The sequence below is a fragment of the Macaca thibetana genome, chromosome 2, assembly GCF_024542745.1.
Source record: "Macaca thibetana thibetana isolate TM-01 chromosome 2, ASM2454274v1, whole genome shotgun sequence".
Classification (NCBI taxonomy): Eukaryota; Metazoa; Chordata; class Mammalia; order Primates; family Cercopithecidae; genus Macaca; species Macaca thibetana.
The window spans coordinates 98,363,204-98,485,099 of NC_065579.1; the positions used below are offsets into that span (position 1 = coordinate 98,363,204).

General features: G+C 37.8%; 1 protein-coding gene across 2 annotated transcripts; it reads left to right on the forward strand.

The window, feature by feature from the left end:
• Window positions 1-27,788: 27,788 nt before the first annotated feature.
• Window positions 27,789-118,847, forward strand: TOPAZ1 (testis and ovary specific TOPAZ 1). 2 transcript variants are annotated; one of them, XM_050778374.1, is made up of 20 exons: window positions 27,789-28,293; window positions 28,754-31,166; window positions 40,924-40,988; window positions 42,023-42,150; window positions 48,308-48,372; window positions 52,849-52,988; window positions 55,062-55,147; window positions 56,546-56,671; window positions 67,820-67,883; window positions 73,244-73,395; window positions 73,600-73,692; window positions 76,598-76,713; window positions 90,233-90,299; window positions 91,424-91,598; window positions 92,609-92,709; window positions 96,114-96,279; window positions 107,482-107,646; window positions 109,545-109,748; window positions 115,008-115,191; window positions 118,540-118,847. In XM_050778374.1, exons 1-20 carry the CDS (start codon window positions 27,957-27,959, stop codon window positions 118,757-118,759), a joined length of 5,067 nt encoding a protein of 1,688 aa, XP_050634331.1. In that variant the 5' UTR covers window positions 27,789-27,956; the 3' UTR covers window positions 118,760-118,847. The 2 variants fall into 2 exon arrangements, with proteins under 2 accessions (XP_050634331.1, XP_050634333.1); XM_050778376.1 differs by having other exon boundaries at window positions 40,927-40,988.
• The last annotated feature ends 3,049 nt before the right edge of the window (window positions 118,848-121,896 follow it).

Genomic DNA, 121,896 nt, shown 5'->3' on the forward strand with positions numbered 1-121,896 from the left:
TTTGCAGTTGCTTCCCTGCTGAGTCTGCTTCCCATCTGAAGTGGCCCAGAAGCAAAACTAGTCAGGGAGAAGGCACAGCTGGTGAGCTCAGGGACAGCATCTGATGTAGCTTATGAATGGAGCATGAAGAGCAGTAAGACCAGGTGCTCCTCTGCTGGTTTCTCATTAAATTCATCTCTCTGGCAGTAATTGGTGTTCCCCCATACTTAGAAAGCTCCTTGTCTCACTACTTGAAGCTAGAGACTTGGACATGTTATGCTGAGCTGGTCAGGGGTTTGGGGGCAACTTTATCAGGTGGCAGACAGTCACTGAGGGATGTGACTGGTTGCAGTGGCCGTGGGGGAAACCGGGTTACACAGTTTAGCAGGGGTCTTCTGTCTATGTGGGCAAGCTATGAAAAAGGGGGGCAGCTGCTAAATGATTTAAGGCTGATTTGTGTTTTCCTATAGTCATGACTCAGCTGACTTCAAGGTGAATCACAGGGCAGTGGGTGGCAGTGACTGGGGTCCAAGCGGATCTCAGGAAAAAAAACACAGACCCACAAAGTGTGAGTTATCTTATCCCAATGCAGTAGTTAAAAAACTCTCCCTGGATGCTGCTCAGACAGGTAAACAAGTGCTTATGGAACATATTTTATGCCAAGCATCACAAAGAATCATGACTTATTTAATTTCCCAAAGCACGCGGAAAGTGATTCGTCACTCAGATCTTAGACCACAGTTCTCAAACATGAACTTGAATCAGAATTCCCTAGAGGGCTTGTTAAAACAGACTACAAGGCCCCACACCAATTTCTGATTCAGGAGGTCTAGGTTGGGGCCTAAGAATTTGCATTTCTAATAAGTTGTCTTGGGAAATTGATGTTGTAGGTCAGGGATGTTCCTAGATGTTTCTCCCTGGCAGAAATAGCATGCATAGGAAGGGGCAGTAGTTTAGGAAATGCTTTAAGTAGGGCTGCAAGCAAATAGAGGTTTCTTGCCAATTTTTAGGGCCTGTGAAGACCATTACATTGCCTGAATCCACTCCTTTACAATAGGTAGATGACTTTAAGTTTAACAAAGATCTAGTTCTCTAGAGGTAAACCAGTTGTGTTGTAACCTCATTGTGAATGCATGGGATGAAAGTTGAGATTGTGTCTGCCTTAAGTCAGAAGTTCTTTATTAACCTCCAACTAGAATTGCTGAGCTTTTAGATAAACAACTTTTTGGGAAAGCCAGAGCAGGTACTTAAGACATTGTAGCTAGTCTTTAAAAATAAGAGCCACTAAGCTGGTGTTTGCTTTGTCTAATTAGTGTGTTAATGATATAATTGAAGTACCTAGGTCAGCACCATGGAGCTGAATATATCTTAGGTAAATAAAGAAGTTGTGCATGATTAATCTCATTTCCTTAACCTGATTACCTGTTTTCCTACCACTTACACCTGCATAGTCAAGTATATTGTGGGGCAATTGCTGCTTTGCAACTCTACAGGTAGAGTTTGCAGTTAATGACCACAATCGTACAACTTACAATACACCAGTAATATCCTGACAGCTTCAACTTATGGGATGTACTACTATATTTATCAAAACATTTGAGTTGCATTTTCATGATTCTAAGTATAGCTTGTTTGTTTCTTCCCTTTATCTAAAGTGACTCTGAGAATGTTGGAAGTTCTGGCAGAAGTTATGATAAGTAACATAATCAGAACTAAAGTTTTAATTGACAATATGGAATTCCAACTTTGGAACTCCCTGTGGGTAATGTGAGTTTGAGTGATTTTTTAAAGGTGGCTTTTAAAATATGTTTCTATATTGATGAAGTTTTTAACAAAGGCATGTATTTTTTTTTCCAGAAAGATACAGATACTAACTTTGAAAAGAAAGTTTTGAAAATAAAACTTGGTGTACTTTCATCAAGAATTGCCCTTCTTTTGTAATCCTTCAAATGCCAGAATCTTTTGGTGTATCTGTTATTTCTATGCCCATAAATTTGGAAACAGCCATGACTGTTACCTTCTCTCTCATTCTTTATGCTAAAAGATCATCTAGTGAGATTGCTAGAATTAATTGCACAACCCAAAACATCAGTTAAAAGGAGGGAAGAGTGTACATGTTCACATATGAAGATATATATGTGACCTTGGTCAAGTATACTTCTCTTTTGTTTAAAATCTGCTCTTTTAAATATGTAAAGATGTGCTGCAAGTGTCAGTTTTGCCTAAGCATCCCTGTATAAACTCCTGCTTATGAGGAATTGAGAGTATAAGGGAGGAAATATAACATGTAATTGCTATTCACTCTGGCAATATGGATATAGCACACAATTTAAAAAGGCAAAGAGAATAGAGAGAGTGTGGAAAAGGTAGCTGTCTTCAGTAACTTCTGTGGTGGTCACTGGTTTTGTAGTTGTGGGAGTGTAGTGTGTGTGTGATGGAGGAGAGCAAATGTGTTATTATGGGATAGTCTAATCTGTTATCGCCTGTATCCTTGAGAAATAAGAGCTTCTATGTGGAAGGATGGAAATAACAGAGATAAGGTGAAAGAAGTAAAAATCCTGTGGTCAGGAATATGAAATAGAGGTGTCAGCATGAACTCACATTATTTTCATTTAGCTTCCTAGCACTGTCTGCTGAAGAGACATAGAAACAATGAGCATCCTGTGAACAATGAGCACCCTGGTGCCCAGACTATGGTCTTGAAACACCATTTCCTGTTAAAAGAAACTAGGGCTCCTTGGAAAAATGGATTATTCCAGGGTCAGAATGGGAAATGACAAAAATTAGCCTGTAACATCTTTTCATATCAGAAAACAAAAAAGACGCTATCAAAGACTAATAGGGTAGTGTTTCTTCATGAAGCTCCCACAACCAGAAATGAGGGAATTTGCCCAGCCATAAAAAGATAAGGGTGGTAGACAGACACTCAAATACATAGGTTGTAAGTAAATGCATTGTGAAATGTTACTAAAAGAAAAAAATCACTTCTGGATCAGGATAGAGAACAAACTCTTTAAAAAAAGTAAATTGAACAAATATATGACAGAATAATAGATTTAGAATCTCCCCACTTTGCATTCCCTAATGAATTCATGAATGTAGGTGTTGAACATCAGGGGCTAGTAATATCACAGAAGGAGAGAGGAACAGACATTAAGTGCCTCCCAGTGCAAAAACACATTGCCATCTACAAAGTTACCTTGGGGAAAAAGCCTGAATAGGATCAAAGCTCAGAAAATTCAGAAGATATAAGAAAATGATAGCTTACATTATAGGAATTCAATCATCAAAATCCAGTCTATGGGAAACTTTACAGGGCAAATGACTTGATGTCTTCAAATTGCAAAAAGAAAGAGAGGAGAGAACCTGTAAATTAAGAGACTTCTAAGACATTTATTTTTTAAAAAGCAAAACTAGACTATTGCACATAAGGATGCACATTTGTAGCTAGAACTACAAAGAAAAGTGAGGAAATGATGACTGTCAACATCTGGATTGTCTTTTTAGGGAGGAGAGAAAGGCTGTGATTGGCACAGAGTCACTACCTCCAAAGTGGTCAGCAAAGGTCTATTTTTCAGCCTGGGTAGTGATTGCAAGGGATTTGTTTTATACTAACCTATTAAGCTACATTTTATGTGTGTGTGTGTGTGTGTGTGTGTGTGTGTGTGTGTGTGTTTGTGTGCCTGTTTTTTTTTTTTTTCCTTTTTGTGGAGAATGGGGTCTCGCTATATTACCCAGGCAGGTCTCGAACTCCTGGGCTCAAGCTATCCTCCCGCCTCTGCCTCCCTGAGAGCTGGGATTACAGGCGTGAGCCACCGCGCCCGGCTGTGTGCCTGTTTTACAACAAGAAAGGAAAAAGTGAAATGTCGCAAGAGATATTTGCAATATACCTAATCAACAAAGGGTCCATAACCTTTGTAAGAGAAAAGATATCCTACAAAATGATTAAAAAGACAGCCAATATAATAGAAAAATGAGCAGAAGACTTGAAGAAGCACTTCACAGAAAGAGGAAATCCAAATAGCCAATAAACAAGACAAGTGCTGAAGGGAAATGCAAATGAAAACCACAATTAGATACTGCTACTTGCCCAGCAGAATCAAATGTAAGTGTTGGCAAGGATCTATAGGAACTCTGAAATTGCTGGTAGGGATGCAAATTGGTACAACTTGGGAAAACAGTTTGGAATTTTCTGATAAATTTGACGACACACATCCAGTGGTGGGCTGCCAAATGTTTTAACAACCAGCTCTCCAGAGGGAAAGCCTTGATTTGTAGTGTTTTCTTATTTCCATGGTGTAAATACTCCCGCTATGACTGATTTCAAGCTACCAAAGTGACATTACTGAATGTACAATTGAGAAAAGATGCACAATAGTACACCATTATATAGTGTTTCTACCATATAGATACAATAAACAGAAGGAATCTCAAAAGTATAGATAATGATATAAATGTTGTAAAATAACTAGAAAGTGATGAGTCTTCAGTATGTGTCACCTTTATTTTTAACATAATTTTTAATTATAAGTTTACATAATTCAACTTTTAATAGCTGTGTTAACAATTTGCTCATAAAATTTCAGAAAATTTAACAAGTGGCTCTTGAGGGACAGCATGAGGAAGCTCCAGCACACACACTACCATGGCCACACCCAATGACCGAGAAATTCCATGCCACCCTACAGAAATGTCTTCATGTATACACAGGCAGAAACATTATATTGTCTATAATCAGTCAAAACATGAAACAATCCTATTATCCAGTAGTAAATAAATACATTCCTTTGGCATGTTCATACAGTGAAATTTATTATACAGTAATAAAAGCAAGCTGGAGCTATGTATAGCAATATAGGTGAACCTTTAAAACAATGTTGAGTAAAAAACGTTCAACACCAAATAGTACACCAATACAACTCAGTTTATATAAAGTTTGAAAACAATACTGTACTGTAGTGTTGAGAGACATACAAGTACATGTAGGTGGTAAAACTATAAAACAAGGCAAGAAAGGCCATGAAAGACACAGCACTATCTTTGAAGAGGCAGGATTATGGTCAGGGCACATGGGGTTTCTGGAGTGTTGAAATATTGCTTCTTGAGTTGATTATGGCTACATAGACCTTTGCTTAAGCTGAATGTGTGTTCTGTATATTTTTCTGTATGTGTGTATTTCACAACTTTTCAAAAGTTAATCAATAGAAAATTATCTCTAAGCATAACCCTTAGGTTCAGCAAAGTTAGTTTCTGAAAGTCACCCTAGAGAAATAGAGAAAGACCAACAGAGCAAGAATCAAAAAACAGGCCACAGAACCAGTAGACATGAGCAAGGCTTGGAATCTCTACAAATGACTTTCCTTTGTAAAACTGGGGCTGTCACCATCCACTGGCCCACTTCATAGCATTACCAGAAGGATAAACAAAATATGCTGATGCCTTAACCCCCAGGAAGCACTAGAGAAATACATTCATGGGAGGCACTGTAGTGCAGTGAGGAACTTCGCAGGCTAAGGAGTTGGACAAATGGTTGTAAATGTCCACCCTGCTCCAATTTGCTAAAGGAGGATACCCCTCTGAGTCTCAGTGTCCCTAACTAAGTGTCCTGGCAACAAGTCCATCCTCATAGAGCTGGTAGGAGGACCAAATGCCATGTCTCTTATAGAACACACTCAAATATAAATAGTAGGTTTTTTTTTTTAACAAATGCATAACCTGACCAAAACTAAACTTTATTTTTGTCTTCCTCTAGTCTTGTGAATTTTCTGTAGTAAGGAATAATCTCCTGATCCTAGATGACGACTTGGGCAAGCTAAAGAATCTTCTAGTCACTCACAGATAATTCATCCATTGCTTTTAGCCATAGACTATCTCAATTACATTTTTTTTTTTTTCTGAGACAGGGTCTTCCTCTGTTGCCCAGGCTGGAGTGGCAGTGGTGCGATCTCGGCTCACTGTGGCCTCTACCTCCCAGGCTCAAGCGATCCTCCCGCCTCACCCTCCCGAGTAGCTGGGACTACAGGCATGCACCACTATGCTCGGCTAACTTTTTTTGTAATTTTTGTAGATATGGGGTCACACCATGTTGCCCAGGCTGGTTTCGAACTCCTGGGCTCAAGCTCCCACCTCAGCCTCCCAAAGTGCTGGGATTACAGGCATAAGCCACTGCTCCCAGTCAACAATGAATAATTTTAGTATAAGTATGTTCCAAACATTGTAGGAGGTATATCTGTACTAAAAAATTATTTGTTGATAATCTAAAATTCAAATTCAGTTGTTCTGCATTTTTATTCACTAAATCTAGAAAGCACAAGCGGAGGAACTGAGAGACTGAGTCGTACCTCTGACAGCCTCTCAAGGCTATGGGGTTAAATAAGAAGTTGAGAGCTGATCAAGAGAGGAAAGCATCAGCAAAAAATTCTTCACGTAGTGTCGTAAGCCTGACAGGCTGAACCGTAGAAATGCAAGTGAACTATAAGTAAATCGCCCCTTGCATAAACTCCAGGACTCATCTGGGTGGCCGGGAAAATCTTGTGTTTATACTGGATACAGGTGGTCTCACATTGCTAGTGCCGCTGGGTGACTGAAGCAAACAATTGAAAAATCTTCTCTGGAGGAAGATAATATAATCCCACATATTTCTATAAACCTATAAAGAATGTTTTCAAGTATGTTCATAAACAATCAATACAGTCAAATATAACCAGGTACACAAGAAGCTAAGAAACATGACCAAGACCCAGCACAGATGAAAGAAACAAGTACAGAGACAAACCCACAACTGCCACAGATAGTGGAATTACCAGATGAATGTACAAACACCTATGCTCATGCAGATTAAAGCCAAACAAATTTCAGTCAGTTTCCTGAAACAAAAAGCGACATTTTAGAGTCTGCAAAGAAGGTTGGGCACAGTGGCTCACGCCTGTAATCCCAGCACTTTGTGGGGCTGAAGTGGAAAAACCTCTTGAGGCTAGGAGTTCAAAACCAGCCTGGGCAACATAGTGAGACCTCACCTCTATGAAAAATTTTTAAAAATTAACCAGGTAGCCGGGCGCGGTGGCTCATGCCTGTAATCCCAGCACTTTGGGAGACCAAGATGGGCAGATCACGAGGTCAGGAGATCGAGACCATCCCGGCTAACATGGTGAAACCCCGTCTCTACTAAAAATATTTTTTTAAAAATTAGCTGGGCGTGGTGGTGAGCACCTGTAGTCCCAGCTACTCGGGAGGCTGAGGCAGGAGAATGGCGTGAACCCAGAAGGCGGAGCTTGCAGTGAGCTGAGATCAAGCCACTGCACTCCAGCCTGGGTGACAGAGCGAGACTCTGTCTCAAAAAAAAGAAAAAAAAAATTAATCAGGCATTGTAGCGCAGTTACTGTAGCCCCAATTACTCAGGAGGCTAAGGTAGGAGGATCACTTGAGCCTGGGAGTTGGAGGCTACAGTGAGCCATGATCACACTGCTGCACTCCAGCGTGGGCAAAAGAGTGAGAGACCCTGTCTCAAAAAATGATAATAAAATAAAATCTGCAAAGAAGCAAATAACCAGCTACATACCCTAAAACTGAAAAGGTTAGTGTGTGTATGTATGTACGTGCACGTGTATGCTATTGATTCAGGTGAAGGAGCATTGTTTTACTTTGGCAGGTTTGAATCAATATAGTAAAAGAAGTTTAGTTGACTACCCATTAAATTATGTTGTGAATAGATGAATTAAATATCAGAGGCAGAGCGTTCAGCTTTCATCCTTGCTCTTATCATAATAACCAAAAATTTTTTAAAGACAAGGGAGACGAAATCTAGAGGAAATACCAGAGAAGGGAACAAGCCCTTCCTAGATTCAAGATGCTCAGTGAACCCCAAGCAGACAAATATAAAAAAACTACACCTAGTTAAACTACTATACATCAAAAATAATGGGAAAATCTCAAACTGACAGAAAAAAAGACACATTACATTCAGGGAACAGCAATAAGAATAACAGCGACTTTTCAATAACAACGACAAAAAAATGGAAGCCAGAGACAATGGAACTATTTCTTTAAAGTGCCTAGAGGGGAAAGAAATAAAATAAAAGCTAGCCTGTAATTCTATCCCCAATGAAAGCATATTCTATAACACAAAGTGGAATAAAGACATTCTTCAACAAATAAACTCACAAGAATTTCTCCCCCCATGTACTCTCACTACATACAGGAAATGTTAAGAAATATAAATGGGCAAATATAAATGACTGTTTAAAATGTTACAAAAGATTGCTAACTATTTAGAGCAACAATAACAACAATGCATTGTAAGGGGTTATAACATGTATAAGTAAAATATGACAATGTCATAAAGAGCAAGAGATGGTAAGCGGAATTACATTGTTAAAGGTTCTTATATGATTCTGGAAATGGTAAAGAACCAATTTAAGGCAAATATAATGAGTTAAGGATACATATTATAATTTCTGGTTACTAAAAACAACAGGTTACTGTTTAACCCCTCCACCACTGCCACAAAAAGGATGTAAAATAATAAAATATATCTAAATTCCTAAAAAAAAATTTTTAAGTCAGGAAAGGGAGACGAAAGAACAGATGGGACACACAAAGCAAACAGCAAGACAGTAGATTTAATCCAACCATATCAGTAATTACGTTAAATATTAATGGCTAAGGCCAGGCACAGTGGCTCACGCCTGTAATCCCAGCACTTTGGGAGGCTGAGGTGGGCGGATCATTTGAGGTCAGAAGTTCAAGACCATCCTGGCCAACATGGTGAAACCCTGTCTCTACTAAAAATACAAAAATTAGCTGGACATGGTAGTGCATGCCTGTAATTCCAGCTATTCCGGAGGCTAAGACAGGAGAATTGCTTGAACCCGGAAGGCGGAGGTTGCAGTGAGGTGAGATTGTGCAACTGCACTCCAGCCTGGACGACAGAGCATGACTACATCTAAAAATAAATAAATAAATAAATAATGCCTAAATCCTCAAGAGATTAAATTAAGAGAATGTCAAACTAGGGGGAAAAAAATACCAACACCCAACTGTATGTTATTACAAGAGGCCTACAGACAGGTTAAAGGGAAATGACAGGCCGGGCGCAGTGGCTCACGTCTGTAATCCCAGCACTTTGGGAGGCCGAGGTGGGCGGATCACAAGGTCAGGAGATCGAGACCATCCTGGCTAACACGGTGAAACCCCGTCTCTACTAAAAATACAAAAAATTAGCCGGGCGTGGTGGCGGACGCCTGTAGTCCCAGCTACTGGGGAGGCTGAGACAGGAGAATGGCGTGAACCCAGGAGGCGGAGCTTGCAGTGAGTCTAGATCGCGCCACTGCACTCCAGCCTGGGCGACAGAGCGAGACTCCGTCTTAAAAAAAAAAAGGGAAATGACAGAAACAAATATAACAAAAGATAAACTATATACCAACACTAACCATAAGAATACCAGGGGGCTATTTTTAAGAATCTAAGTAGATGGCTCACGCCTGTAATCCCAGTACTTTGGGAGACCAAGGCAGGCAGATCACGAGGTCAGGGGTTTGAGACCAGCCTGGCCAACATGGTGAAACCCCATCTTTACTAAAAAATACAAAAATTAGTTGGACATGGTGGTGCATGCCTGTAATCCCAGCTACTCAGGAGGCTGAGGCAGGAGAATTGTTTGAACCTGGGAGGCAGAGGTTGCAGTGAGCTGAGATTGCACCATTGCTCTCCAGCTTGGGCGACAAGGCGAGACTCCATCACACACACAAAAAAAAATCTAAGTAGTATCAAGGCAGAGAGTATTGCCAGAAATAGAGGGGTGTTTCATAAAGATAAAATGGCAAATTTCTTAGGAAGGTATAGGAATCCTAAACAATTAATTATAAACATGGATAAAACTGAAAATTGAACTATCAGGAACACAATCATTAAGTATGAATTCAAACTTAATCATATTTTAATTTTATTTCTAACTTTTTAATTAGTTGTCCCTGCAATGAGAAAAATAGTAAAAATGTTGTGTATCTTCCTCACTCCTTCCATTCCCTTGGTCATCAAAAATCTTTATTTACATAGCACTATTCCACATAGTACTTGCTTGGGTCATGGAACAGAGGGCTACAATTTCTATGAAAACCTTGTGAATCAATATCTGAAAAAAAAATTACAAAATATACCAGGGGGGAAAATAAATTGAGACAAGTTGAGCAACAATAGGAACTGCTTTGTTTTGAGGAAAGTTTATGTCCAAACAAAATATTGTACATGTTTCATATATATATATGCTAATTGTACATCTATAGAAAACCTGGAGAAATGGACACCCAATCTAAGAGTGGTTACCTCTAGGAAAAGATATTGGAGGAAAGACTTTCACTTTTTAATTTAATTTACGTGCCTCTGTACAGTTTGAATTGCCTCATGAACACGTAACCCTTTTCAACCTAATGCTGGCTTAGCCACTTCCTGGATAAACCAAAGCCACATTCTATCAATGGGTGCCAGGCAGTATGTGAGAAAAAGTGCTGGATCAGCCTACAAGCCCTCTTTTCAACTCTATTTGGAATGGAACCTCGTGACGTTATTTGTTATCTGTTTTCTTTACTGAACTATGTTGCATTAAGGGTAGGTTGGGCACAGGATGTGGAACATAATAGCTGCTTACTAAGTACATGCTGACTGAAAGGACAAATTTCTGACATCACTGGGTGTTCCAGGTTTTAAGCATTGAGAAGCAGCAAGCTCCCCCTCCCACTAAGTCAGCATCCATTGACTTACGCCTTGTGTTTCATGCAAAAAGACCAGAGACTGTGAATTAGATAAGAGAAAAGAACGAGGGAATGTTGTTGGGGGCTGGGGTCAGGGGTGCAGGTATGCATTCTATAGTATGTCAAGATATGAATGCTGGCATTTCATGTAAAATCTTAGAAACTGATGCATACAAGACAGTGTTTTCTCTCAGCCCTTTGCTGAATCTCTTGGCATGGACATGGATCAGAGTGCTGAATATAAATAGAACTTCACTACTAAACCGGAGATATACAGTACAATTATTAAAAGAGGATTTCCTAAAACTAACACTTCATTTAGTGCTTTCTTCATGCCAAACATTGTTACATTGACATTTAATCTTCAGGACAATTGGATGAGGTATTACTATTACTGAGGAGGAAACTAGGGCATAAAGATTTATATACCTAGTCCAAGGTCACAGAGCTGGTAAATGCTGGAGCCAGAATTTGAACCCAGGCTGTTTGGCACCAGAGCCCACGGTCTACACTACTTCCATGTGTGCCAAGTCTAAGACAACCATTACTGTTGAAGGCATATATCCTAAGGGGTGACAAATGAGGCGTAGGGCTGTAGGTTGCCTGATAGTGTCAGTGCTTTTGACCAGGCTGTGGGGTAAGGGGTGGCTACATGGGCAGTGGCTATTGAAAGATAGATCTTAGGGAAACAGAAGAAAGCAATCTAGCTCTTTGGTGCCACCAAATATGTGATGTTCTTCTGTCAATATGGTTCTCCTTCAAAGGAAAGTACTGAAGACAATGCCAGGGCTGGGAATTCTTTCCTTTTCATACCCTTTTTAAGATGCACATTTGCTCTTGTTTTCACTCTTGATGTTCTTCAACATAGATATATACAAACTCTTCCCAACACTCCTCTGAATATCCATGGAGACACCATGACTTTTATTTTTAAGGACTGACCAGTGGCAAGGAGTCATGCTAGGTGCCAAGAGAAGAGAGATCAATATGACACTCTTGAAAGACAAATACCACACGACCTCATTTATATGTAGAATCTAAAAAAGTGAAACTCACAGAAGCAAAGATTAGAATGGTGGGTAGAGGGTTGGTGATGGAGAGATGCTGGTCAAAGGGTGCCAAGTTTTAGTTAAGAGGAGCAACGTTTTTAGATCTTTTGGACTGCGTGGTGACTATAGTTAGTAATAATGTATATTTCAAAATTGCTAAGAGTAGATTTCATACCACGAAAAGAAATATATCAGGCGATGGATATGTTCATTAGCTTGATGTAACTGCAATGTATACATATGTCAAAACATCACATTGTATCCTATAAGTACGTACAATTATTATTTATCAATTTTTAAGAGATTAAAATAAGACTCTCTTGGCTCTCAAAGAGAAATTTTTCTTCCTAAGGATCTCTTGAATCTGTAACTTCATTTGTCAGTGTTTCACTCTGTCACAGGCCTCATCCTTCCCACATGGACTGTGGAGAGGGTCCTCCAAGGAAGTTCGTTTCTTCCTACAATGCTGCACATCCCTTCCAGATCAGCTTCCTGAGCCATGACCCTGACAGTCCTGCTATTCCACAACCCCTCCAAAAAAAGTGCAGGCCCCACGCAGCCAACAAATGTTAACTTGGCACCTGTGTGCCAGGCACTGTTTTCATTAATAGAGTTACAGCAGGGCATGAAAAAAGGCCCTGTTCTAGCTGAGAGTTGGGGAAGACTAACAATGAGCAAATACACAATATGGCACTGTTAAAAGTGTCATGAGGAAAATCAAACTGGAAAAGTGCATGGGAGGGAACTTCCATTATAGAGTGGTAGCAATGTTGAATTTTACTTGTGCCCTGTGACCCTGAAAAAGGGAAGGTTAAGATATCTCCCTGCCCTTTGTGTTCCAAAAAGCAGCTTCCTGCAAAGAACCACCTTTCCCCATGTAACTGAGATAAGACTCACAGATACTCACCTAAATTATCTATGATGAAGCCAGACACCAACCTTTCTTTGCTTCGTAAATCAGCTGAACTACTTGTCCCCACTGACCAATTGGAACAAAATGCATGTTTCACACTTTGGTTCAGCTTCTCTCCTTCCTCCAGGTCCCTGAACTTTGGCTCAATATACAGCCCCTCCTGAGAAGAGGCTGGCCTCAGGGTCAAACATTCTGTGATCTCCTGTTGAAACACACCACTCTTTGGAACACGCCACTCTTTGGAACACCCCACTACCCCATACCTCATCTTTTCTAGCTTTATTTACTCCTCTCTATAACGAAGGAAAACTCTTCTTACCCACCTCTGGAAGCCCCTGCAGACCTTATGGTCACACCCTTCTTTTACTGCAATAGTCTCTTTCCCTCCTTGCAATGATCTTTTTTTTTTTTTTTTTTTTTTTTTTTTTAATTTATTTATTATTATTATACTTTAAGTTGTAGGGTACATGTGCATAACGTGCAGGTTTGTTACATATGTATACTTGTGCCATGTTGCTGTGCTGCACCCATCAACTCGTCATTTACATCAGGTATAACTCCCAATGCAATCCCTCCCCCATGCCCCCTCCCCATGATAGGCCCCGGTGTGTGATGTTCCCCTTCCTGAGTCCGAGTGATCTCATTGTTCAGTTCCCACCTATGAGTGAGAACATGCGGTGTTTGGTTTTCTGTTCTTGTGATAGTTTGCTAAGAATGATGGATTCCAGCTGCATCCAAGTCCCTACAAAGGACTCAAACTCATCCTTTTTTATGGCTGCATAGTATTCCATGGTGTATATGTGCCACATTTTCTTAATCCAATCTGTCACTGATGGACATTTGGGTTGATTCCAAGTCTTTGCTATTGTGAATAGTGCTGCAATAAACATACGTGTGCATGTGTCTTTATAGCAGCATAATTTATAATCCTTTGGGTATATACCCAGTAATGGGATGGCTGGGTCATACGGTACATCTAGTTCTAGATCCTTGAGGAATCGCCATACTGTTTTCCATAATGGTTGAACTAGTTTACAATCCCACCAACAGTGTAAAAGTGTTCCTATTTCTCCACATCCTCTCCAGCACCTGTTGTTTCCTGACTTTTTAATGATTGCCATTCTAACTGGTGTGAGATGGTATCTCATTGTGGTTTTGATTTGCATTTCTCTGATGGCCAGTGATGATGAGCATTTTTTCATGTGTCTGTTGGCTGTATGAATGTCTTCTTTTGAGAAATGTCTGTTCATGTCCTTTGCCCACTTTTTGATGGGGTTGTTTGTTTTTTTCTTGTAAATTTGTTTGAGTTCTTTGTAGGTTCTGGATATTAGCCCTTTGTCAGATGAGTAGATTGCAAAAATTTTCTCCCATTCTGTAGGTTGCCTGTTCACTCTGATGGTAGTGTCTTTTGCTGTGCAGAAGCTCTTTAGTTTAATGAGATCCCATTTGTCAATTTTGGCTTTTGCTGCCGTTGCTTTTGGTGTTTTAGACATGAAATCTTTGCCCATGCCTATGTCCTGAATGGTACTACCTAGGTTTTCCTCTAGGATTTTTATGGTATTAGGTCTAACATTTAAGTCTCTAATCCATCTTGAATTAATTTTCGTATAAGGAGTAAGGAAAGGATCCAGTTTCAGCTTTCTACTTATGGCTAGCCAATTTTCCCAGCACCATTTATTAAATAGGGAATCCTTTCCCCATTTCTTGTTTCTCTCAGGTTTGTCAAAGATCAAATGGCTGTAGATGTGTGGTATTATTTCTGAGGACTCTGTTCTGTTCCATTGGTCTATATCTCTGTTTTGGTACCAGTACCATGCTGTTTTGGTTACTGTAGCCTTGTAGTATAGTTTGAAGTCAGGTAGCGTGATGCCTCCAGCTTTGTTCTTTTGACTTAGGATTGTCTTGGAGATGCGGGCTCTTTTTTGGTTCCATATGAACTTTAAAGCAGTTTTTTCCAATTCTGTGAAGAAACTCATTGGTAGCTTGATGGGGATGGCATTGAATCTATAAATTACCTTGGGCAGTATGGCCATTTTCACAATATTGATTCTTCCTATCCATGAGCATGGTATGTTCTTCCATTTGTTTGTGTCCTCTTTTATTTCACTGAGCAGTGGTTTGTAGTTCTCCTTGAACAGGTCCTTTACATCCCTTGTAAGTTGGATTCCTAGGTATTTGATTCTCTTTGAAGCAATTGTGAATGGAAGTTCATTCCTGATTTGGCTCTCTGTTTGTCTGTTACTGGTGTATAAGAATGCTTGTGATTTTTGCACATTAATTTTGTATCCTGAGACTTTGCTGAAGTTGCTTATCAGCTTAAGGAGATTTTGGGCTGAGACAATGGGGTTTTCTAAATATACAATCATGTCATCTGCAAACAGGGACAATTTGACTTCTTCTTTTCCTAACTGAATACCCTTGATTTCTTTCTCTTGCCTGATTGCCCTAGCCAGAACTTCCAACACTATGTTGAATAGGAGTGGTGAGAGAGGGCATCCCTGTCTTGTGCCAGTTTTCAAAGGGAATTTTTCCAGTTTTTGCCCATTCAGTATGATATTGGCTGTGGGTTTGTCATAAATAGCTCTTATTATTTTGAGGTACGTTCCATCAATACCGAATTTATTGAGCGTTTTTAGCATGAAGGGCTGTTGAATTTTGTCAAAAGCCTTTTCTGCATCTATTGAGATAATCATGTGGTTCTTGTCTTTGGTTCTGTTTATATGCTGGATTATGTTTATTGATTTGCGAATGTTGAACCAGCCTTGCATCCCAGGGATGAAGCCCACTTGATCATGGTGGATAAGCTTTTTGATGTGTTGCTGAATCCGGTTTGCCAGTATTTTATTGAGGATTTTTGCATCGATGTTCATCAGGGATATTGGTCTAAAATTCTCTTTTTTTGTTGTGTCTCTGCCAGGCTTTGGTATCAGGATGATGTTGGCCTCATAAAATGAGTTAGGGAGGATTCCCTCTTTTTCTATTGATTGGAATAGTTTCAGAAGGAATGGTACCAACTCCTCTTTGTACCTCTGGTAGAATTCAGCTGTGAATCCATCTGGTCCTGGACTTTTTTTTGGTTGGTAGGCTATTAATTGTTGCCTCAATTTCAGAACCTGCTATTGGTCTATTCAGGGATTCAACTTCTTCCTGGTTTAGTCTTGGAAGAGTGTAAGTGTCCAGGAAATTATCCATTTCTTCTAGATTTTCCAGTTTATTTGCGTAGAGGTGTTTATAGTATTCTCTGATGGTAGTTTGTATTTCTGTGGGGTCAGTGGTGATATCCCCTTGATCATTTTTAATTGCGTCGATTTGATTCTTCTCTCTTTTCTTCTTTATTAGTCTGGCTAGTGGTCTGTCAATTTTGTTGATCTTTTCAAAAAACCAACTCCTGGATTCATTGATTTTTTGGAGGGTTTTTTGTGTCTCTATCTCCTTCAGTTCTGCTCTGATCTTAGTTATTTCTTGCCTTCTGCTAGCTTTCGAATGTGTTTGCTCTTGCTTCTCTAGTTCTTTTAATTGCGATGTTAGAGTGTCAATTTTACATCTTTCCTGCTTTCTCTTGTGGGCATTTAGTGCTATAAATTTCCCTCTACACACTGCTTTAAATGTGTCCCAGAGATTCTGGTATGTTGTATCTTTGTTCTCATTGGTTTCAAAGAACATCTTTATTTCTGCCTTCATTTCGTTATGTACCCAGTAGTCATTCAGGAGCAGGTTGTTCAGTTTCCATGTAGTTGAGCGGTTTTGAGTGAGTTTCTTAGTCCTGAGTTCTAGTTTGATTGCACTGTGGTCTGAGAGACAGTTTGTTATAATTTCTGTTCTTGTACATTTGCTGAGGAGTGCTTTACTTCCAATTACGTGGTCAATTTTGGAGTAAGTATGATGTGGTGCTGAGAAGAATGTATATTCTGTTGATTTGGGGTGGAGAGTTCTATAGATGTCTATTAGGTCTGCTTGTTGCAGAGATGAGTTCAATTCCTGGATATCCTTGTTAACTTTCTGTCTCATTGATCTGTCTAATGTTGACAGTGGAGTGTTGAAGTCTCCCATTATTATTGTATGGGAGTCTAAGTCTCTTTGTAAGTCTCTAAGGACTTGCTTTATGAATCTGGGTGCTCCTGTATTGGGTGCATATATATTTAGGATAGTTAGCTCTTCCTGTTGAATTGATCCCTTTACCATTATGTAATGGCCTTCTTTGTCTCTTTTGATCTTTGATGGTTTAAAGTCTGTTTTATCAGAGACTAGTATTGCAACCCCTGCTTTTTTTTGTTCTCCATTTGCTTGGTAAATCTTCCTCCATCCCTTTATTTTGAGCCTATGTATGTCTCTGCGTGTGAGATGGGTCTCCTGAATACAGCAGACTGATGGGTCTTGACTCTTTATCCAGTTTGCCAGTCTGTGTCTTTTAATTGGAGCATTTAGTCCATTTACATTTAAGGTTAATATTGTTATGTGTGAACGTGATCCTGCCATTATGATATTAACTGGTTATTTTGCTCATTAGTTGATGCAGTTTCTTCCTAGCCTCAATGGTCTTTACATTTTGGCATGTTTTTGCAATGGCTGGTACCGGTTGTTCCTTTCCATGTTTAGTGCTTCCTTCAGGATCTCTTGTAAGGCAGGCCTAGTGGTGACAAAATCTCTAAGCATTTGCTTATCTGTAAAGGATTTTATTTCTCCTTCACTTATGAAACTTAGTTTGGCTGGATATGAAATTCTGGGTTTAAAATTCTTTTCTTTATGAATGTTGAATATTGGCCCCCACTCTCTTCTGGCTTGTAGAGTTTCTGCGGAGAGATCTGCTGTTAGTCTGATGGGCTTCCCTTTGTGGGTAACCCGACCTTTCTCTCTGGCTGCCCTTAAGATTTTTTCCTTCATTTCAACTTTGGTGAATCTGGCAATTATGTGTCTTGGAGTTGCTCTTCTCGAGGAGTATCTTTGTGGCGTTCTCTGTATTTCCTGGATTTGAATGTTGGCCTGCTCTACTAGGTTGGGGAAGTTCTCCTGGATGATATCCTGAAGAGTGTTTTCCAATTTGGTTCCATTTTCCCCCTCACTTTCAGGCACCCCAATCAGACGTAGATTTGGTCTTTTTACATAATCCCATACTTCTTGCAGGCTTTGTTCGTTTCTTTTTCTTCTTTTTTCTTTTGGTTTCTCTTCTCGCTTCATTTCATTCATTTGATCCTCAATCGCTGATACTCTTTCTTCCAGTTGATCGAGTCGGTTACTGAAGCTTGTGCATTTGTCACGTATTTCTCGTGTCATGGTTTTCATCTCTTTCATTTCGTTTAGGACCTTCTCTGCATTAATTACTCTAGCCATCAATTCTTCCACTTTTTTTTCAAGATTTTTAGTTTCTTTGCGCTGGGTACGTAATTCCTCCTTTAGCTCTGAGAAATTTGATGGACTGAAGCCTTCTTCTCTCATCTCATCAAAGTCATTCTCCGTCCAGCTTTGATCCGTTGCTGGCGACGAGCTGCGCTCCTTTGCCGGGGGAGATGCGCTCTTATTTTTTGAATTTCCAGCTTTTCTGCCCTGCTTTTTCCCTATCTTTGTGGTTTTATCTGCCTCTGGTCTTTGATGATGGTGATGTACTGATGGGGTTTTGGTGTAGGTGTCCTTCCTGTTTGATAGTTTTCCTTCTAACAGTCAGGACCCTCAGCTGTAGGTCTGTTGGAGATTGCTTGAGGTCCACTCCAGACCCTGTTTGCCTGGGTATCAGCAGCAGAGGCTGCAGAAGATAGAATATTTCTGAACAGCGAGTGTACCTGTCTGATTCTTGCTTTGGAAGCTTCCTCTCAGGGGTATACTCCTCCCTGTGAGGTGTGGGGTGTCAGACTGCCCCTAGTGGGGGATGTCTCCCAGTTAGGCTACTCAGGGGTCAGGGACTCGCTTGAGCAGGGAGTCTGTCCCTTCTCAGATCTCAGCCTCCGTGTTGGGAGATCCACTGCTCTCTTCAAAGCTGTCAGACAGAGTCGTTTGCGTCTGTGCAGAGGTGTCTGTGTGTCTTAGTTTACTGTGCCCTGTCCCCAGAGGTGGAGTCTACAGAGACAGGCAGGTTTCCTTGAGCTGCTGTGAGCTCCACCCAGTTCGAGCTTCCCAGCAGCTTTGTTTACCTACTTAAGCCTCAGCAATGGCGGGCGCCCCTCCCCCAGCCTCGCTGCTGCCTTGCCGGTAGATCACAGACTGCTGCGCTAGCAACGAGGGAGGCTCCGTGGGTGTGGGACCCTCCCGGCCAGGTGTGGGATATGATCTCCTGGTGTGCCTGTTTCCTAAAGCGCAGTATTGGGGTGGGAGTTACCCGATTTTCCAGGTGTTGTGTGTCTCAGTTCCCCTGGCTAGGAAAAGGGACTCCCTTCCCCCTTGCGCTTCCCAGGTGAGGCAATGCCTCACCCTGCTTCAGCTCTCGCTGGTCGGGCTGCAGCAGCTGACCAGCTCCGATCGTCCGGCACTCCCCAGTGAGATGAACCCAGTACCTCAGTTGAAAATGCAGAAATCACCGGTCTTCTGTGTCGCTCGCGCTGGGAGTTGGAGACTGGAGCTGCTCCTATTCGGCCATCTTGCTCCGCCCCCGCAATGATCTTTTTGAATAAAGTTCTGTCCTTGTTTGATATAGTTTGGCTGTGTCCCCACCTAAATTTCATCTTGAATTGTAGCTCCCATAATTCTGATGTGTTGTGGGCAGGACCCAGTGGGAGACAATTGAATCAAAGGGGCGGTACTGTTCTCGTGGTAGTGAATAAGTCTCATGAGATCTGATGGTTTTATAACTGGGAATCTGCCTGCACAAGTTCTCTCTTGTCTGCCGCCATTTAATACATGCCTTTTGTCTTCCACCATGACTGTGAGGCCTCCTCAGCCATGTGGAACTGTGAGTCCATTAAACTTCTTTTTCTTTATAAATTACCCAGTCTCAGGTCTGTCTTTATCAGCAGCGTGAAAATGGACTAATATATTGCTAAATCTAGATTTTAAAATTTAACAGTGATTAGAGAGGGTTGCTCTATAAAGGATCATTTGAGCAGAAAGCTGAGGGAAGTCAGGAAGTGGAGCATGTGGATTCTGGAGGGAAGAAACATTCCAGGCAGAGAAACAGTAAATGCAAAAGATCTGAGGAGAGGAGCTTGCTTGGCAGTTTAAGCGCTGAGGATGAGGTCAGTGGGGTGGAGCCACACAAGGAAGAGGGGTGTCGTAGAATATTAGGGTAGAGGGATTCCAGAGCCGTTATTATATGCAGAGGATCAGAGGACTTTGGATTTTATTCTAAATGGGATGAGCAGCCATTGGAGAGTTTCTGGGCAGAAGCAACTTGAATTTTAATGGATCAACTGTGTAGAGGATAGTTGGATAAAGTTATAAATAGAAAAACCAGTTAGGAGATTTTTAAAATAGTCCAGACCAGGAAGGATGTTGGCCTGACTAGGGGGTGGAAGTGATGGAGGTGATATGAAATGGTAAGATTTGGGATATGTTTTAAAGTAGAGCAAACAGAGTTTGCTGATGGATTGGATGGGAGTTGGGAAAGAGGATTCCGGAATGAGTCTGAAATTTTTGACCTAAGTAAACAGAATTACAGAGTTGCCATTTGCCAAGCTAGGGAAACTGTGGGGAATAAAGTTATATTTCAGCATATTTTAAATGTTGATTGGATATTGTCTTAGCTTGGATAGAGCCCAAGGCAAGGACCTATGTGTAAATAGGTTATTTGGGAAGTACAGGGACCAGAAGTGAGAGAATAGGAAGAGTGAGACAAGGAAGGAGCAAAATCTAATCAAAGGGTATGTTATTAAGGTTGCTGACTTGTGCAATGAGAGCTCAACCTTTCAGAGGTAACTGACAAAATGTACAGACTGCTTCCAGCACTGTCTGTGGAACAGGAGGCAGGAGCATTTATCCATCAGCTCCCCTCCCCTGCTTGTTGAAGGTTTCTACAGGCATGCTAGCACTGCTGCACTTTCTGGTTGCCCGAGCCCTGAAGGAAGCCAGCTGTCTGCTCCTAGGCATTTGGGAAATCCCTGGGGCAGAAAGGGGAGAGTCCTGGTGAACGCACCCGGCCAGGTGAGTGGAAGCCAGCAAGGAAGTGGTTACCCCAAGAGACATGGCCAAGAGGACACAAAGCAGGACATAGGGCTGGAGATACAACTTTAAAAGTCATTAGTATATTTAAAAATACATATAATGTTCTCCTTAGTGGAAAGAGACCATATAGGAGGAATTTTCCTTGTCACACATCAAATCAAACCATTTAGACAACCGTCTGCTCTATCCATTGACAAACATCATGTTAACATCGTAGCCACTGACATAGCTCTCTTTGCCCTTCTGAGGTTATCCCATATGGGATAGTGACATGGCGATTCTCTCCTCCACGAACAAACAAAATAATACACTGAAATGATGGCCCTAATCCAACTTGACATTTTTTTTCCCCCCGAGATGGAGTCTCGCCCTGTCGTCCAGACTGGAGTGCAGTGGCGCCATCTCGGCTCACTGCAACCTCCGCCTCCCAGGTTCAAGCTATTCTCCTGCCTCAGCCTTCCTAGTAGCTGGGATTACAGTCGTGCGCCACCATGCCCAGCTAATTTTTGTATTTTTAATAGAGGTGGGGTTTCACCATGTTGGCCAGGCTGGTCTCGAACTCCTGACCTCAAATGACCCACCTGCCTCGGCCTCCCAAAGTGCTGGGATTATAGGAGTGAGTCATCACACCCAGCCTCATTTTCGTATTTTTAGTAGAGATGGGGTTTCACCATGTTGGCCAAGCTGGTCTGGAACTTTTGACCTTAGGTGATTTACCCGTCTCGGCCTCCCAAAGTACTGGAATTACAAGCCTGAGCCACCACAGCCAGCCCTAACTTTAAAATTTGAGAGGGATAAATATTACGAGATCCTTTCCGGAGATGCCAGAGTATGGGCGCATCCACCTTAGGCATTCTTAAGTGTACGACGGGTGCAGAAGCAGTAGAATAAGCTTGCTTCCATCTCTCTTTCAGACCACAGGTTCTTGCCTCCTGGAGAATGGTCACTTTGGAAGCACAGGCGGCTAGGCAGCAACCAAGAGGAAACGCTTAGGAAATGATTGATTCACTGCGCTTTTAAATTACTTAGCTGCTCTTGCCTCTCAGGAGTAAAACGGAGAGGTTAGACTAGATTATTTCAAGGTCCTGTTCTGCTCACAGATTCCTATTGTGTTCCATTTTGGACTTATTACATTGAGTAATTGAGTTCTTCCGACTCAATGACACAATCAGAGAGGCTCTTAAGATCAAAGAGCCTGGAGTTCCTGCAGCCTGAGGAAAGAGGGTGAGTCATCGTTGGCGACTCTGATCTGGGGCCCTCTAGTGGATAGAAAGTTAATTGAGATTCCGAAGTCTGGACTTTAAGATGTAAAATTACTGGAGGCAAGCGGCAGGTTTTGAAACCGTTCATTTTTCTCCAACGTAAAATAGGATCATTAATTTTTTTTTAACATTTGAGAGATACCGATATGTTATTGTCTGCTGAACATTGGATTGGATAATATTCCTAGGCAGATGATTTACAATCAGAAATTGAATAAGAAGTCAAACTTGGAGAAAACATGGGGAATGTTTAGCAGAAAAGATAAGAGACCGTTTTGGGAGAACACAAAATTTATTCGTGCATTATTTAAACGCTAATTTCAAGACAGTGAAAGAACATCTTCTGCCACTGTGACTGAACAAGTCTTTGCTTTCATACTGTTTCTTCCAGCTTCCTTTAGTTACAGAGGGGGCTCTCTCACCAGGAAAAAAGAAATTAAGTATTTTAAATTGTCGGAATCTCAAATGCCCCTCAGTGGCATAAGGATTATTTTAAGCTAAAACCATCTGAACAAACAGCAGCCAGGAGAGCAGGAGGCGGGCGGACCTTATCTAAACTTCTTTTGCTGAGTTAAGCAGGACCTCCCAGAAAATACCAACCACCATAATTCCCTCTCGGAATGATTTACAGCCAAAAAAAAAAAAAAAAAAAAAAAGACTAACTATTATCACTGGAATTAGTAATTGCTTAAACTTTATTTGAACCAAACTTTCTACTCATTCTTCCACAGAAGCCCTTTCTCCCCCTCCTTTCTCCTTTTTCAGTGGATATATAAACTTCTATCTTTGGCTGATTGAATAGCCATTTCATCTAAAGGATCCAGAGTGAATACACAAATTTTGTCTTTTCTCCTATTAATATGTCTACTGTCAGTTAATTTGCAGACCCCCAAACACTGGACCCAAGTCAAAGGAGGAAAAAAATATTTCCTCCCATAGGGGAGAAGATACTTATTTTCATAATCATCACTAGGTTCATGACTGAGGCACCTATAATAAAAACATACTAACAAGAGAAAAGCTCACAAACTTAAGTTTTACATGACACAGGAGCCTTCAGAAAAGAAGACTCAAAGAAATAGAGAAACTTGTGTATTTTTATACTTAAATAGTGGACAGTTGCGCAGAAGTGTAATTGGACAAAGGGGGTGTGATCTAATGGTAATAAACTGGGGAGAACTTAGCAAGGCTTGTTTGTTCAGGTTCTTCTCTGTGTTCCTGTGTCTTCAGAGATAAGGATATTGCTTTCTTCCAGGAATAAGAAGGGCACCTCTGGAATGAGGGTCTATGGCCTACTTCAGGAAAACGTCAGCTAGATTTTATCCTGTTTCGGGGAGAAGGGCAGGGGGAGGGTAAAAGTGATCTTGCTTCTGCTGTTTTCTCAAATGCCAAGGTGCCATATTTTGGGGTAGCATGTTCTGAACCTCATCACTCCCAACAAAACAGGATTGTACTGCAGAGAATGGGATAGAAGAACTGAGAAATCAAATGAGGTTTGTGGTGCCCAGATATTAATAACAGCAGAAAGCAACTACCACTTCTAGTCTGGAGGGGCAAAGGGACTTCAAGGCACATGGCCGAAGCTGCCCCCACAGAGAGCCCCTCCAGCAAGAGATGGAGCCCCAGGGGAGATGTACCAGTTGTCTGCTAGGCAGTTCAAGGCAGAAAGCAATGTGGGAAAACTCTCCCTTCTTTATCCTGCCAGAGTTCTCTATTGGCCTAGTCTCACCCAAAGCCAGCTGACCCAGGAATATGGAAAATGCAGAATCAGAAGCTGGCCCCTGTGAGTTATAGCAGGGCAGAAAAAGGGTATGGAATTGCTCTAACTGCAAATTGGCCATGGACTGGCATAATAAAGGATAGAAGTTATGATGTTAGAGTTGACAAATATTAGCAATAGAGAGGACTGTTAGTCTTATAGATGTTTGTATAAATAGAACATGAATCTATAAGGTCAGCTTTATGGGGACATGGCCTGTGTAGCTGCACAGGGTTCTATACTTGGTTTAATGCTCTGCTGTCGCTGTCTTGAAAGTTTTTAATTTTTTTTTTCTTTTTTGAGACAGGGTCTCACTGTGTTGCCCAGGCTTGTCTTGAACACCTAGGCTCAATCGATCCTCCTGCTTCAGCCTCCCAAAGTACTGGGATTGCAGGTGTGAGCCACCATGCCCAGCTGAAAGCTCACAAACTTCCTTAAGTTTTACATGACACAAAAGCCTTTAGAAATGAAGACCCAAAGAAATGGGGAAACTTTAATTTTTGAACAAAGGGCTGTGTGAGTTTTCATTTTGCACTGGGGCCCATAAATTATGTAGCCAGTCCAGAGGATCAATAATCTACAACTTAGAGTTGTGGAATGCAGAGAATGTAGCTCTGCTGTCCTCTTTTCTGGATAGAACTAGGACATTGAAGAAGTGGTGACCCTGAAGTTGACTTCAAGGGCTGGGCAATATTGTCAACCAGGATGCAGGGACAAGAGCACATGGGTAGAAAAGGAAAAGGGAACGGACTAGAAGAGAAGGGACTCTTAGGCACCCACAGAAGGTCATCTCTGTGTGGACTGAGATGCAACCCAATAGCTATCAGTAAATATTCTGCTTCATGTTCTGGATTCCCAAGAATGTGAGGTCTCCCACTAGGAAGACAGTCTTTTTTGATAAATGATAATGCCTTCCCTTTCCAGATATTGCCATGCATAATAAGTAAAATTATGATAATCATTTCACAGAAGAGAACAGAAGATGCATGGAAACTTTTTATAAAGACATCTAACCTCAAGTTTTCTGTGAAAGCAGTTTGGTATGAGGATTTTAAAAGCTGTAATAAAGATTAAAATTTTCCTATGCAGAACCCTAAGTATAATACGGTCCTTCCTCAATGTCCACAGAGGGTTGGTTCCAGGACCTCTCTCAATACCAAAGTCTGTGATTCAGTTCCTTACATAAAATATCATGGTATTTACATATAACCTACACACATCCTTCTGTATACTTTAAATCATCTCTAGGTTACTTACAATACCTCATGCAATGTAAATAATTGTTACATTGGTTTTTAATTTTGTATCTTTTATTCATTTTTTTTCAAATATTTGTGTTACACACTTGGTTGAATCTGCGGATACAGAATCCACAGATAGGGAGGGACGACTGCACTTGATTTTGGAATTTCCTATGCTACTAAGTTCTGCTCATTCCTGTTCTACATATTGTTCAACAGTTATGGGTCATAAAAGTTTCTAAATTCCTGGGCCTACAACCAACTTTAATACCATCTGTCCTTAAAGTGGGCCAAAGGCAGTGGGTGCCTAGTGGCAGGAACAGCCTCTGTGAAGCCAGTGGGCTCCAGATTCAGACCAGAGGCTGGACTCTTGAATTTTTATCTTTATTTTACTAACATTCTAGTAGCAATGCTTATTTTGAAGGTAGTAAATGTCAGAATTCTATAAAGTCTACCTTTTAATATATATTGAGGCCAGGGCCGGTGGTTCACATCTGTAATCCCTGCACTTTGGGAGGCTGAGGTGGGAGAATCACTTTAGGCCAGGAGTTCAAAGCCTGCTTGGGCAACATAGGGAGACTCTATCCCTATTTAAAAAAAAGAAAGAAAGAAATGAGCTGGGCTTGGTGATGCACACCTGTAGTCCCAGCTACTCCTGAGGCTAGGGTGGGAGCATCACTTGGGCCCAGGAGGTCAAGGCTGCAGTGAACTGTGTCCACACCACTGCACTCCTGCCTGGGTGACAGAGTGAGACTCTGACTCAGTGTGTGTGTGTGCTGAAGTTTTTACTTAACAAATCTATTTAATGTTTATAATCAACTAGGCATTATTCTTACTGCTTTACAAATATTGGCACATTTAATTCTCATGAGAACTCTGAGGAGATACTATTTCATTTTACAGATGAGGAAACTGATATATAAAGTGAATCATAAAGTGACTGTTGAATGAGCCTGAAATGCTTATGATAACTTGTTATAAATTCTGCTAGTCTTAAACTGATTTTCCTTTTACCAAGGGTATTTACAAGGAGAAAGAAACAAGAAAAATTTCTGTATCTTTTACACCTCTTTTACTTAAATTCCATTTTATAAAAGCTCCTCAGAATACTCGACCTGAGCCCCTCATACAAACTGCCATATTAGTCACACTCTATGCATCATACCTACCATTCTTTAATGCTTTGTATTCAAATTCGCCAGGTCCTTCTTTAAACACACAGAAAGGAAAGATTAATGGAAGGTATCTGCACTTGGATGGAAGGAAGCTACTAAGGGAGACACACAAATAAATAGTTGAACTGTGTGTTTGCAGACAGGAAGAAACACTTTACCCCTCAAAGTGCAAGAACAGTGGCAGGAAAGTTTCCTTGATGGGTGATCCTTGCACTCAATCTTGAAGGGGCAATATGTAGTTCACCAGGCAGACAAGCAAAGGAAGACTTTCTAGGACTGTCAAGTACAGAAGCACAAGCATGACAAAAGCATATGAAATCTGGGGAACTTCAGGTAGTAGTCCAACGTGGCTTACGGGCAGGCTATGTGTGGTGATGAGATAATTTTCAAAAAAGAGAAAATAATGGCTGTCATAGATGAACATGTATTAAAGATTATATTCTCTCATCAGGCAGATTTTATAAACATTCGTTCAAAGGATAAGTCCAAACAACAAACATTCTAGACCAGGAATGAAATGAATGTGAAAAAGGAGGCAAAACTGGCTTCTTCCACAGTGAAAATGGGAAGTCAATTAAACTTCTATTGGACAGAATTTGGATGTCTATAGACCATTATTTTGTGTTGCTATTGCTTATCTATAATTTACACAGTCGTAAAATAACTGCCATAGAATCAGAATCAACTCATTCGGAAGTGTGACTTCTATGTAGTTTTCCATCAAAGCACAACTTTTACCCTGCAGTGGCAGTAAGAGAAAACCAGGTAAATTTTCAGAGGTTACATCAGATAGGGTTGCAGATACCACACTAGAGTTTGATTTCTGTTAGTTTTAGTCTTTGAGCAAAAACAGTTCATGAAGGGTCAAACTAAGAAGTGCTAGGATCCCCTTTCATAGGAGAGGCATGGCCTGGCAAGGAGGTGGAAATTTGACTGGAATAGCTCAAGGATGGATTCAGAGGCTTGATGCAGTAGGTCAGTCAAGAAAGTCTGAGGGCCAGAGCCACGGTAATGGCAAGTGGGAGAGTGGCTGACAAACAAAATACAGTCAAGCAGATTTAGTGAAAGTGGATGTGAGGGATGAAGTAGAAAGAAGGTTGTCTCTGTGGTTTCTAGGTTTCTGGCTTAAACAATTAGGCGCATGGTGGCACATCCACCTATGTGAAAGGAGCAAGCTTGTGAGGATCGATGAGCTGGTTTGCCCACCTGAGTGTGAGGTGCCTGTGGAATATCCGGGTGAATATATCAGGAAGGCTTTTAGACAGGGGCTTCTGGGAGACTTGGTGTGGAGTTAGAAGCCACTGGCTGACACTGGCCTTTGCGAGCAGCCAAGGAGTGAGGAGCAGCACCTGGGAGAATGAGCCCTGAACGGTTCCAGGAAGCTCGGCCTAGTGGAAGGGACAACGGAGGTCTGTGATGTGATGAGCCCCACTACAGTCCCTTGCAATGAAATCGGGCGTGGCCACTGCCTTCCTCCGGGCTCCGCGAGAGGCCCTCCGGAAAGACGCTGGCACGGAACTCGCGACTCTCCCGCCCGTTGGATCCCGAAGCACCAGTAGGGGCCCCAGACACTAGGCCCCACTTCCGCTTACGCGCCCCACTTCCGCTTCCGGCCCTGGGCTGTGGTGACTGGCGGTGTGGGGTGGGTCAGAGGGCAATAGGTGCCTGGCCGGGGGAGCAGCCTTTGCGCCGCGGTGGGTTCCTGCGAGCTGGTGCAGAGGGACCCCGGCGGGCCGGCCCCGGGGCACATGCGACGACCTCCGCCCCTGGGCCCGACGTCGGCCTCAGGGCCTGAAGGCAATGTGCGAAACCTGCGAAAGCGGCAGGCTCCAGGGCCAGGCGCCGCGGGAGGCTGCGGCCCTGAGGCTGGGGGGCGCGGGGAGAATAGGCAAAAGAGGAGAATGGTGGCCCGGGCCACCCCTGGGAGAGGCGAGGTGAAAAGTGACAAGTCGGTTGCGGCATCAGGGGCTGGAAAGGCCGCAAGGCGTCGGGTGGAGGGGCGCAGGGGCCAGGTGAGCCCGTCAGACCGGCGAGGCCTAGAAGCAGCAAAGGAGGCTGAACTCCCCTTGCAAACGGAAAGACACAGTAAGAAAGAACCCACGATCACTTACCTTTAGCCTTTGCAACTCAGCGTGCTCCATCTTTGTTTTACTACTAGTCTTTAACTTGAACCTGCATGGTTATTTCTGATGCACATAGTTGACCAGGAGATGGGAAAAAATGGATTTCTTTAAAAGGGGTGTTCGCCGTTAGGAGTCCTTGGTCAGAATTATGATAGGAGGAATTCGTACTTGTGGTCCATTTTGTCTAGTATGAGATGACAATGTTATAAGCGTTATTCAGTTGCTTTAGAATTTATACAGGTTTATATGTAATTCCTTAACAGAAATTAAGGCTTTCATTTAAAAACAAGTGTGTATTTACATACAGCTCTTCAGGGAAATAAAAATGATAGCCTCACAATTTTTAATTTCAATGATATTGCATTTTCCTCCTCAATATAAAATCTTTTCTGATATGTTTTGTTTTCTTTTTTTTTGATCAGCCAAGGAAAAAAGAAAAGTTACTGAAGCCTCAAGTGATGATCCACAGCCAGGGTTTGACCTGGTAAGAAAGGAATCATTAACCAGTTCGGAATCTTTCCAAACAGTGGAGTGCTTGCGGTCTTTGGGTAAGGAAGGTATAGTAGAAGGTATTAAAAGAAGAATTCGAAATAAAAAACTGAAAAGCTTAGAAAACCCACCTCTCAAAATAACCGAAAATGAGGCTACACAAAATATTAAGGTTGAATTCCAAGATGAACTGTACAAGAATACTCTAAAATATTCTTGTAACATCTTGTCACCTGAAGTAGAAAATAATTCCGTTTTTAAATTACGTGATTGCAATTGTTTTCCCCATTCCAAGGATTGTAATGATGAAAACAACCTGCCATATGAGCCTGATGGTGGATGTATGCATGTAGCAGAAAATTTCTCAAAGAAAGAAAACTTTAGAAGTCTTGCAGAAAAGAGTGACACAAATAATATTCCTCAACTCTTACAAACTGAAGAAAATGTAATGGGAGTAAATAAGTTACTACCAGAAGAGAGTGATTTATACCAAAGTAAAATCAATGGCTTGCTTCCCTGCCTTCAACGTGAAAAAAATAAATATTCAATAGAGGAGAGCAGTGTTGGGCGAAAACCCAGGAAAAGGATGAAGTTGTCTGAAAAAGCGGATGAAACAGTTACTCAGATGAACTTCTCTAATGAGTATAACAAGTCTGAGTTGATGTTGCAAGAAAATCAAATGATTGCTGATGGTAAAGAAGCAGAGGCTAAAAGTCCTTTAAATGTTTTGAGAAAAGTAAGCCATAATACAGTCTCTTTGATGGATCATTTATTAAGTGTCCCAGAAATGGTAGAAAAAGAAACAAGTTCTGAACATCATGTAAATGCTGTGTTTCAGAAAACCATCGAACCACTTTTGAAAGAAGAAACAGAGAATGCTTCAGAGCCCTTAGGATATGAAAACATGGCGCTGAAAGAGGATTTTAAATCGAAAAGCTGCATAGGGAAATCACCTGAGTACCATATTGAAAGGAGATCTTCACGGGAAGATTTAAGAAGTGACTCTGAAGAATTGAAGTTAAGCTGTCAGAGAACAATACCTATGACTGGTAAAAGAACTTGGCCCTATTATTCATGTGCTAGAATATCTGCCTGGTGTTGGAAAAAGGCTTCCTTGCCAGAATCAAGTTATTTTCTTCCTGGGTCTCAGAAAAGTTGTAAGAAAGTTGATGTCCCTAAACACCAAACAAACAAGACCCACTTAACCGACTCCAAATTATTATTACAAAGTTCCTTAACAGAAACAAACACTGAATCTTCAAGTAAAGAAAAATTAGATTCTAATTTGAATTGTTTGTTTTCAGTTTCTGCAGTAGAACATACTTTAATGGTTATAAAGGAACCTATAATCAAGGATGATAAAAAGATAAAATCAGAGGAACTGAGCAGAAGTGGGTCAGAGGTAATTTCTAACACTACTGAAGATACTCAATTAACCAGTGATACTCAAAGCTTAACAGGAAATAAAAAAAGAGATAGAGGAAATTTAACAAAACTTAATTTGACAGCAGCTTCCAAAGATGGTCAGGAAGCAAATAACTCTACAGGCAAAACTATTCATCGAAAAGCATGTGTTGCTAAACAAACATTTGTAGTTCCAGACTTGGTTAAAATATTGAACACAGGACGACTGACTAATTTTAAAATTCCTTTACTTAAGAATAAAACAAAAAAAAAAAAAGAAGTAAATGCCAAGTCATCAGAGAGAGAAGCTTACAGTCCTCTAGAACTTCTGGACAGTTTATCTGGAGCAGATACAAGACAGAATAGGAGTAAAGAAAATGTCTCCATGACGATGTTAGGACCTCAAACTTTGAGCATACAAAATAGTGTAACTCCAGTGCAAGCTAGTTCTGACTCATTCTACAATAAGAATTCCTGTAGTATTTCTCCAAGCTTTACAAAGCATGGTAACAGTAGCAAACCATCTAATCACTTCTCTGAACCAGGCAATATTGTTTCTAATAAAGAAGTTGCTTCTCTCACAGTTGAAAATAATGCTTTTTCTTGTGATCCTGGGTATGTAGAGAAAAGTCCTTCCTTCTGCTGTAATAAACAAGAAACATTCCGACCAGTTTCCAGTGAAGTTAGGGGTAGAAAAATAACTAAGAATTTTTCAGAAGTAGGATTTCCAGATATTCTTAAAGCATATGAAGATGACGTCCTCTTAATTGATGTAATTCAAGATGACCCAGACCTCTTTGGAGTGTCCAATGAAGGGGAACTCTCATTTACTTCAGAGGTCCCCAGGATAAGCCAGGAGCCCAGTGTTCCTGGAGAGCACCAATCAACAGACTCCAAGTATGTCGAAACTCCAGTAAAAAAAGAACCAAGTGATGACTTAAGGTATGCATGTTCAAGTATGCCTTTTAGTGCAGATTGTTGGGGGTTAGAAAAGCAGTCTCTACTCTTAGGTTTCACTAATGTATTCAGTGATATTGAAGCTCCATTATTTTTTAACCCAGTTATTTATTAAATGTAATATGCCATTATTACTGCTGATACCTGGAAATGTCATTATGATAAAACTTAGAGTCAAAATAATGAATTATGTGTATCTTGGAAGATAGAAAAGATTAGCTCATTAGAATTTATGGTTCATAGAGTGGCCTTTTTTTTGTTTGTTTGTTTTTTGTTTTTTCGGAGTCTCGCTCTGTCACCCAGGCTGGAGTGCAGTGGCGCAATCTCGGCTCACTGCAAGCTCCGCCTCCCAGGTTCATGCCATTCTCCTGCCTCAGCCTCCCGAGTAGCTGGGACTACAGGTGCCCTCCAGCACGCCCGGCTGATGTGTGTGTGTGTGTGTGTGTGTGTGTGTGTGTGTTTAATAGACACGGGGATTTCACCGTGTTAGCCAGGATGGTCTTGATCTCCTGGCCTCGTGATCCACCCACCTCAGCCTCCCAAAGTGCTGGGATTACAGGCATGAGCCACCGCAACCCACCCATAGAGTGGCTTTTTAAATGATGGAGATTGCTTCTTTCAAAAGTCAATTAAGTTTATTTTCAAATGTTCTTTAATTATTATAAATATGCAGATAAACGTTTATTTCAGCCAGGTTACTTATTAATATCAGTGCTATCTATTTTAATCCATTTTCTATAGCCTCCTTATTCGATAAAAAGTTCATTTTTCAGGGGACAGAGAAGCCTTGGAAATTTTTGTTTGAAGTAATTAGGGTTTGAAAGTAGAGTCAAAAGTTAAACTAATTTTCAGAGATAAACAGTATAGAATTTCTTCATGGTTTTACTTTTAAGGCAGTGGTTATAAATGATGATTTTTCCCTCAAATAGGACTAGTTTGCCCAATGCAACTTTGAATGGGGCCAAGTAGTAACGTTCATGCTCATTAACTTAATCTGTTCTGCTTGGCCCCAAATTGATTTAATAATATGTCATATTTTACTTAATTTTATAATTCCTGAAGCTGTTGTTTATATAATACCTGAATATCATAGTATTTTGTGAACAGACTAAAAGAAAAATGAAAACACTTTTCATTAAGATTCAGTGGTGCATGACTTAAGTTTCTTTGCCATTTATTTTCTGTTACCTTTGGGGTATCAAACTCTTCTTGATGGTCTTATTGTTACAAGAACTTGAAACTTATCACCAAATATAATGCTCTCTGTGTGCCAAATGGAGAACCAAGAGTTTTATTGATTTTTTTAACCATGTAATGAGGTAGCATGGTAATCTGTCTGTTTTGAAGATGGAAAAAAATGAAGATAAATTTGTCACTTGCCCAAGATCACACTCCTGGTAACAGAATCTGGATTTGAACCTAGGCCTATCTTACTCTAAACCTAGTGATTAAGAGCTTCGTCTCTGTAGTCTGACCTTGATTTTTGAATCTTCTTGTTACCACATAACAACTATGTGACCTTTTAGGCAAATTATTTCATCTTTCTGTAAAAAGGGAAAGTACTTGCCTCAGGGTTGTGAGGATTAAATTAAATAATGAATAGAGAAGGTTTTGGCATTTTTAACCGTTACACCATACTTCCTTGGAGGAATACAAAGGAAAATCAGAGTAAATTCTGCATTCAAGAGCAAACATCTCTGTTGACTGACAAGATGTTGACAGTGAACTAAGCCAAATTTAGAAAGAGATAAATGTTGTGAATTAAAGTGCAGGATGTTTGTTCTTTATTCTTTTTTTAAAGAATAATGGCTGATTTTAAAACATGATACATGTTAATTAAAGTAAAAAGTGGTGTTGGGGGGGGAAATTCCATACCACCCAAGTAACAAATTAATTGCTATTTGTATGCATCATTCCAGACATTTATCTATACATATAAATAGATATAATACTAGAAAAAATTGGATCATGCCATTTTTTAGTAAAAACATTAAAGATAATTTCATTTACACTTAACCAAAAGAGGCAGAGAAATGAAAGTGGAATGAAATGGATTGCTGAATTAATATACTTCTTTACCACAAGAAATTAGTTTCTTGAAGTTCTCAAGTTAATGAGGAAAATTGTTTAAAAGTTTGAGTTTTAGCTTCACTTATAAAAATTGCTTTCCAACTTTAGACAGCAGTGTTTGCTTTCTTCATATGAAAGATGAACATACTTGTACACACTTTTTCTCCTAATATTGCCTACCCCACTTTTTTGTTTAAAGTTTATTTTGTATTACTAAGCCTTGTGCCATGTGCATTCCTTCAATAATCTGAACTCCAAAGATTCTCACTGTTAATTTTCTATTTAAATTGATTCAGTCCCTACCACCAGTCCTTTTTACTTTCCTCTAATCTTGACTATTTTTTTTTATTTTTTTGAGAGGGAGTCTTGCTCTGTCGCCCAGGCTGGAGTGCAGTGGCAGATCTCGGCTCAGTGCAACCTATGCCTCCCAGGTTCAAGCAATTCTCCTGCCTTGGCCTCTTGAGTAGCAGGATTACAGGCACATGCCACCACTCCTGGCTAATTTTTTGTGTACTTATAGTAGACGGGGTTTCACCATGTTGGCCAGGCTGGTCTCCAACTCCTCACCTCAAGTGATCCACCTGCCTCGGCCTCCCAAAGTGCTGGGATTACAGGTGTGAGCCACTGTGCCTGGCCTGATCTTGACTATTTTGATTCATCACTTAGTTGGCTAGATTTCAGAGCAATGAAATATTTTTAAGAAGAGTTCATAATTACTGTGTTCCCTAAAATCTTGGGTGCATGAGAATTATTTGTCTAAGAGCAGGTTGTCTGTGTGTAAAATTCTTAGTTTACGTATTTCCCCCTCACAGCTATGTAGACATTGCTCTCCTGCTTTCTGGCATTATGTGTTGTAGTCAAAAACTCTGAGGACCAAACTAATACTCCCACTGTTCCACTTTAAACTGCCTTTATTGTTTCTTCTTGTTTTCCACCTTGGGAATGGTAATTACATATCAGTTTTTCCTGAGACAAGGTTAGCCATTTTGGTTTGCAGTATCAGGTGTTTATTTCAGATAGCTTTTTTGTTACTATCTTTGAACTTCATTTTTCTTCACTTCAAAAGCATCAGTTATACTTTTATTGGCTCTTCTTTGCCTTTTATCTACCTCTAAAGTTTCTGTTTTTAAACAAACTTGAACATCTTCTCAGTATTATTTTAATATTTTTATATTTATTCTGCACTGGAAATACTAGTTTTGTAGTCATCCACAGTGCTAGGATAAACCTTAACAGGGAAAAATGAAGACCTGATAACGAGAGATTCTATCAGTAGTTGCACAGAAACTCATTAATGGTTCTAGAACTAAATGAAGCTTAAAATATAATTTCAAATTTCAGCTATGTCCCTTTTACCAGCCAGTTGCTACTTCATATGCTCCCTTTTCTCCCTTCTAAGACACTGAGAGGCTGAAGCCTGCTAGAATGAATTTTTATTTTACAGGAATAAAAGTAGAAGATGAAAGGGCAAGGCCCATATATTGTCAGAAACTCTGGACTGCCCCTTTTGGTAAAACAAGTAGACAAACCTGAGCTGACTTAATCACTGGGGAAAATATTCTCAGACCAGATTGGGGAGAATTTGTAAGGTGTCTAAGTCATGAGAGAATGCTTATTTGTTTTTAGTCTCCACAGTGGGGAAAGTCCATGTTAAAATCTAAAACATTAGAAGCATACTAGAACTCATTCACTAAAACTTGAACTGATGAGCTTGGAAATGTGTAATGGCTGAAATTGGTAAAATGTTTGAAATAGGCTGTGTCATTGGAAATGATCTGAGAATGTCTGTAATAGTCAGTGCTGGACAGTTAATCTGTTCTAGAACATAGGATTATTATATGCTGAAATATCAGTTAAATGATACCACACAGTGGATTGTTGAGATTTTAAGTGTCTGCCAAAAATTCAGGGGAATTGCTACATAGGTAGGGAGGAGGGGGGAGGAGTGAGGGACTAATGTGTTTTAAACAAAAGTATATAAACTGAAGTACTAAGAGTAGTAGGAGTTTAGAAAAGAGAAGAATGAAAGATACCTTGGAAAAGCAAAAATTTGTATTGATCCTTGAAGTTTGGATTTGTTTAGATTGACAAAGGAGAAGAAGAAAAGAAGTTTGGTAGGGAAGGAGGAATAATGAGGAATATGTGGGCAGAAAGGCAAAAGTACATGTAAGCGTGATTGTGTACGGAAGGTTAAAGGTTTTCCTGACTCCATCAGGCAGAGGTGGAAATCCCTTATGCATTCCCATAGCACCTTATGCTACCTTAGTTGTGGCATTGATTTCATGGTGGTATAATTTAATCTCTCACTTGCTAAACTGTTGGATTTCGTGAGGGTGGGAAATGTCAATGTCTTACTTTTATTTGCAAGTCCAGTCCCTCATATATTGAGATGGGAAGGAGAATTAAGGTTTCAATTCCTATTTGAGAATATTGCAGGCCATTTCTGAAGTGCTTGAATTAGATTACATGTAAATGGAGACAGTAAATCCTTTCTTTCTTAAGCAAGTAGACACTGAACAATAGTGGGAAATAAGATTTTATAAGTAGGGTGATGCTAGATTAAGGAGGTTGGAAAGTTAGCCACAAAAACTTGAATTCTGTATGGAATTGATGTTGGTGATCAGTGGGGATCAGTTATTTACCACCTTCACAACTTGGTCTCAAATCCATAGGCAGCCATTGTAGATTCTGGAGCCAGTAAATAATAAAGTTCTGAGAGATAAATATCTGGTACCAATGCACAGAAAATAAAAGCCTACCACTTTTCCCCAGGCATTTGAGTCTCATTAGACCCATGTCTAGTCTGGATCTATGCTGGGCAAATTATATCCTGTCTCAAGTAACTTACTTTCTCAGAGTCTGACTTAATCCCAGTTCGTTCCCCAAGAGAGGACTTCTAGAATAGAGTAGTCTTATTACCAATTTTACCATCAAATGACAAAAAAAACAAACAAAAAAAAACAAAAAAAAAAAAACAGGTTTCCACCAAAAATAAAGATCTTTTTTCTCTCCCTTATATATTGAGATTCATTGTCTTTTATGAAACTTACTTTTCTTCATTGTCCCATTGCGCTGCCTATCTATGTGCTCTAACTTTACTGCAAAATTTTATTAAATTTTTATAAAAATTAAATTTTTACTAAATTTTAATCTTAAGAACTGATATTTAATGTCTACCCTGTGCTAGATACATTACTTATTTTATTTAGTGAAACAATTCTGAGGTTGAAACTCACCCTATTTTTATACTTAAATCAAAGTGATTAACTTTCTAAAGGACCCAGCTTGCAAGTATCAGAGCTGACATCTGAACTCAAGGCAACCTGCTCCAAAGTCTGTCCCTGCTCTGCAAAACAGCATGCTGGAAGAGCGGCATTTTGGTTCTTCCTATATATTTAATTCAATTACTCTGCAAACTACTGCAGAACATTATTTTACTTGAGGTCCCTTTCCTCTCATCTCTGCTGCCTCTTTAAAGTAGCAGGTGGACACTATTAAGAAACACTATTCTGAGTTTTTTTCTTTTCTCTTTCAGGTCACGTAAACTATTCTTTGTCTTTGCTGGAATAAACAGTATTGTACCTGATTGAGCATTTGTAATATCAGGAGACCTAACAGTACAGTGTGGCATCAGGCTAGGGAACCTCTGCCTTGGTGAATTGGATACTATAATATTTCTCTGCTTAGGGCCACTACTACTTGCATAATATGTGCCCCAGTAAATTTGTAGCAGTTCTATCCAGAAACAGAATATGGGTATTTGTAAGTAAATGAATACTGACCACAATTAGCATCTCAAAAGGAGGCAGTGACATTCTGAATTTTTTTTTTTTTTTCTTTGAGAGAGAGAGAGAGAGGGTCTTGCTTTGCTGCCCAGGCTGGAGTGCAGTGATGCCATCATGGCTCACTGCAACCTCTACCTGCCAGGCTCAAATGATCCTCACACCTCAGCCTTCCAAGTAGCTGGCGCTACAGGTGCATGCCACCACACCTGGCTAATGTTCTTCTCTTTTTGTAGAGACTAAGTCTCACTGTGTTGCCCAACCTGGTATTGAATTCCTGGACTCAAGCAATCCTCCCACATCAGTCTCCCAAATTGTGGGGATTACAGGTGTGAGCCACTATGCTAAATCCTAAACTTTTCCCTTGGGCAATAGTTTTCAGACTTTTTCTGATAGTAATTATTCTAAAGCAATCATCTTCCAGCCATTTTGCCAATTATCCTCAATAAAGATCTGTTTTATATTACAATCTGGTACATATTTATAAATATATGAAATTATAGGTTTATGAAAACAATTATTTTCCTTGCTACAACTGATATAGTCTTATATTTCATATTCGATTTCATTAAAAAATTTCTTGGTTGTGACCCACTAAATAGATTTCATTATCCACATGAAAAGTGCTCTGGTAGAGAATAAGCTTGATATAATCTGTATGGCTCTTCAGAGTTGGCTTAAACCTGTTTTACTCTGTCCTCTCCTTTTTACTCAGATCTTCTCTTTGCTTATCTGTATCTCTGTAGCCTCATCCAAATCTCTTTTATCTCCTTTTGTTGTTCTTCCCTTCATTTTTCCCTTTTTCATTTTACCAATTCAGAACTGTAACTACACCAATGCAAAACTGTAAAATATTCGTGTAAATTACAATTTTGCTCACTTTGTGATTTTTTTTCACCTCAGTGAATTTAACTTTTTGTCTCTGAAATTCCAGACAAAAATAAACTGTTTCTTATGAGAGTTTGCATGTGTAATTTTACTTTCCTTGTAAATTAGCTATTTTCATAGTAAAAAGTTTCCCACATCTATATAGATTATACTAGCAGTATTATAAATACTATCTTAATACTTGGAAATTTAACTAATATACTTGCTGTACCTATTTATGAATGGAACTTTCGGGATAGTTAGAGGCCAAGGAAGCATCCCTCAGTTCTCTATTAAGTCACTTAATTCTGTTCATGTTATTACCTCAGTACCTCTCATGGCTGTTCCTTCCTCTCAGTTCTCTCTATGTTCTTATTTTTCTCCTAGATTATTGTAATGAGCTCCTGGTTAATCTTCCTAAACTCTCTTAATATATCTTTTGTCATAGTGATATTCTAAATAGAAATTGATCTGCCAGTAACTGTTGAGAGTGTTTCACTGGCTTTCAGCCACCTGGGGATAGTCTGAATTGCTTGGCATGGCTTTTTAAGGCTCTTTGTGGATCTGTATCCACTCCCTCTTTGGCAACTATGGTATTGGAGGGAGGAAAGTGGGGTGAAAGGCTAATGAAAGATAAGCATAGCGAGCAGCTCACTGTTTCTACAATGCACCATGTACTTTAGGCCTTTTGCATATGTTTATCTGAAAGTCCCTTTCTTTGCATTCAGTTATCCATCAAATCACATCTGAGATATTATTCCAGGAATTTGTTCCAGTAGTTCTCTTGGCACATATCTCAGTATATTATGTCTGCTTGTATGTGAGCCTCACCTTGTACTGGAATTGCTAGAAAGGGGAGCGGCATCTTCATTTGGGTCTCCTTAGCGTAGAATATGTTAGGTGCTGCGTGTGTAGAGAACAACTAGACATATATAAGCCTTGTCCTCACAGTGCTTTTAGGGAGGCAAATAAGCATGTACCATAAAATGGTAGGACAAGTGCAAGATGTTAAACACCTCCTTGTGAAAGTGGCGTTTAAAATGATCACTAAAGGATAAGTAGGGATTAGCTAATTGTTGAGGAAAACTGAGACACCAAAATAACGTCCCATGGCTTGGTGTTCAAATAGCAAGAAATGAAGCTACAGAATGTGCAAAAACTGTCATGAAGGGCTGTGAGAGTAAAATGACCATAGAATTTACCTTCTGGATTGCAAAGCTTTTGAGGACATGAGGAGCTGTTAATATGCCAGGACAATAGGCGTAAACAGACTTTCCTAGGCAAACTAGAATTTATGGTGAGTGTGAAGTTTATGCTAAGCATATAGGAATTCATGGAAAGGCTTCTAAATAAGAGACATAATTTGATCACATTTACTTTTAAAAATAATTATAGCTCTGGTGTGAAGGATAAACTGACAGGGACCTATTGTAATAAGCTGAAAGAATGTGGTGACTTTACACAGAAGTGGGAGTGAATTTGTGGGAGGTTTAAGAAGTGAATATTGATTCATCAGTTGGGGGTGAGGCAGAGGGAGATGTTAAGGTTGATACCTGGTTTCTCTTTTATCTCGTTACCATCCATGGCATTACCATACCATCTTTTGCATGGGAGAAGAACATTACCATCCATCTCCCATGCAAAAGAGCTATATTGGGGAGGTCAGATTTAGACATTTTAAGTTGAAGAGGCCTTTGAGATACTGAGATGGAAATATTCTAGTAGATAGCTAGATATGAATGTAGAAAGGTCCGGGTTAGAGAAAGATTTGCATTTGTGTATGTTTTCTGTTTGTATTATTTCCCCGTCCTTTAAACTATACTTACTGTTTCTAGGGTTTACACTGGGAAAAAATACTTTGTTTTCCAAACTTCAAAGAATGGTAAATACAAAATGTTTTGTTTAGTTTTCCTCTTTCTTGGCTAGGAAGTAATTCTGAACCAGTGAGCAGTCGCAGTGCTGAAGGATATGCTTATCCACTTGTTAAATGAACAAATGGTGGGATTATGCGTATCTATTATTTTGTTCTGTGTACTTTTATATGTTTTAAATTTTTGTCTAAGTGATTAAAAATGGAATAGTGTTTGGCCATTTGTATTTGAGTGGCTCCTATAAATGTAGTTTTCATCTGTTGGGCCTATGATACTGGCTTTAAGGACATCTTATTTAATCCTCACAATACCTTGTGGTTAGTGGTATTCTCATTTTACAGATATGATTAAACTTAGAGAAGTAAAGTAGTTTTGCCATAGTTTATACAGCAAGTGGCAGAACAGTGTTTGAACCCAGACTGGTCTAACTCTGTTCTATATAATCTTCAGACTCTAAGTTGTCTTTAGGGACTACCAAAAAAAAACTAAGCTGCTTTCAAGCTGTCTTCCTTTGACATTGACCATATGACATACATATACATGCTTAAGAGTAGAAATTGGCCAGGCACGGTGACTCACACCTGTAATCCCAGCACTTTGGGTGGCCAAGGCCAGTTGATCACCTGAAGTCAGGAGTTTGAGACTAGCCTGACCAACATGGCAAAACACCACCTCTACTAAAAATACAAAATTAGCTGGGCATGCATGCCTGTAATCCCAGCTCCTCAGGAGACTGAGGCAGTAGAATCACTTGAACTCACGAGGCAGAGGTTGCAGTGAGCCAAGATTGTGCCATTGCACTCCAGCCTGGGCAACAAGAGTGAAAAAAAAAAAAAAGAGTAAACACTATCTTGTATTGATGTAATACTTTTTTGAGTTTTACATGCTTTGTATATGTTGTCAAGCTCTCAGTAACAAAGTTTGAGTGGCAGCACCCCCTAACAGTTGAGGCATATGTGATTAAAGAGCCAAACAAAGAATCCACACAGGTGCACTGGGTTCTGAGCCTCGTTATAGTAAGTACTCTGCCCTGGAGGACTTGAGCTGATGTTCACCAGAAGCTAAAGTGATTATTATATAATGTTTAGAGATAATGTTTAGATAGTTCTGCTTAGAATCTGTTATAATGTTTAAGCTCTGTTTGCTTTATAGTAGAGAACTTCCTGTACTGGACTGTGGACCGATAAAGCCAGACATCTGTGCTTCCAACTCAGCAGGTAAAAGTTGACATTTTCAGAATATGCAATATTGAACCATCTCTTTATATCTCCATGCAGGCCTAGTCAAGATGAATTCATTAGAACAGGAAACTTTTCATTTTAGGGTCTGTTGACCATATGTTTTATAGTTTGTCAATTTTTCTGTTTTAATTGACTGTTTGGAAGATCAGATTGAGATATTTTCTGTTTGATTATTTAATAAATAACTTTGTTAGGCTTTATCTAACAAAAGATAGGTAACTAACCTCAGCAGTGTTTGTCATCTTATTTTGAAATTGAAATATGTATTTTAGCTTTATCACATTTTAAATCTCAGTTGCTTAAAAAAATTTTATAGTTGGCCGGGGGCGGTGGCTCATGCCTGTAATCCCAGCACTTTGGGAGGCTGAGGCAGGTGGATCACGAGGTCAGGAGATCGAGATCATCCTGGTTAACATGGTGAAACCCCATCTCTACTAAAAGTACAAAAAATTAGCCGAGGTTGGTGGTGGGCATCTGTAGTCCCAGCTACTCAGGAGACTGAGGCAGCAGAATGATGTGAACCCGGGAGGCAGAGCTTGCAGTGAGCCGAGATCGCGCCACTGCACTCCAACCTGGGCAACAGTGCAAAACTCTGTCTCAAAAAAATATATATATAGTTAACAGGTAGTCAGAAGTTTAAATACCTGAATCTTTATTTCACAGGGCATAACTTAGTATGAAAGTTAATTTTACTTTGACTTTCAAATTTTACAAGTATATTTAAAATATATTTTATTTTATAAGTATATTTAAAATAAGTATATTTAAAATTAAAAATTCTTAAGATGATCAAGAAAAATTCTTAAATATCTGTTTCTTTTTATATAATATAATGGAGTTATTTTAATAAAGAGGAATTATTGCATAATTCCCTGAAAACTCTGCTTCATATTTGTCACATTAGACCTTAAAAGAGCCTCTGAATTCTAAGTCATTTTTTACAACAGCCTTTGAATAACTCACTTATTTTGTCTTTAAAGTTTCTATAGCTGAATATTATTTCTTTTCAGCAAGTGAAATAAAACATGATCCCAAAGATGCAAACACTTCCTTAGGAGAAGTTGCTAATGAGACCTCTGAAAATGAAACACTGGGAGACTTCAGTGAACAAATAAAAGGTTCAGACTTGGATGAAAAGGTACTAGGGGATCTTTTGCATGTTTTTATTTCTTGGTCTTAAATAGTGGTAATGCATAAATCCATCTTAACAGTGCTATCGGGTGGCGAGTATAACTCCCTTTATTGAATAAAAGAATCAAGTCGCTCTAGCCATGGGATGTATCCCTTGATATTTGGTGTAAGCATAGTATAAAAAAGATTTTCCTTGCCTGGGAAAATGGGATGTACTGTTTAATTACATACTGTAGTTAGCTTTTTAGTATCTGAAGTTTGCCACAAACCTATGAAAGTCTTTCTAAATAAAATATTACATATTTTTCTGCCTCAGAAAACACTATAATACTGAAAATCGTTTGATCTTCCTTGATTTTCAGGTAGCATAGTACTTGAGGGCCATGCTTCCTAGTATGGGATGATTTCTTTGTTTTGTTTGAGGGAAGGGGGATTATATATTTATCCTTCTAATACCATCGTAGGCTTCAAAGTACTAACCCTTTACAAAATATGAGACTTAGTAATATTTGCTCTTAAGATGTCTGGCCCTCAAATTTGGGAATTAACAAACTTGTTTTCATCTCTCTCTTACATTTTAGGAACACTACAGGGTAAATAGATTGACTTATGGGACATATGCCTGGCCTATTGCTTTTCTGCTCTTGTAAATGGCTGACTGTAAATTTTTAGAAATGCTTCCTTATTGATCTTTTACTTCCCACTACATGTGTATGTGTGTACAAGTATGTATGTATGTACAAGTGCACACATGTATAGTGAGAAATAAAAGATCAATATGCCAGGTGCAGTGACTCAGGCCTGTTATTCCAGCACTTTAGGAGGCTGAGGTGAGAGGACTACTTGAGGCCAGGAATTTGAGACCAGCTTGAGCAACATAGTGAGACCCTGTCTCTACCAAAAAAAAAATTTTTTTTTTTTTATTAGCCAGGCATGCTGGCATCCACCTGTAGTCACAGCTACTTGGCGGGTTGGAGGTGGGAGGATAGCTTGAGCCTGGGAGGTCAAGTCTGCAGTGAGTCATGTTCGGGCCACTGCACTCCAGCCTGGGCAACAAAGCAAGACCTGTCTCAAAGAAGAAAAGGTAGGGGCGCGCACGTGCGTGTGTGCGTGTGTGTGCGTGCGTATCTATTATATACGTGTGTGTGTGTGTGTGAATGATTCTTTTCCAGAGGCCTTTCTTTTCTTCTCTGTATCACTTGTCAATTTTTAGGTTTACCATAGTAGTAATTACTTTATGATTCTACTGTTGGGCTCCTGATAAAGTACTAGTGTACTTTTTTTAACTTTTTATTTTGAAATAGAGATTCACAGGAAGTTACAAAGGTAGTTCAGAGAGGACCCATGTTGCCTTCACCTAGTTTTCCCCTACATCTTACATCTTAAAGTATAAGAAGCAGGAATTTGATATTGATAAAATATGTTTGTGTAGGTCAGTGTATTTTATCAAATATGCAGATTTATGTGACCACCACTGCAGTCAAAGAGCTATAATAGCACCACAAAGATCTCCCTTATGCTACCTCTTAACAGTCATACCTCTCTCCCTCCACCAATAATTTCTATAGTTTTGGCATTTTAAAATGAAGATTCATAAGAGGTTGGCTAGAGGATTATTAATTGATAATTCTAAAAACAAAACCAGCTTTAGTTTTACTGATTTTTTTTTTCCTATGTTGCTTTTTTGTTTTCAGTTTCACTGATTTCTGCTCTGGTTATTTCCTCCTTCTACTTACTTCGGATTAATTTGTTGTTCTTTTTGTAGCTTCCTAAAGTTGCAGCAAAGGTCATTGATTTATTATTTTCTTAATTATTTTCTAATAGAGACATTTAGTGCTATATATTTATCCATAAATACTGTTTCAGCAGCATCCCACTTTTTGTTGAGATAAATTGTGGATTCACCTGTGTTATAAGAAATAATACATAGATATCTATGTACCCTTTACCTAGTTTCTCCCAATTGTAATATATTGCACAACCACAGTACAATATCACAACCAGAATATTGGCATTAATACAATCAAGATATTACAGACCATTTCCATCACCACATGGATCCCTCATGTTGCCCTTTGATAGCGCACACCTACTTTCTTCTCCCTTTCCTCCATCGCCCATTCCTTAATCCTGGACAACCACATATCTGTTCTGCATTTCTATAATTCGGTCATTTCAAGAATATTATATAAATGGAATCATACAGTATGTAACCTCTTCAGATTTGTTTCTTTTTTTTTTTTTTTCCTCACCTGGCATAATCCTGTGGATATTCAACCAAATCATTGCATATATCGATAGTTCATTCATTTTTACTGTTTAGTAATACTCCATGGTATGAGTGTACCATAGTTTGTTTAGCTATTTGCTCATTGATGGATATCTAGTTTGGGACTGTTACAGGATAAAGCTGCTATCTATAAATATTCATGTACAGGTTTTTGTGTATCTATGTGTTTTAATTTCTCTGGAATAAATGGGCTGTAACTGCTGAACTATATGGTAGTCGCATGTTAGGTTTTAACTTGGGTGAACTCATCCTCCAGATTACTCCCCTGCGGTTAGACTCAGTTGAAATGTTTGTTCAGTTCTTTGAGTCTTAGCTGGGCTCTTTGGAATCCACGTTACATACATATTGTTGAGAGATCAGCTAGAGATTTGGGTCAAGTTATAAGTAGATTTGGGGACTTTGTCTGTTAGACTTTCTCCCAGATTCCTAGCCTCACTTTCTGATTTTACCCAAACTCTGTTCTTCTGGTTCTTTGTTAGTAGGGCAAATTGTTGTCCTCCCCAAGTGTTTCCAACTAGGGCCTGCCCTTGGGTATACAGCCATAAAAACAAGACAGTTACCCAGTGGCATTCCATCTTTCTGAGTGTAGACTTCCCTCTAGATTCTGCTGCTTTTCATATCTCTCCAGGGTTTTCAGGTAGTTTAAACATATTTTATCCAGGGTTTATGGTTGTTATCTGCAGAAGAGTTACCCCCAATAGGAGATTCTCTGCCATTTCTCAAAGTACACCCATTGTGAATTCTTTTGAATTTCATCCAGATGGTAGCGTACTGTTCTTTACCTTGCTTGAGATGTTTTTCCTTTCAATGTATGTAATGATGTCTTGTTTTTATAGTTGTATAATTACCTACTATATGAATATACTCTAACAAGTCCCACTACTGATGGACACTTGGTTTGTTTCCATTTTTTTGCTATTTAAATATTGCTGCATTATGCATCCTTGAGCATAAGGCATTTTGCATATGTGCAAGCATTTTTGGATTAATTCCTAGAAGTGGAGTTGTCAAATTGTCCTTCATAGAGATTGCTTTGATGTATACTTTCAACAACATTGTGTGAGAGTGCCATTTTCTCCCCACACACTAATTCATTATTAATTTTTTGTCCATCTGCCTATTTTTATAAATGACTTTGTTTTAGTTTTAATATGCATTTCTCTTATGAGTCTAGTTAAACATCTTTAGAAGCCATTTATATTGTTTTCTATGAACTTGCTGTTTATGTCCTGGTATGATTGGCTGTGGTCCCACCCAAAATCTCATCTTGAATCTACATAATCCCCACAATCCCTGCATGTCAAGGGAGAGACCAGGTGGAGGTAATGGAATCATGGGGGCAGTTCCCCCCTTGCTATTTTGTGATAGGGAGTTCTCATGAAATCTGATGGTTTTATTAGCATTTAGTAGTTCCTCCTGCATTCATTCTCCTTCCTGCCACCTTGTGAAGAAGGTGCCTTGCTTCCTCTTCACCTTGTGTAAGTTTCCTGAGGCCTCCCCAAACCATGCTGAACTGCGAGTCAATTAAAACCTCTTTCCTTTATAAATTACCCAGTCTTGGACAGTTCTTTATAGTAGCATAAAAATGGACTAATACATGCCCACTGCCCATTTTCTTCCAGATTTGATCTTTTTACTTGTAGGAACATTTCATGATATAAACTTATCTGTTCTTTGTCATATGTGGCTATACCTTTTCCTGGATTTCATTTGTTTTGACTTAGTTTAGGAGCTTTTCACCTTGTAAAAGCCTTTTATTTTTATTTAATCAAATATGTCAGTTTTCTTTCATAATAGGAGTTACAAGTCAGATTTAGAGAAACCCTTCCCCATCTCAACATTTAAAATTTTCTCTCATATTTTCTTTTAGGGTTTTTTGGTGTTATTTATTATGTTTAAATTTTTAATCAAACTAAAATTTATCTTAGGAGAAGGAATATAGAAACAGTGTAACTTTTCCTTGTTTTAGCAGATGGCATTTTGTACTCTTTATTCTCTTAACGTATGAAAATATTTAAAATATTTGTAGTCAAACCTATTGATATCTTACTTCATGGTTTCTACCTTTGGTGTCATGCTTAGGCTTTCCAAATCCTCCAGATTATATACTCATTTATATATTTGATTTGTTTTGCTATTTTATTTTATTTTCTACTTTTAGAATTTATTTTTAATTTAATGAAATCTTTAATGAACCTAAAAGGTATTTTGGCATATGGTGAGTTGGGAGCACACTTAATTTCCATCCAATTAACTAGCCAGTTGTTCTACCATTTATTGAATCATTTCCTCCTAAATTTCAAGTGCCATATTGAATATTTTCTGTTTTATATATAGATCTGTTTCTTTTCTTTTGTTTCATTGATTGCTAGTCCTTACACCAATAGCATACTATCAATTTTTTGAAAAATAGTAAGTAAAATATTAAATAGTAAAATATTTTTTGGTGGTTCTCTCATGTATTTTTTTTAAACAGTGCTTTAAACTCACATTGTAATTTCTTTAATGTATAAATTAATTTGGGGAGAACCAACATCTTTAACTCTAGTATTCTCATTCAGGAACATGGTAGGTCCTTCAGTTTGTTATGTTTTATGTTTCTCAGTTGATTTTTGTAGTTTTCTAAGATTTCTAGGTTGTCCTCCAAGGCTTTTATAGTTTTGGGTTTTAACATTTAAGTTTTTAACCCATCTCGAGTTGATTTTTGTAGTTTTCTAAGATTTCTAGGTTGTCTTCCAAGGCTTTTATAGTTTTGGGTTTTAGCATTTAAGTTTTTAACCCATCTCGAGTTGATTTTTGCATATGGTAAAAGAAGGGTCCAGTTTCAGTCTTCTGCATGTGGCTAGCCAGTTACCCAGCACCATTTATTGAATAGAGAGTCCTCTCCACATTGCTTGTTTTTGTCAGCTTTGTCGAAGGTCAGATGGTTGTAGGTGTGCAGCCTTATTCCTATGCTGTCTATTCAGTTCTATTAGTCCATGTATCTGTTTTTGTACCAGTACCATGCAGTTTTGGTTATTGTAGCCCTGTAGTATAGTTTGAAGTCAGTAACATGATGCGTCCAGCTTTGTTCTTGTTGCTTAGGATTGCCTTGTCTATTCGCTCTCCTTTTGAGTTTCATATGAATTTTTGCTAGTTCTCTGAAGAATGTCATTGATAGTTTAATAGGAATAACATTGAATCCATAAATTACTTTGGGCAGTATGGCCATTTTAATGATATTGCTCCTTCCTATCCATGATCATGGAAAGTTTTTCCATTAGTTGATGTCCTCTCTGATTTCTTTGAGCAGTGTTTTGTAATTCTCATCATAGAGGTCTTTCACTTTCCTGGTTAGCTGTATTCCTAGGTATTTTATTCTTTTAGTGGATGACTGTTTTTTCAAAAGTTTAGTATTTGAACATGTATAACCTTCTTATGACTGGAAAATCATGATTTCAAAACAGCTACTTGTGAAATGTAAGTATAGTTATATTTAAAACACATTTAAATATTTCTTATGAAAAATAAATTTTATGTTCACAAATACCGCTTTAAAATAACTCAAAGCTCAAGCTTTTTTTTTGAATAAAAAGAAACTCAACTTAAGTTTTACCTAATGATTTGAAATAGCGACTTGGGTAGTTAAAGGTGATATCAAAACCTGGACAAATGTTTTGACTTATATTAATTTTTCTCTTAAGCAGCAGTGGAAATTTTAAAGTCAGGATTCAGTATTTTAAATTATGTAGAATAGAATTGTTTTTAGGGATTGGCCATAAACTAGTTGTTTAATTAACATCGAATACATTATAATAAATCCAGTAAGCCTCATAGCTTAGTGTGTAATACAGAGACATTCACTGGTTCTTATTTAACCATAATCTCTTCACAGCATAGATTTACAGACAAAGTGATTACCAAAGAAGAAAAAGAAAATATTTATGAAGTTCGCAAAAGGTCTGTAACATAATTCTTAATTACATAACTTAAAATAGTCACTCGTCTAATTCGTATCTTGAGTATGTTTTTTGTTCTCTACTGTTTATATGCTTGGGCTATATGCCATTAGCCATATATAGGTATACTTTAATTAATGTGTCAGATGTACTCAGGTGTAAGGGGTATTGTAAATTACCTTAAAGCTGTCACTAAGTTTTTTGAGTCATTAAAATATTTTTTGAGGAAAGATAAGGAGTAGTGATAAAAAGAAAAAATGATGTATGTTTGACTTTTATGAAGATAAGAGTGGCTGAAATCAGACTCACATTGCAGTTTGCAAGGATCTTACATGGATGCAGTGATTCATACGGAGAGTTATAGCACACTCTCTGGAACATATAAAACCGCATTTAGAGTTGGAGGACACCTTAAAGATCATCTGATCTATCCTCCACCACCCTCATTTTGCATTTGACTCACCCAGGTCAAGGTGATGGATATATCTGAGGCCTTTAATGTTAAGGCAGTAATTTTCAAAGTGTGATCCTTGGAGAAGCATCATCATGCATGAACTTGTCAGAAATTGAAATTATTGGGTCCCATCTCAGACCTACTGAATCAAACTTTGGCGATGGGCCTATCAATCTGTTTTTAACAAGACCACCAGCTGATTTTGATGCATGCTCAAGTTTGAGAACTACTGTGTTAAGGGAAAGGCCAGACAAGAATTAGATTGGTATAGAAGATTTAGTACGGTTCATGACCATTTGGAGATACTAAAGAAAAAGGAAGATACTAAAGAAAAAGCAAGAAGGTTAACTTTTTTTTTCTATTGCAATCATTTTGCTTACAAACTAAGATAGTGTAACTGCAGCCTGCAAAGGTTTATCAACTTGACTCTATCATAGTGATCACCAGTGTGACATTGATTGGTTAAGTCATTACATCACCATGGGCTTCAGTCATCTGATCAAAAATAAAAGATAGATAATCTCTTCCATCTGTAGAAATTCATAATTTCTATTTCTTTGTTTATGTTGCCGCTTTTGTTTTATTTGCGGGGAACATACTGATAATACATATAAGTGACATCCCAAGTTGGGGAGAGAAATGAAGATCTTTTTTTTGTGTGAAAATCTTAAATTCTATCAATGCTACTAAATTTCAACTGTTGTAAGTATGGCTCTCCTCTTCTTACTACTTTTACTCTCCTCTGGCCCAGAAAACACAACCTGAAAAAAACTTATTAGAATTATTTTTAAGGTAAACATTATAGTATCTGAATGTTAGTGTAAACCTTTCTCCTAAAAAGTAAATGCATTTGTATTTACTAATCAGCTCTGAGGTACTTCTTTCCCTCCCCTTGCTTAAGTTATTTTTCTAGAGAAGTAGTGTCCAAATTAAATTTTTCTAAAATTGGTTATGTAGGATCTCACATATTAGAATGCAATTAAAGCTGTTTAAATCAGTCACCCTGAAACAATAACATTTTTAATACCTTTTCCCCAGAGAAAGCTCTCAAAGACCTTTATAGGCTTATTGTATATACTTTTCTTGAAGAATAATTTATAATTCATTTAATTACATTATCAGTAGAATAATTTAATGACATCTTCCGGATTAAAACACTAACCTAACTCCTCCTCAGACCTTTTGTTTGGCATGGTCAAAAATATTTTGCTCTAATCTTAACCACACCACCCCATTCCTTCCTCTACTCCAACCATTTAAGAAGTGCTGGTTTTCTAGTTAAGAAGGCAGGAACAACCTATTAGAGATGTTAAAGAATTGTAATATATACAGGTATACCTTGGAGGTATTGCAGGTTTGAGTTCAGACTACTGCTGTAAAGCAAATATTGCAATAAAATGAGTCATATGAATTTTTTTTGTTTCCCAGTGCGTAGAAAGGTTATGCTTACACTATAGTCTATTAAGTGTGCAATAGCATTATGTCTTTAAAAAAATGTACACACCTTCATTTAAAAATACTTTATTGCCAAAAAGTTCTTACATCATCTGAGCCTTCAGTGAGTCATAATTGCCTGGATGTTGATGGCTGCTTACTGAATAGGGTGGTTGAAGATTGGAGTGAAGGTTGAAGGTTGAGGTGGCTGTGGCAGTTTCTTAAAATAAGACAACAATGCAGTTTGCTGCATCAGTTGACAGTTCTTTTCACAAAAGATTTCTCTGTGGCATGTGATGCTGTTTGATAGCATTTTACCAACAATAGAACTTCTTTCAAATTCGGATTCAATCCTCTCAAACTCTACCTCTGCTTTATCAGCTAGTTTGTGTGATATTCTGAGTCCTTTGCCACTTAAACAATGTTCATGGCTTCATCAGTAGTAGATTTCATCTCAAGAAACCACTTTCTTTGCTCATCCATAAGAAGCAACTCTTCATCCATTCAAGTTTTATAATGAGATTGCAGCAATTCAGTTACAACTTTAGGCTCCACTGCTAGTTCTAGTTTTCTTGCTGTGTCCTCCACATTTGCAGTGACTTCTACCACTAAAGTATTTAAACCCTGAAAATCATCTCTGAGGGTTGGAATCAACTTCCTCCAGACTGCTAATGTTGATATGTTGACCTCCTCTTTTAAATCACAAATGTTTTTAATGGCACCTAGAATGGTGAGTTCTTTCTAGGTTTTCAATTTACTTTGCCAAGATCTATCAGAGAAATCACTATCCATGGCAGATAGAGCCTAATTAAATGTATTTCTTAAATAATAAGACTTGAAAGTCAAAATTGCTTCTTGATTCATAGATTGCAGAATAGATGTTGTGTTAGCAGGCATAAAAACAACATTCAGGCTGAGCGTGGTGGCTCACGCCTGTAATCCCAGCAATTTGGGAGGCCAAGGTGGGTGGATCACGAGGTCAGGAGTTCAGCACCAGCCTGGCCAAGATGGTGAAACCCCACCTCTACTAAAAATACCAAAATTAGCCAGGCGTGGTGGCAGGCGCTTGCAATCCTAGCGACTGAGGAGGCTGAGGCAGAGAATTGCTTGAACCCGGGAGGCAGAGGTTGCAGTGAGCTGAGATCATGCCACTGCACTCCAGCCTGGGCAACAGAGCAAGACTCCTTCTCAAAAAACAAACAAACAAAAAAACACAATATTCATCTCCTTGAGCATGTCTGGCAGAGTTCTTGGGTGACAAAATACATTGTCAATGAGCAGTGATATTTTGAAAGGAATCTTTTTTGAGCAATAGATCTCAATAGTAGGCTTAAAATATTCAGTAAACCATGCTTTAAACAGATGTGCTGTTGTACAGGCTTTGATGTTTCATTTATAGAGCACAGAAAGAATAGATTTAACATAATTCTTAAGGGCCCTATGATTTTTGAAATGGTTTAAGTTGCCAGCTGCATTATCCCTTAACAGGAGAGAGCCAGTCTATTTGTTGAATCTTTGAAGGCAGGCATTAACTTTTCTTTAGCTATGAAAGTCCTAGATGGTATCTTCTTCCAGTATAAGGCAGTTTTGTCTATGTTGATAATCAGTTTGTTGTAGCTTCCTTCATCAGTTATCTTGGCTGGATCTTCTGGATAACTTGCTGCAACTTTTCCATTAGCACTTCCTGTTTGACCTTGCACTTCTATGTTACAGAGATGGCTTGTTTCATCAAACCTCGTGAACCAATTCTGCTAGCTTCATACTTCTGTAACTTTCTTATCTCTCACAGCCCTCACAGAATTGAAGAGAGTTAGGGTCTTGCTCTGTATTAGGGACTGGTTTGATCTTCCATCTAGATCACTCAAACTTTCTCCATTTCCGCAATAAGGCTGTTTCACTTTCTTTTCATTCGCATGTTCACTGGAGTAGCACTTTGAATTTCCTTGAAGAACTTTTCCTTTACATTGACAGCTTGGTTAACTATTTGGTACAAGAGGCCTACCTTTTGGCCTATCTTGTTCATCAACATGCCTTCCTCACTAAGCTTAATCATTTCTAGCTTTTGATTTAAAGTAAGAGATGTGAGACCCCTCCTTTCACTTGACTACTTAGGGGACATTGTAGGGTCATTAACTGGTCTAATTTCAATATGGTTTTGTCTCAGGAAATGGGGAGGCCTAAGGAGAGGGAGAGAGATAGGGGAACAGCCAGTTGGTGTTGCAGTCAGAACACACACATCATTCATTGATTAAGTGCACCCTCTTATAAGGGCTTAGTTTTCATGGTGCTCTGAAACAATATCAGTAGTAACATTGATCACTGATCATGAATCACCATAACAGATAAAATAATAATGAAAAAATTTGAAATATTGTGAGAATTACCAAAATGTGACACAGAGACGTAAGTGAGCATATGCTGTTAGAAAAATGGCACCAGTTAGACTTGCTCGACTCAGGGTTGCCACAGTCCTTCAATTTGTAAAAAAATAAAAATAAAAACTTTTTTTAAAAAGAAATATCTGCAAAGGATTACTTTAATGTTTAAAAATGCATTTAAATTCTGATGTTAGTTTTTCCTTTCACACAGCAAAGATTCTAGAAATGCCGACATTATGGTTGGCGAATGTCAGTTTGCAGCACCAGTCCCGAAACCTCTGTGCTTATTAGTACCTCCTTTGAATCTAAGTGGTCATCAAGAAGACACAATACTGAATACCTGGATGAATGGTACTATTTGTTTTCTTAATGAAATCCTGTTGGCTTTTGGTCATATAGAAACTAGGAGATTTTTCTACCAAAAACAAAAGATGATTAAAAAAGAAAAATGGAAACATGTAAAATATGTTAAAATTAGAAAGTCTGTGCACCTTTACTTAGTACTTTTTTTTTTTTTTTTTTTTTTGAGACAGAGTCTCACACTGTTGCCCAGGCTAGAGTGCAGTGGCACGATCTCAGCTCACTGCAACCTGTACCTCCCCAGGTTCAAGCGATTCTCCTGCCTCAGCCTCCTGAGTAGCTGGGATTACAGGCATCCACTGCCATGCCCGGCTAATTTTTTGTATTTTTAGTAGAGACGGGGTTTCACTTTGTTGGCCAGGCTGGTCTTGAACTCCTGACCTCGTAATCTGCCCACCTCAGTCTCCCAAAGTGCTGAAATTACAGGTGTGAGCTACCACGCCCAGCCTACTTAGTACTTTTGATGGAACAATGTGTGAAATATCTGTATTTATGTGATAGTGGTAGTATGAGTAAATTACAGATTGTATCTAAAATATATTTTGATAGAGTGTATTTGTATATGTATTTTAGAACTTGTGTCAGTTTTTTGATAATTAACAGTACTTTGAACAAAACAGACTACATTAAAGGATGAATTTAGAATCTATAAAATCACGTTGTATAGCACACACACCTAACTTTTCTGTACCTACCCAGTACTGACTTCATGCTGCCTCGTGTTGTATACTGTAACAGCAAGCTCATGATGGTCATGTGTTTTATCTTAAAAAGTCTTACAGTTTTCATAATGCAAATTACTGTGAAGCTATGCAGCAAAAACTTCAGCTTGTTTCAGATTATAGCTGGATGCTGCCAAAGTAAAAAATAAATGATTTAAAATTAAAAATACTTTTATTTTTATTTGTTATTTTTATCTTTAGAAAAGAACATTTTTAAATGCCCTAGTTCTCTTTTTAAAAGACCAACATTAAGGGATATGATGCCTGGTGTATTAGTTTGCTTGGGCTGCCATAATAAAATGCCACAGATTAAAGGTTTCAAACAACAGAAATTTATTTTGTACAGTGCTAGAAGTTCAAGACTAAGGTTCTAGAAGGGTTCATTTTCTGATGAGGGCTCTGTTTCTAGTTTGCAGATGGCTACCTTCTTGCTAAGTCCTCACATAACTTTTCCTTGGTGTGTGCAAGGAAAGAGTGTAAGCTCTGTGGTGCCTATTCTTTTTTTTTTTTTTTTTTTTTTTTTTTTTAAAGACAGAGTCTCACTCTGTAGCCCAGGCTGGAGTGCAATGGTGTGATCTTGGCTCACTACAACCTCCGCCTCCCAGGTTCAAGTGATTCTCCTGCCTCAGCCTCCCGAGTAGCTGGGATTACAGGCGCACACCACCGTGCCTGGCTAAATTTTGTATTTTTAGTAGAGATGGGTTTCACCATGTTGGCCAGGCTGGTCTCAAACTCCCGACCTCAGGCAGTCTGCCCACCTGGGCCTCCCAAAGTGCTGAGATTACAGGTGTAAGCCACCACACCAGGCTGGCGCCTATTCCTATAAGGACATTAATTCCATTGATTCAGGACCCCACCTTTATGACCTCATTTAACCTTATTAACTTCTATAAACACCCTATCTCCAAATATAGTCATATTGAGGGTTAGGGCTTCAACATGTGAATTTTGTGGGAACACAGTTCAGTACATCGCACCTGGATTTGTCACTAGTTTTCTTCCCTTAGAAATGTTCATTGTGTATAATATTTGTCTATTTAACTTAGAGATATATCATTTGAATACAGTGCCCAATGCTGCTATGTGAGGTTTTTAAGAAAGTTGTCTGCAGCTTATAGTGAGTTTAAAATTTTAAATTCAGGTCTAGAAATACTTGAAGGCACCTAAGATGTAAATCACACTATATTTCACAGGAACACACATGGCAGCACAGTCTGTGAATTGAACATGAATATTTCAAAGTGAAACTTTAAAGCAGATAGTAGTGATCATCTATTTCATTGTTATGAAGAAAATAAATTGTAACATATTGGTGTGTAATGTCACTCTAAATCATTTCTAGATTTCAGATTTCTGGGAAAACATTCTGTCCTAAAGCTGCAGAATCCTGAAACTTGTGAAATATTTAAGAGGGAAAAAAATGTGGGGGTAAGTCTACTTTTTAAAAAAGTAATAATCTGTCTCTTTGTCTTCCCCCTCCTCCTCCTTCTCCTCCCTCCTCTTCCTCACTTTCCTCCACTCCCTCTTTTACCCTCCCCTTAAAAAAAATAATTTCATAAAACCAATACTTTGGACCTTTGGGTTTTATTTCCCTATATATATATATATTTTTTTTTTTGAGACGGAATCTTGCTCTTGTCATCAGGCTGGAGTACAATGGCATGATCTCGGCTCACTGCAACCTCCGCCTCCTGGGTTTGAGCCTCAGCCTCAAGATTCTCCTGCCTCAGCCTCTCAAGTAGCTGGGATTATAGGCGCCCACCACCACACCTGGCTAAGTTTTGTATTTTTAGTAGAGACGGGGTTTCGCCATGTTGGCCAGGCTAGTCTCTAACTCCTGTCCTCGTGATCCTCCTTCCTTGGCCTCCCAAAGTGCTGGGATTACAGGTGTGAGCCACCGTGCCCAGCCTATCATCATTTTTTAAGCAGTTCCAGATATTATATGGATTTTGAATAGAGGTTTGTGGTAAGAGGTAGAAAATAAGTAGTGACTTAGAAGATATTAACAAATAGCATAAGAGGTTGAAAACAGCAGAGGGAGAACATCCAAAACAGAAAAAACAGGCTGAATAGTTTTCTGTGATGACAGAGAAAGCTGCTGATATAAAGCAGTTTATGGGGAAAGTTTGTTGTAAAAAGTTTTAACTCTCATTTGCCTTGTTCTATTAACCAGAAAAACTAAGGAGAATTTTGGTTCTAATAAATGCATCTGAAATATAGTGCATATTATAATAGAATTAACTTTTTGTAAAATAGAGACAGGTATATAAAAGGGAGGAGGAATGTGTACATTTAATTATGTAAAATATGTGGGGGCTGGGAGTCCGTGGGATATTTCTGTTCCTTAATTTTTCTGTGAACCTATACCAGCTCCAAAAAAACAGTCTTAAAAAATGAGAATTATAAAGTGCCATTTTCCATACCACTTATAATATACTGTCTTGTAGTTGTTTTTCTGTCATCTGTATTTCATCCCTCTAATAGATGATAAATGTCTAGAGGGTGCCTTCCATAGAAAGAGTGCTCAATAAATATCTGTCATTGGTGAAAAAAAAAAAAGAGACATAAAAGAGAATAACCTTGATGGAATATTTTACACAAAGATAAATTTTTTAAAATCCAGACAAATCACTCTGAAATGATTTTTAAATTATTTTTGAAAATATAAATTGTTTGAAGTTTTATTTTTTCTTATCAAATTAGCAAACAAGTTATCTTGATACTCTTTGGAGTATATGTTATTTGTGTTGCTTCAAATGCTGTCTTGCTTAACTATACTGGATGCTTTACAGTTAATACAGAAAGTGAATCTTTCTAATTTTCTAGGTGTTCCAGAAGTCCCTAGGGTTGATGATACCCTATAAATATTGCAAATTTCATTTTAATACGTTACGTGGCTGTGAGCGACCACTGTGCAAGTTTGCTCATGTGCCTGAACAAGGGGATGAAAAGGTAAAACATATAAAGTCTTTAAAGTAGAGATTGTTTTAATAGCTATCTCAGTCGTGCATTTTAATTTAGATTTTCATTGACTCCTAATAGCATTGATGTGAGTTTTGCCTGCTTTTGTTCTTTATATAAAAGGAATCATATGTGTATTCTTTTGTCTATCTTCTTTTGCTCAATATTTTTGAACAAACACCTATTGCAGATGTTTCTCATTGTCGTATAATAGTTAATATTCCATTTTGTGAGTATATCAAAATGGAATATTGGGTGGAGCAGATTTGGATATTACAATTGTGATGCTATCAGTGTTCTGCATGTCTTTTGGTGAACATATGTATACATTATGATAGGTTATACTTAAAACTGGAAGTGCTGTGTCATAGGGCCTACATATATTCAGCCTTAGTAGATAACAGCCGAACAGTTTTCCAGAGGAGTTTTACCAAATTACACTCCTACCAGCAATGTCTGAGAATTCTGGTTGTTTCACATCCTTACCAGCTCTTGATATTATTAGCCTTTTGCATTTAGCCATTCTGGCGGGTGGGTAGTGATACCTTCCCTGATGATTGATGAAGTTGAGCACTTTTCAAAATGTTTATTGGGCATTAGTAGGATATGCTGTATTTGGAAGTATACTGATATTTTCCCTATATTCTGTGGGATTCTTTTTCTTCTCTGTCTACAATAATTGATCATATAATCTGTATACAAGTTCTCAGTTGTGTGTGTGTGTATGTATATCTATATATATAAAATCATTTACTACTTTAGAAGTTGCCTTTTCACCTTTTGTATTTTGTTTTTTTAATTTTTAATTTAAAATTACAAGTTGAAAACTATAGTTTATTTATGGGGTACAGTGTGATGTTTTGATTTATGAATATGATATGGAATAATTAAATCAAGCTAATTAACATATCTGTCACCTAGGATACTATCTTTTTTTGTGGTGAGAATATTTGAAATTTACTCTTAGCAATTATGAAATGTACATTATTATTTGCTATAGTCACCACACCATGCAGTAGATATCAAAGAAAAAAAACTTTTTCTTCCTGTTTAATTGAGGCTTGGTACTCTTTGACCATCATCTCCCCATTCCCCTTACCACCCTTCACCCCTGTCCTCTGGTAACTACTGTTCTACTCTCTGCTCCTTTGAGTTTTAGATTCCATATGTAAATGAGAACATATATGGCATTTGTCTTTCTGTACTTGGCTTATTTCAGTTAGCATGTTCTCCAGTCTTTCTGTGTTACAGTGACAAAACTTCTTTCTTTTTTTAAGGCTGAATAGTATTTCATTGTGTATATATACCACATTTTCTTAATCCATTCATCCATTGATGGACACTTAGGTTGATTCCATACCTTGGCTGTTGTGAATAGTGCTGCAATGAACATGGAAGTGCAGACATCTCTTCAACATACTGATTTCAAATCTTTTGGGTAAATACACAGAAGTGAGATGCTAGATCATATGGCAATTCTATTTTTAGTTTTTTGAGGACTGACCGTACAGTTATCCATAATGGCTATACTAATTTACATTGCCACCAACAATATACAAAGATTCCCTTTTCTCCACATCTTCACCAGCACTTGTTATCATTTGTCTTTTTGATAATAGCCATTCTGACAGATGTCAGGCAATATGTCACTGAGGTTTATAATTTGCATTTCTCTGATTCATGATGTTGAGCCTTTTTTCGTACATTTGCTATTTATGTATCTTCTTTTGAGGAATGTTTGTTCAGCTCTCTTGCCCCCCCACCCCCTGTTTTTTTTTTTTTTTTTTTTTTTTGGGACAGAGTCTTGCTCTGTTGCCCAGGCTGGAGTGCAGTGGCAATCTCGGCTCACTGCAGCCTCTGCCTCCTGGGTTCAAGCAATTATCCTGCCTCCGCCTCCTGAGTAGCTGGGACTGCAGGCCTGCGCCACCACACCTGGCTAATTTTTGTATTTTTAGTAGAGACGGGGTTTCACCATGTTGGCCAGGATGGTCTCCATCTCCTGACCTCATGATCTGCCCGCTTTGGCCTCCCAAAGTGCTGGGATGACAGGCGTGAGCCACCACGCCCAGCCTCCCTTGCCCATTTTTAAATTGGATTACTTCTGTTTTTTCTAAGTTATTTGAATTATTTATATATTTTAGATACTAACCCCTTATCAAATGTATGGCTTGTAAATATTTTCTCCCAATCTATAGGTTATCAGAACTTAATCTTAACGAAACCAACAACTATCCTCTAACAAGGAATTTACCACCAGATTGTGCCCAGATAAGGCAAACACCTAGCTATAGCCTTTCAAGTAATTTCTCAACTTTGTTTCCACATTCAGTCTGTAAGAAATCCCACTGTTCACACTGTTAAAACAGAGCTCTCTGAACCTCTCTAGTTTGTGGTGCTTCCCCATTCATGAATCTTTTAATGCTCAGATAAACTCTATTAAATTTATTTTTTCTGAAGTTTTTCTTTTAACAGAAGTCAAAACAAAGTTAGCAGGGACACACTGAAGCCTTTCTGTGATAAGGCTGAGAAGGTTGCATGATGGTAAAAGGCTATATTCTAGAAGACCTCTGCTAAAATAATAACTCTCTAATACAGCAAGAGCCAGAGTTTCTTACATCTTCTTTTTGTTTTCAATCTCTTTTCCTCTTTACACTATATTCTCTATTCCACATTCAGAATTATCTTCCTAAAATATGGAATTAATCTGGTCAATAATAAAAAAAATGCCTCCCTTCTGTATACAAAATAAATTCAAATTATTTAGTTTGACATTCAACAACTTACAATCACATGTCAGTATATTTGTCAAATTTCAGTTCCCACTGATGTACCACCCGCCGTGCTCCAATCACACCATCCTCTTCATCCTTTAAAACCCAGCTCAAAGCCACAATAATATGTGGCAAGAAAAGACTATGCACTAAGACCACTAAGATAAGTAAGATAGGTCCCAGCTATCGAGAACCCCATTTGGCAGAGAGACACACAAGCAAACAAACCAATGTTATTTAATATAAAGGATGTGTTATAAAATATGAGCAGAATACAGGTAGGCAAATTATTAATCCAAACAAGTAAGATCAGAAGAAGCTTCATAGAAAAAATAAAAAGATATTCATGGGTGAAAGAATAATAGTCAACACTTACCATATATGCCAGATTCTGTTTCAAGTGCTTTACGTATATTAACTGATTTAATCCTCATTTTGTTGATGATGAAAATGAGAGGCCGGGCGCGGTGGCTCATGCCTGTAATCCCACCACTTTGGGAGGCCCAGGTGGGTGGATCACCTGAGGTCAGGAGTTCAAGACCAGCCTGGCCAACATTGTGAAACCCTGTCTTTTTTTTTGGCGAGGCACGGTGACTCAGGCCTGTAATCCCAGCACTTTGGGAGGCTGAGGCGGGCAGATCATTTGAGGTCAGGAGTTGGAGACCAGCTTGACCTACAAAGTGAAACCCCATCTCTACTAAAATACAAAAATTAGCTGGGCATGGTGGCGGGCACCTAGCTATTTGGGAGGTTGAGGCAGGAGTATTGCTTGAACCCAGGAGGTGGAGGTTGCAGTGAGGCGAGTCTGCACCACTGCACTCCAGCCTAGGTGACAGAGCAAGACTCCCTCTCAAAAAACAAAAACAAAAGCAAAAAAAAGAAACGAAAGAAAAGAAAATGAGAATCAAAAAGAATTTAAGTAAAATAAACGTAATAATGACTACCATTTATTGAATATTTACAACATGCCAGGCACAATGCTAAGCCCTGAAATGGAAGTAAAGACTTTAATTTTTTTTTTTTTTTTTTAGACGGAGTTCTTGTTGCCCAGGCTGGAGTGCAGTGGCACAATTTCAGCTCACTGTAACCTCAGCCTCCTGTGTTCAAACGATTCTCCTGCCTCAGCCTCCCGAATGGCTGGGATTACAGGCGTGCGCCAACACGCCTGGCTAATTTTGTATTCTTAGTAGAGACAGGGTTTCTTCATGTTGGTCAGGCTGGTCTTGAACTCCCAACCTCAGGTGATCCACCCACCTTGGCCTCCCAAAGTGCTGGGATTACAGGCATGAGCCACCACACCCAGCCACCTTTAATTCTTTTAAGTGAGAGATGGCAGTTCTTATTTTGTACCTCCACTAGTAGGTTGTTTTTTTTTTTTTTAAATTGCTCTTGATTCATAATATTTTACATATTTATGGGGTATATGTGACATTTTGTTACATCCATGTGTGTGATTTTTATACATCTATGCATGTAGTGAAACATCATATACCCCATAAATATGTAAAATTTATTGTTATACATCCACATACTTTACATGTATAGATATAACAAAATATCATATATACCCCATAAATATGTAAAATATTGTGAATCAAGATTTTTAAAAATGATCAATCAAGTCAGGGTATTTGGTGTATCCATCACCTTGAGTGTTTAACATTTCTATATGTTGGGAACATTTCAAATTCTCTCTTCTAGCTACTTTGAAATACACAGTACATTGTTGCTAACTGTAGTCATCCTACACTGCTATCAAACATTAGAACTTATACCTTCTAACTGTACGTTTATACTATTTGACCAACCACTCTTTTTCCCCCTCCTACCTACACATTCTTCCCAGCCTCTGAATCTATCATTCTACTATCTACCTCAATGAAATCAACTTTTTTGGCTCCCACATAAAAGTGAGAATATGGTGTATGTGTCTTTGTGCCTGCTTATTACCACTTAACATAATGACCTCCAGTTCATCCATATTGCTGCAGACTACATGATTTCATTATTTTTTATGACCAAATAATATTCCATTGTGTGTATATACCACATTTTCTTTATTCATTGATCTATTGATGGACACTTGGGTCAATTCCATCTTTGCTATTGTGAATAGTGCTGGAATAAACATGTGAGTACAGGTATCCCTTTAATTTACTGATTTTTTTTTTCTTTGGATAAATACCCAGTAGTGGGAGTGCTGGATCATATGGTAGTTTTAGTTTTTTAAGAAATCTCCATACTGTTTTCCACAGAGGCTGCACTAATTTACATTCCTACCAACAGTGTATAAGAGTTCTTTTTCTCTGCATCCTCACCAACATTTGTTATTTTCTGTCTTCTTAGTAATAGGCACTCTAACTGGGGTAAGGTAATATCTTACTGTAGTTTAGATTTGCGTTTCCCTGATACATGGTAATGTTGAGCATTCTTTCATATACCTGTTAGCCATTTGTATGTCTTCTCTTGAGAAGTGTCTGTTCATGTCATTTGCCCACTTTTTAATGAGATTATTTGCTTTTTTTACTGTTGAATTGTTTGAGTTCCTTGTATATTCTGGATATTAGTCCTCTGTCACATGAATAGTTTGCAGATATTTTCTTTCATTCAACAGGTTCTCTTCACTCTGTTTGCTGTGCAGAAGCTTTTTGGTTTAATATAGTCCCATTTGTCTTGTTTTTTGTTTTGTTGTCTGTGCTTTTGTAGCTTTTGCCATAAAATCTTTGCCTAGACCAATGTCCTGTAGTATCTCCCCTATGTTTTCTCCTATGGTTTTAGGTGTTAAGTTTTAATCCATCTTGAGTTGATTTTGTGTATGGTGAGAGATAGGGATTCAGTTTCATTCTTCTGGATATGGATATCTTAATTTTCCCAGCACCACTTATTGAAGAGGGTCCTTTTCTTAATGTATGTTCTTGGTGCCTTTGTCGAAAATCAGTTGGCTGTAAATACATAAATTTACTTCTGGATTCTCTGTTCTATTCCATTGGTCTGTAGGTCTGTTTTTATATCAATACCATGCTTTTTTGTTTACTGTATCCTTATAATGTATTTTGAAGTGAGGTAGTGTAATGCCTCCAGCTTTGTTCTTTTTCTTTCAGAATCGCTTTACCTATTCTGGCTCTTTTTTGGTTCCCTGTGAATTTTAGGATGTTTTTCTATGTGAAAAATGACATTGGTATTTTAATAGAGATTACATTGAATCTGTAGATTGCTTTGGGCAGTTTTTTTTTTTTTTTTTTTTTTGGATGGAGTCTCGCCCTGTTGCCAGGCTGGAGGGCAAGTGGCGAGATCTCAGCTCACTGCAACCTCCACCTCCTGGGTTCAAGCAATTCTCCTGCCTCAGCCTCCTGAGTAGCTGGCACTACAGCCACATGCCACCATTTTTAGTAGAGACAGCTTTCACCTTGTTGGCCAGGATGGTCTTGCTCTCCTGACTTCGTGATCTGCCCACCTCAGCCTCCCAAAGTGCTGGGATTACAGGCATAAGCCACCACACCTGGCCCAGTATGGTCATTTTAATGACATTAATCCTTCTTATTTATAAGCTTGGGATGTCTTTCCATTTATTAATGTCCTCTTCAGTCTCTTTCATCAGTGCCTTGTGGTTTTCCTTGTAGAGATCTTTTACCTCCTTGGGTAAATTTATTCCTAGGTTTTTTTTTGTAACTTTTATAATTGGGAATACCTTCTTGATTTCTCTCTCAGCTATTTCCTTATTGGTATATAGAAACACTGTTAATTTTTGTATTTTGATTTTGTATCCTGCAACTTTACTGATTTATTAATCAGATCTAAGAGTTTTCTGGTGTATTCTTTAGTTATTTTTAAATATAAAATCATATCAGTAGCAAAGAGTGACAATTTGACTTCTCTAACTTGGATGCCTTTTATTTCTTTCTCTTTCCTGCTTGCTCTGGCCAGGACTTCTGGTACTATGTTGAATAGGATTGGTGAAAGTAGGCATCCTTGTCTTGGTCATTCAGTATGACGTTAGCTGCAGGTTTGCCTTATATGGCTGAGAGAGTTTGGATATTTGTCCCTGCCCAAATCTCACATTGAATTGTAATCTGCAATCCTGGAGGTGGGGCCTGGTGGGAGATGTTTGGGTGATGAGGATGGATCCTTCATGTCATGGTGCTTTCTTCACTGTAGTGAGTTCTCATGAGATCTGGTCATTTAAAAGTGTGTGGCACCTTCCGCTCCACTCTCTTTTGCTCTCTTGTTCCTGCTTTCACCATGTGATGTGTCTGCTCCACCTTCACCTTCTGCGATGATTGTAAACTTTCTTAGGCCTTCCTAGAAACTGAGCGGATGCCAGCACCGTGCTTCCTGTAAAGCCTGCAGAACCATGGGCCAATTAAACATCTTTTCTTTATAAATTACCCAGTCTCAGATATTTCTTTATAGCAATGCAAGAATGACCTAATAATACAATGACCTTTATTATATTGAGGTATATTCCTCCTATGCCTAGTTTATTGAGGTTTTTATCATGAAGGATATTGAATTTTATTAAATGCTTTTTCTGCATTTATTGAGATGACCATGTGGTTTTTGTCCTTCATTCTGTTAATGTGATGTATCATGTTTATTTATTTGTGTGTGTTGTGCCAAACTTACATTCCTAGAATAAATCCAACTTGATCATGATGTATTTTTTTTTTATGTACTGCTAGATTCGGTTTGCTAATATTTTGTTGAGAATTTTTGAGTCTGTGTTTATCAGGGGTATTGACCTATAGTTTTTACTGTTGTTGTAGCCTTGTCTGGTTTTGTTATCAGAGTAATGCTGGCGTCATAGAATGAGTTAGGGACCATTCCTTTCTCTTCCATTTTTTGGAATAGTTTGAGGAAAATTGGTATTAGTTCTTCTTCGAAAGTTTGGAATTCAGCAGTGAAGTCATCTGGTCCTGGACTTTTTTTTTGTTCAGAGTTTTCGTTAAAGATGCAATCTCATTACTTGTTTTTGATCTGTTCAGGTTTTCTGTTTCTTCCTAATTCAATCTCAGTAGGTTGTATGTGTCCAGGAATTTATCCATTTCCTCTAGATTTTCTACTTTTTCATGTATAGTTAGTTGTTCATAATAGTCTCTGATGATCTTTTTATATTTCCATAGTATCCATTGTAAAGTCTGCATTTTCATTTCAGATTTTGTTTATTTGGGTCTTTTTTTTATCTTGATTAGTCTAGCTAGCAGTTTATCAATTTTGTTTATCATTTTGAGAAAACAAGTTTTCATTGTGTTGACCCTCCTTTTTTTTTTTTCTTTTTTTGTCTCTATTTTGTTTAGCCCCACTCTGATCTTATTTCTTTCCTTCTACTAGTTTTGGGTTTGGTTTGTTCTTGCTTTTCTAGTTTCTTGAGATGCATTGTTAGAGTGATTATTTGAAATCTTTCTACTTTTTTAACATAGGTGTTTAATGCTATAAACTTCCCTTCTAGAATAGTTGTTGCTGTATCTCATATATTTTGGTATTTTGTTTTCTCATTGCTTCAAGAAATTTTTGCATTTTCTTCTCAATTTCTTTCTTGACCTGATGGTCATTCAGGAGCATGTTGTTTAGTTTCCATGTATTTGCAGTTTCCAGAGTTCCTCTTGTTATTGATTTCTAGTTCTATTTTATTGTATCTGAGAAGATACTTGATATGATTTTGATTTTTTTAATTGCTGATTCGTTTTGTATTCTAACATATGGTCTAAAAAATGTTCATGTGCTGATGAAAAGAATGTGTGTTCTGTAGCTGTTGGATGAAATGTTCTGTAAATGTCTGTTAGGTCCTTTGATTTAATGTGCAGTTTGAATCTAGTGTTTCTTTGTTAGTTTTCTGTCTAGATGTTCTGTCTAATGCTAAGAGTAGGGTGTTTAAGTCTCCAACTATTATTGTATTGGAGTCTGTCCCTCCCTTTAGATCTAATAATATTTGCTTTATGTGTCTGGGTGCTGCATTGATAGATGCATGTATTTTAAGTTGTTATATCCTGTTGCTGAATTGATACGTTTGTCTTTAAATAAAGACTTTATCTTTTTTGTTATTTTTTTACTTAAAGTCTGTTTTATCTCATAAGTATAGCTGCTCCTGCTTGCTTTTGGCTTTTGTTTGCATGGAATATCTTTTTCCATCCCTTTACTTTCAATCTAATGTGTCTTTACAGGTGAGATGAGTTTCTGGTAAGGAGCATATCATTGGATCATGTTTAATCCATTTAGCCAATCTATATCTTTTAAGTGGAAAGTTTAATTCCTTTACATTCAAGGTTATTATTGACATGTAAGGGCTTATTCCTGTCATCTTATTAATTGATATCTGGCTGTTTTGTATATCCTTTGTTTCTTTCTTTCTCTCTTACTGCTTATCTGTAGTGCTAACATTTTATTCTTTTCTCTTTCTTGTTTGTATGCTCTGCTTTATCAGTGGTGTTTATGTTTGCATGATGGTAGATATCATTCTTTTCACTTCTAGGTGTAGGATTCCCTTAAGCGTTTCTTGTAGGGCTGGTATAGTGGTGATGAACTCCCTCAGCTTTTGCTTTTCTGGGAAAGACTTTCTCTTTATTTATGAAGGCTAACTTTGCTGAGTATAATATCAATTAATATCCATATTTTCTTTTAGCATACTTTAGATGCATCATCCTATTCTCTCCTGGTCTGTAAGGTTTCTGCTGAGAAATCCACTATTAGTCTGATGGAGATTTCTTTATAAGTGACTAGATGCTTTTTTTTTTCCTTTCCTTTCCTTTTTTTTTTTTTTTTTTTTTTTTTTTTTGAGACAGGGTCTTTCTCTGTTGCCCAGGCTGGAGTGCAGTGGTGTGATCTCAGCTCGCTGCAACTTCTGCCTCCTGGGCTCGGGTGATCCTCCCACCTCAGCCTCCCAAGCAGCTGGGACTACAGGCACATGTCACCATGCCCAGCTAATTTTTCTATTTTTAGTAGAGATGGGGTTTCACCATGTTGCCCAGGCTGGTCTCTAACACCTAGACTCAAGCAATCCACCCGCTTGGCCTTCCAAAGTGCTGAGATTACAGGCATGAGCTACTGTACGCAGCCTGTTCTTTTTCAAAAGTTGTTTTAGCAGTCCACAGCAGTGATGGTTGCAAACAATAGAATTTGTCCTTCTGGTATGTGAAAATGTGTAGCCATCTTTCTGCTGGGGGTGTGGCTGGGTCACTGCTATTGGCTCCCACAGCCACAGCAGCTGCAGCTGCAGGCCAGGAATGTCAGTGGGGCTCCAGGGATTTTTCACTCGGCACCAGGGCAGGGCACAATCTGTGGGGGCTGGGCTCCCAACATGGCACCAGGGTGTTGTTAATTAGCAGCTTTTTAGCAGCTACTTAGGACTTAGTAGTTTGTGGGACTCAGCATGAGCTCTTCCTCTCTGGAGCAGTGCTTTTCCAGGCAACCCCCCTACATTAGTCTCAGGACCCACAAGGGCCAAGGGACTCTGTCATGGCTAGGATTATAGGAGTTTTCAGCCAGAGTGTGGGCCACTGGGAGTCTGTCATTTACACTTTCTTTGTATTAGGGAGCCTCTCTAACTCCACTAGTAGGTTTTGATCCTGCTGAGATTCTTTCTCTGTATAAGACAAACTAAGCAAATGCATTTTCTTCTACCTTTTAGCAAAATCTCACTGAAATGCATTCATCCATTTGGCTCATCATGCCATCCCTTCTCCACTGAAATGGGTGGTCCAAGGCCAGGTCTTCAGGCATTTAATACCCACCGCAATGCTATGGTAGTCAGAAACTCCTTTTCACCCTCTTAAAAGTATCTTTTGAGAAATAGAATTTCTTCATTTTTATAGTCCAATTTTTCAGTTTTCTTTTGTGCTATTAACTTTTTGCATCCTATTGAAGATCTTTACCAAGATCATGAAGATGTTCTCCTACGTTTTTCCTTTAAAAGTTTGTTTTACCTTTTGCAGAATCAAATCATCTAGAATTGATTTTTGTTTATGATATAAGAAGAGAATCAAGATACAGTTTTTTCCCATGTGGATCTTCAGGTGACACATTACCGTTTATCAAAAAGACCATCTTTTCCCCACTACACTACAATGATACCATGTTATAAATCAGCTGACTGTATATGAGTGGGTCTGTTTCTGGGCTCTCTGTTCTAATACATTGGTCAGTGTGTTTATCCTTGCACCGGGAAATGGTTATTTATAAAATAACATAAGATTTTTGTAATGAATTAAATATGTACTTCAAATCTGTGAGTTAACCAAACATCAGCTTCTTTATTCCAATCCTTTGAGATCATTTAAAAATTTCAATATAAGCAAAAAGATAGGATTGAAATGTGTATAGTTCTTACAGAATATTTAAAAAAAAGGTAATTTTACATTTTTCATGACTTTTGCAGGTTTGCATGGATGTGTTTAAGAAATATATAAATATCAATGAACTGTGTTTGCTACAGCGTGCAGGTATGAAACAAATAATTCGTATAAAGCTATTAATGTGTGGATATTAAGTAATGTGCTATTGTTTGAAAATAGTTTAAAAGTAAATTCAGTAATTTGTAAGTTTGAAAACGGAATGCCTTACCCAAGAGTGGCTCTGTTGGCCTAATAAAGGATTGAAAATAAATGAGATATTTTGGTTAATAAAAAAAAAAATCTACCTAATACTGTAATTCCCTTACACACTAATATTTTCATGACTTACAAATTTTATTTACAAGTGTAAGATGGAGAAAATGGTATTGTTAATTAGTCTTTAACTCTATCTAAAGGGACTTTTCAGAAGCTGACTCTTTCCTATTTCTTCTTCCTTCTTCTCTTTTTACATTTACCTCTTGTAGCCAGTGTACCATCCAGTGAGTTCTGTGCAGTTCCCTATACATACCAGGCTGTGTTCAAACTTCAAGGCTACTATTACCACTTCTCTCTGTTAGGGATGCCTCTAGTTCCATCCCATTTCCTCATGACAAAGGAAAGGCTATTCGGCCTTCAAGGCTAGGTCATAGGAAATAGGATTGGCTATTTGGCCTTCAAGGCTAGGTCATAGGAAATAGGATTACCTCCTCTATTAGGCCCTTATCTGATTCCACAACCGCATCCCATTCTTTGCCACCTTCTCCCCATACTAATAGTGAGCTGCAAGAGGACAGAGACCATGCTTAATTTATTTGTATTTGTCACCCTGACACAACCACCAAAGCCACATAGTAGATGTGGTAATAGAGCACTTTCACTTCATATATTTCTGCTTGAGATCTCATTCTGCTAAAAACAAAGTCTCTGACAGGTTTATTGTTTTGTTTTGCTGGTGATATCATCTCCCCAAGGATTAGAGGAAACACCTCATGGAATTGCTAGTCTGAACTTAATGTAACTGTAACAAAGAAGTAGCAGTTAAGGTGAAGTAATAGGTACCTATATGGGAGTATACTTGTAACCTGAGGGATTTATCCATATCTAACCTATATAGTTTCATAGGTTAGATATGGATGAAATTTTAAATTCCAGAAATAATCCCATAACATGAGATGTGGAAGAAAAGAGGATGTCGTGAAAAAGATGCAGAACTCCCAAAAATATAAGTCTGACTGTATAAAGATCCAACATGGCTACAGGAAAAATCCATCTGAATTTTGCTTTAAAACAATGAATAGAGAACAAAAATAAGAGCCTGTAGCAAAGAATAAATGTAGAAAGTTGTCAAGAACCTGTGGAAATTTTTTGGTTTAAAAATAAAAACTTAGTGGGAAATAATAGATAGCTCAGAATAGACCTGATATATATGAGGGGTTTAGTGTTTACAAAGACCATAGGATTTGAGACAAGAGGAATCACTTTGAAAATGATAAGATAACTAGATAGCAACTTAAAGAGGCTCTGAATACCACTGGTATAAATAAGTTATGGATTTAGCTACTCAGGCTCTACAGAGAGGCCTCAGGAACCATTTTGGTGCACAAGGGGAGGGAGCTGAGTCATTGGACCCCCCCCAACTCCCTGTTTAACCATAGTTTCTTGTTTATCTATTTTATATTTAAATTTCCACATAAAATTCTTTTGAGAAGTTTTTAAATTTTAAGTTTCCATTTAGAAATTTTAAATTTACAAAAATCTGTGAAAATAGAAATAATACAAACAATAGTCATATCCTTTATCATTTTCATTTGTTCACTCTCTCCTTCCTTCCATATATGTGTGTATATACACATGTGCACATATGTGCATGGCCATTCACACACACACGTTTTTCCCTGAACCACTTGAAGTTAAGTTGCACATATCATGGCCCTTTACCACCAAATACTTTAATGCATATTTCTGAAAAACAGGCTATACTTTTATATAACCATGGCACATTTATCCACATTAGTAAATTTAACATGAGTACAATAGTTTTGTCTAATCTATTACTTATATTCAAATTTTGTCACTTGACCCGATGATGGCCTTTTGTAGCATTTTTCCCTCTAGTTTAGGATCCAGTCCAGGATCAGGTGTGCATTTAGTTGTCATGACTCTTTAGCCTCCTTTAATCTAGAACATTTCCACCGTCTGTCTTGGACATTTTGGGAGTATGTATATGATAAAATATACATAAAATTTACTATTTTAAACATTTTTAAGTGTACAATTCACTGCCATATTAAGTACATTCGTTATGTGTAACCATCACCATTATCCATTCCTAGAACTTTCTCATCCCAAACAGAAACGCTGTATGCATTAAACAATAACTCCTCATTACCCTCATTCTCAGCCCTTGATAACCTCTAATCTACTTTCTGGCCCTATGCATTTGTCTATTCTAGGTATTTCATATAAGTAAAATTACACAATATTTGTCCTTTTGTGTCTGGATTATTTCACTTAGCATAGTGTCCTCAAGGTTTATCCATATTATAACATGTATCAGAATTTTCTTCCTTTTTAAGGCTGATATCCTGTTGTATGAATATACCAAATTTTGTTTATATATTCATTTGTTGATGGACACTTGGTTGTTTTTTCCTTTTGGGTATTAAAGTAATGTTGCCGTGAACTTTGGCATACAAGTATCTACTTGAGTCCTTGCTTTCAGTTCTTTCGGGTATATACCTAAGAGTAAAACTATAGGTCCTGTTTTATCTGTTTTATATTTGAATTTCCACATAAAATTTCCCTTTCCAGAAGTTTTATGGCCAAAAACATTTTAAAACAACGCATTTAGCATATACCAGAATGAATCAATGAAGTACAGCAATTAGCAATTCAGTAGAAAAAAAGTCTTTTAAATCAGATTTTTAGAAAGATGACGATTTCTGTGGTTTAATCAAAGGGAGTATAAAAGATATAAATTTGATCACATAAATTTGAACTAAAAAGCTATTATCTTCAATATTTTAGATTTACCACTGGTAATATACAAAAATATTCCAATATATAAGAATAATGAGTCCAATCAGCTATTTAGAAAGACATGAATATTGTTTCTTCTTTTGAAAATTAGAAACATTTCAAGAGGAAATTCCAGTGGTTAATGATTCACTAGAATTGTGCATTCCTAACCAAAGAAAGGAGTAAAAGTACCTGATTCTGGTGAATAATTGGTAAAGTAGCATTATGAATTGACAAACGTTTTAAGAAAGCAATGTAGGCCGGGTGCAGTGGCTCACACCTGTAATCTCAGCACTCTGGGAGCCTGAGGTGGGTGAATTGCTTGAGTCCAGGAGTTTAGACCGGCCTGGGCAAAATGGTAAAACCCCATCTCTACAAAAATATATTTTAAAAATTAGCCAGGCATGGTGGTGCACGCCTATAGTCCCAACTACTCGGGAGGCTGAGGTGGGAAGATCGCTTGAGCCCAGGAGGCAGAGGTTGCAGTGAGCCAAGATCATAACACTGCACTCCAGCCCTGGGTGACAGAGCAAGACCATGTCTCAAAAATAAATAAATAAAATAAAAGACAATACAGCAGTTTGTGTCAAAACGTATTAAAAATGTTCAGTTTCCACCCAACAGTTTAACAAGAAGGTATCATTATTCGTTTTTGTTTTTTTGAGAAGGAGTCTCCCACTGTCGCCCAGGCTGGAGTACAGTGGCACGATCTTGGCTCACTGCAACCTCCGTCTCCTGAGTTCACGCGATTCTCCTGCCTCAGTCTCCCTGAGTAGCTGTGACTACAGGCCTGCGCCACCATACCCGGCTAATTTTTTTATTTTTAGCAGAGACAAGGTTTCACCATGTTGGCCAGGCTGGTCTCAAACTCTTGACCTCGGGTGATCCACCCACCTCAGCCTCCCAAAGTGCTGGAATTACAGGTGTGAGCCACCACGCCCAGCTGAGAGGATCATTATTTTCAATGCAGAAAATATATTAACAGTTTAAAAATAACTTAATGAGGCCAGGCGCGGTGACTCATATCTATAATTCCAGCACTTTGGGAGGCCGAGGCAGGCAGATCACCTGAAGTCAGAAGTTCAAGACCAGCCTGGCCCACATGGTCAAATGCTGTCTCTACTAAAAGTGCAAAAAAAAAAAACTAACCAGGCATGGTGGTGCATGCCTGTAATCCCAGCTACTTGGGAGGCTAAGGCAGGAGAGTCACTTGAACCTGGAAGGTAGAGGTTGCAGTAAGCCAAGATCATGCCACTGCACACCAGTCTAGGTGACAGAATGATACTGTCTCAAAAAAATAAATAACTTAATGACACAAAGGAGGAAGGTTGCATGTCAATTAGTGGACTATTTACATGCTGGCTAACATAGATTAACTGCAGCTTTTGAATGTCTGCAATTTAGGTTTATTAATAAGCTATAATAACACTGAGTTTACCATTTTATCAGTTGATCTGCTTCTGTATAGGCAACTATATAAATACTGCCAAAAGTATAGCAGCAATAATTTATCTGTATATGCTCAGGGAAAATAATTGTAGTATATAAAAAAGCTTTACAAGAAATTTGAATATTATACCATATTATTAAAGTTTTAAAACTTTAACATTAATTTTTCACTTGTGCCACTGAACTTTGTCAATAGCTACTGGCTTTCCCAAACAACACCAGGTAATCCAGCTAGTAATAAATATTTCTAATAGAAATAATTAACACAAAATAAAACCAAAAGTATTTTTACTAAGGCAGTTAAGGCATACAGATTTTAACCTGCGAAATTCTGGAATGAAGAAAAAAATGATCAATGAAAGAATCCCAATTTAAATAATTTTAGTGAAATCAATGGGGAAAAATTGGAAACATCATGTTACATAGAAAATTAAGGATTTGGATGGGCATGAAGAAAGTACTTTCTCAAAGAAAACTAATCAGCGTTGTTGTAATTTTTAGTAGAATGTTCCACAGTCACAAACTGAAATCAAAAATATCCCCATCCATGACAAGGCAGGGAGAAATTAAAAATAATGTCAACATGTTAGTGGGTTTAAAGCAACAAGAATGGGTATGTGTCAAAACAGTCTGCGTCCATCACCAAACTATACAACTCCACATCTGTACCAGGGCTACTGCCTCAAGACTGCCTGGGAACTTGACTCTCTAGGAGTTCATATTGACAGTATGATATATGGGAATGGCAGTTTAGACCTATTCTTTGCAGGCAGCGCATGAGTTACTCCATACTGAACATGCTTGGTTGACTTCAAATATTATTGCCATTTTGACTTTTGCTTTAATTTTCATCCACTATTTCTAATACTAGAACTGTACCTTTCAAGAATTTACATTGAATTCATATTATTTTATCTTTATATATAGAAAAATTATTGAATTTAAGAAATACGGATATCTGACACAGCAAATGACGTTAGTATATATATTTTCATTTTCAGTAAACGTATTTATGGAGTACTACAGAAAGTTTCCCCCAGGTATATACTTTGATTTACAAGTGCTAAATGATCTTCTAAATTCTTTACTCAAACATTGTTTATTGAAAGAAGTATTTCAGATAGTGAACCTCAGCATAATGGTTAAAATGCTGGTAAGTAGCCTGAAAATATATGTTATTTTAATATTTTATGTTAATTTCTCTGTTATTCATTATTTGAATTTAGCAGTTGAATTTCTGTGTTTGTTGAATACTTCCTAGAAACCACTTGTGTTTTTCAACATAAATGAGTTTGAGAAATTTAAGGTGTACTAAAAGAAGATCTGAAAATGAGTGTAATTTTTTTGTTTTATCCAGCCTTCTCTGAAAATATTACTAAACATATTTGAGCATGTGGCAACTATGAAATTAAGGAATGCTGTACCTGCTTTAATTGATATCTTTTGCAAGGTATGGTTTTATTTTCTTTTATTCTCTGATGGCAAGTAACCAAGAAAATAATTGTTTCCATGTATACGCTTGAGCTGCCTTTTATTCACATTCTGGATGCCAAAGAATTCTATTTCCAGAAGTATTCTTTTTCTCTTGAAATAGGGTTTATAAAAATATACTCTAGTGGCTGATAAGCCTTCCCCTTAAATTAGTTTCAAACATTCAGATTATTGCTTTTTGATGTATGAATTGTCTTCATCTCTACTTGATAAGGATGATTAAATGAAATTTTCTTTCTCTAAAAGAATTGAGATCATTTACAACAGAAATAAACCAAAAAAGACTGACAAAAATATAAAATTCAACTTTTGTTAAATACTTCCTAATATTTGATACTTAATCATCTACTTCAGAATAGGCCTGATAGGAAAACTACTGGTTTTCTTTCAGAAGCAACATTGGAAGAACTCTAGCAGAAAAACAGATATTTGAGTGAATACCTCAGATTTCACATTATAAAACTTGACAATTGCTTGCCTAGAAATGTTTTGAATCAAAAGTTACTGATCGCCGGGCACGGTGGCTCATGCCTGTAATCCCAGCACTTAGGGAGGCCGAGGCGGGCAGATCACAGGGTCAGGAGTTCAGGACCAGCCTGACCAACATGGTGAAACCCCATCTCTACTAAAAACACACAAAAAATTAGCCAGGCATGGTGGTGCACACCTGTAATCCCAGCTACTCGGGAGGCTAAGGCAGGAGAATTGCGTGAAGCTGGAGGGCAGAGGTTGCAGTGAGCCAAGATTGCGCCATAACCTAGGCAACAGGGAGGCAAAACTCCGTCTCAAAAGAAAAAAAACAAAAAAAGTTGCTGATAACCCATAGAGGTTGTAGAAAATCTCAGTAAGGATTCCATAAATTGTCTGATACTGAATAACTTGACTTTCTGCAAAATGTACCCCTCAGTGACTGTCTAAATAAAATTACCCTTAGTGGAGAATATCTAACAAAGACAATGATTTTCATTTTTGCATGGCTAATATGGAACCATCATTTCTGGAAGTTGTTTAAAACCAGTATCAATTTCCCTCTTAAGACTATTTCAGGGTTCAGTAGTAACACCATAATATCATCATGGAGAAAGATGCTTTTCCTCCTCTTTATCCTGGTGTACCATACTCCATGTATTTAGCATAAATATCACTGAGAAAAGATAATTAACATCTTATTTTTGTCCTGCCTTAGATTGTTACCTAGTGTGTTACAAAACAATTTATATTTACTCTGGTTTTTGAGCAGTGTTAAAGGGCAGAGTTTTTAAAGCATGTCAGTTACCAGATAACTGATTTGTTCTTTTGCAGGTTTGTTTATAGTTGGCCTTGTTCATTTAGTCAAAAGTCACTGCAAGGTCAGTGAATACAGTTAGACCACCAGTGACCCTTTCAAATGTTGTAGAGCATAACAGTAAAAAAAAATCATTATGCCCACTCCTTTACTTCATGATGTTTGGAAAACTATTTGTTAAGGTAGTGGATTGGTAGGTGTAGGAGAGGAGCTATTTTCCTCTTTTAAGATAAAATTGAGTATGCTCTGAATCTAGAGGAGCTAATAGAGCTTAAGGATTAGAACCTAATCTTTAGAACAGACTTTAAACAGTCATTTTTACAGGATTTTTTACCAAAATTGTTTTTAGTTAAAATTGTTTAATAACATGGCTTAGGGTAGCATTTCTAGGACCCATTCAAAGGGGGCCTAGTACCACTAAATTTGAGACCGTTTTCCTTGGAGTTCAAAGGTGGGAAAAATCTCTTAGCAGCTTGTTACTATTATCCTTCACTAAAAGAAATTCTATCTCAAACTAAAAGAAATTCTATCTCAAAATACCTTGAAACAGGTAGCTTCTCCACTTACCCCGGTATTGTTTTGTTATCCTACACCAAATTCTTACTTCCTAGTACTCCCTTCAGATCTATACTGGAGACAAAGCATACATTCTCTCAAACATTCAAAATATATTTTGATATTTAAGTAATTTCTTAAAGGGAATTTTTCTGAAAACCAGAATAAAACCATAGAAAATTCTCAGCAAAAATATTGCTCAGAGAATTTCAAACACCACTCAGTTGAGTCATTCTTAACTCTCTAAATCCTAGTCCAGGGTAGCTAGTCATAATACCTTCGAGGTATTATGGAGGTATTGGAGGACCTAGTCATAATACCTTTGAACCAAGGTCAAGAGGATCATTTGAGCTGGGGCAACTAATAAGACTGCCAGCTCACAACCTTGTACCTTCCCGCTTTTCCAGGATAATGTCATGTAGAAGAGCTGTCAGAAAAGGCCTGCCTCTCATTCATCCATTCTCACACTGGAAGTATCCAGATATTCCCTTGTTGGTTCTCTTCATTAGAGTTGAGGCTCATGAAGAAGACAGGAAATGAGTCATATGTGAATGACAGATAAAAATCTTTGAATTGATTTTTTTTAATTAAATGCTATATTACATGTGGGCAGTTAATCCACCTGAGTGATTAATTTATCAAGGAATCACTGATTCTTCTCTGGCCACAGCCCTGTGTGAGGCACAGGAACAATACTTCTCAGGAAGTTTGCAATCAGGGATGAGGTATGAATACCAGTCCTAGACTAAAAGACAGACTGAGTACTAAATAAGAGGTATATATGATAAAGTGGTTGAGATAACTTAGAGAACAGGAAGAAAATTCAAACACTTAATATTTTCATTTTTGCTTTAAATTCTTATCTTTTTGTGATTCTGTGCCTCAGTTTTTTTTAATGAGTTTTATTCCGTTTGTCTCCATGTTTCACTTCTTCCATCAGTGTCTTAGTTGTTTCACACACATTGGCTCCTCAATTCTGTCACATTTTTGTAAGAATAACCACTCTTTCTTTTCTCTTCTACAGCTTGTTGAAGCCGGGATGGTGCTTGACCCAGAGCACTTTAACTATATTGTTAAGCTCTTATATCAAGTACAAGCTTCCAAACAAGAAATAACTGCAGTTCTGGAAATGAAATCCAGGTGAGAAAAATCATTATTATTTATGCCAAAATATATGTGTCTTGGTGGGGACTTATAAAAGCTGAAGGAAAAGTTCTAATAACTGTTTGTATGCCCATTTAGATAGTTACCTGTCATAAACCCTTTTCCCATCTCTTGGCTATGCCCTACTTTAGTCAAGCTGCCTCTGGCTAGCCTCACCTCATTTTTCTCAGTACTTCATTTCCTCTCAACGTCCTGCTCATTCAGTGTAAAAAGAGTATCTTTTCTGATGAACATCGATGCAAAAATCCTCAATAAAATACTGGCAACCCAAATCCAGCAGCACATCAAAAAGCTTATCCACCATGATCAAGTGGGCTTCATCCCTGAGATGCAGGGGATTCAACATACGCAAATCAATAAACGTAATCCAGCATATAAACAGAACCAAAGACAAAAACCACGTGATTATCTCAATAGATGTAGAAAAGGCCTTTGACAAAATTCAACAGCCTTTCGTGCTAAAAACTCTCAATAAATTCAGTATTGATGGAATATATCTCAAAATAATAAGAGCTATTTATGACAAACCCACAGCCAATATCATACTCAATGGGCAAAAACTGGGAGCATTCCCTTTGAAAACTGGCACAAGACAGAGATGCCCTCTCTCACCACTCCTATTCAACATAGTGTTGGAAGTTCTGGCTAGGGCAATCAGGCAAGAGAAAGAAATAAAGAGTATTCAGTTAGGAAAAGAAGTCAAATTGTCCCTGTTTGCAGATGACATGATTGTATATTTAGAAAACCCCATCGTCTCAGCCCAAAATCTCCTTAAGCTGATAAGAAACTTCAGCAAAGTCTCAGGATAAAAAATCAATGTGCAAAAATCACGAGCATTCTTATACACCAGTAACAGACAAACAGAGAGCCAAATCATGAATGAACTCCCATTCACAATAGCTTCAAAGAGAATAAAATACCTTGGAATCCAACTTACAAGGGATGTGAAGGACCTCTTCAAGGAGAACTACAAACCACTGCTCAGTGAAATAAAAGAGGACACAAACAAATGAAAGAACATTCCATGCTCATGGATAGGAAGAATCAATATTGTGAAAATGGCCATACTGCCCAAGGTAATTTATAGATTCAATGCCATCCCCATCAAGGTACCAATGACTTTCTTCACAGAATTGGAAAAAACTGCTTTAAAGTTCATATGGAATCAAAAAAGAGCCCGCATTGCCAAGACAATCCTAAGTCAAAAGAACAAAGCTGGAGGCATCACGCTACCTGACTTCAAACTATACTACAAGGCTACAGTAACCAAAACAGCATGGTGCTGGTACCAAAACAGAGATACAGACCAATGAAACAGAGCAGAGCCCTCAGAAGTAATACCACACATCTATAGCCATCTGATCTTTGACAAACCTGACAAAAACAAGAAATGGGGAAAGGATTCCCTATTTAATAAATGGTGCTGGGAAAATTGGCTAGCCATAAGTAGAAAGCTGAAACTGGATTCTTCCTTATTCCTTACACAAAAATTAATTCAAGATGGATTAGAGACTTAAATGTTAGACCTAATACCATAAAAACCCTAGAAGAAAACCTAGGTAATACCATTCAGGACATAGGCATGGGCAAGGACTTGACGTCTAAAACACCAAAAGCAACGGCAACAAAAGCCAAAATTGACAAATGGGATCTAATTAAACTAAAGAGCTTCTGCACAGTAAAAGAACTACCATCAGAGTGAACAGGCAACTTACAGAATGGGAGAAAATGTTTGCAATTTACTCATCTGACAAACGGCTAATATCCAGAACCTACAAAGAACTCAAACAAATTTACAAGAAAAAAAAAAACCATCAAAAAGTGGGCAAAGGATATGAACAGACATTTCTCAAAAGAAGACATTTATACAGCCAACAGACACATGAAAAAATGCTCATCATCACTGGCCATCAGAGAAATGCAAATCAAAACCACAATGAGATACCATCTCACACCAGTTAGAATGGCAATCATTAAAAAGTCAGGAAACAACAGGTGCTGGAGAGAATGTGGAGAAATAGGAACACTTTTACACTGTTGGTGGGATTGTAAACTAGTTCAACCATTGTGGAAAACAGTATGGCCATTCCTCAAGGATCTAGAACTAGAAATACCATATGACCCAGCCATCCCATTACTGGGTATATACCCAAAGGATTATAAATCATGCTGCTATAAAGACACATGCACACGTATGTTTATTGTGGGACTATTCACAATAGCAAAGACTTGGAATCAACCCAAATGTCCATCAGTGACAGATTGGATTAAGAAAATGTGGCACATATACACCATGGAATACTATGCAGCCATAAAAAAGGATGAGTTCCTGTCCTTTGTAGGGACATGGATGCAGCTGGAAACCATCATTGTCAGCAAACTATCGCAAGAACAGAAAACCAAACACCGCATATTCTCACTCATAGGTGGGAATTGAACGATGAGATCACTTGGACACGGAAAGGGGAACGTCACACACCAGGGCCTATTGTCGGGAGGGGGAAGGGGGGAGGGGATGGCATTGGGAGTTATACCTGATGTAAATGACGAGTTGATGGGTGCTGACGACTTGATGGGTGCAGCACACCAACATGGCACATGTATACATGTGTAACAAACCTGCACGTTGTGCACATGTACCCTAGAACTTAAAGTATAATTTAAAAAAAAAAGAGTGTCTTATATCTTCTGTTTCACCACTTAATTACACCTAATGTACTCTCTTATATGTGTACAAATTACCTTAATTCTTTTTTCTATTTGACTCACTTTTTGTTGTTATCTTAATAAAATACTTTAGTGCCCCTACTTTATTTACTTTCTCGATTCAGCTCATGGGCCTCCAAAGACCTTTAAAAAAAAAAAAAAAAAAAAATCCGGGCACGGTGGCTCATGCCTGTAATCCCAGCACTTTGTGAGGCTGAAGCAGGTGGATCACAAGGTCAGGAGTTCAAGACCAATCTGACCAACATGGTGAAACCCCATCTCTACTAAAAATACAAAAATTAGCTGAGCGTGGTCGTGCGCGCCTGTAATCCCAGCTACTCAGGAGGCTGAGGCAGGAGAATCACTTGAATCCAGGAGGCGGAGGTTACAGTGAGCCGAGATCATGCCACTCCCTGAGCGACAGAGTGAGACTCGTCTCAAAAAAAAAAAAAAAAACAACAAACTCTCACAACTATACAAGTAGTACCCAAGTAGTACCATAATATACCAAGAAAAAGAAAAGTCACGACTTAAAAAAAAAATTAAAGTATAACATACATAGAAAAAATATATAAATTATGTGTTTAAATGAATCATAACTTTTTAAATGTAATTAGATTTGATAAAGATCAAATCAACTACTGAAATGCTTCAGAATGCCCAGAAATCTCCAATATGGAGCTTCCATTGCTATTTTTATCTCATTTCTCATTATCCTGTAATGCAAAGGTTTCCAAACTTTCTTGGTTCTGTGTCCCTAGGCCAAAAGAAAGGTATTAACTGTCCCATTTATCAACTAGTTAGGTCCAAACAAGTTAATAGTAGTAATTTGTTCAGTGTCTGACAGATGTCAGCCTGAAAACTTAAAATAACCTGTGGTGTCCTGGTGAGTTTGCCATTGTGCCCTAGATGCCTCGGTGCAGTTAAAAGAATTGCAGCTCTAAGTAATACTACTTCCCTTCAATCACTAGCATTGAAATTCATTTGAGTTTTCCAAGTTCTATGATTTTTTAAATTTAATTACTGGTAATTAACAATATTCATGTTTTCCATGAAAATTGTAACACTGTTTAGGCTAAATAGATTTTGAGTACTACCTAGGAAACAAATTTTTTGTAAGAAAAGTATAATTCATCGAGCATATAGTTCTGGAGTCTAATTTGGTTTTAAGTAGGGTGCATTGATGTTGTCTTCCAATCATTGAGTTTATTCTTCCCCAGAGCGATATGTGAAAAACCTTTTCCCATTTTGGGCAGTGGCAGCTATGGCAGAGAGCTCACATGACTAACAGATGTTAATCTCCCACCAGATTCAGTAGCAGTTGCACAGGGAAAGTGTATGCATCAAGGCTCAAGAGAATAGCAGTATCTGGTGCCCTGAATAGCTACTGAACTTCACCATTCATGCAATGATTGACAGCAGACCCTGTTAGTATATGGGAAGACCCCAGAACAATCCAGCTTTTCACTTTTTTTATTGATGTATAATAGTTGTATATGTTTACAGAGTACATGAGTTTTAATGATACATGTATACAATGTATAATGATCAAATCAGGGTAACCGGGATATTCATCACCTCAAACATTTATCATTTCTTTGTATTAGGGACATTCCAGAGCTTCTCTTCTGGTTATTTGAAATATGCTGTACATTCCTGTTAACTGTAGTTGCCCTATTGTGCTTTCAAACACAAGCAACACAATCATGAATATTCTTAGTCTATTTTATAGTATATAACTTTGAAAATTGTATCTTTATACCTTCTGCTCCTTTCTGTGCTCACACTTCAAACCATTATAGTTATGTGCCCCATAATGATGTTTTGGTTAATGATGGACCACGTATACCATAGTGATCCCACAAAATTAAAATGGGGCTGAAATATTCCTATCTCATAGGGACATCTTAGCTGTTGTAATCTCAGAGCACAATGCACTACTTGTACATTTGTAGTGATACTAGTGTAAACAAACTTACTGTGCTGCCAGTCATATAAAAGTATAGCACATACAACTATGTGCAGTATATAATATTTGATAATGATAATAAATTAGTGTTAGTGGTCTATGTATTTGCTGTACTTTATTATTATTTTAGAGTGTACTCCTACTTATATATTTTTAAAGTTAAGTGTAAAACAGATTCAGGCAGGTCCTCCAGAAAGTATTCCAGAAGTAGGCATTATTATCATAGGAGATGACAGCTCCGTACATGTGATTGACCCATAGACCTTCCAGAGAGACAAGATGTAGAGGTGGAAGACAGTGATATTGATGATCCTTATTCTCTGTAGGCCTAGGCTAGTGCGTGTATTTGTGTCTTAGTTTTTAACAAAACAGTTTACAAAGTAAATAGATAAAAATAAAAATTTTCAAAAACAGAAAAAAGTTTATAGAATAAGGATATAGAGAACATGTTTGTGTTTCTGTTTTAAGCTGGGTGTTATTACAAAAGAGTCAAAAAGTTTAAATACAATTTGTAAAGTTACAGTAAATTAAAGTTAACATTGAAGAAGAAAAACTTTTTTTCTAAATTAAGTGTAGCCTAAGTATATAGTATTTGTAAAGTCTACAGTTTGTGTTACAGTTGCCTACAGTATTCAGTACAATAACATGCTGTACAGGTTGGTAGCCTAGGGGCAACAGGCTATATCATATAGCCTAGGTGAATAGTAGGCTGTACCATCTAGGTTTGTGTGAGTACACCCTTATGGTGATCACACAAAGATGAAATCAGGTAAAGACACATTTCTGAGGACATATCCCCAGCCGGGTGCAGTGGCTCACGCCTGTAATCCCAGCACTTTGGGAGGCTGAGGCAGGTGGATCACCTGAGGTTGGGAGTTTGAGACTAGCCTGGACAACATGTGAAACATGTTTTAGAATTCCATTCTGATTAGCTATAGTTTTTTAGCATCTCTCTTTGTATATACATATTTTTAGATGTTGCTCTAGTACACTTACCTGTTGACTCAGCAATCCCAATTCTACAAATGTACCCTGAAAATACACCTCTGTCAATACAAACATATGCACACCCAAGGTTATTCATTGCAGCATTGTTTATACTTGCAAAATATTAGGAACAATATAAATACCAATACAGTAGACGAATAATATAGTATATCCACACAATCAAGCCATAAAAAAATGAAGAATTTCTCTATGAATTTATTTAGAGTGATATCCAAGATACACTGTTTGTGTAAATGTTCTAAATACAATAATTAAAGGATTGCAGTTGGCAGAATACATATAAAAGTATAACTATATGCCCTTTATAAGAAATTTACTTCCATTATAAGGATATAGGTAGTTGAAACAATATACCATGCAAACATTAGTTTGAAAAGGAGCATGAGTGATTATATTAATAACAAATTAAATAGACTTCAGAGCAAAGAAAATTACAATTACAAAGAGGGACACTACATAATAAGATGATCAATACGCCAAGAAAACATAGCAGTTATAAAGTATATGCACCAAAAAAACAGCTTCAAAATACATGAAACAAAATTATAGAATTGAAAGGAGAAATGGACAAATCTATAATTATAGTTGGGGACTTCAATATCCCTCTCTCAATAATTGATAGAAATACTAGGAAATCAGCAAGGATGTAGAACTAAATACCACCATCAATCAACAGGATTTAATAGACATTTATAGAACACTGTACCCCAAAACAACAGAATACATATTCTTTTCAAGCATCTATGGAACATTCAGCAGGTAGACCATATCCTGGATCATAAACCTCAAAAAATTTAAAACAATTAAAACTATACAGAGTACATTATTTGACTGTAATAGAATCAAACTGGAAATCAACAATGGAGGTATAATAGGAAAATCTCCAAACACTTGGAAATTAAACAACACACTTCTCTATAATCCACATGTGAAGAGAAAGTCTCAAAACTAAGTGAACTGTTAGAACTGAATAAAAATGAAAATAAATCACAACTTGGGGATGCAGATAAAGCAATCCTGAGAGGAAAATCCATTACACAATATTCTAAGCTCCCACCTCACAAAACAAGGAAAAATAAGAGCAAAATAAACTCAAAGCAAGCATAAGAAAGGCAATAAAGGTAAGAATATGAATCAATGAAGCCGAAAACAAAAAGTAAATCAATGAAACAAAAAGCTGTTTCTTTGAAAAGATCAATAAAATTAACAAGCCTCTTAGCAAGACTAAAAAAAAAAGCAGACATGAAGACATGAATTACCAGGAATGAGACCAGGGTTATCAGTGCAGTTACTGCAGCTGTTAAAGTGATAATAAGGGATTGCCTTGAGCAACTTGACATAAACTCAGCAACATAGATGAAATGGAGCAAGTCCTTAAAAACCACAAAAAAACAAAGTTGATGCAATATAAACTAGATCATCTAAATAGTCTTATAACTATGGAAGAAATTTAGTCCATCATTTAAAAGCTTCCAAAAAAGACATTTCAAGGGCAAGATAGTTTCATTGGACAATTCTACCAGTCATTCAAAGAAGAATCAGCGTGGATTTATGCAGTCTGTTCCAGAAAACATAAAGGAGGGAACATTTACCAGCATATTTTGATACCAGTGTTACCCAGACACAAAAACCAGACACACAGAATACCCAAAAAAAAAAAGAAAAGAAAAGAAAACTACGGCCGGACACGGTGACTCACACCTGTAATCCCAGCACTTTGAGAAGCCGAGGCGGGTGGATCACCTGAGGTCAGGAGTTTGAGGCCAGCCTGACCAACATGGTGAAACCCCATCTCTACTAAAAATACAAATTAGCTGGGCATGGTGGTGCATGCCTATAATCCCAGCTACTTGATAGGCTAAGGCAGGAGAATCCCTTGAACCTGGGAGGCGGAGGTTGCAGTGAGCCGAGATTGGACCATTGCACTCCAGCCTGGACAAAAGTGAAAGTCTGTCTCAAAAAAAAAAAAAAAAAAGGAAAATAAAATAAAATTACAAATTAGTGTTATCTCTCCTGAGCTTTGATGCAGAAATTCTCAGTAAAATATTACCATATTGAATCCAGGAATTTGTAAAAAGAATTGTACACCATGACCAAATAGGGTTTATTCCAAGAATGCAAAGATGGTTCAATATTTGAAAATCAATCAGCGTAATTCATCATATCTACAGTATAAGAAGAAAAGCCACATGATTATTCAGTTCAGAAAATCATTTGACAAAATGCAGTATCCATGCATTATTTTTAAAACTCAGCAAATTATGAATAAAGGAAGAAATTCTTTAACTTCACAAAGAGTATCTGTAAGAAACCTACAGCAAATATTATATTTAGATGAAAGACTGGATGCTTCTTCCTAAGATTGGGAACATGGCAAGGATGTTCACTGATACCACTCTCATTCAACATACTATGATAAATCTTAGCCAGTGTAAGGCAAGAAATGGAAATAGCTAGCATACAGATTGGAAGTAAAGAAATAAAACTGTCCATATTTGCAGATGACATTTTCTACATATATGCCAAGGAATGTACCAAAAAACAAAACAAAACAAAACACTCTCCTAGAACTAATGAGTGCAGCAAGGTTGCAGCATAAACATCAACAAAAAAATCAACCATATTTCTATATACTGAAAATGAACTAGAGAAACCAACATTTAAAACAATATCTTTACAATGGCTAAAAACAAAAATTAGGTAAAAATCTGACTGAACACATGCTAAACTTATATGCTGAAAGTTACAAAATGCTGATGAAAGAAACTGAAGAATTAAATAAATAGACATACTACATTCATGGATTGGGAAACTTAATAAAAGTGTCAGTTCTCCGAAATTTCATCCATTGGTTTAACTCAATTCCTACCAGAATCCCTCCGGCAAAATTTTTTTGTAGATATAAAAACATATATTCTAAAATTTATGTACAAAGGTAAAAGAACTAGAACAGCTAAGACAACTTTTAAAAAAAAGAATAGGCTGGATGCAGTGGCTCACACCTGTAATCACAGCACTTTGGGAGGGCGAGGCAGGCAGATTACTTAAGCCCAGGAGTTCAAGGCCAGCCTGGGCAACATGGTGAAACCCCATCTCTACAAAAAATTAGCTGGGCATAGTGTCACGCACCTGTAGTCCCAGCTACTTGGGAGGCTGAGGTGGGAGGATCACTTGAGCCCCAGAGTTAGAGGCTGCAGTGAGCCGTGATTGCACCACTGCACTCCAGCCTGGGTGACAGATAGAGTCCCTGTCTCAAAAAAGAAAAAAAGAATAGGATAAAGTAAAAGGATTCACTCTACTTAATGTTTTAAGACGTACTAACAGTAATCAAGTAATTAAGAAAGTGTGTTATTGTATGGAGGGAGAGACACATAGATCAAAGGAACAGAGAGAATCCAGAAATAAACCACTACTAATATGTTCAATTGATTTTATAAGGTACAAAAGCAATTTTATGGAAGAAAGCTAGTTTTTAAACAAATGATGCTAGAGCAATTGAACAGCCATAGTAAAAAACAAAAAACTTTGACCCAAACCCTACACCTTATACAAAAATTAATTCAAAATGAATCATGAATTTAAACAAAAAACTATAAAACTTTTACGAAAAAATAGGGGAAAATTTGGAAACCTCTCTCTATATAACATATATTATATATAATATATTGCATATATTATGTAATACATATACATTGTACGTCTATTATATATTGTATAATATATAATATATTGTATATTATATATAATATATATAATTATATAAAACATATATATGTTTTTTTTTTCTTTCCCCAAGACGGAGTCTTGCTCTGTCACCCAGGCTGGAGTGCAGTGGCACAATCTCAGCTTACTGCAACCTCCACCTCCTGGGTTCAAGTTACTCTCCTGCCTCAGCCTCCTGGGTAGTGGGATTACAGATGTGTGCGACCATGCACAGCTAATTTTTGTATTTTTAGTAGAGACGGGATTTCACCATGTTAGCCAGGCTGATCTCAAACTCCTGACCTCATGGTCCACCTACCTCGGCCTCCCAAACTGCTAGGATTACAGGCATGAGCCACCGTGCCCAGCTGAGAATATATTTTGAAAGTCTCAAAATTCAATAATAAACAAACAAATGATACTATTAGAAAATGGGAGCTGGGCACCATGTCTTACGTCTGTAATCCCAGCACTTTGGGAGGCTGAGGTGGGCGGATCACTTGAGATCAGGAGTTTGAGACCAGCCTGGCCAACATGGTAAAACCCCATCTCTACTAAAAATACAAAAATTGCCCAGGCATGGTGGCACATGCCTGTAGTCCCAGCTGCTCAGGAGGCTGAGGCTCCAGGAGAATCACTTGAACCCAGGAGGCAGAGGTTGCAGTGAACCGAGATCATGCCACTGCACTCTAGCTTGGGCAACAGAGTGAGACTGTCTCACAAAAAAAAAAAAAAAAAAAGAAAGTAGGCTAAAGACATAAACCTATTTCACCAATGAGGACATGCAGATGGCAACTAAGCACATGAAAATAAGTTCAAAATTGTTAGCCATAAGAGAAATGTAAAATAAAACCATGTGAGATATCACCACACACCTATCAGAGTGATAGAATTTTATTTTAAATGGTGTTAACACCAAATGCTGGGGAGAGTGTGGATAAACTGGATCATATGCTGTTGGTGAGAATATAAAATGGTACAGCTGCTCTGAAAAGCAGTTCAACAGTTTCTCTACAAACTAAACATGCACATACCAAAGGCAGCTATTGAACTCCTCGGCATTTATCCTAGAGAAATGAAAACTTTTGGTCACATAAAAACTTATAGATAAATGTTCTTAGCAGCTTTAATTGTAATAACCAGAAACTGGAAAAAAAAAACCTCAGATATCCTTCAATAGGTGAATGAATAGTTATAGTTAAACTGTGGTACATACCATGGCATACTATTGAGGTAAAAAGAGGGAGAAACTATTGAAATGTGCAACAAATTGGATTGATCTCAAGAGAATTATGTTGAATTTTAAAAGCTAATCTCAAAAGGCTATATGCTACACAATGCATACATTTCATTTATGTAATATCCCCGAGATGACAAAACTAAGAAGTGGAGAACTGATTAGTGGTTGCAGGGGACAGGGACAGTGGAGAGGGGATGAGTATAAGAGGGTACCATGAGAAAGTTCCTTTGTAGAAATGGAACACTTGTAGTTACATACACACACACAAATACATGTAAAAATTGATAAAAACTGAATAAGGCCTGTAGTTAACAGTATTATACCAGAGTCAGTTTCCTGGTAGTATATAAAATGTCACTATTGGAAAAAGCTGGGTGAAGAGTACACAGGACTTTATGTACTATTTTTGGAAATTCCTGTGAGCTTATTTAAAAGTCAAAAAATTGTGAAGATAAGTATATAACTTATAACTTTTAAAGGTAAGTATATATAACTTTTGTTAGGTATTGCCAAATTTTCCTCGAGAATAGTTGTACTCATTTGTGTTCCCATCAGAAATATGAGACTGCCTTTTTCAGCCTAGCTTTCTAACATAATGTATTAGAACGTTTTTTAATGTTTGCTAATCTGTTAGGTGACAAATGGTGTTTTAGCTTGCATTTCTCTCATAAATGAATTTGAGCATTTTCTATTCATATATTTGAGGGCTATGTTTACATGTTTTATGTGAACTCTTCACTTTTTTTTCCTCCTTTTTCTATTAGGTTTTGGTTCTTTGGTTCTTAAACTTTCAGAGTTCTTACAGGTATTAACCCTTTGTAGTATATATTGTAATTTTTCTTCCAGTTTGTCAGTTGTCTTTTGACCTTCTAGTGTTTTTTACCATGCAAAAAGTTTTATTTTTATGCCACCTTATATTTCAATCTTTTTTCTCAGTTTTGAGTCAAGGTTATGTTTTATTGCATGTGGATTTTGAGTCATCATTTCTCTACATGAAGGTTTTAGGCAAACTGGCACATGTTTTCTTCTACTACTTGTATGATTTCATTTTTACAGTTAGGTTTTTAATCTACGTGGAGTTTTTTCTCTTGGGTATGTTGTGTGAAATTGATTCAGTTTTATTTTTTCCAAATGATTATCCAACTTTCCCAACAACATGTATTAAAATGTCCATCTTGGCCCGGCGTGGTGGCTCACACCTGTAATCCCAACACTTTGGGAGGCCGAGGTGGGCAGATCACGAGGTCAGGAGATCAAGACCATTCTGGCGAACACAGTGAAGCCCTGTCTCTACTAAAAATACAAAAAGTTAGCTGGGTGTGGTGGCGGTTGCCTGTAGTCCCAGCTACTCGGAAGGCTGAGGCAGGAGAATGGCATGAACCTGGGAGGCAGAGCTTGCAGTGAGCGGAGATAGCGCCACTGCACTCCAGCCTGGGCAACAGAGCAAGACTCCGTCTCAAAAAATAATGAATAAAATAAAATAAAATAAAATGTCCATATTTACCTCCAGTGATTTGAGATGCCACCCTTATCATATACTAAATTTCATATACAATGGGATCTGTTTCTCAACTTTGTATTTTATTCCACTGGCCTGTTTGCCTATTCCTGCACTGGAACCACACTATAGTAACTACAGAAGCTTTAATAGTATGTTTTAATATTTGGTAAGGATAATTCTTTTTCATCATTTTTCGGTGTTTTCCTGGATCTTCTTGCATGTACGCTTCTCCATATATTTAGTATCAACTTCCTAACTCCAAGTAGTAGTAATGTGTCTTTCAGGAGTGTTTTATGATTTTCCTTATATAAGTACTTCATATTTTGGGTGCTATTGTAAATGAGATTTTCTGTATCATTATGTAATTTTTTTTGTATCTATAAAAGCTATTGTTTTTTGTTTGACTATTGATGGATTGAGACAGGATCTTGCTCTATTTCCCAGGCTGGAGTGCAGTAATGCAGTTACAACTCACTGCAGCCTGGACCTCCTGGGCTTAGGTAATCCTCCCATCTCAGTCTCCCAAGTAGCTGGTGCTACAGGTGCATGCCACCACACCCAGCTAATTTTTGCAGAGGTAGGATTCACTATGGTAACCAGGCTGGTCTCACACTCCTGGGCTCAAGGGATCTGCCCACCTCGGCCTTCCAGAGTGCTGAGATTTCTGGTGTGAGCCACCTCACACAGGCTGTCTATCTAGTTTAAATATTAGTTATACTTGCTTCATAAAAGGAGTTAGAAAATTGTTTTTTTTTTCTTAATCCCAAATGTGATAGTGTGTTCTTCCTTCTTAATGCTCTAGATAAATTACCAAAATTGATGAACTCATATTTGGGTATTACATAATACTCCTAGTTCAATGACACCTTCTTATTCTCTCTGCCTTTTTTTTTCTTTTCTTCTAATTGCCAAAGTGTGTTTCTTTCATTTTTGTCTTTTTTTCTTTTCCAAAAACTATGCATTTCAAAAATTGCCTCCTTTAAATCATACAGACTTTTAAAATCCTTCCTCGTGTGGAGCAGTAAGGGTAGGGCAGGAGCAGTAGAGATCATGTGCCAGGATTTGGTATTTTTTTTCTCCTTTTAGTCACAGTTATTTTGAAGTTTTGACATGCTCTGTATACAAGTTAGGCTGAAGGTATGATTTCATGTGGAATTTGCTTTTTCCTTCTTACTGTTTTGGGGAGGAAATAATATAAAGTAGGTGTCTGTATAGCTGCCTTTTTCCAGCTCTGAAGAATGTTTATAGCATATTATATACATTCATTTTTTCCTCTGGTTTCTTATAAACTGTAGGACAGATTAAGTAGAAGCGGCAGTGACTTTTAAGGGGTGAATATAGTATAATTAACTCTTTTCTGTTGTTAAAGGTTACAGATGAGGCAATTTAAAAAGAACTGGAAGTGTGATTTAGATTCAGCCTTGAATAAATTAGAGGTATGACATTTATTATTTTAAATACATTGCTGGGATCTCCGCAAATCAATAGCAACAAAAACGTTTTGAATAATAACCCCATTTTATGAGAAGTTTTAGAAATGTGGCTGTTATACAGCAAAAATGTTCAAGGAAAGGAAGTTTTGTTTTTCTTACAAGTTAATATTTTGAAAGGCAAACATTTTAATTTCTAGAGTTGTGAACTGTATTAAAAATAATTCTAAAAATTGTTCAGTTTCAAAATTATATTAAAGTGAAATAATAATTCAGAGCTTAGTCTTTAATTCTTGAGGCTGGGCAGACTTGCTGAGTGCGTAAGAAAGCTGAGGTACTTGTCATGGATGGCTACAATACATGAAATGATGGGGGAAATCCCAGATCACACTGAACTCTCCAACCATTTAGAGTATAAGAAATGAGGACCTTCAGGATGATTTTTACTTTTAGTATCACTTTTGTATTCATGTAGTAATTGTGTCTCTGGTTTTAATTAGTACTTTTATATTCTTAAGACTTTTGATGTGAAAAACTTTTTTAGTTTATAACAGAAATTGTACAAAGATAATAAGTTGACTGAAATTCACTTTGTGGCCACTTTTGTAAAATGTAGTGTCCAAAACGATATGTGGGCCCAAATTATAAATGGCCAGATAACATTAAAATGCACTTTCTAAAAGTAGTAAAATAATGCATTGCCGTGGAGACAGTTCAAATTATGCTACTCATCTCTGTTTTCCATAAATCCTTCCCCACTGTCAGGTTCAGGTTTGGGGGTAAATACAGTTAAATACTTTAAGACCTGGATAATTAAAACAAATGTGCATTGCTATTTGGAATTTATAGAGGCTTTACTATAGCCAGAAAAGCAAAGCTACAATAGTATGTTATTGATGTGATGCTTGTCAGTAAGTTTATAAGATCTGCAGATTTTGTCTTATTAATTTATGTATATCTAATGCCTAAAACATTAGATATACATATTAATTTATGTATATCTAATGCCTAAAACATTAGATATACATATTAATTTATGTATATCTAATGCCTAAAGACATGTTTGCATAAATGACATAGTTTTCATTCTTTTTCTTTCTCTTTTGTTTTGTTTTTAATAATTTTGATAGCATTGTAAAGAAAAAGGTGACTGGACCAAATTGGGAAAATTATACATTAACGTAAAAATGGGCTGTGAAAAATTTGCAGATTTCCAGACATTTTGTGCTTGCATTGCTGAAACACTCACAAAAAACTGTGAAGATGAAAGACCAGATACTCCCTTTTGTGAATTTGCTGAAACAGGTAAAATGTAACTATTGGCCTGAATATTTTGTATGAGGATGGTGCAGTGTTCTTTTTTGTTTTTTAGAGACAGGGTCTTCCTCTGTTACCCAGGCTGGAGTACAGGGGTGCGGTCATAGCTTACCACAGCCTCAAACTCCTGGGCTCAAGCACTTCTCCTGCCTCAGCCTCCCTAGTAGCTTGGACTACAGGCACATATCATTACACCCAGCTAATTTTTTTGTTTTTTGTAGATACAGAGTCTTGCTTCATTGCCCAGGCTAGTCTCGAACTCTTGTGCTCAAGGGATCCTCTCACGTCAGCCTCTCAAAGCACTGGTATTACAGACATAAGCCACAGCTCGGCCCATGGCAGTGTTCTTAACAAGAACATAAAATTAAAAAAAAAAAAAAAATAAGAAGAATGTAAAACTCTTGACTATTTTCCATGTTGTGGATAAATTAATGCAGGCTTCAGACACTCTTCCTTCTCTTTCTGAATTTTTCCATCTATTTATTGTTAAGTTAGATTATGGGAGAAGGTCAGGAATTGGTGTTTTAGTATCAAATGTTTCATATTCTTATTTTTCTTTTCACTCAGATTGGTGAAACTATTGCTAGCAAATTATAGTGGAGCACCTGAATTTTTGAATTATTTAAGTTGTTACTCTCTCTACTCTTACAAGTCAACAGAATTTATATAGTTTTGAATTTGTTTTGTTTTTGACCTGAGCTCTTTACTACTGTAGACTTTATCAGGGGTTGGCAAACTTTTTCTGTAAAAGGCCAGATAGTCAATATTTTAGACTTTGAACACACCACATGTGATCTCTATCACATAGTTTTATTTTCTTTTTAAATGATGCTTTGAAAACAGGAAAACAATTGTTGGCTTGTAGGCTATACAGAAACAGGGCACAGCTTGCCAACACCTGGTCTTTATGGTGGTATCAATAATTCTGTATTAGTTTGCCTCTTCTGTCATTTTAAGTGACTATTTTATTTTCTTTTATATGCCTATTTGTGTTTCAGTTAGCAAAGATCCACAAAACAGTAAAGTAGATAAAGGTGTACTGGGAAGAATCGGAATCAGTGCTATGTACTTCTATCACAAGCTGTTGCAGTGGTCCAAGGTACTTCCTTAAGTTTTTGTCTTGGCTTGGTATAGAGAGTACTAGTTTTAAAATTTTGAACAGAATGTAAGTTAACCCTGAAGATTAGCAGTTTGCTAATAATCATTACAGTTGAGAAAATGGGACCCAGACTAGTGAGTGATTTATTAGATGGTGTATTAAGCAAATGGCTACTATTTAAAATATCAAACTGGATGCAGTGGCGTGTACCTATAGTCCCAGCTACTCAGGAAGCTGAGTTTGATGCCAGCCTGGGCAACATGGACAGATTCCCATCTTTAAAATATAATTTTTATTATAAAAATAAATAAAATCTCAGTATAGAGAACACTTAACCCATTTATGCCAGAGGTTGCAAATTTTTTTGTGTGAAAAATCAGCCCTTGGTGATGACCTTGAGCAGTAGGATAGAAATAACTCCCACAAGCTTAGTGTTCCAATAATGTAACACTAGGCATAAATGGGTTAAGAACCCATGCTAAATGTCATATTTATTTGAAGTAACTTTCAATTCATATTATTTTGCCAACACCTGAGTATCAGTTGTATTGTAATTTTAGAAGGGTTCAAGACACCTTTCTTTGTTTGTGGGTTTTTAAATTTTTTTTTATTTTTTGAGACAGAGTTTCACTCTTGTTGCCCAGCCTGGAGTTCAATGGAGCCATCTTGGCTCACCACAGCCTCCACCTCCCAGGTTCAAGCGATTCTCCTGTCTCAGCCTCCCAAGTAGCTGGTATTACAGGCATGTGCCACCATGCCTGGCTAATTTTGTATTTTTAGTAGAGACAGGGTTTCTCCTTGTTGGTCAGGCTGGTCTGGAACTCCCGGTCTCAGGTGATCCACCTACCTCAGCCTCCCTAAGTGCTGGGATTACAGGTGTGAGTCACCACACTCAGCCAAGACACATTTCTTAAGATGAACTCAGAATACTAACAATTAACAGAACTTCTTAAAAATCACCTCTTAGGATATCTTGGAACACTATATACCGTATATCTTGATGTCTAACTTTGAGGCTTAGCTTATCATAGAGGTGGTTTAGTGACTCAAGACCATATTGTATTACCATTCTTTAGATATTCCTGAGGTGGCAGTTGGAGTTATAGACTCAATAAAGTTCAAGAAGAGGACAGGGAAATCCAAAATAGGGAGGAAGTGCTGAGGGATGGAGTTATATAGAGAGTAGAGAGTGTGGTCACTATTGAATTAACTATTAAAGAATATCTTTTTTTACTTGCTACTTTTATAAAGAGGTTATTTCACAATTGAATATATATGTTCAATAACATTTAAGTACATGTATACCTACAAAATTCATGAATTAAAAAGAAAAAAAAAATTAACCTAGAATGGTTGTATAGAAGGTCTCCAGGCTCAAAAGTCTTCAGGAGGCTTAGCTCTTACTGTGTGGTAGGACTGGAGTGGGCAAGGTGTACCTTGTGTCTGCTCTAACAATCAAGTTTAAGGTTGGTCATAGCATTAATTTCTTGACTATTTAATGCTTGGGAATTTGAGGACTACCTAACAAGAAATCCTTTATAAAAATTCAGACTGGGCCAGGAGCAGTGGCTCATGCCTGTAATCTCAGCACTTTGGGAGGCTGAAGCAGGGGAATCACTTGAGGTCAGGAGTTCAAGACCAGCCTAGCCAACCTGGTGAAACCCCATCTCTACTAAAAAATACAAAAATTAGCAGGGGGTGGTGGCGCATGCCTGTAATCGCAGCTAATTGGGAGACTGAGGCAGGAGAATTGCTTGAACCCCGGAGGTGGAGGTTGCAGTGAGCCGAGATTGCACCATTGCACTCCAGCCTGGGTGACAGAGCAAGACTCCATCTCTTAATGCCATTCCTCCCCCCTCCCCCCACCCCACAACAGGCCCCAGTGTGTGATGTTCCCCACCCTGTGTCCAAGTATTCTCATTGTTCAATCCCCCACCTATGAGTGAGAACATGCCGTGCTTGGATTTTCTGTCCTTGCAATAGTTTGCTCAGAATGATGGTTTCCAGCTTCATCTATGTCCCTACAAAGGACATGAACTCATCCTTTTTTATGGCTGCATAGTATTCCATGGTGTATATGTGCCACATTTTCTTAATCTAGTCTGTCATTGATGGGCATTTGGGTTGATTCCAAGTCTTTGCTATTGTGAATGGTGCCACAGTAAACATACGTGTGCATGTGTCTTTATAGACTCCATCTCAAATTTTAAAAAAAGAAACTCAGACTTATTTTGCTGAAATTTTAGAGTATATTTTAATTTTATTTGGTTATTATTTAAGACATTGGTAGATTGGTTAATTTTGTCTATTTTAATTAAAAATTTTAACTATTTAGAAAATTATTGTATCACCTTAGTATGAATTTTTTAATGAAACCTATTTCTTTTTGAATGTAAAAATAAAATCATTGACAGTAAACTAAACATATCCCTTTAAAAATGCACTCATTTATACAGTCATCTTGAAAATACCTTGACATCATAATAAGCATCTGATTCAAATAGTATAGAATATAAAACAAGGGTCTGTACACTAAGGCCCATGGGCGAGAACTCACCCAAAGCCTGTTTTTGTACAGCCCTCAAGCTAAGAATTTTTTTACATTTTTAAAGAGTTATAAATTTAAAAAAACAACAACCAAAAAGAATGTACAGCAGACTAAATGTGGCCTGCAAAGCCTAAACTATTACTATCTGGCCATTTACAGGAAAAGCTTGCTGACCCATGATATAAAATAGTGATATATGTCCAATTTCTGATGTCCAAACCGAAGGTAATTTTCATGTAGAATACATGAAATAATTAGTCTACTGAATTAAGAATTTTAGCTAACCATTTTATCCTTTTTTTTCACTATCATTCTTTGTCTAAATTTTTTGGGAGGTAGGGCAGGGGTTTCACCACACTCCCCAGGCTGGTCTCAAACTTCTGGGCTCTAGTGATCGTCCCATCTCAGCCTCCTGAGTATGTTTAAATTTGATAACAAATTATTTTCATTTTTACTGTCTGTCCCTCCTGGATCCCAGATTGACCAACAGAAGAGGAGCAAAAACATATAATCAGTAGTTTTCTATGTTAAATCATAGAATCCTTTCATCAAATGAAATCTTAAAGAGAAGTACAGTGTATAAAACAAATACAAAGAAGACTTCTGATAAAGGGGGTCTGGTGGTATTGGTGGGAAGGGGTGGTTAATATGAGGCAGAGCCTTGCTTGTTCCTCTTTCCCTTTCATATGTATGGCTGAACAGGAAGGGACTTAAGGAAAGAGTATTGGAGCAGCTTAACAGCTAGCAGTCTAGTATGATGATTCAAACTGGATAAATGGCTTGTGAATAATTATCAATGACTTTGTATGTCTGTAAATGATTGATACCCAATTAGTGTTCTTTATTTTTATTCTAGGGAAGGAAGGTCTTAGATAAACTATATGAATTAAAAATACACTTTGCAAGTTTAAAAGGACTTATAGGGCCTGAGAAGTTAGCATCAAGATGTCAAATTGTGAATGTTGCAGCAGAAATTTTTCTAAAAAGTGGAAGCCTAGATGGTGCCCTTTGGGTAATGAGGGGTAAGTCCTGATATATGCAAGCATAAAATAACTTGTTAAACTCGTCATGCCTTTTTGTCTATGTAATTGCCTTAAGTTGATATTGAACTGTGGTTAATAGTTTGGTCTAAACCCTAGTGAACATGTGGGTAGGAAAGGTTGTTATGTAAACTGAAAGGGGAAAGTTAACTTAGTGTTAAAGAATAAATTACATGAGCCTTTGTTTGTTTAAAAACTAGTTCTTGGCCAGGCGAGGTGGCTCACGCCTGTAATCCCAGCACTTTGGGAGGCCAAGACAGGTGGATCACCTCAGGTCAGGAGTTCAAGACCAGCCTGGCCAACATGGCAAAATCCCATCTCTACTAAAAATACAAAAATTAGCCGGGTGTGGTGGTGCACGCCTGTAATCCTAGCTACTCAGGAGGCTGAGGCAGGAGAATTGCTTGAACCCAGGAGATGAAGGTTGTAGTGAGCTGAGATCACACCACTGCATTGCACTCCAGCCTTGGAGACAGAGCGAGACTCTGTCAAAAAAAACCCAAAAAAACAAAAACACTAGTTCTTGCTGGGCTGGGTGTGGTGGCTCACGCCTGTAATCCCAGCACTTTGGGAGGCCGAGGTGGGTGGATCACCTGAGGTCAGGAGTTCGAGACCAGACTGACCAACATGGAGAAACCCCATCTCTACTAAAAGTACAAAAATTAGCCGGGCGGGCCGGGCACGGTGGCTCAAGTCTGTAATCCCAGCACTTTGGGAGTCCGAGATGGGCGGATCACGAGGTCAGGAGATCGAGACCATCCTGGCTAACATGGTGAAACCCCGTCTCTACTAAAAAATACAAAAAAACTAGCCGAGCGAGGTGGCAGGCGCCTATAGTCCCAGCTATTCGGGAGGCTGAGGCAGGAGAATGGCGTAAACCTGGGAGGTGGAGCTTGCAGTGAGCTGAGATCTGGCCACTGCACTCCAGCCTGGGTGACAGAGCGAGACTCCGTCTCAAAAAAAAAAAAAAAAATTAGCCGGGCATGGTGGTGGGAGCCTGTAATCCCAACTACTCAGGAGGCTGAGGCAGGAGAATCGCTTGAACCCAGAAGGCAGAGGTTGCAGTGAGCCGAGATCGCGCCATTGCATTCCAGCCTGGGTGACAGAATGAGACTCCATCTCAAAAAAACAAAACAAAACCAAAAAAAACAAAACCTAGTTCTTGCTATGGCCTAGACTCCATATTAAATGCTTTCCCTGAATTATCCCAATTAATCTTCATAGAACCCTGAATTTGGAACTATTAAAACCCCCATTTTATTGATAAGAAAATGTTGTCAGAGATATTAACCAACTTGCCCAAAATGACATAACAAGTAAGGAATGGAGGCCAAATTCAAACCCAGACAATCCAGCTTCAGAGCCCAGGCTTCAGCCGCTATGTAAAATGGAAATCCTGATTGCGGTATGCATAAACTCTGTCTTCATATGTATGGGCAAACATGACTTCAAACCAGGATGAGTAGAGCTTACTTTCCTTGGTAAGGCAATTCTTCTAAGCAGAAATTACAGTGAAATTAAGCCAGCAGGAACAAATAAGGTTAGTTTAGTATGAGAAAAATTAAAAAGAGCACAGTAGTGTTATGATACTAATGAAGCTAATGATAGCTCTTGCTATTTGGACCATCAGGTAGATTTTATTTGATAAAGTGGGATAAGAATGAAGAAACCTCAAGGATCTCAAGAGTTTAGGTGGGAAGATGGAATCAATCAATAAAGCAAATGGAGAACTCTAAAACATACTAACACACAAACACTAGCACGTATATATATATACACACATATACATGTGATTCATATATGGGAAATATATATATATAAAATATCTTGTATATATTCAGTGCTGAGGGTTTAACACAGAGGTTGTGAGTAGGCTTCATTCAAAAGCTTGTTTGTAAAGGTATTCTTCAACTTAAACATAGTCAGTGAGTTTTCCTAAGTGGGAAGAGTACCAAAATACAAAAATAGAAATTAGTGAAATATAAGCCAGAGCTCACAAGCTCTGTGAGGAAAGAAGCCATGTGGCAAGAAATGGGAAGGGGAAAATAGTTGATAAAAATGAACTTGAGTCACCTTATGAAAGGAACCTCCTGTCTAAAAGTTTGTGGCAAAACCAGTCTTTCTCAAACTAGAAACTGGGAGAGTTTGTGGGAGGGATGTGGAGTGATTTTCGGAGATTTTGTTTTAAATTTCAGTGTTTCCGTTTTTAGACTAACTTTAAACTTCTATCAATTATAAGCAGTGTTCTTTTTTTGCAGTGACAGTTTCAACTAACGTAATTTTCTTAAGTAAAATTTTATTTCTACAAAAGAAAAGCCCACAGAAGTGTGCTCAGTTGTTTCTAGAATTTTTTAATTCTTAAAAGGGCTCTATAGTGAACAGGCCATTCCCAAGAAAGGGAATACAAATGGCTCAGTCTCACTAATAATAAGTGAGATTAATACTCACTTGTAATATGAGAAATACATTACTATTACAAACACCATTTTGAACTCATTAGACTATCAAAGATCGAAGTTTGGTGATACGTTTTTGTGAGGGTATAGAGAAACAGACATTCACAGAGGTTGTCTTTAGGAGCTTTTTGACAAAATAAATGTCAAAAGTTTAAAACGCATTTTTTTTCATTTACTAATTCCATTTCTAGGAATTTGTACTGCACACACGTTTATACCTGTTTACAAAGGTATGCATATTAAATTATCTGGAATATTTTGTTACACCAACAATGGTAACAAGGGATTCCAGGTAGCTTAAATGCTCATTCATACCAGTTGAACTGTGTTATAGCCATATGATAAAGAAGAATGAGGCAGATCTGTAAGTGTTCATTTGGAATGATCTTCAAGATCTATTGCAAAGCGCAAAAAAAAAAAAAAAAAAGGAAGGTACAGAGCAGTTGCTACCATTTGAATACAAATAATAATACAATGGATAAATACATATTTGCTTATATGCCCTTAAAATATTTGTAGAAGGGTGCACAAGAAACTAGTAATAGTGGCTGCCTCTGCCTCTGGGAGGAGAAATTGAGTGCTTGGAGGACAGAGTAGCAGATTAACATTTTACATACATTTTTCCTTTTTAAAAATATGCCTTTATTACCTACCGAATTTACAAAAGATGGGGTTACATACATTACTCAAGTTTGAGAAATGCAGAATATCTCACACATTTTTTTTTGTTTGGTGGGTGGCAGACTTGATGGTGAGAAGAAATCTATTGTTTTGGCATTTTACTTTGACATTTCAAACTCTTTCTCATACTAGTGCTTTTTATCCTGCAAATGAGCAACAGATTCCTACCATGCCGTATCCCAATACCAACATAAAAAAGTATTAAAATATAAAATGGTTTTAAGACCATCATGTTATAATCTTTGTTCAGAGGCTGAAAAATAAGTATCTTAGCTCTCTATAATCAAATTTTGTAAAAAAGTTATGCCATTTATTGAGAAACTGTCTTTGAATTTTGAAATAACTTATTGCCTTTATATACATATTAATACATATTAATAAATATAATTAATACATATGAATAAATATAAAAACCTGGATAAGCAAAACTAGTAATAAAAATCCCTTATCATTTGGTCACCCAGAAATTGCTATTATCCACTTTAATGCTGTTATACAGACACTTTTATACTCTGCATTTTTTTTCAGGCAGTGGCCTTATGCATTTTCTTTCAGGCAGTGGCCTTTCAGTGAAAAATTTTTCGACAGCATCACTTACTGGGCTGCATGGTTTTCTATCTTATAAACAGACAGATGGATAGATCTGTCTTTTGATCCGTGAATCCACTTTTACTGAACTAGCTTGTTTTTCAGATTTCAGTTATAAACAATAATTCCTGCTAAACATCACCGCTGAATCTTACTTTTCCTTAGGATAAATTCTGATGGAATTGCTGTGTTAAAGGGTAAAGGGATTTTAAAGCTTCTTGGTAAATGTCAACAAATTTGCCCTTATTGCTATTCAGATTTGCAGATGTTATTTCAGGTTTATTAGAAAGCTCCCCGGGGCCGGGCGCAGTGGTTCACACCTGTAATCCCAGCACTTTGGGAGGCCGAGGTGGGCAGATCACGAGGTCAGGAGATCAAGACCATTCTGCCTAACACAGTGAAACCCCACCTCTACTAAAAATACGAAAAAAAATTAGCCGGGCGTTGTGGCAGGCACCTGTAGTCCCAGCCACTCAGGAGGCTGAGGCAGGAGGATGGTGTGAACCCGAGAGGTGGAGCTTGCAGTGAGCCAAGATCACACCACTGCACTCCAGCCTGGGGCGACAAAGCGAGACTCTGTCTCAAAAAAAAGAAAGCGGCCGGGCGCGGTGGCTCACGCCTGTAATCCCAGCACTTTGGGAGGCCGAGGCGGGCGGATCACAAGGTCAGGAGATCGAGACCACGGTGAAACCCCGTCTCTACTAAAAATACAAAAAATTAGCCGGGCGCGGTTGTGGGCGCCTGTAGTCCCAGCTACTCGGGAGGCTGAGGCAGGAGAATGGCGTGAACCCGGGAGGTGGAGCTTGCAGTGAGCCGAGATCGCGCCACTGCACTCCAGCCTGGGCTGGGCGACAGAGCGAGACTCCGTCTCAAAAAAAAAAAAAAAAAAAAAAAAAAAAAAAAAAAAAAAAGCTCCCCCCTTGGCCCCCGCCCGGCCCTTTATTAGAAAATCCTAGAGAGCTATTTCATTTAGATATAGCTTCTATACAAACATGTCCTTTTAGGGATTACAGGTGCAGATGTTACTTAACAGTTCCAGATGTTAGTGCCTGATACTATGTTTTTTGGTTATCAGACAGGCAGACTGGTACATTCCAGGTTATACAAACCCTAATCTAGCTATTCAGTACATTCCATTCCAGGTCTTTTCTCTGTGAGTAGACTATAAAAGTCCTCTACACCTTCAGTTAGACTGTAGTAATTACAGCCTTCTTAATAGTATATGAAGATGCAGCTTATGAAATACCCTTGCCTACAATTAGTATTATTTTTCTTATCTCTCTGCTAGTTTGATAGAGCAAAAGTTATATTCACAGCTTTACTTTGCATTTAATAATTTATTAAAGAAAATTTTTCCCCATCTGGAGCTTATTTTTTTGTGAATTGCCTCTTTATGTTCTTGGTCTATTTTCTGAATTTAGCATTTCTCTTCATTATTGGTTTCATAATAATGTGAGTATTCACTATCTACCAAGCATTGTGCTAAGTGTATTACTTGTGTCATCTCATTTAATCAATGCTAACCCCATAACATAGGTAATGGTATCCCAAGATGAGGACGGTGAGGTTCAGAGACGATCACACAACAAATAAGTGTAAAGCAGGAATTCCAATCCAGGTCTGTCTGACTGCAAAGTCCATGTTTTTAACTGCTACACCAGTACTATTGTTTTCCTAGTTTTTCCTCTAAATAGACTTCATAAAATTGCAACTAGATCAGAAGCACAAACTACACAAACAGATCCAAACCTAAGATAGTCAAGCTCCTGAGCAAAATGGTAGTACTGAGCTTGTTTGGCAAATCTAAGACAGGGGTTCTCAAGCTTGATCATCAGAATTCTCTAGAGGGCTTGTTAAAACACATATTGCTGGGCCCACCCACAGATTTTCTGATTCATTAAGTCTGGGGTGGGTCCTAAAAATTTGCATGTCTGTCAGGTCTTTAGATGTTATTGATGCTGCCAATCTGGGGACCTCACTTTGAGGACCACTGCCCTACAGCACTCTCACGTAGTGACGTTTTCTCATACCTTACCTGTGTTCCTAAACCATACTCCCTCAAGTCTCTCCCCCCGTTTGTTAACCACTGCTATAAACACTACCATTTTATGTTTTTGAGAGTTAATTACATTTAGAGTATTTTACCTGTGGTGGTATCTGGCACAGAGTAAATATTTAGTAAATATTAGTTGAGGTGAGTAGGTGGGTGGATGGATGGATTTTCTTCATTTATGTATCTTCATACCTTCCAAGGAGGAAATGGTTGGAGGTTTTGAAAGAGTGTGTGTGGTTTGTGTTTGTGTGTGTGTGTTTATACTATGAAATTTAGCATAAAGTTTAGCTCACACATGTGGACCAGTGCCAGTGACTACAGTACTAATATAAGCATATAAACAATGTTAATATTTAAGAAAAATCATTTAAGAAAAAACGTGTTGTCTTCATTTTCTTTTTTTTTCTGAGATGGAGTCTTGCTCTGTCGCCCAGGCTGGAGAGCAATGGCGTGATCTCAGCTCACTGCAGCCTCTGCCAGGTTCAAGCAATTCTCCTGCCTCAGCCTCCCAAGTAGCTGGGATTACAGGTGTGTGCCACCATGTCCGGCTAATTTTTTTTTTTTTTTTTTTAATAGAGACAGGGTTCTCCATTTGATCAGGCTGGTCTTGAACTGCTGACCTCAGGTGATCCGCCCCCCTTGGCTTCCCAAAGTGCTGGGATTACAGGCTTGAGCCACCATGTCCAGCATCTTCATTTTCAATCAGTGGATGGATCTCCCCAGCACAAAGCTGTGTTAGACCAGGCCATCTTCAGTCTTTGATTGAACACCACAGTTCCACTTATATCTACTCATCAAGACCTACTACTTAGGTCATTAACACCTCTTTCTCAAATAATTTTCACCAAATGTGAACCCTGGTTATTTGCAGTCATGGGATTTTTAATTATTTCTAAAATACTTCTTTGTGCTTTTCTGTTTTGCTTGGGTTTTTTATAGTAAACATTTATATTTTAAAAATAAACATTTAAGGCCAGGCACAGTGACTCACACCTGTAATCCCAGCACTTTGGGAGGCCAAGGTGGTTGGATCACTTGAGCTCAGGAGTTTAAGACCAGCCTGGGCAACGTAGTGAGACCCTGTCTCTATGAAATTAAAAAAAAAAAATTAGCCAGGCATGGTAGCACACGCCTGTAGTCTCAGCTACTCAGGAGGCTGAGGTGGGAGCATTGCTTGAGCCCCAGAGGTCGAGTCTGCATTGAGCAGTGATCGTGCCACTGCACTCCAGCCTGGGCAACAGAGTGAGAACCTGTCTCAAAAAAATAAATAAAATAAACATTTTTTAAAAGTCAAGCAACTTGGCCTCATCCAAATATTTGTGAAATCACAGATTTGCTGTGATTTTCATATTTAATGTGATCTTTATAATTTTTTAAATATACAACTAAATTAAATTCTAATGTAACACCTAAAGTTTTCAGGTACCATCAGTGATGTGTATATCACACTTAGGAAATATCATACTGTATAATAATGTCCCTTTTACATTGCAGTAGTTTTACATATTAAAGATACTAGTCCTTGATCTGTTGGGTATTTACAAATATTTTTCCTAGCTTTTCATTTTTCTTTAACTTTATGATTTTTTTGCATTTTTTGTTTTCTTTTGCCTACTGACATTTTTTCTACCTAATATAAAGTGCTGCTTTTTAAATATTTAATAATTTTTTTGTATCATGCTTTTAGGCTGTCCTTAGTCATCTCGACGTTATTCATCCGTATGTTCTTCCAATTTTTTCATTTGTTGTTAGTCTTAAATTTTGGTATGAGATGGGAAGTTAATTTTATTTATTTCCCACAAATGTTCTCCCATTTCATCCTTTACTCATTTACTTGAAATGCCATTTTTATCATATATTAGAATCTTGAATCTGTTGGGTCTGTTTCTGCACCTTTCTGCCAAGCATCTCTGTGTTTCTATGCTAGCATGATGCTCTTTTAAAATTTAATAAAATCTTAGAATATGTGATATTTGTCTGTCCTGTCTCCACTTGTCTCCATTTGTCTATCCACTCTCACTCCTCTTCTAACTTATTCTTTGCTATTCTTGTTTATTCTTTGAGTGAATTTCAGAATTACTGGATCGGGTTTTAATACAGTTCTGTAGGAAATTTGATTGGGATTATATTAAATGTATACCTTGGCCAGGCGCGGTGGCTCATGCCTGTAATCCCAGCACTTTGGGAGGCTAAGGCAGGCAGATCACTTGAGGTCAGGAGTTCGAGACCACCCTGGCCAACATGGTGAAACCCTGTTGCTACGAAAAATACAAAAATTAGCCTAGGGTTGTGGTGGGCGCTGGTAATCCCAGCTACTCGGGAGCCTGAGGCACAAGAATCACTTAAACCCGGGAGGCGGAGGTTGCAGTGAGCCGGGATTGTGCCACTGCACTCCATCCTGGGCAGGAGAGCAAGACTCGGTCACAAAAAAATAAATGAAAATAAATGTATACCTTAAGGGAAAAATAGGTATCTTTAGATATTCCCCCATTTTAGTATTCACTATTGTAAAGGATAATTATTTGTTCGATATTCTCACTGACTAGCCTGGAAATTCATTTAATAGTTTTATGTTCCCAGTGTGTGTATTCAAAGTCTTGCATGAATAATGACTAAACGTGCATATGTCGGAAGGTAAGTGGAGAAAAACAGGCTATTATGGAAAATATGCTCTCCCTTTGATTCTGAGGTTTTAGACAAGTAGAAAATATTTCCCAAATGTGAAATAGAGAAAAACATGAAGATGAATGCTATAACAACTTTTACTGTTGTCAAAGTAGTATTAAGTCCACTAGTAAACTGTTTCTTATTCTTGCGAATTTAATTCTCATAAGAGTTCTCATAAAATATTCATAAAAGTATTTATGTTGGTAGAATTGTGAACTAGCTGAATTAAATTTAAAGCTATTAATTTCCAAGTGACTTCTCAGTTACCGGTTTCAGTCAACTTTGATACATAGAATAATCAGCTTACTCAGATTTTTTTTTCTTCTTAAAAACAGAAGTTTTATTGTATTTGGTTCACAGTCAGTATTTCACATTATTTCATGGTGCAGGGCCCCTGGGTGGGAATCCCTGTGTAGTACTTGGCGGGGCCTGTGGCCAGGGGTGATGAAGCAGTATAGCTGGTCAGGCCCAGAAGGGGAGAAGAAGGGCTGGGGGCTCCTTAAAACCTACTGAGGGGTGGGCATGGTGGCTCACACCTGTAATCCCAACACTTAAGGAGGCTGAGGTGGGCGGATATATATATATATATATATTTTTTTTTCTTTCTTTTGTTAATACTTCCTGAAGCCTTTGTGGCACAGAAACCACAAACTGATTGGCTGACAAAAGTGGAAAGAGGAGAGGCAACTGGAAACCTTTGGGGAGCGGTTCCCCTCCATGCCCAGGTCTGTTCTCCTCAGCACAGCTCGGCCCACAACCTGGATGTGCCAGCAGGGACCATCACCCTACACGTGTTGGGATACAGCTTGATGCCTTCCCCCACAGCCAGGTGGCTCAGTCCTGCAAAGGAACCAAGGCAAGGGGGGAAGAACCCTGCTGCCTGATCCTGTGCTGCGCCTCACAGACCATCAGTTGATTGGCAGCACTGAACAGGTTAAAAAAAAAAAAAGAGAGAAAATACAGAAAAACCCAAAAACCTAGACAGGGAGATGATGTGGGGAGAGAGCATGCCAGGTCAGATTTTTTTGTATACCTAAACAGTTTGATAAAATTTTTAAATGAATCTAAAATACCATATATACTTTCCAAAAAATGTGACCATTACCCTCCCTTAAATATAAAGACTTAAAAATAAAGTATTAAATAAAGAAAAATGGATGCAATTTTTATAAGAAAAGACTTACATAGTCTACTTTTTGTACATGGGATATATCTAACATAAAAAAATAATTGAACTTATTCAAAGCATAATTCAATTTATAAGGAATGGTGAACTAACAGTTTTACTTTTAATGGGAATTGTGTTTAACAGATGATCGTACAGTCTTTGAAGATATTAAGTTCATTTACATTTCTCTCTATATTAAAATTTCAGCAAATGTAGGAGCAAATTGATGAAAGTGGCTAAGTAAGTTAATATTCTTAAAACACTTAGAACATTCCTAACACATAGTATAACTCTGTTAGGTCAATCAATCAAGTGGACTCTAATAATTGAAAAGCTCCTTTTTAAAGCTTTATACTACTGAAAGCTTTCTTTTGTCATGATGTATTTGAATTATCAACTTTTTCTTCAATACCTTTTACATTCGCTGTGCTGGGAAAGCCACAAAAGAAAAAGATTACTTCTACATTTAGTCCACTTGAAAAAGAGCACCAAAATGTGATTTGAATGTTATATAGAGTAATGTTTCACTATGTGTATAATGATTGAGTAAATTCGGTAAATGATAAAATATTGACATTTCTAACATCTTAGTACCTCAGTGTTCTGTACTACAGTCTCCCATTGTTTTTCTCAATGTGAAAATCAGGGCAGAAATTAAGGAACTTCAGCATTATAGGTCATATTCTCTTTTTTTAAAGAGGATCTGAGATCTGTTGGTTTGAGGGTCCTAGGATGGGTGTGATGGGTACATGGGAGTTAATTTTATTGTTATGCTTTTATAACGTATATTAGATATTCTTCTGTATACAACAATGATTTCATAATATAAATTGTTTTTAAAATAGAAATTGTGAAGAAAAGCTATTCACTGGCTGAGCGAGGTGGCTCACACCTGTAATCCCAGCATTTTGGGAGGCCAAGGCAGGCAGATCACGAGGTCAGGAGATTGAGACCATCCTGGCTAACACAGTGAAACCCCGACTCTACTAAACATACAAAAAATTAGCCGGATGTGGTGGCACACGCCTGTAGTCCCAGCTACTCAGGAGGCTAAGGCAGGAGAATCGCTTGAACCTGGGAGGCAGAGGTTGCGGTGAGCCAAGATTGCGCCACTGCACTCCAGCCTGGGCAACAGAATGAGACTCCATCTCAAAAAAAAAAAAAAAAAAAAGAAAAGAAAAACTATTCCCCAGTAATACCAAAAACTAAATTATTTATTGTGAAATTGTTAAATTTGTCCACACAAATAATATTTTATGTTAAAGCAAATATTTGTGATAATCTGAACTTTTTTGTATAAAAAATAAACATTACCTTTAAAATTAGTAATTGACTAGTACACTTAGATGAAGAATTAATTAAAAATAAGTTTAACAAAGTGGCCATTCGCTTGCATCTTCTTCAGATGATGATCATCACTATATACGTTATTTCTAATAAATTTGAGCCATGGTTATCTTCTTTAAGTTTTGCCTATTTCTCCAAAAGATATTTTGAAATACTAGTTGTGATTATACTGTTAAGTGTCATTTTCATGGTATAAATTATTCATATTTTTTTCTTTTTGGAAGAGTCAGAATGGATAATCGATACGCCTCTGTGGCCTTGTGATAGACTGGATGTGCTTAATCGACATAATTTGCTCTGTACAATTGCACATGAAACCTTAGCCAAGAGCCTTTATAGACAGACATTTGAAGTTTTGCAGAATCTACCAGGTTTTCAAAATTCCCAAGGTATGTTTTTTAAAAGTCTATCTTAATTATGTCTTGCCCATCTGGTGTTTAACTGTTAATAAGAAACAGTTATCCACCTGTTTTGATTGAGTTTTATATTCCAGCATATTTTTTAATGAAGTAGTTTTCTGTAAAATGTGTTCTTTGCAAATTGAATATGCTTTCCTGATGGTTTTAAAAAATCTGAGATGCTTATCTTTGGGTTGTTTGTCAGCAGCTCCTAAGACAAGCATTTTTATCATTCCCTTTTCCCTACTTCTGTCATCAGCAGACAATATGTTTAAATGCCCCGAGCAAGCTTTTTCTCTTATCACTGAATAAATACAGAACTTAGTTTACATTACCTAGGAACATAGGTAAACGTGATAGAAATGGAGGAAATGAAACAGATGCCAAGTTCAAAGAAACACCAATGTGGGCAATGGTAGTTAGTACTCTTGAATGTTGGGTGTCCATGAGCAAAAGCTTTGGTTCAAGAATGAGCTATGTGATAGGTGCAGAAGATGTTGAAAACGTTAACTTGAGGGCCTCCCCTCAGTACTTTCATCGTACTATCTATAAATTTTCATTTTCCCACTTAATTCCACTGTGCTCCTGTATTGTAATTAGTGTTCTTATCTGTTTCTCCTTATATAAAGTGAGCTCAATCAAGATGGTACTATTTTCTTTACCTTGGTGTTCCTGGCCCAATGACTGCTATCTAGCAATCTTTTAATATACAATTAGTTGGTAATGAAATAAAGTAGTAATAGGGAGATTAGCCAGATAGTTGTGCGAGATTTTGGAAGACCCTAAATGTCAGACTAAAGGAGTTTTATTCTCTGTGTATAAAAAGGGGCCACTAGAATTTTGGGTCTAGGGAGTAATATAATTAAGTTGGTGTTTCAGGAAAGTTCTTCTGGCAGTAGTGTTTAGGAAAAGACTAAAAGTAGAGAGATTAATTTGCTGATAAGGCCTGGATAACTAAAAGATTCTAAAGCAGTAAAGAACTACAGTCTAGCTCACAGACCCAACTGACTGAATGTAAGGAATAAAAGAGAAGTCTCTAAGATGACTTCTTTTTCTTCTAAGAATGACTAAAGGAATAGAAAACCCATTAAAGGATTGTTTTAAATTTGGCAGTAAATATTTATTAGAGGATGATTTATTTTTAGTCGAGGGATATATAAGGCTAAGGTCTGAACTGTAGATATAATACAAACAGAATTGAGAAATCATTCAAGACACTGCAGATACACAGTCACACGTGGGGATCAAATACAGAGGTCTTAAGGCATCATCTGAAATTTTTGTCAAGCTTCTTTTTATCTTCTCTATTGCAAAGGAAGTTAATGGTTTTTCTTTTGTCAAATGCTTTTTTGTTTCTTACTTAGAGAATATGTAAGATAGGCTGGGCACCGTGGCCCATGCCTGTAATCCCAGCACTTTGGGAGGCCGAGGCAGGCAGTTCACTTGAGCCCAGGAATTTGAGATCAGACGATATGGGCGCATTCAGGGTGGTATGGCTGTAGATGAGCCCAGGAATTTGAAACTAGTCTGGGCAACATGGTGAAACCCTGTCTCTGCAAAAAATATAAAAATTAGCCAGGCCTGGTGGACGTGTAGTCCAAGCTACTCAGGAGGCTGAGGTGGGAGGATGACTTGAGCCCAGGAGGTGAAGGTTGCAGTGAGTCAAGATCGTGCCACTGCACTCCAGCCTGGCCGACAGAGTGAGACCTATCTCAAAAAAGGAGAAGAAAAATAAAGAGAATATATAACATGATTGCATTTTAGTGACTGTGACTCCTATAATGGGTAAGAAAGGGTCAAGGGGAGGAGAAATAAAAAGGAATATGAGACGGAGGTTTGAGACACTAAGATAAATCAATTTTATTATGTCATTTTTTTTTTTATTCCAGAAACTGTGGAAGTCTCACAATATAGCCTTCTTTTTAATAAGCTTCTAGGTTCCTGTATAGAAAGCAATAGTCTTGGTATGTCATCCTCTGTGGCGGAATTCATGATTTCAAAGAGCATCCCTATTGATTTTTCCTTTCTTAGAAGATTAATTACTTCTTTAGGAAGGAGTCGTTTATGGCTCAAAGCCAGAGCCCACTACAAAAGTAAGTTACATTTAAAATGTTTTAATATATTGGTTTATAATTTTATTCTCTAACCCACAATTTATAATATTTAAGATTAGATATTTATATGTATTAAAAGAGCAGTAATACATATTCATATGTAGTGGTCTCAACAGATCTGTGCTCTCTTTTGAAACCTATTGTTTCTCTTCTGTTTGCAATTGCTTTCCTTATTTCCAGTCTTTCCAATTTCCAATCTTTATTTCTTGCACAGTAGCTTGTCCGCTAGAGGGCGAGCAAAGGGAACAAATAACAAGATAGAACCAGTTTGGCATATCTTATAAATAATACAGGCATAAAACAGTGGGTAGAATGAAGTTTAAAGAATATCTATGTTTTTATTTATCTCTGCTGTATCCCTAATTGTTATAACTAAGAATATTCAATAGCAGGTCACATCAGAAACACAAAGGCTGTCATAACAATGCAACATGGTATGTGTTTTTCACATGGCTTTTAGTAATAGAACTTTGTTAATCTACTTACAGCTGTTGTTCTCTAACAAATAAGCCTGGAATACTAGTGCTTTCTCTAGTCCAAGCCACCTCGCAGGTATTTTAATTAGAAAATAATTCCATGTAGGTTCTAGATCTAGAAAAGAATTGTTTTTTCTGCCTTCATGCAGTAATTTGTCTTCAACTACCATTTCTACCACTGTCATGTATATAACAAATATTTGAGTGCCTGCTCTGTGTCACCCTGTACCAGATGTGTCAAATATCCTAGCCACTACTACCTGAGCTGGAAGTGTTTTTCAGGTGACCAGCTGTGATCAGTGTAGCAGGTGGTAACTTTTTTCCCCCAACAAAATGGGAAAGAAAATATTAGGGTACATTACAGGTAGTGAGGTTAATTATTTGATAAAATTTTCATTTCAGTTGCATGTATGCACGAATGTATACTGGGTCATTATATAAAATGTGTTTCTTGTAGGTTATAATCAAAAAAAGTTTTGAAAGCTGTGTTTTCTTAAAAAGGGTGATCAGAAATTTAGAGGAAAGATAGAATTGTTTGTTCATAACACCTGATTTCAATTGTGTAGTTATGTTTCAACTCTTTATACTATTTACCTTCAGACTTCTAGAAACTATACACATGCACATATAGGTATGTGTATGTGATTTTAGTTTCTAGAATTGAAGTTAATGGGAATAATTTATTTTTCATGTAACTGCAACTTGGGGGAGATGCCATCAGAAGGTGTTTATATGCCACAGGAACAAGTATAAGCTCAGACATTTAAATGAGATTTTTATAAATATTTCTATTTTTTAGTTGGAAATAAAATTTTATATTAAAGCATCTAAACTTTATCACTTTAAAAAATTTTAACAACTTTACAGAAGTATAATTCAAATGCCATACAATTCACCCATTTAAAGTATACAAGTCAATGGTTTTGCCGTATCTGAGAATTGGGTAACCATCACCATAATCAACTTTAGAATATTTTATTCACACCAGAAAGAAACCTCATGTCCATTAGCAGTCACGCCTCATTCCCGCAAATCTATTCAGCCCTAGTAAGAATTACTTCTAATGATTTTTTTTAGCAGTGCGGTTTTATTTGTTTTTTGTTTTGTTTGTTTGTTTGTTTTTGTGAGACAGAGTCTTGCTTTGTCGCCCAGGCTGGAGTGCAGTGGCGCGATCTCGGCTCACTGCAAGCTCCGCCTCCCGGGTTCACGCCATTCTCCCACCTCAGCCTCCCAAGTAGCTGGGACTACAGGCGCCTGCCACCATACCCGGCTAATTTTTTGTATTTTTAGTAGAGAAGGGGTTTAACTGTGTTCACCAGGATGATCTCAATCTCCTGACCTCGTGATCCGCCTACTTCAGCTCCCTAAAGTGCTAGGATTACAGGCGTGAGCCACCGCGCCCAGCCTAGCAGTGTGTTAAAGCAATTAATGCCTGTGTACAGTACAGTATCTTTGTTATTGGAACTTTTCCTTTTATCTAATCACACGTATTCCTTATTTCATATGCAGTGTAACTTCTGAGACTTACGCAGGTGAGGTTACAGGGTAAAGAGTCTTTTTGTTTTTTAAAGAATGTAACTGAATTATAAAACCATGAATAAAAATGAGTCATTTACAGCCAAATGAGTAATTTATAGCCACCGATCAGTCTTCAAAACATCTCATTTTCTAACAACGTTGACATTAAATTATATTGGAGCTCCTTTTGGATTTATCTTCAGACATAGCTTAACATTGCAAGAAGAGCCTTTCAGTAGTGTATAACTGTGTCTAGTAGTACTTTATTTGGGACTTAAGGCTGACTTTCTTCAAGGCACTGTTAAGACTTAGTGCCAGTGCCTTTGTTTTGACTTTGTTAAAACTTTTTTGTTTTAATATTTTTATGACTTTATGGAGATAATTTCACATATCATGAAATTAATTCACTTAAAGTATATAATACATTCATTTTTGGTATAGTCACAGAATCATGCAGTCATCACCACCGTTTAAGTTTAGAACATCTTTAACACCTTCAGAAAAAGAAATCTTGTACACATTAACATTTATTGTCCATTCCCTGGTTGTCTCTTCTCTGTCTCCATGAATTTGTCCATTCTAGACAGATCACATAAATGGAATCATTCAATACATGAGTTTTAGTGACTGACTTTTTTTTTTTTTTTGAAGACGGAGTCTCACTCTGTCACCTAGGCTGGAGTGCAGCAGCGCAATCTCGGCTCACTGCAACCTCTGCCTCCCAGGTTCAAGTGATTCTCCTGCCTCAGCCTCCTGAGTAGCTGGGATTACAGATGTGTGCCACCATGCCCAGCTAATTTTGTATTTTTAGTAGAGATGGAGTTTCACCATGTTAGCCAGGTTGGTCTTGAACTCCCAACCTCAGGTGATCCACATCAGCCTCCCAAAGTGCTGGGATTACATGTGTGAGCCACTGTGCCCAGCCATGACTGGCTTCTTAGCCTAGTGTTTTCAGATTTTAATGTTGTAGCATGTATCAATACTTTATTCCTTTTTATTGCTAAACAATATTCTATAGAATGGAATTTGTTTATTTATTGGTTGATGGACATTTGAGTTGTTTTCACTTTTTGGCTATTGTGAATAGTGCTACTTTGAATATTCACACAAGTTTTTATGTGTATATATGCATTCATTTATCTTGGGAGAATTACTGACTCACACAGTAAATCTATATTTAGCTTTTTGCCAAACTGCCAAACTGTTTCCTGAAGAAGCTGCACCATTTTATATTTATATTCCCACCGGCCATGTATGGGATTTCCTAAACATTTCTTTATATCTTCACCAACACTTGTTACTGTGTTTTTTATTTTAGCTTTCCTGCTAGTGGGTGTTAAGTAATATGTCATTACAGTTTTGGTTTTCATATCTCTAATAACTAATGATGTTGAGGACCTTTTCATACAGTTATTGGTCATTCATATATTTTCTTTTGAGAATGTCTATTAAATCCTTTGCCCTTTTTTTATTGTAAGAGTGTATTCATACATACATACACATGTACATATGCATTTATATACACTCTGGATACAAATCCCTTGTCAGATATATGAATTACAAATATTTTGTCCATCCTGTTGGACAAAGTTGTCTGTTACTTTCTTGATGGCTTTGCCTTGCTTTCGTGCTAGACTAATCAGGAGGAGATTGTCTAGGGACAACAGAGTTGCCTTCCTCATGTTCCTGATTTGTTCTCCCTTGTCCTAAAAATACTGCTTTTCTCTCAGAACTGAGAAGTCAGGAGAGAGATGTTATTAGTGTGTCTTTCCATTACTTCCCCCTCCCCCCAAATCAAATGTGAGTATTTTTCTTCTCATGTTTCATTTTGAGTGAAAAAAAATCATATTAGTAGATTTCTGGTTAATCTAGTTAATTTGTTATTTTCTATTTTTTAATTCTGGCAAGAAAAGTTAAATAAGAATGCATGTAAATTATACCTACCAAAAACTAGTGAAGTTAATGAGTTAACAGTTTGTTGCTCCTGGCAGTGATCTAGGGAGGTGGGAATATCTAGTGATTAGGAATCCAAAATCTGGAACCAGAAAGTGGGCACCCCAAGGAGGGTTAGAGAGCCTGAATGCTTACCAAAAGCCCCTCATCTATGACATGGGAATAATAGTACCTAATTTCAAAGGTAGCATATTGTCAGATTAAAATGAGGTAAAACCCATGTGTTTATTAGCACATGTACCTGGCACATAGCAGGTCTTCAAAGATTAGCCATTACCCACGTTAGAAAGATTTCTTGAAGAAACTTATTCTAACAAAACAAAACATTTTAAGCAAAATTTACATACAGATTTAAATTGGTTTCAGTAAAATATAATAATATAAAATTGCCTATATATAATTTGGATGTTCTAGAAGTTTTAAAGGTATTTCCCTATATATCACTGCTAATAAGCACCTAAACAATTTAAAAGTTAAATCTCTTCTCTTGAAAAGTGAAGTTTTAAAAACATGAAATGGTGAGTGTGGCTACAACACACAGATCACCTACAGGATGGAAATGTATTTTATGCCTAGTGCTTAGCACAATGCCAGACATTTAGTAGCAACAGTAAATATTGCATAAACTATAATGGTACTATAAATAACTGTGCTCAAAAATAGTTATTCTGAAATTATCTTGTGTTTACGATGGCTTGAAATAAATGTTGTTTGCCGTAATAAGGCTCAAAAGTCATTTTTCAGAGTTTTTTTGTTTGTTTGTTTGTTTTAATGTTTCTCACTTTTTTTTTTTTTTTTTTTTTGGAGATGGAGTCTCACACTGTCGCCCAGGCTGGAGTGCAAGGGCACAGTCTCGGCTCACTGCAGCCTCTACCTCCCAGGTTCAAGTGATTCTCCTGACTCAGCCTCCCCAGTTGCTGGGATTACAGGCACCCGCCACCACACCTGACTAATTTTTGTATTTTAGTAGGGATGTGGTTTCACCATGTTGGCCAGGCTGGTCTCAAACTACTGACCTCAAGAGATCCATCCGCCTCAGCCTCCCAGAATGCTAGGATTACCGGCATGAATCACCAAGCCCAGCCCTTCTCACTTTTTATTTAATGTTTCAAAAACACTTTACAAAGAATAATGTCAAATATACTAGGGTAAGCTATCGTGTAATTTGTTAATCTACTTCTAATGTGAAGATGTATTCTGTGTAAGTAATTATCACCTGTAGGTATTTCAGAAATCTAGGTTTTTACCTATTGGGTTTTAGTAAAGTTTGACCTATTATTTGATTTTTCAGGTGCTCTTTCCTTGGGTTGCTACCCACCACTGGAAGGAAATTTATACCGAAAACTTCTTCTAATTCCATCTTATTTATCTGAGATTGAAATGCTCTTAGCTATTGAAATCTTCATGGTATCTAATGCTAGTAGTATTCAGAGTCCTGGAACTTCTACACAGATACTGCAGATAGTTTTGAAAAGGTTGGTTGACATAACTTTAACTGCGTTCTGAATGTAGATCTTGGCTCCCTACTCCCACCCTAGGATGTAAATGTTTTATGTGTTTTTATATATACATATATATTTATGTATATATTTATATGTGTACTTTGTGTGTATATTGCAAACTCTAGTATCATTTAAATTGAGAAAGGATTAGACCTGTTTGAGGCTTAAAACCAAACAAGTTAGTAGCATTCAGTAAACACTTTAGCAACTTCAAAGATACAGTTAAATATTCAAAGAGATGGATCCTCTTTAGGTACCAACCTTTCTTGTGTTTAGAGATCAGTACCTATAAAAATCTCTAGTCAACTCAAAAGATCAAAGGACTAGGGTCTAAAAGGGAAATACATGATCATTTATTAGGTTCAGCCAGGAATACCATTGAAAATAAAGCCATCAGCCTAGTTTCTATATTTTATAATGCTATATATGCATAAATATTATAAAGTAGGTACTGTCCCAGAGTGACACCCTTTCATGTAATTTTGTTTGGAATCCTAGAATTTAGGCATACAGTAGATGGTGTGCCTAAATGGTAGTATGCCATATGATTTCTTGTCAGCCTTATCCAGGAAACTTGGAATATAACGATCTCTTGGGAATCCTGTTTTAGAGCTTCTTGACAAGAATTTTGCTTTAGTTTACAGGTGTGACAAACCAGATCCTCTGGTTGAATATTACATTAGTTATCTATTGCTGTGGAATAAATTATCCCTGGACCTAATGGCTTAAAACAGCAAATAGTATCTTAGTATCTGTGGGTCAGAAATTTCAGAGAGGTTTAGCTGGATTGTCCTGGCTCAGGGATTTTCGTGTGACTCAGAGTTTCTCCACATAGTTGGAGTCAGGATGTTGTCAAAAACTTTAGTCACCTACATGATAGCTTATTGGAGCTAGAGGATCCTTTTCCTTGATGACTCACTCAAATACCTATTGGGTGGAAGCCTCAGTTTACCACATGGGCCTCTCCATAGCTTGGTTAAGTGTCTTCATGACATGACTGACCGCTAATTTCTCCCAGAATGAGTGATCCAAGAAAGAAAAAGCAAGGAGGAAACTGCAGAGTCTTTTGTGACCTATATCAAGCAAGAACTGTGAAGAGTCTGAGATTTTATCCTATTTGCAAGCTATAAGCTAACCTGCCACAGTTTCATAGATGGTAGCATAAGAGACAAGACTCCTGTGTTGGAGACAGGAATTTATTATTTGTGGTATGGCAAACAGCATGATTATCTACATATTTGCATCATTTCCTCTTGCTCCTAAGTCCCATAGATGGGCCCACATGGATACCTACATATGCCATGAGTTCTGTAACAGGAGAGGAGTGCCCAGCTTAGGAAACCCAAATCTTTTATGAGTAATAAGCATACCTGCCCTTTGCTTTGCAGGGAGGTACTATCTCCATCATCTAAGACTATGAGCAAACCTGCCCTTTGCTCCAGGAGGAAAACTTATCTTTATCTTTCAAGGTTGTTCACTATATAATCCTGGTAATTTAGAACAAAGGGTAGGCAGTGACTCTTGTAAAACTTCACAAACTCAAGAGATCCATGGAGAGTTGTCATCCAACAACCTAGTATCCAAAGTTACATACTGTCACTTCTGCTCTCCTTTGTTGTAGGTGAGTCTTTTGGTCCAGCCGACACTTAAGGGGAGGAGAATTAGGAAGTAAATTATTTTAGTTCCACTTTCAAAAAAACCCACTAAAAGTCACCTTTTTTCTTATAGTTTTTTTTTTTTTTTTTTTTTTTCCAGAGTGCTTCCTTATTTACCACTGTGCAGTATGGTGGATAAGGCATCTAGGCGCCCCATGATCCTAATGAGGTCATGGTTTTCTCATAGCTTTCTATTCCCCACACACATGTGACTTCTTTATTTATTTCTTGAATTTGGAAGGTATTTGTAACCATAGTGCATAACTAGTGGCATACCTAAATCTTTGATTTTGTCCAAGCCAATATATTTTCTCTATTGTCATTATCATGCTAAGCCCTGCCTTGTTACATTTACCTCTCTCTATGAGAGAGAATTGTATTCATCTTTAGACTTTTTTAAACTGCACATGGTTGGCATGTGCACCACCTACCAGATTCCCGGGCACCTCTTTCTAAGCTAGAATGTACTAGAAGGCACCTGACCAGTCTTTCCTCTCTGTGACCACTAGTTCCTGTTTCAAGTGCAATTCCTCACTCTTGTCACTCTGGACCACACCGTGATGTTAATGCAGATAGGCTCCTACTCAGAACTTGCTGCTGGGCCCCGTAGATACCAAGAGTAGGAAGCAGTGAACACAAAGAAAAAAGTGATGCTTTATGTAACAGCCACATCTCTATTTTAAATAGTTCCCATTCCCTACCCCAGAGGAAAAACTGACATAAGGTGGGAATTTTATGCAAGTCAATGCAGTGGCAATTGATTGCAGATGGAGCTGGTAGAAAAATTATTAGAAAAATTAATTCTAGCACTTAAGGAAGCACCCTAAATCAGGATTGAAGAAAATAACCAGAAATATAATAAAGCCCCTATAGCTATACAATTTGCTACCAGACATTAGCTACATATTAAGTATTTCCTTATAACTAAAAATAGTCAATATCAAAGTAAAACTAACATGTGAACATTAATTCTAAACTGGATTACATTTAGTATTTTATGCATTCTCATGAAAAGATACAGGTAATTAGCTGTGTTCTAGATCAGTATTTTTCAAACTGGGTTGCAGACTATTTGTGTGGTGAAATCAATTTAGGGTGTTACAACCAGCATTATTTTTAAAATCAGGGTTTTTGTCATCAGGGTAAGTCTTGTTTTGTGAAATTTACTTTTTATATATGAAGGTATATACTGGGCCATAATATGTCTTTTTTTTGGACAGAGTCTTGCCCTATCACTCAGGCTAGAGTGCAGTAGTGCAATCATAGCTCACTGCAACCTCAACTTCCTGGGCTCAAGCCATCCTCCCACCTCAGCCTCCTGAGCAACTGGGACTACAGGTGCACGTCATCATACCCAGCTAGTTTTAAAATTTTTTGTAGAGACGAAGGTCTCACTGTGTTGCTCAGGCTGATCTTGAGCTCCTGGCCTCAAGCGATCCCCCCAACCTGAGCCTCCAAATCGCTGAGCTTATACCACTACGCCTGACCAAAATGCCTTTCTTACTGTGGGTCATGATCAAAAAAGTTTGAAAGCCACTTTTAGAAGAATATGGTGAAAAGACGATCATAGCTTAGTACCAGTAAATGTAAATTACTATCTTTTGAAGAAACTATATAGCTTATCTTTTTTAAGAGTTTCTGACTTTATGAGGTGTTCATTTTATAGGTGTGAAGACAACCAGTCTCGGAGCAATGATGATTATCAAGCTGCAGTAGAAAGGTTAATTATGGCTGCTCGTATATCAGATCCAAAGCTTTTTGTTAAACACATGACTGTCAATGTTAATAAAGAACAGGTTTATAGTTTGGAACATTGTTCTGCCCTGAAATGGTTAAAAGAGAATATGAAGTGGGCTGGAAAGGTTTGGCTTTTCAGTAACCATTAGTTAATAAAGTCTGCTCTTTTTTTTTTTTTTTAGTTCAAGTAATCATTGTTGAAAATAAAGGCAATAAAAATAGACAGTTTTCACCATATTCAGCTCTTTGACTTTGTTGGCTTACAGCAAGTTAATAGTTTTAAAGCCCTGAAAATTTTTATTGATACGTAATTTTCAGTAAGTTTATTCACACAGAAAAGTGACTTTTCAGATTACTTTTTGACTTTAAAAGAAACTAAGCATATTAAATCCCAATTTATTCTGAAATCCAAAACTGAATACTGTGCAGCATTTAATAAGAGGGAGACATAACAGGGAAAATATACAAGCAGGTAACTGGAATTTTCAGAAAAACATTTAGGGTTATGAAATAGGTTTAGTGTGTACTCAGTCCAGTCTCTAAAGCTATACTACGTCTGTAATCAAGAATAATATAATATTGAAAATGAACACAAAAATTCAGAATACTTTCTGAATTACACCAAAAAAGTTTAAATTACCCTCAGAATGGTTTTCCTTTCATGTATCTTAGAATACTAGATGAGTTTTGAAAATTTATGTGCATTACACTAGATAAGACACAAATATACCCAAAACTTAATTATCTAAACAAGGATTCTTCCTTCCAAACCAATTTAGGAAGTTAAAACTCTTCTGAAGTCATATTCAGAATCTATATCACATTCTCCAAGGTGGTAGTCCTCATCTTTGATACTTTAAACCATAATTTAAAATTGTTTAGATTTTAAAAAGTATGAATAAGGTGAGTAATAAGTTGTAACTAAGGGGACTGAAAGTATTTTTTTTTTTTTTCCTGAGAAAGGGTCTTACTCTGTGCCCAGGCTGGAGTGCAGTGGCATGATCATGGGTCATTGCAGCCTCAACCTCCTGGGCTCAAGTGATCCTCCCATCTCAGCCTCCCATGTAGCTGAGACTACAGGTATGCACTGCCATGCCCGGATAATTTTTGTTTTTTGTTTTTGTTTTGAAATGGGGTTTTGCTATGTTGCCCAGGCTGGTCTCAAACTTCTGGACTCAAGCTATCTGCCCACCTTGGCCTCCCAAAGTGCTGGGATTACAGGCACCGGCCACCGTGCCCAGCTGGACCGAAAGTATTTCTTAAGGGAGTTCACAAAATATGGTAAATAGCAGCATCATTGGAATAAGTCTGTAACATCACAAGACTAGGGAGGTTAAATCCTAGCTCTTGTCAAAATGCCTGATTACTATGGATGAAATGTAGAACGAATACTATCACAAATGAGATATGGGGAAGTGACGCAGGTGACGTCAAGAAAGATACCTGGTTCTTTTTTTTTTTTTTTTTTTTTTTTTTTTGAGATGGAGTCTTGCTCTGTCGCTCAGGCTGGAGTGCAGTGGTGCGATCTCTGCTCACTGCAAGCTCCACCTCCCAGGTTCACGCCATTCTCCTGCTTCAGCCTCCCAAGTAGCTGGGACTACAGGCGCCCGACACCACGCCCGGCTAATTTTTCGTATTTTTAGTAGAGATGGGGTTTCACTGTGTTAGCCAGGAAGGTCTTGATCTCCTGACCTTGTGATCCTCCCCTTGGCCTCCCAAAGTGCTTGGATAGATACCCAGTTCTTTAGTATGAAGGAACTGGGTGACTATAACCTGCCATTACTTCAGTGGAGCACCTAGGAAATGAATTAGGTTTGGAGATCACTTTGAGGCACCTTTGAAAACAAGGGGAGAATAGAAAGTGGGCAATTAGTAGATTAGTCATTTCTACAAATGATAACTGAAACTCTAAGAAAGAAATTAGAGAAGTATGTGACCTCTGAGAAGTATGTGACCTTTGCTGGTGGCAAAGATGTGTTAGGATGAAGTTGTAGGAGGGAAAGGATGATAAATTAAGCTTTTAGGAAAAATGGCATTGGATGGAATGGTTTACAAGTGTCTGGACTGGTTTCTGATGACAAGTTAAGACCTTATTGCTGGAACAAATAGAGGCATTTTTACCTGTCAACAGTGCCAAAAGATAGAAAAGGGAAAGGAGCGTTAATCATTGCTGGGTGTGAGGTGTCAAAGCCCTGACAAGAAAAAGTGTTGGCTCTCGAGCAGTAAGAAGAATACTGGCAACAGTACAGGTTTGAAAAGGAAGTTTCATTAGATAGATAGAATGCTGCAGAAGGATGCAGCAGGGCACTTCAGCAAGAGAGGACTGAGCTCGCCACAGTGGAGTTTTCCTTAGGAGTATTTCCAGACCTTTGAGCAGGAGCTTAAGGGTAATTTGGACCATATTAGCCATGTAGGTAATGATAAATGATTATATTTGTAGACATTTTGGTGCCTTGATGTTAGCAAGGGTTGCACAATGAGTTTTGACATGCATGCATTTGGAAATGTGTAGAAATTCTAGTTACTTACAAATTTGGGGAAAGAAGCCTGGTATCAGATGCCAGGTTTTGATATTGGGGAAGTCTAATTACTTCTAAATTCCTCAGGTAAGGAGTTTTGCCTGCAGATGGTCTGCTTGATGGCCACCAGGTAATCTTTGCTCTTCTCATTTTCCCCCTGGCAGATATTTTGGTCAAATCTTTGACCCTTTCTATTCCCCCATGACCCTGTGTACCTGCTGCCTATTATGGCTTCAAGAAAGGGAAAATGGCACAGTGAAGAAGGGTGTCAGGTCTGTCTGGCTACTTCCTGCTGAAAGGGAGCATTGAGGGGATGTCACGTTTTTCCCTTTCTTGCTCTCTGTCATGAAGGGTTATGAAAAACTTGTTTTGGGGACAGGAGACACCAGATTCCATCAAGAGGCCCCATATAAGTGGAAGTTGCTGTTGCAGGCTGGTATTGGGATTACATAATCATCTGTAGGTGGAATCATTGTAATCTGGAAGATAGAAACTTAATGAGAGCATTAAAGAAGCAGGGACCAAATATTAGAAGAAGAATAATGAGGAATAAAGGTCCAAGGAATGGGAGAAGCCAGGTGATTTTTGGAAACCAATTAGTAAGGATTTTGGCCCAGTTTGGGTTACTTTGAGAAAGTGTGTGTAGCCATTTGGTTTGTTTGAAAATCTCTCGGATGTTAGTTTCCACTTCTCCAGACATATTAATGTAGGTGCAACACATTTTGTTGATGACAGCACAGATGACTCCTTGTTCAGATAGGAGGTAA

Coding starts and splice junctions, on each gene's coding strand:
- TOPAZ1 (XM_050778374.1), top strand. CDS start 27,957: ATGCGACGACCTCCGCCCCTGGGCCCGACGTCGGCCTCAGGGCCTGAA. Junction 52,989..55,061: donor ACTGAATACCTGGATGAATG/GTACTATTTGTT, acceptor AATCATTTCTAG/ATTTCAGATTTCTGGGAAAA. Junction 92,710..96,113: donor AGCTGTTGCAGTGGTCCAAG/GTACTTCCTTAA, acceptor TTTTTATTCTAG/GGAAGGAAGGTCTTAGATAA.